Source organism: Thermobia domestica, chromosome 2 (genome assembly GCF_964235325.1).
Source record: "Thermobia domestica chromosome 2, izTheDome1.hap1.1, whole genome shotgun sequence".
Taxonomy (NCBI): domain Eukaryota; kingdom Metazoa; phylum Arthropoda; class Insecta; order Zygentoma; family Lepismatidae; genus Thermobia; species Thermobia domestica.
Window position 1 is genome coordinate 145463488 of NC_137455.1, and position 144179 is coordinate 145607666.

The 144179-nt window shown below is 35.9% G+C and overlaps 1 protein-coding gene across 1 annotated transcript; it reads left to right on the forward strand.

The window, feature by feature from the left end:
* Nucleotides 1-24881: 24881 nt before the first annotated feature.
* Nucleotides 24882-76020, forward strand: eEF2 (eukaryotic translation elongation factor 2). Its single transcript, XM_081746838.1, has 18 exons — nt 24882-25032; nt 35245-35459; nt 38244-38437; nt 38956-39164; nt 39459-39583; nt 42442-42550; nt 44458-44571; nt 44879-45025; nt 56107-56208; nt 58565-58703; nt 59918-60085; nt 60433-60542; nt 63861-64040; nt 66995-67204; nt 68398-68580; nt 69111-69243; nt 74590-74714; nt 75721-76020. The coding sequence occupies exons 1-18, from the start codon at nt 25030-25032 to the stop codon at nt 75787-75789; spliced, it is 2535 nt and encodes an 844-aa protein (XP_081602964.1). The 5' UTR covers nt 24882-25029; the 3' UTR covers nt 75790-76020.
* Nucleotides 76021-144179: the final 68159 nt, after the last annotated feature.

The window sequence follows — 144179 nt, forward strand, 5'->3', positions numbered from 1 at the left end:
CTTGACGCCAAGATAGCCCCCCGTATCACAGCACAAAAATTGGAATACACCATTCGAAAGCAAATCGTTTGTACCCTTTGTACCGAAAAAAGTTTAGCTTGTACCCTGATAGTTTTCGAGAAATAGGGGATGACATTTGGGGTTGCTATCTTGACGCCAAGATAGCCCCCCCCCCGTATCACAGCATAAAAATTGGAATACACCATTCGAAAGCAAATCGTTTGTACCGTTTGTACCGAAGAAAGTTTTGTTTGTACCCTGATAGTTTTCGAAAAACAGGGAATGATATTTTGGGCGGGGGGCTATCTTGGCGCCAAGATAGCCCCCCCGTATCACAGCACAAAAAATTGGAATACACCATTCGAAAGCAAATCGTTTGCACCGTTTGTACCGAAAAAAGTTTTGTTTGTACCCTGATAGTTTTCGAAAAACAGGGTATGACATTTGGGGTTGCTATCTTGACGCCAAGATAGCCCCCCGTATCACAGCACAAAAATTGGAATACACCATTCGAAAGCAAATCGTTTGTACCGTTTGTACCGAAAAAAGTTTTGTTTGTACCCTGATAGTTTTCGAGAAATAGGGGATGACATTTGGGGTTGCTATCTTGACGCCAAGATAGCCCCCCCCCCCGTATCACAGCATAAAAATTGGAATACACCATTCGAAAGCAAATCGTTTGTACCGTTTGTACCGAAGAAAGTTTTGTTTGTACCCTGATAGTTTTCGAAAAACAGGGAATGATATTTTGGGCGGGGGGCTATCTTGGCGCCAAGATAGCCCCCCCGTATCACAACACAAAAATTTGAAATACACCATTAGAAAGCAAATCGTTTGTACCGTTTGTACCGAAAAAAGTTTTGTTTGTACCCTGATTGTTTTCGAGAAACAGGGGATGAAATTTGGGAACTATCTTGTACGCAAGATAGGCCCCCTAATGTGTACTTTTTCCATGTCCATTAATAAGTATTATAAGTTTATAGTAGTGAAAAAATGATCGATCTGGCTCAGCGTTTAACAACTCACAAGCCCCTGGGAAAATGACCACCGTGCACCGTGAGCCCACGGTCTTTTACGACCTCCATTTAGGGGTGTATTCGTTCTCTTTTATGACCACTTTTTAGGGGTGAACTCGTTCTCTTTTACGACCTCCATTTTAAGGGGGTGTACTCGTTCCCTACGAACACAACAGATAACACATAAGAGTACGTAACATAACAAGGGTGTATTCATTCCCTTTTATGAACCCCTACGAACACATAACACTACGTAACACACAGCAGAACAGATAACACATAAGACTACGTAACATAACAAGGGTGTATTCATTCTCTTTTATGAACATATTTTTCAACCCCTATTTTAACATAGGAGATAACACATAACACTACGTAACACACAGCACAACAGATAATACATGGCGTATTTTCCAACCCCTATTTTAAGATAACACATAGAAGAGCAGATAACACATAACATAGCAAGGGTGTATTCGTTTTCCAACCCCTATTTTAACACATAACATAGCAGAGGTGAACTCGTTCCCTTTTCCAACCCCTATTTTAACATAGCAGAAATGACATAAACATGTCCTCAAACTACTGACCATCATGAACAAAGGTCAAACTAAGAAACGAAACAACATATCGAGGTGCTGTTTCCACATTTAGCAATAGGTCATCAGGTACTACATGTCCCAAAATTAGTGGTCATCGAGGTCAAAGACCAAAATACTTAAAACCTAATAACTCGAAAACGAAACCACATATTGAGGTGCTGTTTCCAAATCTATTAACTGGTCATCAACTACTACAAGTTCCAAAATAGTGGCCATCGAGGGCAAAGGTCACAATACTTAAAACCTAATAACACGAAAACTGAGCCATATATTGAGGTGCTGTTTCCAAATCTAGTAATAGGTCATTAACTAGTACATGTTAAAAAGTACTGATCATCGAGGTCAAAGGTTAACATACTTAAAACCTAATAACACGAAAACTGAGCCATATATTGAGGTGCTGTTTCCAAATCTAGTAATAGGTCATCAACTAGTACATGTTAAAAAGTACTGATCATCGAGGTCAAAGGTCAACATACTTAAAACCTAATAACACGAAAACTGAGCCACATACTCAGGTGCTGTTTCCACATTGAGTAATAGGTCATCAACTACTACTACAAGTTCCAAAATAATGATCATCGAGGTCAAAGGTCAAAGTACTTAAAACCTAATACCACGAAAACTGAGCCACATATTGAGGTGCTGTTTCCACATTTAGTAACAATATTGCTGAGATTCGGATATTATATTTTGCTGTTTATCTAACTTTTAGAATATTGCTGTCTTCCAACTATAGAACACCAATTAGTGTTTTTTCTAATAACCTATTATTCTTAACGATCAACAATGATTCACTGTAACGCTATATTGAAAGCAAAATTCTTCTCGAAAAAAATCAGGTGTTTGCAAGAAAAAGTAATTGGGGCTGTTCCAACTATAGAACACCAATTAGTGTTTTTTCTAATAACCTATTATTCTTAACGTTCAACAATTATTCACTGTAAAGCAATGCTTATAGAATTCTTTTCTCGGAAAAATCAGCTGTTTGCATGAAAAAGTAATTGGGACTGTTCCAACTATAGAACACCAATTAGTGTCTTTTCTAATAACCTATTATTCTTAACGATCAACAATTATTCACTGTAACGCTATATTGAAAGCAATGCTTATATAATTTTTTGCAAAATTCTTCTCGGAAAAAATCAGGTGTTTGCAAGAAAAAGTAATTGGGGCTGTTCCCACTATAGATCACCAAAAGTGTTTTTCCCAATAACGTATTCTTTCTAAAGCTGTAAATAGAAAAAAACGGAATTTTACTTTGCAAAATCCGCACCGAAAATTTTGAACCGAAAGATATGCCGTATTAACTAGCTATGTATTATTTAAGCAAAACGAAGGGCTAAATTTGAGAAAGCGAACATGGACCATTTTACTCAAATTTGGATGGAGTATTTATCTTTGTATGAACCAGAAAAAAAACAATGAAGAAGATCCGTTTTAACTAGTTCCATATTTCTGTACAATTTTGTACTACTCAAATAAACGAAATTTTATTTTTTGTACCAATCACAAGAAAATCAAAGAAGGATCATTTTATACCTTTATGTGCTATTTAAATAAACGAAGGAATAAATTTGAGTGATCTATTCAATTTTATACCAATCAGAAGAAAAGCAAAGATATACCATTTTAACTATTTAAACAAATGAAAAGATAAATTTGAATGACCTATTCAATTTTGTACCAACGAGAATTGCCATTTTGTACTACTTCAATAAACAAAAAAAACCGAAGAAGGTTCATTTTAACTAACTCAGACTTTTATACCATTTTGTACTACTCCAATAAACGAAGGAATGCCAACCAGAAAAAAAGTGAAGATTAGGTGGATTATTTTCTTTTGTATCAACTAGAAAAGAGAAGAAGAGCTACTTTAACTTGCTCATTATGTACTGTTTAAACAAACGAAAATTGACCATTATGTAACTTTTGAACTTACTGAAATGTTCTATTTTTGTATCAATCAGAAAAACCCGAAGAAGGATCATGTTAAGAAGTTCATAATTTCGATGTTCTACTTTTTATACCAACGAGAAAAAAATGAACTAGCTGAATATACGAAAGAATAAATTTAAGTGACCTATTCAATTTTGTACCAATCAGAAATGTCATTTTTAACTGGTTCAGAATTTTACTACTCAAATAAACAATGGAATATTGTACCATTTTGGAGTTTTATAATTTGTGTCAACTTCAACAAACAAAAGGAAAAAGCAAAAAAAAGGATCATTTTAACTAGTCTAATAAACGAAGGCATAAATATGAGTGAGCTATTTACTTTTGTAGTAACCAAAGGATTTTCACGAAAGAACAAAATTGTACTAATCAGAAAAAGCAAAGAAGACCCATTTTAACTAACTGAGAATTTCTGTACCTTTTTGTACTATTTAAACAAACGATGGGATAAATTTCAGTGAACTGTTTTTTGTACTAACCAGAAAAATCGAAGAAGGTATCTTTATAATAGCTCAATGAACGAAAGAAGAAATTTGGGTGTTCTACTTTTTTATACCAAACAAGGAAGAACCATTTTACTTGCTGAGTTTTTTATACCATTTTGTACTACTCAAATAAACGAAAGAAAAGCAAAAAAAGTCCTTTTTAACTAGCGCAGAATTTATGTAAGAATAATTTCGATGTTCTACTTTTTTATACCAAACAAAGAAGAACCATTTTAACTTGCTGAGTATTTTATACCATTTTGTACTACTCAAATAAACGAAAGAAAAGCAAAAAAAGACCTTTTTAACTAGCATAGAATTTCTGTAACGCAAAAATTAATTTGGATGGAGTAACAAGAAAGAAAGCAAAGATATGTCATATTAACTATTTAAATAAACGAAGGGATAAATTTAAGTGATCTATTCCATTTTGTATCAAGGAGAAATGCCATTTTTATCTAGCTTAGAATTTCTAGTGCATGTTGTATTATTTAAACAAAACGAAGGGCTAAATTTGAGAAAGCGAACATGAACCATTTTACTCAAAATTGACCATTATGTAACTTTTGAACTTACTGAAATGTTCTATTTTTGTATCAATCTGAAAAACCCGAAGAAGGATCATTTTAAGAAGTTCATAATTTCGATCTTCTACTTTTTATACCAACGAGAAAAAATGAAGTAGCTGAATATATGAAATAATAAATTTAAGTGACCTATTCAATTTTATACCAATGAGAAATGGCAAACGAAGTAATGCATTTGAGTAAGCTATTTAATTTGAAAAACCGAAGTTGAGTATTTTATAGCATTTTGTATTATTTCAACAAACAAAGGAATAAGCAAAAAAAAGGATCATTTTATATCATTTTAAACTAGTCTAATAAACGAAGGCATAAATATGAGTGAGCTATTTAATTTTGTAGCTGAGTATTTTAACGAAAGAACAAAATTGTACTAACCAGAAAAAACCGAAGAAGACCCATTTTAACTAACTGAGAATTTCTGTACCTTTTGTACTATTTAAACAAACGATGGGATAAATTTGAGTGACCTGTTTTTTGTACTAACCAGGAAAATCGAAGAAGGTACCTTTGTACTAGCCCAATGAACGAAAGAGCAAATTTGGGTGTTCTATTTCTTTTTTAACTGACTTAGAATTTTATACCTTTTTGAAAAAAGCAAGGAAATAGCTCAGCATGTTACAGCTTTTTGTGTTTTTGGTCTACCCAATTTAAACAAACAAAGGAATAAATTTGTGTGAGCTATTCACTTTTATAGCAAGCTAAAAAGGAAAGAATAAATTTGAGTGGCTTAAGCAAAGAAGGTCAATGGTAACTAATCTTTTTGTGCTATTAAATTTGAGTGATCTATTGAAGAATGAATAAATTTTGTTTGCAATTAAAAAAACGGAGGTCTATTTTATGTACATTTTGTACTATTCAAATAAACAAAGAAATACCATATTCTGCTACTCAAACAAACTACGGAATAAGCTCAGAATTTCTATACCTTTTTGTGTTATTCAAATAAACGAAGGAATAAATTTGTGTGACTTATACCAACCATGAAGGTTCATTATATCATTTTGTATTACTCTATTTCATTTTTGTAACAATCAGAAGAAGAAGACAGCTCAGAATTTTATACCTTTGTGGTGTTACATTTTGTATATTTTTGTGTCATCCAGAGAACAATTTAAATTGACTCTCCCTGACAATTCAGTTGCAAGAGTCCAATGTTAGTTATCTATTAAATTCTTAATATTACAGTACTACAAATTGATCCAGTTAACAGTTCAAGTTCTTCTATTCTTACACAATCAAATGCATATGCTACAGTGGGCTCAGTGTTCATTTACAGAATTAAATAATTGTTTATCTTTCTCTAAAAACATTTCTACTATTTTGTTGATATAATAATCACACTCTGTAATGTATTCATATACCAGATTAAATTTTTTCTCCAAAGTATGTGTTCTTAATATTACAACTTTTAAAATGCTTCTCTATATAAAGTTTATAGATTTTTTTCTCTCATTTCACGTTTAATTAAGATCGTCCACACCTTTTGCAATAATTCGTAATCATACTGCAGCAAACAGTTGTGATCTTTTTCATTCTCATTATGTTTAGAACATGCTTCACATAATAATACTGAATTTGGTGTATACTCATTAAATAATTGTATAACACATGTATCACTAATAGTTTCACTAGTACAGTCACACTCATTAGCTTCCAGTTCAAAACAGGTAATATTTGAAACACTGTCATCATCACTTTCAGGGAGTATTTCATCATTATATCTATTATAGCGTCTAAAATAATACACTTCTTCTATTTCTTGTGTTGGATATATGATTCTCACTTTATCACGTAATTCATCTGGCAAATCGGGGTCAGACGGCTGGATTAACAGTATAGGTTTCTCGTTTTCACGCTGCATTTCTTTTTCTCTAGGTGAAACATAAACAATCTCCATGCTAGTCATTTTTCTGATCTTCAGTAAAAACAAATCAAATAAATAGTTTTCTCAGGTGTTCTATGCATTCTCCGTGTTTAATAATATGTTTCAAGGCAATATAACATCATGATGTATGTTCTATTATTTTCCAAATATACTCCATAAACTTATATTCCATTATAATAAAATACATAAATGCAAAAATATATATTTGAAGTTTCATATACTTTACCTTAGACGAGGAAAAAAGTTTTAAAAAATAATTGAATCGTTGAGCAATACGCAGTACCTTAGGACCCTAACTATACTAGCAGTACAAATGTTAAAAATCTGCAGCAACATGGAACTTTGAAAACTTCTGCTGTGATCAAAAATGGCCATGCATGATGTTACGCAAATTACTATGGAGTCTGTTCTACACAATTATGACGCAATTCTGGTTTGTTAAATCTTACGTTGAAATATTTTATAAGCCTTTCTTAGTGACGGGAGAGTCAATTTAAATTGTTCTCTGGATGACACAAAAATATACAAAATGTAACACCACAAAGGTATAAAATTCTGAGCTGTCTTCTTCTTCTGATTGTTACAAAAATGAAATAGAGTAATACAAATTGATATAATGAACCTTCATGGTTGGTATAAGTCACACAAATTTATTCCTTCGTTTATTTGAATAACACAAAAAGGTATAGAAATTCTGAGCTTATTCCGTAGTTTGTTTGAGTAGAAGAATATGGTATTTCTTTGTTTATTTGAATAGTACAAAATGTACATAAAATAGACCTCCGTTTTTTTTAATTGCAAACAAAATTTATTCATTCTTCAATAGATCACTCAAATTTAATAGCACAAAAAGATTTGTTACCATTGACCTTCTTTGCTTAAGCCACTCAAATTTATTCTTTCCTTTTTAGCTTGCTATAAAAGTGAATAGCTCACACAAATTTATTCCTTTGTTTGTTTAAATTGGGTAGACCAAAAACACAAAAAGCTGTAACATGCTGAGCTATTTCCTTGCTTTTTTCAAAAAGGTATAAAATTCTAAGTCAGTTAAAAAAAGAAATAGAACACCCAAATTTGCTCTTTCGTTCATTGGGCTAGTACAAAGGTACCTTCTTCGATTTTCCTGGTTAGTACAAAAAACAGGTCACTCAAATTTATCCCATCGTTTGTTTAAATAGTACAAAAGGTACAGAAATTCTCAGTTAGTTAAAATGGGTCTTCTTCGGTTTTTTCTGGTTAGTACAATTTTGTTCTTTCGTTAAAATACTCAGCTACAAAATTAAATAGCTCACTCATATTTATGCCTTCGTTTATTAGACTAGTTTAAAATGATATAAAATGATCCTTTTTTTTGCTTATTCCTTTGTTTGTTGAAATAATACAAAATGCTATAAAATACTCAACTTCGGTTTTTCAAATTAAATAGCTTACTCAAATGCATTACTTCGTTTGAAATTTCTCATTGGTATAAAATTGAATAGGTCACATAATTTATTATTTCATATATTCAGCCACTTCATTTTTTCTCGTTGGTATAAAAAGTAGAAGATCGAAATTATGAACTTCTTAAAATGATCCTTCTTCGGGTTTTTCTGATTGATACAAAAATAGAACATTTCAGTAAGTTCAAAAGTTACATAATGGTCAATTTTGAGTAAAATGGTTCATGTTCGCTTTCTCAAATTTAGCCCTTCGTTTTGTTTAAATAATACAACATGCACTAGAAATTCTAAGCTAGATAAAAATGGCATTTCTCCTTGGTACAAAATGGAATAGATCACTTAAATTTATCCCTTCGTTTATTTAAGTAGTTAATATGACATATCTTTGCTTTCTTTCTTGTTACTCCATCCAAATTAATTTTTGCGTTACAGAAATTCTATGCTAGTTAAAAAGGTCTTTTTTTGCTTTTCTTTCGTTTATTTGAGTAGTACAAAATGGTATAAAATACTCAGCAAGTTAAAATGGTTCTTCTTTGTTTGGTATAAAAAAGTAGAACATCGAAATTATTCTTACATAAATTCTGCGCTAGTTAGAAAGGACTTTTTTGCTTTTCTTTCGTTTATTTGAGTAGTACAAAATGGTATAAAAAACTCAGCAAGTTAAAATGGTTCTTCCTTGTTTTGTATAAAAAAGTAGAACACCCAAATTTCTTCTTTCGTTCATTGAGCTATTATAAAGATACCTTCTTCGATTTTTCTGGTTAGTACAAAAAACAGTTCACTGAAATTTATCCCATCGTTTGTTTAAATAGTACAAAAAGGTACAGAAATTCTCAGTTAGTTAAAATGGGTCTTCTTTGCTTTTTCTGATTAGTACAATTTTGTTCTTTCGTGAAAATCCTTTGGTTACTACAAAATTAAATAGCTCACTCATATTTATGCCTTCGTTTATTAGACTAGTTAAAATGATCCTTTTTTTTTTGCTTTTTCCTTTTGTTTGTTGAAGTTGACACAAATTATAAAACTCCAAAATGGTACAATATTCCATTGTTTATTTGAGTAGTAAAATTCTGAACCAGTTAAATATGACATTTCTCATTGGTACAAAATTGAATAGGTCACTTAAATTTATTCTTTCGTATATTCAGCTAGTTCATTTTTTTTCTCGTCGGTATAAAAAGTAGAACATCGAAATTATGAACTTCTTAACATGATCCTTCTTCGGGTTTTTCTGATTGATACAAAAATAGAACATTTCAGTAAGTTCAGAAGTTACATAATGGTCAATTTTCGTTTGTTTAAACAGTACATAATGAGCAAGTTAAAGTAGCTCTTCTTCTCTTTTCTAGTTGATACAAAAGAAAATAATCCACCTAATCTTCACTTTTTTTTCTGGTTGGCATTCCTTCGTTTATTGGAGTAGTACAAAATGGTATAAAAGTCTGAGTTAGTTAAAATGAACCTTCTTCGGTTTTTTTTGTTTATTGAAGTAGTACAAAATGGCAATTCTCGTTGGTACAAAATTGAATAGGTCATTCAAATTTATCTTTTCATTTGTTTAAATAGTTAAAATGGTATATCTTTGCTTTTCTTCTGATTGGTATAAAATTGAATAGATCACTCAAATTTATTCCTTCGTTTATTTAAATAGCACATAAAGGTATAAAATGATCCTTCTTTGATTTTCTTGTGATTGGTACAAAAAATAAAATTTCGTTTATTTGAGTAGTACAAAATTGTACAGAAATATGGAACTAGTTAAAACGGATCTTCTTCATTGTTTTTTTCTGGTTCATACAAAGATAAATACTCCATCCAAATTTGAGTAAAATGGTCCATGTTCGCTTTCTCAAATTTAGCCCTTCGTTTTGCTTAAATAATACATAGCTAGTTAATACGGCATATCTTTCGGTTCAAAATTTTCGGTGCGGATTTTGCAAAGTAAAATTCCGTTTTTTTTTTTCTATTTACAGCTTTAGAAAGAATACGTTATTGGGAAAAACACTTTTGGTGATCTATAGTGGGAACAGCCCCAATTACTTTTTCTTGCAAACACCTGATTTTTTCCGAGAAGAATTTTGCAAAAAATTATATAAGCATTGCTTTCAATATAGCGTTACAGTGAATAATTGTTGATCGTTAAGAATAATAGGTTATTAGAAAAAACACTAATTGGTGTTCTTTAGTTGGAACAGTCCCAATTACTTTTTCATGCAAACACCTGATTTTTTCCGAGAAGAATTTTGCTTTCAATATACCGTTACAGTGAATAATTGTTGATCGTTAAGAATAATATGTTATTAGAAAAAACACTAATTGGTGTTCTATAGTTGGAAGACAGCAATATTCTAAAAGTTAGATGAACAGCAAAATATAATATCCGAATCTCAGCAATATTGTTACTAAATGTGGAAACAGCACCTCAATATGTGGCTCAGTTTTCGTGTTATTAGGTTTTAAGTACTTTGACCTTTGACCTCGATGATCATTATTTTGGAACTTGTAGTAGTAGTTGATGACCTATTACTCAATGTGGAAACAGCACCTGAGTATGTGGCTCAGTTTTCGTGTTATTAGGTTTTAAGTATGTTGACCTTTGACCTCGATGATCAGTATTTTAGAACTTGTAGTAGTTGATGACCAGTTACTAGATTTGGAAACAACATCTCAATATGTGGTTTCGTTTTCGAGTTATTGGGTTTTAAGTATGTTGACCTTTGACCTCGATGATCATTATTTTGGAATTTGTAGTAGTTGATGACCAGTTACTAGATTTGGAAACAGCACCTCAATATGTGGCTCAGTTTTCGTGTTATTAGGTTTTAAGTATGTTAACCTTTGACCTCGATGATCAGTACTTTTTAACATGTACTAGTTGATGACCTATTACTAGATTTGGAAACAGCACCTCAATATATGGCTCAGTTTTCGTGTTATTAGGTTTTAAGTATTGTGACCTTTGCCCTCGATGGCCACTATTTTGGAACTTGTAGTAGTTGATGACCAGTTACTAGATTTGGAAATAGCACCTCAATATGTGGTTTCGTTTTCGAGTTATTAGGTTTTAAGTATTTTGGTCTTTGACCTCGATGACCACTAATTTTGGGACATGTAGTACCTGATGACCTATTGCTAAATGTGGAAACAGCACCTCGATATGTTGTTTCGTTTCTTAGTTTGACCTTTGTTCATGATGGTCAGTAGTTTGAGGACATGTTTATGTCATTTCTGCTATGTTAAAATAGGGGTTGGAAAAGGGAACGAGTTCACCTCTGCTATGTTATGTGTTAAAATAGGGGTTGGAAAACGAATACACCCTTGTTATGTTATGTGTTATCTGCTCTTCTATGTGTTATCTTAAAATAGGGGTTGGAAAATACGCCATGTATTATCTGTTGTGCTGTGTGTTACGTAGTGTTATGTGTTATCTCCTATGTTAAAATAGGGGTTGAAAAATATGTTCATAAAAGAGAATGAATACACCCTTGTTATGTTACGTAGTCTTATGTGTTATCTGTTCTGCTGTGTGTTACGTAGTGTTATGTGTTCGTAGGGGTTCATAAAAGGGAATGAATACACCCTTGTTATGTTACGTACTCTTATGTGTTATCTGTTGTGTTCGTAGGGAACGAGTACACCCCCTTAAAATGGAGGTCGTAAAAGAGAACGAGTTCACCCCTAAAAAGTGGTCATAAAAGAGAACGAATACACCCCTAAATGGAGGTCGTAAAAGACCGTGGGCTCACGGTGCACGGTGGTCATTTTCCCAGGGGCTTGTGAGTTGTTAAACGCTGAGCCAGATCGATCATTTTTTCACTACTGTTTATCCATGTGAATTGATGTGTATTTAGAATTCTGGTTGTGCATATCAAAATAAAAAAAATGAATTTTTCAGTAATAACTCAACGTTAGAATTGAATCGGCGAGTGGGAAAACAGTGTGAGTCCAAAATAAACCATTTTGAAGTAAAGGCAAAAATAACACTAAAGATGTAGTACTACAAGTTGTACTGAAGAGCAGTGCAATTTGCAAGACCTTGCACGTTATAACAGAATGCTATAGTGTCGACTGTACATTTGTGGCATTAACAAAAGAAAGTTATTTTTTCAAATATCTCAAAATGCGTTTTGTGTACTAGTAGTGGTTTTCCACTCACCGATTCAATTAAATTTTCTTTATTTCTGCCCTTTTCCTTAAGTAAATACGTATTATTCAGCAATGGCCTATTTGCATTCGTCTATTGTCTATGAAAGCGGCAAACTTCTCGAGCCGTTAATGTGACAGATATAAACAACTAATTTTTTCAGTTGGTGTAAAGCTGAAACGTGGAAGGACGCAGTTTAGGTGAGCAAACATTTCATCTTTTAGTTTTCTTTGTTTAAGATTATTTCTGTAAATATAGTTTCTTTCTGAATTTGTACACAATTTGTTATTCTTTTTTCGGTATTTATTTACGGAAAAGGGCACAAATAGAGAAAATTTAATTGAATTGTTGAGCGGAAAAACACTACTAGTCCACAAAACGCATTTTGAGATATTTGAAGAAAGAACTTTCGTTTGTTAATGCCACAAATGTACAGTCGACATTATAGCAATCTGCTATAACGTGCGAGGTCTTCCAAATTGTACTGCCCTTCACTACAACTTGTAGTTCTACATCTTTAGTGTTATTTTCGCCTTTAACTCAAAATTACTTATTTTGAACTTACACTGTTTTGCCACTCGCCGATTCAATTTTAACGTTGCGTTATTAGCAACAAGGCCTTTTTGATTTGGATATGTATATCAAGAGTTCTAAATACACATAAATTCACATGAATAGACACATAATACTTATTAATAGGCATGGAAAAAGTACATATTAGGGGGCCTATCTTGCGTACAAGATAGCATCCCAAATGCCACCCACTCTTTCTTGAAAATTATCAGGGTACAAACAAAACTTTTTTCGGTACAAACGGTACAAACGATTTGCTTTCGAATGGTGTATTCCAATTTTTTGTGCTGTGATACGGGGGGGCTATCTTGGCGCCAAGATAGCCTCCCGCCCAAAATATCTTCCCCTGTTTCTCGAAAACTATCCGAGTACAAACAAAACTTTTTTTCGGTACAAACGGTACAAACGATTTGCTTTCGAATGGTGTATTTCAAATTTTTGTGCTGTGATACGGGGGGGGGCTATCTTGGCGCCAAGATAGCCCCCCCAAATGTCATCCCCTGTTTCTCGATAACTATCAGGGTACAAACAAAACTTTTTTCGGTACAAACGGTACAAACGATTTGCTTTCGAATGGTGTGTTCCAATTTTTTGTGCTGTGATACGGGGGGCTATCTTGGCGCCAAGATAGCTCCCCGCCCAAAATATCATCCCCTGTTTCTCGAAAACTATCAGGGTACAAACAAAACTTTTTTCGGTACAAACGGTACAAACGATTTGCTTTCGAATGGTGTATTCCAATTTTTTATGCTGTGATACGAGGGGGCTATCTTGGCGCCAAGACAGCCCCCCCCCCAAGTTGACCTATCAAGTAACCCTATAAGGAAAATGGTACAAACGAAAATATTTTCGGTACAAACGGTACAAACGTAGTACAAACGAATGACCTAGTCATTGTTTCAATTTTCTAAAGTGGGGGGCTATCTTGCCATACGTAGTAAGTGACCATGTTTCGCAACCATACAGAACAACAGGCATGATTATCGTTTTGTATATTTTAAGCTTCAGATTCCTCGACAGAATTCGCGACGACAAGAGATTTTGAACCGAATAGTAACACGAATTCCCTGCTTTTAGTCGACATTTAACCCTTTGGGGAACTTTTGGTACAATTTGTACCATATGCGTTTTTCATGGTACATTGCGTTATTTCTCTTCTATTTGAGCTTTTTCGTCCGGTTTTTTTTTCAAGTCCAGAGGCATTGTAGAAGACATTACGTATGGTTTCAGACCTTCCTGCGTCGAGACATAGGAGGTGATGACGTCATAAGTCTAAAATTTATATTTTCGTGCAATACTTTTTGGGGGGGGGTTATGTAAAGTATTTTTGGCGGGTTTATTTTTGCACGTAGAAGATTGAAATTTTGCACAAACATGCAGTCCACCGAGTAGTATTTACCAGATTTTCTTTTCAGATTTCTGCGTTAAAACAGGGGGGGACCCAGAGGGTCAAAAAGTTGAAAAAGGGATATTTTTACCCAAAAATCCCGTTTTTCCTCATTTTCCCACCTTATATACATGATGGAGACAAGTGAATGGTACTGCCTGAAAGGCAGTTCTATTCTGAAGAGAATGATGGACGAAACATGACTCTAGGGTGATTAGGGATGTATCAGGGAATGTTTAAAAATTTCCCTCTGTATACGGGAATATGGGACATTGTCGGTATATTTTTTTGGGCGGGCTTACTTTTGCACCTGGAAAATTGGAATTGTGCATAAACATTCAGCCCACCGAGTAGTATTTACCAGATTTTTTTCAGATCTCTGCGTTAAAACAGGGGGGTCCAGGGGGTTAAAAGTTGAAAAAAGGGATATTTAGACCAAAAAAATCCCGTTTTTCATCATTTTCCCGCCTTAGATACATGATGGAGACACGCGAGTCATACCGCCTGAAAGGCAGTTCTATTCTGAAGAGAATGATGGGCGAAACATGACCCTAGGGTAATTAGGGATGTCTCAGGAAATTTTTGACCTGAGATCATGGTGTTTTACGGTAATTTGGGGCATGGTGGGAATTCCTGATAAAATTTCTTCCGCCCTTAGTATTCAAGATAGAAACTTGAAATTTGGCACACACATTCAGTATACCATGTACTATTTATCAGATTTTTTTAGATGGCTACGTTCACACAGGGACGCTCCAGAGGGGCCCAAAGTGCGAGAAAAAAATCCCTCCGATATTTTCCCTTTGACATCATTTTCCCCCTCCTGGCATATGGTATGAGCATACAAGTGGTATCATTTGAAAGCCAGCTCCATTCTGAAGAGAATGAGGTATGAACCATGATCCTAGGATAAATAGTGATGATGCAGTAGCTGCTTGACTGAAAGTCTAAAAAATAGCCCCAAAACCCTGGATCCCTTAAGGGTTAATTTCTCCGTGAATATGATTTTCCTCTGTTAATATTGATCCTAGATATTTGAAAGTATCCATTATCAAAAGTATTATTTAATATTTTAACGCATCCATAATTTGCTGTATTACGGTCCCGACGCACTTCCATGTATTTAGTTTTCTCTGCATTTACTTCTAAACCCTGTCCATGCAAGCGTTTAATAAGATCTCTGCATTTCTTTCTATTGTTCTCCTATCATCCTCTATTAAATTTACATCATCAGCATATGCCATAACCTGGTGAATACCGTTCAACTCTAGGCCCTGGTTGCTATCTTTGATTTTCCTTATGGCGTATTCAAGAACAAAGTTAAATAATAATGGCGGCAACGCATCTCCTTGTTCCAGGCCATTTTCGACGTGAAAGCTCGTGGACAAAAATTTTCCTACCCGAACTTTACTTTGGGATTCATTTAAACATATCTTAATTAATCTAATTAAGATGCGGTATTCCAAGTTCTGTAAGAACGTTGTATAATGTTTCTCACCTAACCGAGTCGTACGCCTTTCTAAAATCAATAAATAGTTGATGTACCGGGGTATTGTATTCCCACATTTTTTCGAGTATTTGGCGAATGGTAAATATTTGGTCGATAGTTGATCGATTTCGTCTAAATCCGAACTGATAATCTCCAATAATTTCATCTGCGTATGGGGTCAATCTTGCTAATAGAATATTTGAAACGATTTTATAGGATGTTGACAGAAGAGAAATGCCTCGATAATTATTACAGTCATTTTGTCGCCTTTCTTGTGAATTGGAACAATAATCGATTCTTTCCACTCTTGTAACAATTCTTCCTTGTTCAAGATAAGGAGAATGAGTTTGTGTATCTTGTTCCACAATTTTTCGCCTCCAGCTAAAATTAACTCAGCCGGAACTTCATCTACATCAGGAGATTTGTGTTTCTTTAATTTCTTTATATGGGTTTCTACTTCTATTCGGTTGGGTTCCGGAGTATACGGTTCTGCGGTGTGTATTTCCTTTTCTCCATGCACACTAGTTTTTAGTTGCGTGTTAAGCAAATCGTCAAAGAAATCTTTCCATTTATTTAAGATGCTATCCGTATCAGTGAGAACTGTACCGTCAGATTTATTTAATATATAAGCATGAGGTTGATAGTCTTTCTTAAATTCACTGATCCCCTTATATATATCCCAGATGTTTTTATTTTTACTATTATCTTCAAGTTGCTTAATTTTAGCTTTCAAAAAATAGCGTTTCTTTGTTCTAAAAGTTTTGGAAGTTTCCCGCCTGATATCTGCGAAATTTTGTGTAGTTATTTAATTCTGATTTTGTAGCCAGCGTAATTTTGCCTGTTTTCTCTTCTCTGCTAGCTTAATGTATTCTTGGTCGAACCATGGTTTGTTCCTACGCATTTCCGCGTGTCCCAACTTTTCTTTTGCTGAAATTTTAATGTTATCTCTAATTTCAATCCAGGTCTCCCCAACACTAGAGCACTCCGAATCTTCTAAAGCCGAGAAACTATTCGAAACTTCAATCTAGTATTCCTCTCTTACCTGGTTCTCTTCTAGTTTCTTTAAATTGAATCTCTCCGTTTTCGGACATTGAATATTACCTTTATTCAACGATAATCTCTCTCGTATTATCGCTGCTACCAGGTAGTGATCAGTGTCACAATCAGCCCCTCTAAACGACCGGACATCAATTATGCTAGATTGCCTTCTTCTATCTACTAAAACGTGATCAATTTGATTGTGTTTTTCCGTCTGGTGATGTCCAAGTGTATTTATGAACGTCGCGATGTGGGAATTTTGTACTCATCACGATTGGGTTTTTGTATGTTGCAAAGTTCACGGGTCTAACACCGTTGTCATTACTCTCCATATGCAGACTTTCGTTCCCTATAATCGGTTTGAAAATATCCCCTCGTCCTACCTTCGCATTGAAATCCCCTAATAGTATTTTCATATGGTATCGCGGGAGTTGGTCAAATATTTGTTCCACTTCTTCGTAAAAAAAATGTCTTTTATATCATCATCCTTATCTTCACTTGGGGCATGTACATTTAAAACAATAATATCACACCACCGTCCCTTAAGAGTAATAAAAGAAAGTCTGTCAGTAACAAATTCAACCCGTTTAATTACTGGTAGTATTCGTTTATGAACGAAAAACCCTGTTCCTAACTGGTGACTTTTATTTCCTTCCCCGTAAAAGAACGTAAAATTTCTGGAATTCACAGATCCATTTTCTTCCCACCTAACTTCCTGAACTCCTACTGGGTCCATCCTGTATTTCTCCAACTAGCTCGTTACGGATTTTAATACGCCTGCCCTATAAAGACTTCTAATATTCCATATTCCAAATCTCATGTCCATTTTCTTTTGCTGAGGTCGTGCCAAGTTATCAGTCCTTGTCCGAGGCTTTTGTGAATATTTCTGAACAAGTGTTTTTTTTTTTTTTTTTCAGGATGAGGTTGTTAGCCTTACCCAAACCCCCAAGCTGGAGGGCCACTCCTAGTCGGCTATCTGCGACTGCTTATTCAGTATATTCGCAGCTAACCTCTATATCTAGAGGCCTTCTACTCGACCCGCAAGCTGAGGACGCGCCATGCCGTGGTGACAGGAACCCACGTTACACGGTCCACCAGACATCACTATACATAATATCCAAAATTGTCCGGATTATGAAAAGTTTTCTTTTTCATTTGTTTCTACATCGTGATGAAAATTTTCCGATTCATGAAAATTTCTTTCACTTGTTTCTACAGAACAATAAAACTTTCCGATTCACAAAAAGTTGTTTTACTTTTTGCTTCAAAATGATGAAAATTTTCCGTCTCATAAAAAGTTCTTCAATTTTTCCGTACAAGACAGAAAATATTTCGATTCAAGAAAAATTTTTTCATTTGTTCCTACATAGTACTGAAAATTGTCTGAGCCATGAAAATTTTCAGATTCTTTAAACGATCTTTCACTTTATAACATTTCTGTCCATGATTTCAATCAATTTTATGAATACTGAGGAACTGTTACTTGATCACTGATATTTGTTAAGAACGGAAAATATTCCGGAAAAATATAGAAGAAAATTTTCCACCTCACATTACGGCTAAACAACGATGTAGGAATAAGTGGAGTATGTTTTTATGAATCGGAAAATTTTCATCACTGCGTGGAATCCGAACCACATAAGCACTCGCCGGGAATCGAACCCGGGTCTCACGCCAAAGGCGGGTACGACTTGAGTTGAGTTTAACGTCCCGTTCAGCAACGAGGCTATATGAGACGTGGACCTACTGATTAACGTGGAATCCGAACCACATGAGCTCCCGCCGGGAATCGAACCCGGGTCTCCCACGCCAGCCAAAGGCGGGTACGCTAACCGCTTAGCCACGTAGCTCAGTATGAGAGAGGGTAGTGTATAAGGTTATCATATATGTGTCGCAAAGTTGTGCCACATGAAAAGCATGTTTTTATGCCATATGAAGTGTTTTTCTATTATTCTCGTTTATGTGTATTAGGGTGGTCCTTAATTTCTGATTTCCTAATTTCTTTGGACTCACCCCCTAAAATGGTTCCATATGGGACTAAATTAAGGAAGGAGAAAAATTAAGTTCATTGAATAATATTAAATGGTGCCCCAAGCGACCTAAAATTTTGAACCCGATTACAGTACATAATATATGGGAAAAATCTGGAATAAAATCTTGTAATTTAGAAACAACTTAAGGGAACGCAAAAATACCCTGGATAATGGAACTAGAGGAAGAAACACATCTAATGTTGTATAGTATTGTCACAGCGGTCATCTTGAAGTCCGCCATCTTGGATTCAGATCAAAATTTTCAAATAGGAAGAGGGTCATGTGACATATCTTTCTATGGTGGCGTTTCACCAGAAACACAAATCTGGCACTATTTTAAAGATAGCCTTAGTCGTCTAAGAATCATTACCTGTGAAAATATTTCTCTTTTACACAAGTAATAACTCTTACACAACTAAATGTAAAGATATGAGTTTGGCTCGAAAAGGACAAGAGGGATATGCGCGACTTCATTAGAAAGAAGAACGCAAAAGAAAAATGCACTTCTGGAAATGATTTGTGTGAATTTTACACCAAAATACACGGACGTAAGCATTTCAAGAAATGAATAGGAAAACCCAGTTGAATATATAAGATAAAATGTAAATATGTGCCTGTGTGCGCCCCCCGGATCCTGCAAGAGATGTAAAAGGAAAAGAACAAATTTTAAAACTCCAAGACAGGTTGCTGCTTTTGATCGATACAAGTCCACTGATAGAACGAGAATACATATTCTGACAGCGACGGCAGAAACATTAGGCCATAATGTAAAGGAACTAGTAATAAATATGCATCGATGCTGAGAGAAAATCCGTAGCGAAGTTGCATAAGACCACAAAAACAATTTCGGAGTGCATGAAGTGCGTTAGTTGTGCAATGAGAAGGAAAACTACTGCCGAATTTGACTGGTAGAGAGGCTATCGACGGGTTATCAATATTTATTACAGGAGATGCTCATGAGAGGCTAATTGGTGTTCTCAGTTTGTCATCATGAAGAGGAGAACGAACATATTATTTCTACTACAGTTCATTAGCTTGAAGAATGGAACTTGGTAAAGTTCGTGCAGGCAGTTTGTTGTCACACTATTCCCTGCAATATGTGTCATGTGAACGGTGCTTTCATTCTGCTAGAGCAGATGCTCCAAAATGATCTTCTATACCTTGCTCCAAAATGATCTTCTATACCTTCCTTGTAGACACTACATTTATGAATTGGTTTTAAAATGTGTATTTGACAAGTGTTGTGTTTCGTTTGCATCTGGACCGGACGTTCCCCTATTTAAGCATTTTCAGAACGATTGGTCTAAAATAGCTTGTACTAACTTTATTCCAGAATTGATGATGATAATGACGTAAGGAACAACATTTCAGATGTAAGAAATGAAATATTGAATTTTGCTATCAAACTTGTAGAAGCAGGACACCGCAGAGAAGATTACAGTAAATTTTTAGAACTGACATTCTTAAATGGCATACCTCCTCGAAGAGTTTTCTTTCGTTTGCCTGGAGCAATTCACCATGCAAGGTAGATGTGAAAAGCAATATACTGTTTAAAAATATTTCTCTTTCGCCAACATTTTCGTTTAACGAAGCAAATAGAAACGGGTCTTCGGAGAGCATGAATTTTTCTGATACGACTATAGGTCTAAGCTTGATTTAAATGTTATCAAGTATCCCATTCATCATTACAAGACCTGTAATTTTTGAAAGCTTTGTACAGTTATAGTCAAATAGATAATGAATTATATGAAGTGGCTCTTTCTAAATTTTCTCGGCATCTCTGGTACTTGAAGGAGGAATACGTAGCATTGGAGTTTTTTGATGATGAAGTTAACATAGTGGAAAAACAAAAATTGGTTGAAAGAATTAGAACTATAAGGAGAAACCGTGAAGCAGCAAAGAGGCTTGACGCAAGGATAATACCATAAAAATTCTTGTGAAAAGAGAAATCAGTGATTTTGATACAACAAACAATTTTTTCTCGTGAGATTTAAAATACCCAAAGGGTTTGTTGAGTGTGATCCGATTTCATGGTCAGATAACAATAACTATCTTCAAGGAAAGAAATAGTTAAATTCATCTCCGTAATAAACGATGCAGCAGAAAGGGGAGTGAAACTAACAGAAGATTACAACATCGTTTTTACGAAAAATGAGTATCAGAAACAGTTTCTTTTGCACATAGTGAGTTCTCATAGATAATCTTTTCCTAGATGTGACAAAAGTGAACTGTGTAGTATATAAGATTGAAAACTTACCCCAAAGCTACAGTACTACATAAATAAGGGATGTTTCTATTTCTTCCATATTATATTTTTTCTTTTTCCTCATAATGGTCTATGAATCATCTTGATGGAAAAACTTATTGGTAGTTCATGGGGAAACAAAGATTTAACTTTCTCTAGCAGTTTGTTTCCAGTTTATGTAAAACACTTCCAAAATTCTTACAAATCTGTGGTCCATAACTACAATAAAATAACATTACATCGAAGCATTTCGTTTTTCACACGTGATAACACTTACAAGATTATTGGTAGCTTGAAAATAATACGAGATTTGTGCTTCTGGGAAAACGCCACCTCAAAGTGATATATAACATGACCCTCTTCCTATTTGAAAATTTTGACCTGAATTCAAGATGGCGGACTTCGAGATAGTCGCCATAATAATGCTATACAAAATTAGGTTGTTCATTTCCTCTAGTTCCATTATCCAAGATATCTTTCCATTCCCTTAAGCCGTTTGTAAATTACAAGAGTTTATTCCAGCTTTTCCCCATATACTATGTACTGTAAACGCATTCAAAATTTTAGGTCGTTTGGGGCACCATTTAAAATTATTCAATTGACCTAATTTTTCTCCTGGCTTAATTTTGTCCCATATGGAACCATTTTAGGGGGTGAATCCAAGGAAATTCCTAAATTTATTTTTCCCCATATAAATAAGGACTACCCTAATGTGTATATCCTGGGTCGATGACGCTCCTGTTTCCTATGGATACACACCGCACTCGCCCGTAATTTCTCTTCGCTACCCTTCTGTCCTAACTTGGTTAGATAGTTTCCGTGCAGTTTAATAACCACCTAACAAAGATTAGTTTGTGTTTATGTTGATTCGTATTTTATGTACTGTAATTTTTATGCTCTAATGGGGCGTTTACACTTAGTCGATTTGCGTTCGATTCAGTTGAATTGACGTCACTTTCAACTTAATCGACCGTGTAAACTGAACTTCAACTTAATCGCTTGTTGATCGAAAGCGACTAATCGACTGGCACCTGAATTGAAAGACGTTCTATTTTCTGTGGTCGATTCGATCAGATTGCATATCAAATACGATTAGATTGCCGAGTGTCAACACCTGATTCCAAAACATTTTCAGGGGAAAGGAAAAGTGTCCGGCATGCGGTTATGCTTATTTTACATTAAATTACTTTTATAATTATATGAGAAAAATGAATGTTTATGGAATACAAAAAATACTCTTTACAGAAATATTGCTACTAGAGGAACAGCACTAGATTTATTCATCAAATGAATTTAAAAATCACAACTGCTGATCTACGTAATAAAATTAAAAATATTAAAATGCTTCGAAAAGGTCAGGTGCAGGTGTGGAAGATATGTCTTAACAAAAGATAGCTTGGTTCATGAAGCCGATCGCTTTTTACGCTAGATTATATAAGCTCCATTAGAACGTACAGGTCTACTTTTGCCACACCTTCTTGTTATAACCTAAAAAGTTTCCACTGGGGACCATGAAAATACCTCACTTGGCATAGATAAAGTCCAAAGGGGCCACAAGAAGTAATTGCTGAAAAATTACAATTCTTTTACGATTTGCGTATAAATACGACTTCCGGGTGCGTAGAATAAAACCTACAGTTAAAAAACGCAAACCAACATTTGCTAGGTGGCCACTGAAAGAAAAGCACTATTTAACGGAGTCAGACAGGACGAAGCTAGTGGGTCCGCGTAGTAGCGCTGGAGGGGGAAGTCCGAAGAGACCAGGAGCGCCAGCGATGGTAGGTGTGCGCGCAATCAAAGATAGTGGAAAAAAGTTGATTTTGGCAATGATACGAGTTTCAATAGCACTTGTTATGGTTTCATACTAGTAAGCCTGCACTTGTAAACATAAAATAAAGGTCCTGTACACTGTGCAGAAATATGCCACAGGTGGAAAATAACATCTAATAGAGCCATCTTTCATACGCACTCACTTATTTTATCCATCGTAAAGCACTTGTAATTATTTTACACTAGTAACCTTACACTTGTAATCCTAAAATATAGGTGTATTACTTTGTATTTAATTCTGATGACTGCAGAAATTTGCTCCTTATAAACATGTTTTTTTTTTCATGCAAAGTATTGAATTTTGTCTATAAATCTTCCAAAATAGAATACACCTAAACAAAATATGCACACGTTAGTAACGTAGTAAGTGTTATGATTTGACCTCTTAAAAATAATCTATTATTTTGTGCTAAGCAAAGGTTTTGCTGCTCCTAGTCTGTGCGCTTTATCTTCAGTGTGAGCGGTCCCAGGTTCGATTCCGGGTGGGGGCACTCGATCGAAAAACTATAAAAAGCTTTTTAATGCGAACCATCCTGAATGAGGTTTCCTTATTCACACTAGGCAAACGCCGGGGTGGTACCTAACATAGATCCTAGGCCTCTTCCTTCCTTCCTCAATTCTTTCTTTCTAGCCTTTCAGTGTTCTCGCCGAGGGACGTCATCACTCAAAAACGTGACGGCCAACATGCCCTTAGATGCCGAAAGCCCAGAAATCTAAATCCTAAATCTACATTCTCGCTTTTAGTATCTATCTAACATAATTGGTTAGTGCTATTTGTAGTTATTTACTGTTAGCTTTTATGGCACTTCTCTATACTTGTACCGATAACAGCTAAGCCTTTTTGAAGTAAATCTGCATCCAGTAATGCAAGTCCGCCTTTCTGCAAGGGTAAAACTGCCGTTGAAAGACATGCATACATTACTAATAAGACTCCAACTAACCAAAACAGTATATATATTTTAAAATTATATGTTTGTGTTATAGTTTCGGCTATGTAACATAACCTTCCTCATTATAATGGATACTTAGATAATATAGATAATGGTTGCATTATGATTCTAAGTATTGTACCTAAACTGGGACTGCACGTTTTCCAGTTACTAATGACTATCCTACTAAAGAACTTGTCAATTTTAGGAGATAATGTTAATTAAAAAATCATATCATTTTTTCATTATTTAATGATTTTTAATACATTGTATAGTGAAAGTTTATAATAGACCGTCATAAAAATGGCAATTTAATGGTAAACAAGAGTTGGCTATAGGTGAAAGTAGATTAATATGATATTATTTCCACTGATGGAACATTTTTGCAAAATGAAGGTAAGCAGTATTTTATGTTATCGAGTGGTATACTGCGGGTATGATGAGTGACTCCATATGAAAGACGACTGTGTAATATATTAATTTCACCAGCGGATTCTTTCTCTATAATATAGGAAAGTATATTTATGTTTACAAGTTTGGAGTTATTACTGTGGAACCATGACAAGTGCTTAAACCTACACAAAGATTTTCTACTGACAATTCTTTCATCAAAGTACACGTATACTATGCTTCTAAATACTGTTTTTTTTAAAAAAATATAAATTCCCTTATCCAATACCATTTTATTTTCTTTTTTCTTGTCACTGCTATTTAATTTCGTCCCTCAATTCTTCTGCTATAACCCGCAAGTTGTACCAATTTCTTTTTGCTTGGACATCTTTAAAATTGCCAGTCGATTTCGAATCGACCAGGGGAGAGCGAGTCGACAAGCAGCATTCAATTTCGGTTGAAACAATTGAACACATCCATCGATCTGATTCGGCCTAGTTGCTTCGATTTAGTCGCAAATGCAATGAGTCGATTTAGCCGTGCGACTAAATCGACCAAGTGTAAACGCCCCATAAGTCCACACGCTGTATTTACACTGACCCTCCTTAAAGTAAATCTGTACCTATTAAAACGACTCCTCCATTAAGGAACTTTTTGAGGTAATAAAAGTCCATTTCCTGCTAATAGAAGTCCGTATTTAAAACATAAGTGTGCTCCCATAAAATGGGATAACCTGATTTCTAGTTTTGAGTTCATACTTCAGTTGAAATCCCCATTGTCTTACATCGAAGTGCATATCATATTTAGGATTCAAAATGGCGTCAATTGTTAATAGGTTGTTCTGTAATTTAGTAATCTGTGCTGTTGACGCAATTCGATGCAAGCAACGAAGCATGCTTCGAACGCCATCTGCAACTTCTGTTCCTTTTTGAGTGGAGTCGGCCATTGTTCTTGACGTAGAGTAGAAGTGGAACGGAAATCGGAAAACATCCAGGATGGTGAGTATTCGTTTTTTACAATAAGGGTATATGATATTCCGCCAATACTTCTGCAACCTGGTTTCTTAAATTCGGTTCGATATTTTAGGAATAAATATCATTTAAACACTTGACAGATTGCATGCTGTGTCGGAATTGTGCATGACAACTTACCCGTAGTGCAACCACATTAATGCTGTTTAGTATATGTTACTTGTAAATAATGATTTAATCTGAGATTATTGGCTTGCTCTTGCGATGGTTTATAGGAAAATAAATCATCGCAATAAAAGAAAATGAAGTAGCTTCGTAGTGAACTTCTCGTGTATGACCTCAGCTTACGTGTACATGGCACTTGATGCTATTACGTAAAACAGTAATGAAATACAAGGCACTAGTTTAGGTAGTAAATATAGCACAATGTGTAAAAAATGAATTGAGTTTTGCACACCTAAATGTTTTGTTCTGCATGAGTTAATGTCATGACAGCTGTTTGAAAATAGTTCTAAATGCTTAATTATGTTGTCTAGTAAAGAACCGTAATTATTGATACATGGGAGGGTCAGAGAGCGGATTACCGTTACTTGCATGGAGTTGCCTGCCAACAAATATACATTAAACCGACAACGAATACATTTTAGTATATTTCGGGGTAAGTCTTTACTTTGACTCCAACTGTGACTTCAATCGGTTCTTATAGGTTCAGTTACTTCCTGGAACTGTTTGTGCGTGAGTCACTTGTTAGAACTGATCGTGTCTTTGGTGTGACGTCTTAGTTCATATTTTTCCCACCAGGTGTGTGTGTAGTCATATGGTAGTTGGTTAGTAGTCACATGTTCTGTGTGCATGTATGTGTGTGCTGCTGTTTGTGGAATGCGGGAGCGCGTAATTGAATTGGTTGAATTGAGTTAGAGAAAACCTATTATAGTTGTGGTCTAAACTGAAGATATTTTCGACGTATTCTAAAAGTGGACGTTTATTGGTTTCTTGTTTGTAATAATAGCAAGTGTGCTCGGTTTAATAAAACGACGTGTGTGCGGAAAGGAACATTTTTCAGTAATGTTGAGTATTGTGCATGTGTTCTTGGTATCTTATTCTTTCGTGTGTGGAATCAGCAGTTATGAGTTCATTATTCACGAGATTTCTCCTATGGCGAAATGGTGAGTGTTTTCTTTTTTTAATTCATATTATTTTTATTCTTGATTTGTTTTGCATTTGAGTATTAGGCAAAGTATTTGGTTTGCTGCTGCTTGTCCTATTGTCTTGTTGAGATGTAATTTTTTTTTCTTTGTCATGCACTGATTTATGATTAGAGACGAGTGTTTTTTTTTTTTAATTTTTCCCTTCTTATCTTAGCTTTCTAGTAGTGGTGTGATTATTTATTATTATTTTGGATGTTTTTATGGTACTTGAGCGAGAGGGTTGGGGGGCGGTGGCCCCCCATTTAGATCTCAAAATTCATAGTCACCGCTTCACCTGAATTGATGTTTAGTAACATTGTGGCCCTTGTACTTATAGTATAATTCTTAACATCGTATAGTAACATTGTGGCCCTTGTACTTATAGTATAATTCTTAACATCGTACATCACTTTCACTGTGTTAGTAATTGTAATCGATTCATGTGATCCGGTTCCGGGAGCAGTTTAGGAATGATTCCTAAACTGCTCCGGGAACCGGATCACATGAATCGGTTGAAGTCACAGTTGGAGTCAAAGTAAAAATTTGCCTATTTCGGATATACATAGAATGGTATTTTGCGTTTTAATTTGAAGTTAGTGAATTGGAAATCGGGTGCTGAACATAATTAGGAACAAATTTCGGTGACCGATTAATCCTGATGTATTTAATAAAAATTACATATATTAGGAGATTTTCTCGAGGAAAACCAAATTCGTCAATATGTTGTGAAGTGAAATGCAGTCTTCTGCAGAAATACGTGGTTTACCTGTAGACTAGCGATTTTTAAAGTATTACATGCAGTTCTTTTTTAGTTTGGTTTCCGTATGGTAGAGGAACACGGTGGCTCCGTGGACTAGCACTTCTTGTTTCTCAGGGTTTCGTGTGTTGGAGCTTTGTTTCCTCGCACATTTTCATTTCTTCAACTATCATTTACTGCGCGATATGTCTCCGTTAACCTAAGAGATATATAATCGTGAGACGTTAGTTCTTTTAAATGCATTCGGTCTTATGTTCAGCTAGTGGAGAGAGGGAGACCTGTGTTCTAGAACCTTGCCTAGGGGTTCGTGTTCCTGAAGGAAAATTACTTCAAAGTTTCCAGGTTGGAAGCTAATTGTAACATCAATAGATTATTTAAATGTAGCAAACGTTCCTTGTAACTGGGATGCATTTTAAGAACTAATAAATTTGTTCAGTTATTTGCGGTTGGCAAGTAAAGTCCTATGTTACGTAATACACTCTACTTCGAGGTGGATGTATTCCTCATATTTCTTAATTGGGAGGTTCCAGGTTGAAGCTTCGAAACAAGTCCCTTTGGTTTAGTTACAGAATCCGAATGTCATTTTGATATGTGTGGTAAATTTCGTTGACCATTTTTATGTGCTCACCTCGTAGGCTAGCTGTATCTGACAATTAGTTAAAATAATGGATAAAGTACTGATACTAATTTCCTGTTATACTTGTGAGGAAGAGAGAGTCATCTCCATCGGTTACCTACCGGTATTTTGATCGTTAGCAAAGTATCCCTCCATGAATTTATATTACATCACCACACGTTCCTTTGGGCTCATTTGAAATGAACCTTAAGTTCGCTGTATAGTGCATAATTTAAGTTCATGCAGGGACACTATGTTTGTTGATTACTATTGAATTGTGCCAACACAGTTAACATGAAATTTTCGGAATTTGTCACTTTTATCGGTTGGTAAGTATATCGAATTACACATCCATCATGTGAAGGCCCTTGTATTTCTCGTCCGAAATGGAGGGGGGGGAGGTCGGGAAACGGACTCTGATCTCTGTAGCAGTGCTTTAACCACTATTATAGTTCTCCCGCAAACCAAATACACACTGCAACCCCTGGGCAGGTTTTTACTCTGAAATTTAATGTAATTTTTACCTGCTGTATCTGCCTTTAGTACATGCACGAAGTTTACATTAAGATTCCCAGTGGCAGTGTTGAACACATTGGGGTTATTACTCGTCTGTACTAATTACAGGGATACAAAATTTGACGGTTATAGTTAAGGAGCCGTACTTCCCATTTAGGAAAGGACGAGAAACGCCATACTTTCAGGAATTATTCATTGACTATCTAGGATGTTAAATAGTAGGTAATAGACTGAGTTCTTGCCCTTGTACTTAGGGTGTTTAGGTAGTGCAACAGTAAGATGTATCCTCGTGCACGGGAGATGAGAAGTAGCTGTTCTTAACTATTACCATTAGAAAGTCAGTTGTAGTGTTAAATCACAGAAAACTGAGCACGAGAATTTTGTGATAACAGCACGCTTGTACTTGAGCCCATTGTGCTCAGTAGCTGAGATTACTTTTGACCTTGAGCAGTGCACGTGTCAACTGAATCGCAAATAGTGACGTGTCTGGCATTGTGATGGAGTCAATCTTAGCCTATGATATGCACACTATTAATGATAGAAACTGCTGATAACAATGAAAGATAATTCTGCACTTGAGCGTCATGAATTAAAATCTAGTAATTTCAGTGTTGAATCGTGCTGATAAAAATCGCAGACCCAGCCACAAAAAATGTTGCCAGTGCTCGAGGATAAATTTTCAATCTGAGGTTGCCGTGTTCGACGAGATGGCTACCCGTTAGTGGTTACCCACGATTAATCTCGAACATGGCCAGCTGCGACTTCTAAGCAGTGGTTATTTATGCGCCGAAGATCCTTCTGTTCTCAAACGGGAATTTCTTAAAAGCCACGAGAAACTGAAACCGTAGATTACAGTTCGCATCTGCACGATTAGGATTACCTTACCACTTTGATCGCGAAGCTATTTTAAGTGAATCGCACAGTCAGGCAATTTTTTTTTTTTTTTGTGTGTGTGTGTCAGAAAGGCAAAAGTACTTACATATTTTCGATTGTTTTGAAAGACTAGGCCATGGCTATATCTTACACCGGGAGATCTTTTCTTCCGGAATTTGCGTTCTACTTTGAATCAGTGTCGACTGGTGAAACACGGGGCTTCGGATAGTAGCTGCTCTGTGTACCGCGGGTGGTACACGGGGCGTTTTGTTAAATTCAAACATCAGTTAACGTCACACAAAAAGGTTCATTCAACGAACCTTCTGAGCGTGATGTAAACATTTCAAAACTATTACCCCGCCAGTCATCGGGTGATTGGCAATCGGTCAGCGCTTCTTTAGGGAAGCACATGCTTCTACCCTGTCAATCTTTTATATATTCCTCTCACACGGCCATATTGTAAACTGTGATTCGCGCGTAAGGTGGGTCAAAGCCACTTTCTACGCATACGTATTCTTTTATTGCATTAATTAAATTTAGTTCTTAGAAACAATGTTCTTTGTTATTGAATTATAAGGAAATTGAATTTCTGGTAATAGGTAACAAAAACATTGAAAAACACAAACTATTTGCTGAGCAAAACAATATATTCACATAATAAACTACATATGTGTTACAGTTTCGCCAACTGACACATGATAGTGTCTCATGAAGCCAAAGTGCTTGTTGGCGAAACTAACACGTATGTAGTTTGTGAATATATTGTTTGGCTCAGCAAATAGTTTGTGTTTAAGTATATACAAAGCAAAACTTCTACTTATGGAAAATATTACAATCGAAAAACAGCTTACTTAACAATGGACTAATTTTTTGTGCCGAATGAATGTTCCAAGGTTCTTTAACCAGTAAAATGAAAAAAAATCTTATGTACTTGAACGTTCCTTGAATAAAGTATAGTTGTATCACTCAACTTATAGTCTTTGAGATTAAGTATTATTTTTCTTATTTGGTAATATGGCTGTGCCGATTACCACCAACTAAGCTCAAACTTTGTGTTGCGTTGATGAGAACTGCTGCGGAATGTGGTCCAGAGTTTGCATTTGATGATATACGGACGTTTGATTACGGTTGAGTGTTTACACTTATGAATTTTGTTGCCCATAGAACGATAAAAGACGAGAAATAAAGGTATTCTTGACATTTTGAGAAAAATCCCAAGATATCGGGGGGGGGGGAGGGAAATCCGAATTTTGACTTGTTATTGACTTCTATCTTCGGCTTAACTTGCAAGGGTGTCATTTCAGCAGGGTTGGCAAAAACCATGGTTTTTATTGAAAAAACCAAAAAAACAGTTTTTTTTTTTGTTTAAATTATTTGCTCTATGTATTTATATCACATATGTACAGAAATAAACTTGTTTCGCCTTGGTGTTAGTATGCAACAACCGGGTTATACTGGAAGGGGTCACATAAGCGTAAAGCATCCAAGGGAAACTGTCCTCCCTTTGAACTAGGAACCGGGACTAATTGGCCACAAATGCGATACGTATGCCGACTCACTCACTAAGGACTCCTGATAAAAATACGTTGACTGATATTTACATATTTAATATAATCGTCAAGAGTCATTAGGATAGGACAAAAAGATAAACAATTGCACAAGTGGAGCCATTATACAGAATTACATATGGACAATTTTAAAGTACTACAGAGTACAGAAGAGCTAATTTAGTTCAAATCAGTTCACTACGACTTTTATTAGTCTCAGTTAGAGATGTAACGAATTACTTTTCATATCAGTAAGAAAAGTGAATAAAGATACGAATTATTTGAGTCCACTTTGGCTCTGGCCCATTTATACATAAATAGTTACCAAAGATTCTTATTATTTTCAATAATTGCCTCTCGTGGGGTTTGTATGACCCCCCTCCCCCAAAAAGTACGGCATTTCGATGTATTTTATCAATAGTAAATGTTTAATAAAACAAAACAATGTTTAGAATTTTCCTTTGGTTGCATAACAATAATAATAAACTATAAAAAAAACAACAAAAGAAACATCCATAAACTTACATAAAAAAAAAAGTTGCTTTTGTAATATAATCTCTTTGAGTAAAGAATGGGGAATTTAGGTCTGAATATAGTACGAATAGTATATGGGAGTGTAACGTGATAACCCACAAATGTGTGTTCATCAAGATTTTGCTAATAGTTACACTTGTAGAAACATTTTTCGTTTTTTTTTATTTAAACTTTTTTTTTTTTTTTTTTTTTTTTTAACAGCTGGTTTAAACCAGCCAACCCAGCATTTCACATTTTCATATTATCAGATGAATTAAATAAATTAGTAATTTTATGAAATGTAGGACGTAAGAATGTTCCTGGTATTGGCCACTGAAAACTTTCAGTTCGTCTTATTTTGTTTGTTTGGAACTTCTACCTTTGAATGGCAACAATTCTGCTTACAACTGCGGAGCGTATCAATTAAGATCATGTCATGAGCATTATGTGAAAGTATTTACTGGAATCGAAAAGGGTGTGAGAATGCCCTTGGGGGTCGGGAAATATTTTCTATTTTTATTTTAAATATTCCAAATTTTGACCTGCTAACACTAGTGATAGTGTTACGTTAATGATATAAAATAATGTATACACAAGGTTTTTTTGAGGTCTCGAAGAGTACGATTACCAATATATGTTTTTCTAGATACAATATATATATTTTTCCAAAACTTGTGAACCGAAAATAAACTATTATATTTCTTTAGTTAGAAATTTAACTATCTGTTTGCGGGGGAGTTCGTACATACGTTGTTTGCAAATCGCGATGCAGCGAAATCAAATTGTTAGTTTAACTCCCTGTGATTAGGCCATGTAGGCTAAAGACTAATGGTGGTTAATTGTGTAGGTCCTAGATTCGATATTCGGAAGGAGAGCTCTTTCGCAGCTATAGGTTAGCATACGCGTCTTGAACGCAGGAGACTCGGGTTAGATTCCCTGGTGGAGCTCATGGTTGAGATTCGACGTGAAGCTGTAGGTCCACGTCTCATAGCCTCGCTCCTAGAAGGGATGCTAGACTTCAATCTAAGTTAATATTCGGAACAAGCGGAACGTGCTGTGGTTGGCTTGTACGTACCAGATTCTACTTTCGTCGGGTTGTTAATCATGCTAAATGAATCAAAGGGATGCTAATGAAACGAAAGCAATATGTCGCATCAATTACCCGCTGAAGGACATAGGGCGTCGCACTTCCTTCAGTCATCCCGATACCTCTTCGGCTTCCGTGTAGTTCCATCCCTGATTCTATTCCAGCTTCTCACTTTCGTAATTTCACCATTTATCCACCTTATAATCTGTCTCCCTTAACCGCAGTGCATAATCGTGGGACGTTACACCACAAATTTTAAAATTAATCCTAGTATAAATTAAGATAACACTAACGAGAATTAGACAGAAGTGATAAGACTTTCGAAGAGGAGAAATGACTTCTTTAGTATTCAGAAGTGTATACCATGCGTTTTATAACTTTACACTCTACTTGGTTGTTAATTCAGCGTCAATATGTAATTTAACATATGCTTAAAATCGGGAAGAATAAATACATGGGAGGTCTATAGCACGCATGCAGAACTTCATTGTCCTGTTAGTGTCATCACCGGGATAAATTTGAGTTAGTTCTTCTCTCACATACGATGATGATTAATTTGCATGAACATATGGTACACTGTTATAGTGTAAACCATATTCCATGAGTGTATAGTCATAGTTACACTGAGTATGTGAGAGAAGTATACCTACTGTCCTATTTGCGTCCGTCATCACTATATGCGGTAATGTTACAACTGTGCTCTGTGAAACTAGTTGTCTCAGCTCCTGGAGACAAACTTGATAAACTGTGTTGTAAATGGGATGTTAGTCCGTATAGTCGTAGTAATTCGTGAGCTTATGTTTCTGCTGGGGTCTTAATTCTAGTTCGCAGATTTTCAGAACGACTACTGTTTAAGAATTTATAATCTAGTATCAAGCGTTCGACCAAACTTTATGTACTTAACAAATATGCATGGTGCTAATTAATACCGTGAGAGATGAGTATTAAAAAAAGGCCTATAGCGTAAACTGTCCAAGCGGGAGGCTGACGAGAACGGGAGAAAGACACTTTTGTTCGACATGCAATCAACGAACGCCCGGCTGTTAAGGATATCGTCAGAGAAAGTAATCCTGTTCCATCCAAAACCATTAGATGGTAAACATGCGCAATGACTGCTCAAGGAATTACCCGAAGAATGTGCGGAATCCCCAGACGTCTAAAGTAAAGGTAGGTTGAAATTATGGGAGGGACACATCGCTAGGAAATAGCAATTTGTTGTCGGCAAGTTGATATTGCAATCGAGACTTGGTAGAAGTTTTAAGTGTTAGGACTGGTTCCATAACTACGGAGAAGTGACAAACTATGTATACAACGAATCTCACATTTTATGATGGGTTATGTTCACAGTCCAATTGCATGGGTTGTTAAGTATTTGTGGAGTATGGTTATTATGAAACGTTAGTATGACATCTTTAGGTAAAGAATTTGATGGGAAAGTGGAATGAATATCAGGATCTTACATACTAAGCAACTATGCGACTGAAGGGACTTTTTAGAGAATCCCTTGCGCAATCATTATATCTACCATCTGTGATTTTGGGTAGAACAGGGTTGCCAGGCGTACGTTATTCGCTTGTTGCAAGTACCATTCTAAAAAAAATTTCCTTAAGATTCAGGCAGCGTCTTGCTCAGAAACAGAAGTTTACGACAACGTTTGTGTGCAAAATCACGTAAGTTTGTCGCGGTATTAGCAGTGGAATTGTATGCAGATGTAAGTTCCGATTTTTGTACTTAAAAAATTTTGAATTAACCTTAAACAAATCCTGAAAAAGAAAAATAATTCTTAAGACCTGTTATATGAACAAATATAAATACGAAATTACATAGTTCATGAAGTCTTATTATACTACTGCAATTCACTCTCTAAATAGTTTAATGAGCGTCTTCTAATTAGACAGGGCAATGTATAGCATAATTTAGACATTGCAACAGTCGAAGTTAACAGAATATAGATCCATGTGTAAAAATATGAGGAGCATTTACTCCACGCTTAACATCGTATATTATGTACTACTAGATGTACTGAACTAGTTTCCCTGAGTATTTCCAAGTAACATGCTTCTCAAGGTGTAATATTGCATGTATGTTTAGTTGAAGGCTATTAGGACAATGCTGGACTGTAAAACCCTTGCAGTGGAACGACTCAGATGTTCAGCTTGAGCTTACACAACTGCAAAGTGACATTTTGAGAAACAAATTGTTGGAACAGTTTACTGGAACTAATAGTGCATAACTCCGAACGCAGTTCAGCATAAGGTAAATTCATCCTTCTGTTTCCATATACATTACAAACGTGCAGTGAATTGTATGCATTAAGATACATATAGATTAGTTGACGAAAATAGGTGAGGTCTGTTTATATGGGAACAAGGAAGCAATTCATTTAGTACCTAATTTGCCGAAGATAGTGTGCGCGAAACCGTTCAAGAACTGTTTTCATACTGATATTTCGAATTTGATGCTGCAACTAATTTTCGGGGTATTTTTAAAGTAGTGTTGTAAAACTCTATGTAATATTACATTTTCAAATAAACTTGTTCTTTGAAATTAAACAAATGAATTTAGAGAACTTAATTGAACGTAAAAAGTACACACACAGTTTTTATAGTCCTGCCAGAGTGGAAAACTGTTGGAATTATTTGTAAACATACCACAATTTTAAATATTGTCACTGACTTTATAGAAAGACATCCTTAATTATGGAACGTGTGGCATTTTCTTCATTCCTGTATTCAGTTAAAAAGTTCTCAGTTATGTAAAGCACTGTCCAACCATTGTTGGATTCTTCAATATTATAATTTAAGAATCCAACCGCATGTTTGGATAGTGCTTGCTCATTTATATACTTCCTAAGAAAACAAAGCTTACTGTTTTGAGAATCTAGTATCAGAAATTATTTTAGGACACGTTCACAAGTAACCTAAATGCGTTGCAGCTCCTGACGCACAATGCTACTATGAAAATTAATACATTTGCTGAACGCTTTTGACGTGAATTTTTACTGGTCATCGCGTACAATTTGTTTACAGGTAGTGAAATTACATTTTGTACGCAATTTCTAGTTTAAGTACATTAACATAGTTCTTTTTTAAATTTCATGTTTTGTTCTGACGGTATCGATGAAATTGTGTTTACTTTTTCAGGTGAATTTTACCGTAGATGAAATTAGAGTAATGATGGACAAAAAGCGGAATATCCGCAACATGTCCGTCATTGCTCATGTTGACCATGGAAAATCAACATTGACAGACTCCCTAGTATCTAAAGCTGGTATTATTGCCAGTGCTAAGGCAGGAGAAACAAGATTTACTGATACAAGGAAGGATGAACAGGAAAGATGCATTACAATCAAATCCACGTAAGTATACTTGTCACGATATGTTGGCATGATATAGCGTCCCAAAATTTTGTAAACCATGACATACTGTGTAAATTGTTGGACTTTGTATTTACTGAAATATATTCCATTTGTTCAACATTTTATTTTTAGTTTTTGGACATATCATTAGTAATGTAGTCTGAGATGATAGAAAAGAAATGCAAAATTCCAGCATTATTCAGATTATGGACGATGGGAAAGTGATTTTCATGAAGAAGTTTCTCTTTCTGAATAATTTAATAGTTAAATAGTTGAACCGAACTCTAGCAGAAATATGAAACTATAATTTGAACATTATCTTATGATTTGTACCTATATTACAGTTCTATAAACATTTTTTTTTACTCCAAAAAAAAAAAAAAAAAGTAAATGAAAATTAACAATATTATGTGCAAAGTTAAGTATGATGGGAACAAATATTCCTGATTTTTCATTTTGTCATAACTCAAAATATCCAGGTTATTTATTTTTTTTTTTTTTAATGAGAGAGGAATTTAACGTCCGTTTTCAGAATGTTTGAGAACTGATATAAAGCAATGAATAAAATGTTCTTACTTCAGTAAATGTTTAAAATTGAAAAGGTTTCATATCGTTTCGACATTGTATGTTGTCCTTAACTGTAACATGTTGCCTAGTTGAATCAGACTGCTTGAAGATTATTCTTGGTGTTAGAATAGCTTTGGAATTGCAAGAACGTAAATCATGGTAAAATAATTAAGGTTGAGATATACTCAAAATTCCAGAAGATTATGCCTTTTCACACTTATTTTCTTGATTTGCCCGCTCATCAATATCACTAAATTCGAAGATTGTGTTATCAGTGGATCATTCGTAATAGGATTTTTTCTGCAAAAATGTTATGGGCTCTTCACAAGCATGTTGGACTGTTTCAGACAAAGTTCAGTAATCCCATTTCTTTCTTGAATGGACAGGAATTAATCGTGAATCTAGAGCAGTGGCAATAGAAAAGGTCAAGTCTTCCCCTTTGGCGTGGGAGTCCCGGGTTAAATTCCCGGCCGGAGCTCATGTGGTTCGGATTCTATGTTAATCAGTAGGTCTACGTCTCATAACCTTGCTGCTGAAAAGGACGCTAAACTCAAATCCAATCCAAGTCAGGGGCGCGGTGGCTCAGTGGTAGAGCGTTCACCTCCGGTGCTTGGGTTCCTTGGTTCGATCCCAGCTCGCACCGTGTGGACTTTGTGGTGGACAGACACCGTGTTCGTGGTTTTTCTTGGGGTTCTCCCGTTTTCCTCCCACTTTCTTCATTCCATTTCACTCATCTCTCATCGTCTGCTTTAGCCTAACCGGCATAACCGTTGGATGTAAAACTTAATTTCATTTCATTTTTTCCAATCAAAGTCAGTTTTGCCGTGGTGGAGGTTGCCTGGGCGGATGGCGTCTTCCTGTTACTCTTCTCTTGGAGCAGAGATAATGTAAAGAGGGACGTGCATGATGGACTGTGAATCCGTCATTTGTACCTTATTCAAGCTTCGATCGGGGTTGGTACTGGGTTTCGTCTTTGATACGTGTTCCATGAGAATGCAGAACTCACGAAAAAGCAAATTATTCTTGAACAATATTACATCTTGCAGACTGTATTCGCCAAGAAGCATCCTAATGAATTGAAACTTACACAGTAAATTTACATGCTCATGTTGCAGGTTTTTTGCTGCGGACTGTACAAAGATATTGAGATATTATTTTATACACTAACCTTTACTCTTTCTCGAAAACTGTGGGTGATAGAGCAAAACTAAGAACAGATCCTGAATCAGGAGGTCAAAATTTATAAAGATCACCTTTCATCGAGGAAGCAAAGAAAACTTTGAAATTTGTAACAGTGTTATCTGTGTAATGGTGTGTATTTTATAAATAATATATGGTAAAATTTATTTGCAATATAGAAGTATGCTATACGTATCCTGCATACATATACAGATGGGTGTAAAGTGAATGGAAAACTTGATTGGGAAAAGTAGGCGTGCCCTTTCATCTTGTCTGTATGTGTTATTCTTGGATTGATATTTCATAACGTGTGTGAAGGCGATGTTGTAATGTCGAAATTGTTACACAAGTGTTATTGATGTATATTTAGTACTTTGGTCAGCTTTGTCCTATTAATACTGTCAGATGTTTCCAAAGCTGTAACGGACAATATATAAAAAGCATCCTATGAAATCTCATTCGTCATTCGTACACTGTTTTATATGTAAGTTTAACATTCAAATTTGCAGGGCTTGAAAAATCCATCATCGATCAGTAAGCAAAGACACACTTCTTTCAAACACTTCGCAACATGTATCTGATCATTTGCTCTAAATTTCTTGCAACCACCAAAGGGAAAAATAATTCGAAGACGTGACGAAAACAAATATCTTGATACGTCCGAACTGAACCACAAAGTAGTCTTGCGGTGAACATGAATGAGAAGCCTTAACGGCATCAACCATTTGATACTCTTGCCTATAATAGTCGTAAAAGCAATGAAAACTACCACCACTATGTTTGGAGAAGTTATTTTCAATGTATAAGTTTAGCTCTTTCTATCTTCGGCTTACTGAGATCAATTTAGTATGAACAGCATAGGAACAACGTTGTTTCAGTGCGGCCAATTTGCTGAGTATAATAAGTAATTTAGTTTTATGGAAAATTGCAGGCTCCATAGGAGAAGCCAACGTAGGCAGGTGGCAAGTTAACTGATTTTGCTGTAATTGCAATATGAAGTCTCAAACTTCTATTTGTAAATAAATGTTTTCATTTCAGAGCTATTTCTATGTTCTTTGAGTTAGAAGACAAAGATATGGCTTTCATCACCAACCCCGATCAACGAGAGAAGGGAGAAAAAGGTTTCTTAATTAACCTCATCGATTCCCCAGGACACGTTGATTTTTCCAGCGAAGTCACAGCTGCCTTGCGAGTAACTGATGGAGCTCTCGTAGTAGTGGATTGTGTTTCTGGTGAGTTTAAATATTTTAGTTTTGTAAAAGTTTTCAAACACTAGTTTTCAGATAAAAAGTATCTTCGTAAAGGTGGTACCTATTAGCAATTTTTTTTTTTCCTCCTCCCTGACAACGCACTGACGGTTGGAAGGACTTAATGCTACAATGTCTTAGTATACTACACAAAGCAAGTATAAAGCGGATGATTAAAGTAGCAATTCTTTCAATAGACAGGGTGGCGGAAATACGGATTCTATTAATGATGGTCAGTTACCTCAAGACTGGAACGCGGATGTGACAGAAGCAATGGGAATTGATACATTCGGCTGAAAGTTGCAAAGTAATATCGTGTGGTCCTGCGCAGGACATAATGTTCCGAAGTCACTTATCTCCCATTCGGGAGCGGAGAGTTCAGAAATAGAGACATGAATATTCAAATGTTACAGGGAAGTATAAAATAGTATGAGATGCATAGGTGTTAAGTACTATATGGAAATATTGAAGCCTGGAATTCTGATGTCATCTTAATTTTGTAGGTGTATGTGTGCAAACTGAAACCGTGCTTCGACAGGCCATAGCAGAACGAATCAAACCAGTACTTTTTATGAATAAGATGGACCGTGCCTTGTTGGAGTTGCAGCTTGATCAAGAGGAGTTATATCAGACTTTCCAGAGAATCGTAGAGAACGTAAACGTTATAATTGCGACGTACAGTGATGATAGTGGACCTATGGGTGAAGTGCGGGTAAGTTCATCTAAGAGTTAATATAGGTGTTCAAAGGTTTTCTGCCTGCTAAGATTAATAAAAGCACAAATTTAGCAAGTTACCAAAAGTAATGAACAAGTCACGTAGGCTTTCTTGTTATTTCCATTGCATGTAATTTTTTGTGTATCTTCATTTCAATTTTGCTCTCCCCATTTAATTTCGAACGCTTTGCGTCCGTAACTAAAAGTTGGTGCGAACGTGCAAATTATTGTAGCAGTTCCTTAGTATTCGGGATGATTTGAGGATTTAGTTAAGAAAGGAATTTAATTTCAGGTTGATCCCAGTAAAGGAAGCGTTGGTTTTGGATCAGGTTTGCATGGATGGGCCTTTACTCTAAAGCAGTTCGCCGAAATGTATGCTGAAAAGTTTAAGATCGATGTAGTGAAACTCATGAACAGGTGAGTAACAAAGGGAGAAAATGCAACTGGACATGGGAATGCATTAAGTGGTGTTCTCAGTTCAGATAGTATATTGGTTAGCGGTGTCTGAGACTTTTTGATTCGAGCCTCGATAATTCTCTTGTTCGAATTTCAGAAAATGCACCTATGAATTACCTAACTTTCAAGTTCTCTTTGCATAGACTTGATCAGTACAAAAGACGGTGTTATATATAGTGGTAGTAAATAAAGCTAAGACGAACACATTTATTAGCTTTTATGGCATTTCTAGACATTTTCTACGTTCTATCTTCGAACTTTTGTCCCTCCCCCCCCAATTATCTCCCACCCTGTATACAGTCTCACTAAACAGTCTTTTTTTTTTTTTTTTTTCGTTTCTTTTGGTGTTGAATCCAGTGCTAGCAATAATTTTCAGCAATAGAATTCACAAAATTGGAATAGCCCCTAATTAGGAAACATGTCCTAAAATCGGAAAAAACGTAACAAAATAAGTAGAATATGCACTTAACATTTTTTGTTTCAAAATGAAGTGTAATGTATATTTGAAGGACATTGTGTCCGCGATAACAGATATGATATTAACTTCCTTCCCCTAGGAATGAGCAAGAGGAATATATCCACCAGTTTAAATTTATATATATATATATATATATATATATATATATATATATATATATATATATATATATATATATATATATATATATATATATATATATATATATATATGTTGCACCCCGTCCTCATTTTCTGACCTAAGCACCTGCAAATAGCTGAACATAGAATAGATCAGGGTTGGCAAAACCATGGTTTTTATTGAAAAAAACAAAAAAAAAATTTTTTTAATAATTTGCACTATGTATTTATATCACATATGGACAGAAATAAGTTTGCTTCGCCTTGGTGTTATACAACAATCGGGTTACGCTGGATGGGATTACATAAGCTTAAAGCGAAATCCAAACCGCTTCTCGGCTTACATCCGAGAGAAATTGTCCTCTATTTGAACTCGAAACCAGGATTAACTGACGATACGTCTGCCGACTCACTCAGGAAGGAGTCCTGATAAAAATACATCATACTGATCTTTACATACTTGTTAATATAATTGTCAAGAGCCATTTCAGAAGAACAAAAAAATAGTTGCACAAGTGAAACCATTATACAGAATTACATATGGACAATTTCAAAATACTGCAGAGTGCAGAAGAACTAATTTAGTCCAAATTAGTTTATTACGACTTTTATTAGTCCAAGTTAAAGAAATAAGACTTAATTTGCGTATCAATAAGGAAAGTGAGTAAAGAAAATTATTTGAATTCACTCTGGTTCTGACCCATTTATACATAGATACCAAAGATACTTCTGATTTCAATAAATGCCTCTGGTGGGATTTTGTATGACCCCCCCCCCCCTAAAAAGTACGGTACTTCGATGTATTTTACCAACAGTAAACATTATTAAAACGAAACAATATTTAGAATTTTTGATTGTAATTGCATAACAATAAACTATTAAAAAAATCACAAAAGAAACTCATAAAGTTATAAAAAGAACAAAAGTTGCTTTTGTAGCATAATCTCTTTGAGTGTTGAATGGAGAATTTAGGTCTGAATATAATACGAATAATATACGGGAGTGAAACGTGATAACCCACAAATGAGTGTTCATCAATATTTTACAGAAACTTACACTTTTACGAACATTTTTCGTTTTTTGGTTTAAACCAATTTTTTTTTTTTTTTAAAAAACAGCTGGTTTAAACCAGCCAACCCTGGAATAGATTACGTTAAAGTGCTTCATTCTCTCTCCCCCTAGCACGAATAGAAATGTATCCCCAGCCCTTTATCGTAAGGACTAAAGATAATTTGGTTCATAGATAAGATTACGTTGTAGCTAACTTTAGAACAAGAAGATTAATGTACATTTCACGTAGAATGTGCAATTGAATGTAGAAAAAAATCAAATATTTTTAAACCTACGACATGGTTTTTTGATCTTAAATCAGATTTTATATGGCATAGTATAGTTCAGGTCAGTGGAACGAAAGGAATAGAAGTTAATAAATTTAACACCTTTCAATATCAACATCTAACATGTGCACTAGCAGATTATTTAATATCTACAAAAAATATTTGCAATGTAAATAAATTATTTTCAAGTGTTACAAGAGTTTCTAAGTATGTGTGTGTGTGTGGGGGGGGGGGGGGGGTTCAAGACGGGGAGAGATTCTCAGGAATCCTGTGAAAAGGTTAACCAAACTTCTTCCCCATTCATACATAGAGGTACGGAAACTAACGACAAATTCTTAGTGGAGAAATGAAAGTTTTATACAAACTTATACACAAATTGTAGTTTTCAGATGGCTCTGTTTTTCAAAACTATAGGGTAACAACCTCAACAATTTGGTTCACAACTGTAGGTGTTGAAAGGACCGAGCGTAGCCGGAACTATAAACATAGACTAACAATATCACAGTATTGCGAGCGGTGATATTTAATGAGAAAAGCAAAAAGGCTAATACTCACCGCAAAAGATGTATAGTAGAGTTTGCTTCTACATATAACAAGTAGCGCTTTCGGAAGTAACCTTTTCCTTCATCGGCTTGCTTAAATTTCAAAAAGGATTTAAACTATGAAGGAGAGTTGGAAGTGAACAATATAATAATAATAATAATCTCAAAAAATTAGACATTGGAGTGGCACTCACTGTCATTACACTTTTGCGGTGAGTATTAGCCTTTTTGCTTTTCTCATAGATTAACAAGTTGTAGATACACAGGTAGATCATTCACTCATTTGAAATGTGTTGTCATCCATCTGTTAATATCTTTCATAGTAATTTTGTTTTTATTACAGGTTGTGGGGAGAAAACTTCTTCAATCCTAAAACAAAGAAGTGGCATAAGCAAAAGGAAGATGACAACAAACGATCTTTCTGCATGTATGTCCTGGACCCAATTTACAAGGTACTGTCTGTTTTCTGAATACTGTTTAATTTGGATCTAACAATTTAGTTCAGTTCGTAACGAAAGACATTCCCATATAGAACATTAGAATGCTTAGCATTCTTAAAATTTCGATCCTATTTTCGCATAATTGACTGGGTGTAGAAATGCAAGGTTATAAAATATTTATTATAGGATGGACCCATTATCTTGATACGTCCTTGTAACTTCTAAACTAATGGACAAAAATGTTGAAATTTTGTACCATGCGAATATCGGCAGGTGAACATTGTTTGGCAAACACTGTCACATAGTTAAGTATTACCAATCCAATATTACTTTTTTTTTTAATGACTGATGTCAGAATATTACACATTCCAAATCTGATGGTTTTCATAGATGCCATTTACAGCAATTCGATACCTCAAACGATTCGGGAGATACGAAATAGCAAAATGGCATATTTGTAGGAACTTTTTAAAACAATTTATTTACTTTGCTTCCATAGCCATAGCATTACAATACTTTCGGTAGGTGCAATCACAAGTTCCTTGGAATTACGTAATTTTAGCAATGTAACAAACTAAACTAGTATTTACTATATCAGAATGGTTCGAGATACCAGATCGCTGTAAATGGTACAATCTTCACTTATATTGAAAGCCTCTATGCAATTGGATGAAGTACTTTCTGAATAGCCTTTCGCAATAATAATCCAATTTTCAATCCCTTGTATCTTCGTTCCTATTCGTTCGAAATAGTCCTATCATTATCATAGTATTAAACATAAATATTAATGCTCTTTTGATGTGCATTGCTCCGTCCGTCTCATTTCCGTTGTTATGGCTGTAGAGGTCAACAAAATTTGGATGTTGATGATGCTGTAGCTCCCAGTGTGCAACGCTCAATAACAAATTTCTACGAATTTTCGTTTAACATGTAGATTTGAAATATACAATAACCTAACGTAGTGCCAATTGAAAAAAATAACATAGCAACACTGTTAACCTGGTGTTATAAGTCAGTCCCCTTTGCCAATATTTGCATGGTGCAAAATGTCAGTGTTCGATGTCTATTTGTTTAAAAGAATGACATCGACGTTTTTAGAATTCTTATCTTGAAGTCAAGTATTAAGACGTCGCTAAATGATCCTGTAATACTGAGAGTTAATTACTTTGTATGGAGTATTTAAGGCTATGATTGAGGTAACAAATTGGAGAATTCGTTGATATTCTAAAGATTCGGTATAACTTAAGGATGTTCCTAGCATTCCTTAACGAGAACAATGTTATAGAGGCTCAAAATGTTTCATTGAAGTTCTGTGTTGGCGGTGATGAAGCACTACTATTATCAAGCCATGTCCTACCTTGATTGTAATTGTCTTAGCGTTTATACTTAAACTTATTTCTCGCTTCCTTCTGTGTTTCTCCTGTCTATTGTTACTCAACGCATTTTAAGTTTCCAGTTGAATTGACAATTTCGACAAGTATTTGACTTATCTTTAACTTCGCGTTTTATACCCTTGTCACGTAACCCCGGCAAGGGATGATCAATATCTCACTATTAGTGATAAAAGCATTAGGGAAAAAATCCTGTTTCTGTCACTTTCTTTCATTGCAGACTTACTACTGGATTCTATACATTGACAGGTGCAAAATTACGTTTGCAGTAAAATGCACCCATTCCAATCACTCCTGTTCATCGTGTTAAATTTTTTCTTTCGTTCTTGAGAACAGCTTGATTGGCAGGGCTGAAATTTCGCGGAGTTAAAACAGGCAAAATTATTACATTCCGGTGATGATTTAATACACAGACCTGTTCTGTAATTCATACTTGATGAAAACAGAACGGCCATCTGAGATTTTTCCTTTTCCTTTTTGTCATTTTCTTTAGTTCGAATGTTTTTAAATAAAACTTTCTTTTCACAGGTATTTGATGCAATCATGAACTTCAAAAAGGAAGAAACTGCAAGTTTGTTGAAGAAACTCAACATTGAATTGAAAGGAGATGATAAAGATAAGGATGGCAAAGCTCTCTTAAAGGTAATTGTAGATATTAAGACCTCAAACCTATAACTTACGTACGTGAAGGAAATAAGGGCATTTGATATCTAGAAATGCATTGTTTTATTTAGTTTCCTTGTGATGATTCTATACACAGACCTGTTCTGCAATACACGTTGCTGAAAATTGAACGGCCATCTGAGGGAATGTAGAATTAGGACTTTATTAATCAGTAGTTTTATTTTATAGTTGAATTTCGTTCTGATATTTAGTCCGTTGGTTACCAGCTGTTTGTAATGCATTATTTATTGATTTTTTTTTTTTTTTTTTTTTTTTTAAATTCAAGGTTGTTATGCGAACGTGGCTTCCAGCAGGTGAAGCACTTCTTCAGATGATAGCTATTCATTTACCATCCCCAGTGGTAGCTCAAAAGTACCGTATGGAAATGTTGTATGAAGGTCCACATGATGATGAGGCTGCCATAGGTGTGAAGGTGAGTTCGTATAATAATTTCAATATTACATACAAATTTTCCTCACCACTGTAAAACTATTTTGGGCAAATTATTCGTAAGTTTTTCAGTGTTTCTTTAAAAACAAGGAAAAGAAAATAAGCAATGAGTAGACATGGACACGCGAAATGCATCAGTTTTGTATGAAAATGTGTACTTAATATATATTTTTCACTATATGTTAGGCCATTTAACGCTCGTTATTAAACATGAAATTCTATCGAATTAGCGAAATTCGACAAGTCCCGATATTCCACGAAATTTACGCAAGTGATAATTTTTCGACGCTTTTACGATCTATTCATTACCATTCTCTCCCTTCTGCATACTTGACCGTGAGTAAATGCTACTAGTTCATTTGTCTACCACATTGAAATATGGGACTGCCGGATGTCTGGCGCCAGCCCTCCCTCAGTTTGACTGTTTTCTTGGTTGTAACGACTGTGGCTCCAGATTTGCCTTTTGAGAAAATGGACCACCATGAATTTTTGAAATTTTACATGGTTACAATAGGAGCTCCAAACGATATTTACTGGTGAAGTGGATAGTGTGGAAGGAGTGTCATGGGGTATGTTAGATGAGCATTCAGAAATCGCTGAAAAGTGTTTCCAACTAATGTACACTTCTCCAAAATATAATTGCATGTCCGAATTTTTCTAAGTCCCTTAAAATTCTAAGTTTGGCAACAACGCATTCTGATTGAGATGAGGGGAAGGAATGAAAAAAGAAACATAGCTTAGAACACAGCTCACAGTTTACTGTTTGAAACTCTCAATTATTCTTTTGTTATTTCTAATAACGATATTTCTAATACAAAACAGTACCTTAGCATTAATGCAGCAAACTTTGTTTTAAGAAAGAAAACACACACTTCTCAACGAAAAACAAAGATCGTCATAAAAACAAGGGTAGTTAAGGAGTTCGTTATCTATCAATGCAACTGAAGGAGCGTTCTCTAGTTGTTCCGATAGCCATGCGTGTTAAGTAGTCTATTTTTGAGTTAAGGCAATACTTTTTAACCTGGTTCGAATCCCACTCGATGCATTTATTTTGTAATTTTTAATTCATTCTTGCCGTACATTTTTATAGTATATGTATTACACGGCGGTGATAAACAACTTTCTTAATTTATCCAAAAATAAGTGTAGCGGCGTAGAACCTTTCCTATATATCCCAATGTGAGTCCCACTTAGTGCAAATAACTTCTTGCATCGATCCATAAAATTTTAGAAAATTTGTAAATAAATCAGGAGATCTAGTGTTCAGGAAATCAGATCTAATACCTCCTTTATCACTACCAGAACACAATTCTTATTACTATTATACATGTCTTTTTGGCGTGGGAGACCCGGGTTCGATTCCCGGCGGGAGTTCATGTGGTTCGGGGCCCGGCGCAACTAGCTAATATATACTTTAAAAAGAGCAGACAAAATGCATACTTTATTGTAAAATGCAAATTGACAAAGCTTTTATCTAATATTTTAACCAAACAAGTTCAGTTATGCATATAGATGCCATGACATACATTATAATGCATGATGCCAAGTTAACTGTATTTGTGACAAGAGCGAATACGTTTCTGGAAAATTAGCTAATAGTTGTAGCGAGTTACAATATTTATCGTGTAGCTATAGAGCAGCTACTTTTGAAAAGTAACTTTCCGATCACTACTCATACTAAAATAATGTTGGCCTATGGTGAATATACTGTATACTTGCCTTCTACGTGTGCCTCTCGGGTCTACTCTAAGCGATCTTGCTTTCCTCGATTTCAGCAAGCGATAGAAAGAAAATTATCACCTTTCTCAGTTGGTTTTTCTGTATGCTCAGAAAACTTATGATTTAGAGTACTCGGGTCACAACCAAAGAAGGGGCATGAAAACCATGACCCTACTCACCTGAACCGATGAAAACTACTAAACACTGCTTAAATCGATTAATTCTTTATGATAGCTACGCAAAAACTTTCTTTAGTTGGAAATAGTTGTCAACCGGCTCGGCTCGAGCCCTGAGCCACCGGCGCAGCGTGAACTCCGGCTCGGTTCAACTGAGCCAACAGTTTGAGTCGGGATGATTGGAATGAGCCATTGGCTCGGTTCGGCTCGGCTCAGGTGAGCCATCGGTTCGAGGCTGTTCGGTTGGGGTGAGCCATCAGCTCGGTTCGGCTCAGCTCAAGTAAGCCATTGACTCGAGCCGGCATAGTTGAATGAACTGTTGGCTCGGCTCACTTCTCAGTTCGGCTCGGTGGTGACTGAGCCGGGAGCAGAGCTGCTCTAGCTGTTGACAACACTACTACTTGGAACCTAAAAAATACCAATTTGAAAGCAGTAAAGAAAACATCTCATATCCACTAGCAAAATACTCATGAGAGATTGTTTGGGGTAAGATGACGACCAATGTTTCATGAAACTGAGGGCATTCTTGTGAGATAGACTCTAGCAAATGGTGATGCAATTGAGAGCTAACCTATCTAAAATGGTTCTGACACACCAAGATAACATACTTATGCGGGAGTTCATAAGTGTAACCAGCGCCGTAATTTAATTTTTTCTGGGGGAGAGGGACAAACGTCAAGGCGCGTATTAGGGTCCCATAGAAAAGTTTTCCTAATTCTTGGGCCCCCACTTTCCATCTTTCTCTTACTCTTTATGGACAGCCGAAGCCTGTGTGCCCTCCCGCACGGCAAGGTCTGCGGTTCCATTAGTTGCACCCCTTCATACATGACAAATTAAGGAGACATAATTGAGAAATCTCAAAGCCATACTAATACATATTATTTCTAGGCACCTAATAGTAGACATTTTTTACTGAAATGGTGCCCAGACTCATTGTTGTTTTAATTACCTTTTGTGTGCTGTTTTCTTTATATAATGTAGTGAATCTGTTTGATGTTTCATTTATAGTTTCATCTTCGTATTGTATGTGGAGTAAAATATTTTGTCTTAACATGGGCCCACATCAAACGGCGGGGAGCTTCTCTGGAAGGGGCAGTTGCCCGGTGCCCCCCACAAGTTACGACCCTGGATGTAACAACAAACTGGGAGGAAATAAAATGTCTTACCAAATTTAGTACCCTAAAACCTTTTTTTCTATTTCCTACTTACAATGATAATAGGCCTAATAATAATAATAATAATAATAATAATAATAATAATAATAATAATTGATTTTGAGTTTAGGGTCCCTTTCAGCAACAAGACTACCTACAGTTTAACGTAGGCCCCGAATCAGATGAACTCTCGCAGGGAATCGAACCCGGGTGTCCCACACCAAAGATGCGTATAATAAATAATTTGATTTTGAGTTTAGCGCCCCTTTCAGCAGCGAGGCTATATGAGAGGTGAACCTACAGCTTAACGTAAGCCCTGAACCACATGAGCTCCTGCCGGGAATCGATCCGGGTCTCCCACGCTAAAGATGCGTATAATAGTAATATGAACTGCGTTCTGGTAGTGAAGGAGGTATTAGGGCTGATAGTGATCTTCTGGACACCAGAACTAGATTTATTTTCAGGTTTACAAAAATCTTACGGATCGATGCAAGAAGTAATTTGCACTAAGAAGGAATCACAGTGGGATATATAGAAAAGGTTTTACATCGGTACACCTTATTTTTGGATAAATTAGAAAGTTGTCCATCACCTCCGTGTAATAGATATACTATAAAAGTGTACGGCAAAAATAAATGAAAAATTACAAAATGAAAAAAGAGCATCGAGTAGGACTCGAACCAGGTTCAAAAGTACTAAATCCGCACAGAAAGCAAGAACTTAGCTCGCATGGCTATCGAAACAACTATGAAGTTCCATTCCTATTTCATGAATAGAGAACGTATTTCTTAACCCTTTGGAGACCTTGGCTTTTTGGGCTATTTTTGAGACTTTCAGTCAAGCAGCTACTGCATCGTCACTATTTATCCTAGGATCATGGTTCATACCTCATTCTCTTCAGAATAGAGCTGGCTTTCAAATGGTACCACTTGCATGCTGATACCATATACCAGAAGCGGGGAAAAAATGTCAAAGTGAAAATTTCGGAGGGAAAAATTTTTTTTTCTCGAACTTTGGCCCCCCTGGACCCCCCCTGTGTCAACGTAGCCATCTAAAAAAATCTGATAAATAGTACTTGGTATACTGAATGAGTGTGCCAAATTTCAAGTTTCTATCTTGAATAGTAAGGGCGGGGGAATGTTTATCAAAAATTCCCACAATGCCCCAAATCACCATAAAACACTATGATCTCAGGGGGAAAAATCCTGAGACATCCCTAATTACCCTAAGGTCATGTGTCGCCCATATTATCTTCTGAATAGAACTGCCTTTCAGGCTGTACCATTCACATGTCTCCATCATGTATCTAAGGCGGGAAATTCCTGAAAAAAAAAAGTAGTTTTGGGGGCAAAATTTCCCTTTTTTCAACTTTTGCCCCTCTGGACAACCCCTGTTTATAGGCAGAAATCGAAAAAAAAACTTCTGGTAAATACTACTCGGTGGACTGAATGTTTGTGCAAAATTTCAATCTTCTACGTGAAAAAATAGGCCCGCCAGAAAATATTTCCCTACCATGCCCCACTTTTACCCTATACAGAAGTATATTTGAATAAAAATTCACTGAGACGGCCCTAATTACCCTAGAATAATAATTCGACCGTCGTTCTCTTCAGTATGGAACGGCCTTTCAGACGGTATGACTCACGTGGTCCTATCATGTTTTTTGGCGGGAAAATGACGAAATACGGGATTTTTGGGGTAAAAAATCCCTATATTTACCCCTTTGCCCCTCTGGTTCCCCCCCTGTTTTAGCACTGACATCGGAACAAAAAATCTGGTAAATAGTACTCGGTAGACTGAATGTTTGTGCAAAATTTCAATCTTCTACGTTCAAAAATAAGCCCGCCAAAAAATATATATACCGACAATGCCCCATATTTCCCTATATAGAAGTATATTTTTCAAAAAATCTGAGTCGTCCCTAATTACCCTAGAATAATAATTCGACCGTCATTCTCTTCAGAATGGAACGGCCTTTCAGACGGTATGACTCACGTGGTCCTATCATGTATGTGAGGCGGGAAAATGACGAAATACGTGATTTTGGGGGTTTAAAAATCCCTGTTTTTACCCCTTTTCCCCTCTGGTTCCCCCCTGTTTTAGCACTGACATCGGAACAAAAAATCTGGTAAATACTACTCGGTGGGCTGAATGTTTGTGCAAAATTTCAATCTTCTACGTAGAAAAATAAGCCCGCCAAAAAATATTGAACATAGGCTTAGAAAATGAGAAAATACATTTTTGACTTTTTACGTCATCACCTCCCATGTCTGGACGCAGGACGGTCTGAAACTATACGTTGTGTCTTCTACAATGTCTCTGGACTTGAAAAACAAACAAAAAAAAAAAAAAAAAAAAAAAACCGGACGAGAAAGCTCAAATAGAAGAGAAATAACGCAATGTACCATGAAAAATGCGTATGGTACAAAATGTACCATAAGATCCCCAAAGGGTTAACTCCCCCTCCCCTTTTCTAACGAATATTGTGGTCGAAAAGAGTGTGCGCTTTATTTACAACCAAGTTTTCTGCGTTTATCAAGTACTATGATGTTCTAAATGTATCATTATATTGTTATGAAAAGACAAATGTGTATTTCAAACAGCGAACTGTGAGCTGTGTTGGAAAGTCTCGTTATTTTTTTTCTTTTCACTTCCCCTACCATTACGTCGACTGCGATGTTGCCAAACCTACAATTTTAAGGGACTTAGAAAAAATCGGGTGTGCAGATATATTTTGGAGAAGTGTATATATCAGTTTCGAATGTTGTGGAGAGGGCTCTCTTATGACATGCAGACAAAAACAAATTTAACACCGGAAAACATTGACAGAATGCTTATGTTATTTGTATAAGTAAACTGTAAACACTATAAAATTATTTTTCTATTAATGTTCTGTTTTTTCTTCTTTAAATGATACGTTTATTCAATGAGGATGTTTAGTGTTATTTTTTAAAAAACTTTAAATATTGTTTAATATAGTCATAAGCTCATGTCATTATGATAAATGGAAATTAAGGTGAAATAAAAGTTAACTAATTAATAATTGCGAAGGAAAATAGTGTTCTTACATTACCGATTCACCGATTTTATCCCACTTTACACGTATTTTAATAACTAAATTACGAATTCTTACTTACCACAAAATCGTGTCTCTAGCAAAGAGGTGCTAGTGAACTGAGGTACTAGTTCAATATTTTAACTGAAAATCTGTAACTGATCACAAGAAGAGCTCTATGAAATGGAAAGATATCCAGCATCAGCTGTTGTTCTTGTTTTCGTGTAACTCTTATGCAGCACGTATTGTATAGTGGATACCTATATTTTATCTTAGTTTTGAATTTATTTGCTTTAATGAAAATTAGAAAACTTCCTTTTTTATGCATTCATTTTAAGAATGTATAATCCTAACATGTGCAAGACCTGTTTGTTAGTCAGATGTATATTTTATTTGTCCGTGTTTCAGTGTTAAGATGCATAGGTCTTTAATATAAAAGAAATACAGGTTTTACCGGAGAATTCCAGAAGTATTACATGAAACTAGTCTTCACCCTAAATGCAGGAAAGTTAACATGCTGCAGAAATTGCTTGACATGAAAGATAGCGCTGTCTGGTATGAATGTGATAATAGTTGGCACCTCTAAAAGAATAATAGATTTCTCTTAATACTGATTCTTATACTTACGAAATTACGAATGTGACAAGGACTTAGAGAATGACGTTTGAATCACTTGACAATATGCGAATGAGCATAAGTGAAAGATAAACACGCATGATCGTGTTAACGTCACAAGCGATGCCATGCACATAGGCTTCAGTGGGTTCTGTTGAAACCGTTAAATTGAAAACATGTAATTAATATACTTAACCTTATCGCTGTCAGAGGGGAAAAAGTTTTTTTTTTTTTAAGTAAAGGAAAGTGACGTTTTTCAGAAAATGTGTGCAATTGTTATCTTTGTCGCTCGTAAAGGTTGCGACGATTGCAGGCGGTTGGTGCTATCTAATAAGCACAGACTAAATGAAAGTAAGATTCACTTTGAAGGTAGTGTCATTTTTCATTTAAAGAAGAAAAATAACCTACAGTTTTTTGCTTCGAGATTTTATTCCCATCTATTCCAATTGCATGTGCTACCGATTTCTTGGTTTCGATCAGTTTTCCGATTCCGCCATATCCAGAAGTATTTGTGTAAAACTAAAGCAGCTGCTCTGGTTGAGTGTATGGCGGATTCTGAGAGAGTGGAAATTGTGCGAGTGTTACAAAATGCGCCGTTCGCTTTAGCTACTGTTGGTAGTTAAGATTACAATGTGAATCATGTAAAATTGTGCCCTATTCTTAGTTACACTAAAGATACTAAGTTTTGGTCTAAAGACCACTTCCATAGTCTCGCTGCTAGTAAAGTGCGACTTTACAAGAGAAGGTAGATGAATTAGTTACTACCTAAATTTTGGCATGAGTACCTATAGTTTATCGACAGTTTTCTAGTGTTTGATAATTCTAGTAGTACACGGAAATTGGATTAAAACAGATTGGAGATCCTTTTGAGTGTAGATGAAAGGCATTTATATAGAAGCGAGTTTCGTTTCACAGTATGAAACTATTCTAGACTTTCAAACTATAGGAATTGAATATTCAGGCTTGTAGTACATCTATAGCTACTGGTTGCGATAGATTGAGATCAAAGGTAGAACCCATTTCTCGGACGCTGAATCCATACTAAAAAAACACTATTCGCTATGCCTTACTGTTTTTCTTCTATCCTCTAAGACGCTGAATCAGTTGCAAAAACTGTATCTCGAAGTTTTGCTCTATGAAAATCAGTGTTGAAACCGGAAGTAATTAAATATTACCACTTAGTTTGAATGGTGTTAATGAAGATGGAACCTATTCTTTGGACGCTGAATCTATTGCAAAAAGCCACATCTCGAAATCTATTACGGTTTTTGCTCTGGTAACCTGTAGACACATGGACGGACGAACAAAGCCATTCTGTAAGACATCTGACACATGCATAGCATACTTTGGAAAACTAATCGTATTAGTAGATACTGTTTGTTAGTAACAGCCACGTATGTTCACCAGTGTTTTCTACAAGACCTTTCTGACCCAGGTGGCCAAAGTGTCACTTCTTCAATCTGCTCCTGTGTAAACATTGTTAATTTTTTCTTTTCTTCTAATTATGGTTGGACCATAGTTTATTATACTATTTTTTTTTTCTGGGTGTCGAATTCCCTTCTCAAATTTCAGCCCGAAGTCAAAAATTCTATAATTTTGGATTTTTCCCCCCTGTAGCTTCCTTCGTTGTAGACACATCTCCTTAAGACTTGTCAGGTAGATACCATGGATGGATACCTAATTGTTGACATCAATTGGAGCGGCCCGTGCGCAGTGTTGCCAACTAGGGAAATTAAAATTTCCCTAAATTTGGGCAAAAAATTGGAAATTTTGTTTATAAATCCGTACCTATACGTCTGAGCGCAGGTGAACTTACGCCAGTCAAACATGAATCCTTGCTAAACAAAGCGGGCACAGATTGTTACAATGAGGTAATTAGGGTGCGTACGAAAAATTCGTATTTAGGTCCTAACCCGTGATTTTTCTAATTTTCCCAACTTTTGTTTACCGTAATCTATTTTTTGTAATTAGAAGATTTGTTTCTTAAATATCGCTATGATACTTGTAGTATATATTAGTGGAGTACCAAGGTTTTTCAGATAGTTTGCGTCTGTCTGGTAGCATTGTTGCCAGTCCAAAAAATTAATTCCCGATTTTAGGGGGAGATTTTTGGAGAAGTTCCCTTTTTGTCTCTTATTTCCCTCTTGTTGGCTACATTGGAACAAACGTACCACTGTCTGAAAGCCTCCTCTTTGGCATACAGAACGCACCATAAAAGGTTTCAATAGGATAATTAGGGAAGCTGTAGCCTCGGCATATTTTGATTTTCGCTTCTGAGGCGTAAAAAGTGTCAATTTCATGTGTGTGAGGGAGGATTTTTGTCCTCTTCCTTTGTATGGCAGCCAGCAATTTCATTTTTTCACTGTACCTTGTCAACACACCAAAGAATTTTTTAGGTGACTTGGACCCATGTGGCAACAGTGGTGGCAGCTACACACCGGTTTGAAATTCGGTTAGGGTTTTGTAAACTTTCACCCTTAAATGTTCAATTTCTCTCTCATTGGGAACACTGCAATGTAACTTACACCAAGAAATTCCTCTTCCAAAAAACAATGCCTTAACCATATTAATCGGGTAAATAGTTTTTGAGCAATAAGTCACTAATTGAAAATGCAGGAAAACGCCGAAAATGACCTGGGTCCGAAAGGGTTAAGACGCATCTACTTACCGAAGTTATAGGTTACATTTTATATATATATATATATATATATATATATATATATATATATATATATATATATATATATATATATATATATATAATATAAAAGTGGCTTCTTACCTTGCATCTCTTTCCTTCCATTAAATTGGATATTTCGACCTACGTTGTGATCTTCGGCAACTTTGGCCTGAAAAGAATTTTTGTTAAGTGATAGCTGGAAAGAAAAAAAAAAATGTAATTTCGTCAGTCTTCCTCAATTCAAGAAACGCGAGTCCACATTAATGAGTTTTGGAAAATCAGCAAAAGGTTGGATTTAGCGACAAGAACTTCTAATTTCAAAAGAAAAATTCAACATTTAACCTGCACATGCAGCAATGATAGTAGTTTAATCTTGTATAACAAAAGTGTATATATTCATATGAGTTGAACACATGTCACAAAAAGTGAATTTAAGTGAAAATAATTTCATCAGTGACAAACGTAAGACAGTCTTTTTCCATAATGTTGTAGTCTGATCTGCCAGCTTGTACAGCGGGGAACACTTCTAAATGGTACAGCCATATGGAGATTTACGGCTAAGGTGTACCATTTAGAAGTGGCCCCCGCTGTACATGATGAGTGGTCAGGGAAAATTAATGTATGAATAGGTGATAAGCATAAATCAGAGTTTACAGAAAACCGTAAAATGAAGCTCGAAAACACATAAGATGTGCAACAAAGGGTCCTGGACACAGCATAAACCGATGCTGATCTTCGCGTAGGTCAAATATTCAATTAATGGAAGAAAACAGCTACAAGGTAAGCCACATTTCTTACCCCGAAACAGGCATGCGCAATTTGAGAAAAGCAAATATAGTTTTGCCATTTAATGTGAAACTTGATCTGAACAAGTTTGTGTTTGGTGGTACACTGAATGTTCTAACGCGGAGACTTTTCAAGGTAGACATCTGTTATCCTTACCCACTTTCAATTTAATCCACGAGAACAGTTAACATAGATACAATGCCATCCTCATGTTGAAAGTTCTAAGTTTGGGTACTACTTGCATGGATTAAAAAAAAAAAAAATCTTTAAATACTCCTTTCAAAGTTGTTCTTCTATTGCAAATTATCAGGAGTACTGTTCACAATAGCCAAGTTCGCTTTCTACACAGAATCACTGCATTCAGGAGAAGGACCCGGGGCTGACTCTTGCATATGGCTGCCCTTCAAGATACTTTACGAGTCGAACTGTGAAGCTATAAGCAATTAAAAACAGTATTTATGTAATTTTAAGATAAAATTTCTTAGTATAAATAATGTGATTAGGATATGCATACTTTTATTATAAAACATTTATAATTACTGTCACGATAAAACAAGTTCTCTGAATGCATGTTTGTTACTACTGCATAAAGTTTAACCTGTTCGGGGGTCAATAATTCCTGCACTTGTTATACTTGCATTTTTTTATTTTATTTATTTATTGGATTTTAAATATTTAAGTTTGTAATTTGAAAGCACGGTCAGCTTCCACAATGATGATTTTATTACTTGGGCATTCGCGGTTTCTACCAGATACATAATGATGGTCCAATACAACTGAGTGGAAGCGAAGTTTAGTTAAGTCTTTTTGTGACTGCTTATAATTCATACTATGCTTTTAAAGATTTATTTGGAAAAGTAATGAAACTTTTATTTTTAGAACTGTGATCCAAATGCTCCACTAATGATGTATGTATCCAAAATGGTACCGACATCTGACAAGGGAAGATTTTACGCATTCGGTCGAGTGTTTTCCGGAAAGGTGAGTAGTTTCCAGTTTTTCTTAAATTCTTGATTTTCGTTGTACTATAATAGTAAACGTATACATGAAGTGTACTTAGCTCTTACTGTGACTGCAGCAAAATATAGTTTCTTACCAATTGAGGGTAATTGATTGTCCAGGAGTTATCAACGTTATCTCGTCGCGTCGTCAAAGCAAAGGTAATGCAGGTACTGTTTTCGCGATAGGATGTTAAAAGTGGAGGTGATTCGCATGGAGATGTTGAACTTCGCGGAGTAGTCTACAGTGCGTGAAAAAGTTTGCTGTTAACCTTATCCACTGCATCAGTCGAAAATTGCAGAAACCGAACTATCCACATAAATTGCAGCTGACACAAATTCCAGTCTCGTCTAAGTTGAAGTTGCAAGACGAAGCAGAAGGATGATAGTATGTTCCTGATCATTCGACCAAAAATCAGATATGGAGATCGCGGAATTTTATGCTATGGTGAACCTAACAGTTCTCAATTGATGTTGTTTCCAGAACACACTTTCTTCGAGTAATGTTACGGGCTTGTTTACCTCGTAGATGCTAAGGGAAAAGATTTGATTTACCAAGAAAACCCAAGTTCTACTACAGGAGGTGGACCAAAATATGGAAACATCCCGTGTAATGCATACCTTATACTGTTTTCTCAGTGCAGTGTGTAAGTGACGATGCGGTGTTTGCCTATCGGTGTATGGTCTCCTTAACACGTGAATGAGTTTATTTGTAGACGAGACAATGTTCTGTGCGTTTGCCAGGGAATCACGTGAGAGTTCCGACGCCAAATAGTTGAAGCTCGAATGGTGGGTGCCTCGGTAAACAAGGTAGTGGTTGTTTTGTGTATCATGAGGCACAGTATCCAAGACTACATGGCGATGGAAGCGAGATGGAAGAAAACAGCATCGGAAAAGTACAAGCGTGTACGAGTTTCTTCTTTTTTTTATGTAACTAGTTTTTTTTGATAAGTGACGAACATTGCGCAAGATTAAAAAAAAAAAAAAAATAGCAGAAATGGCAGATGAAGTGAATATGGTGCTTTAAAATCCTGTCAGCACCAAAACTGCGAAGGAATCTTCACAAGCAAAATATTTATGGAGAAGGCGTTATCTCCAAATCTCTCATTACGGAGAGGATCAGTTGATGCCAGTTATAAAACCTGGATGCTGTAGCACTGGCAGAAGGTCCTTAGGTCAGATGAGTCGACATTTACATTATTTTCGACGTCTGATCGAACACAGTCTCGAACTTACAATCCAGATTGTTTCCTACCACGCATGAAACAGCGCGATTTCCGTCAGATGAGCAGCCGTATTGTATTTTGCTGTATCCATTGTTACTGTGCAAGGTCCGGCACTGCCAACCACTAATGTTCATTTTGAGGAACCAGGTTCACGTGGTATTTCGAGAACAGTTATAATTTTCCATTTTCGAATGCCGCCATTAGAAACGTCACACGAAATATGCCTGAATTTAACTGGAATGCGAATCCCCTAGACTGTATTGTTACACGTGGGGTGATGCTGTAATTCATTTTCGAGTATGAAACTATAAGTATTCCTTTTCGAATAGTAGTGTTTCTTTTCAGTATAGGTAAAAATATGGTTCAACAAAATCAGCCAATAATTGAAGACTCGCTATAGAAAACAACGTAAGTGCCAAAACCAAGTTATTCGAATAGTAGACAAGATAGTAAATTGTGCGCAAATGTCACAAAGTAGAAAATACTGTACAATCTAGCATATAACGAAGTATGAACATTTAAGGCATGAACATATTGAAAAAATAGGTGAAGCAATTTCAAGGTGGCATTTACATTGTTTTCTATAACGAGACTACAATTCTTGCATGTGATACTGTTCAGAATTTTTGATTGAATTTTAAATGTTTGTAGACGAACATTTGAATTTTTTATATTTGAGGTCATGTAAGATACTTCCACAATGATTTTGTTTGTTTGATATTCTCATTTTCTGCCAGATTTTTAATGATGGTGCAGTATAACTGACTGAAAGCAAACCTGAGCTTCAGGTTTATTTCAGTCAGTCGTGTGATGAATTAAAGAAGAAGAAAGCAAAACTGTCTGAAAGTCCCAGTCAGCTTTGTGTATACTACCACAACTGTACTTTTGTATGCGTCCTAATAGTTTATTTATTCTGTTCTATTTTTTAAACTGCCTTTCCCGCATACTATAATTAAAGAATAAATGTCCAGTCAGAATCTGGTTTTGTAAAATATTCTTCATACACATCTTTGACTAAATAAAAGGAGCATTCTTCTGAATCCTGTTCAGTTTTTTGAGGTAAGAAATACCTTCATTTCATGTACAAATGTTAATTTGTCGCTTCGTTTACAGGTTGCAACAGGTCAAAAGGCACGTATTATGGGTCCCAACTATGTACCAGGAAAGAAGGAAGATTTGTATGAAAAGGCTATTCAGAGAACTATTTTAATGATGGGCCGTTACGTTGAAGCTATTGAAGACGTTCCATGTGGTAAGTGTATGGATGTTATCCTTCAAAAACGATGTAGAGATTAATGAGTTATGGAAAGTCTTTAATTTTTCGCAGTATTGACAAATAAGTCGACTGGGACATTTTCTTTTGATAGTTTTTTTTTTTTTCTTTTTTCTCCAACGATGGTCAAGTGCCCTCCTACCTATTTATATGTTCTAATTCTCAGTTCATCTACTAATACATTCCGATTTCAACCAGATATGTTTGTAACTATAGTCATAGAATTTTCTGAGTTGAAGTTTAAAAGAAAAAATCAAATATGTTTCCCTCAAGTTGTATGATTTAATACAAGTGTAAGGTTTTATAATAGAAATCGTATAAGCATAAAAATAGGATATGAAGTAATTGACTGTTTACAGAAAGCTTAAGATACTATTTGATGTGCAGTAAACTGGAAAGAAAAGTCATCTATTTCAATCACTTTGTGTTGGATAAGTTAATTTTTAGTGGCAGTTAGTTTTAAAATAACAGGTAGTGGGAGCTATATAATGTTTTGCAGTAACTAGTGAATCGAATTAAAATCAACTACATTTTTAATTATGGCAAGTCATGTAAAAGTAATAGTTGCTGTATAAACCTTTTGACAAGTAATCTTATTCATAAAGCCACCTTGCTATCCTGGAGTCTATTATAGTTGAAAAAACTTGTTAAATTTCGGATTTTTGCTGATAGTTGTCAGCATTGTCAAGACAGGAAAGAAAGGATTTTGAATTCCCATAAATCCTATCTCCTCTAATTTTTTCTTGCCTTACAATGCTGGTAACTCTCAGCGAAAATTCGACTTCATGTTTTATTTGAACTTAACTAAGATACAAAAGAGCAAATTGGTCACTTTTTTTTCTATACTAGTTTTAAAATATATTTATATAGGAATGAGATGTGAAACAGCATTCAAAATTAGGATTTTTAATAGTCTCACGCACTTAATGAGTATTAGTGAATAACCAATTTCCAATACTTGAAGTATTGAGGTTTAGATTTTGATTGCATCGTGTCGCATGTAGTTAGGAGCAAACGTAATTGCAGGAATGCTGTTTGCTACTTACAACATTAGTGTAGAAGAGAAAGGCCGGATGAGAAGTATTATTTCAAATCAGTTTTGTGAATCAAAAAATTCAATTGTCAAAGCTGTATACTATTAAAATGGTTTTATGACAGCAGGTTCTTAAGTTATGTACTTTCTATTTATGTAGGAAATATCTGCGGACTTGTTGGCGTTGATCAATTCTTAGTAAAGACAGGAACAATTACAACATTTAAGGATGCCCACAACATGCGTGTAATGAAGTTCAGTGTGTCACCTGTAGTACGAGTTGCTGTAGAACCAAAGAATCCTGCAGATTTACCAAAGTTAGTGGAAGGTAAGAATTTTCCGTGTTAGAATACTAATTATACAAAATGTCATGTAACTAAGTTCGTCATTCAATCCCGTCTTCTGTGTAGGCAACACAATCATGTTTACTTTTATTGCTATGTTGAGTATATTTTAGCAGAAGATGGCGCAAGAATAGATAGGAATTTCAGTATTCGTACAATGAAAAAGATTTTGTTAATGAGTTTCAAAAAGAGAATGATAAAAGAAAAATCCTCATGAGAAGGAATGACTTTCCACTTTAGTTTTGTAGTATTAACAGGAATGTATGTAAGGAAAATTTTGTAATACTTTAAATGATGTAGTAACATAATCAGAAATTTCATTGCGTTTCAGGATTGAAGCGATTGGCCAAATCTGATCCTATGGTACAGTGTATCATAGAAGAGTCTGGGGAACACATCATTGCTGGTGCTGGTGAATTGCATCTGGAAATCTGTCTCAAGGTTAGTCTCAAAATATGTATCGCTTTAATAAGGACTTAAGCTCCTCAGTTGATGGATTATTTTGTACGTTGTTTTTTTACGAGGGCTATCCAGAAAGTAGATTACGTTTTGGAATAAAAAATCAACAAAGTATAGGAAACAAATTTTATTATATACAGATGAAAGCCACACACAAATACTACTTTTCGACATAGTCACCATTCAAATTAAGGCATTTATCGTAGCGATGTACGAGCTTGGAAATTCCTTCGTCGAAAAATTCGGCCGCCTGCGACTTCAACCACTTCGTTACCTCTTCTTGCAGCTGTTCGTCGTCATCAAAACGCTGCATAGCCAGCCACTTCTTCATTGCTGGGAATAGGTGGAAGTCGCTCGGTGCCAGGTCGGGACTGTACGGCGGATGAGGAAACAACTCCCACTGAAAAGATTCAAGAACTTCACGCGTGACATTTGCCGTGTGGGGCCGGGCGTTGTCGTGAATCAACAAGATCTTAGAGCTCAACATTCCTCTGCGCTTGTTTTGAATTGCTCTTCTGAGGTTTTGCAGAGTTTGGCAATACCTTTGAGCGTTTATTGTAGTGCCTCTTTCCAGGAAGTCCATCAAAATCACACCTTTTCTGTCCCAAAAAACAGTCGCCATCATCTTCCTTGCCGACATTGTTTGCATGCATTTCTTGGGTTTTTGGGGAGAACCTGTGTGCCCCCACTGCATTGATTGCAATTTCGTTTCACAGTTCACGTGTTTCACCCATGTTTCGTCACCAGTAAAGTTCCGTTATTGTGAACTTTCGATTTTCACGGACTTTAACATCGACTTTTTCGACAAGTTCGGCAGTCACTTTGCTGGGTCTTCCACTTCGATCTTCGTCGTGAACATTGGTTCGGCCATTTTTAAATCTTATGACCCACTGTCGCACTCCACCTTCAGTGATAATGTTTTCCCCATACACTTCACACAGCTGCCGATAGATTTCTATCGGTTTACAGTTTTTTGCTGTCAGAAACCTTATTACTGCACGCACCTCGCAGCTCGCAGGGTTTTCAATTAACGCAGACATTTCAAACCGTCACAGTATCTTAACGGAGCACAGCACGAACCTCTCACTAGCACGGCTAGATGCCGACTGAGCTGCGCAACGCTCTGACCCCAAGATGGCCGCGCTAGCCCCGCCCCTAGCGGACACAGACGAAAACGTAATCTACTTTCTGGATAGCCCTCGTAATTTCCAGTTCCTTTCATTTGAGTTGAGATTAGTTGGAAGTAAGTGCATATCTGCTCACTATGTAGAATACCAGTAATTTCGAAACGAAGCAGTATTTTCAATGATAAAAGCAATGAATATGTATTTTAGCTACTGTACATTTTGATATTCAATAAACTAGAAATTGTGCGATAAGGATGATCCACAGTGGCATGAAACTGGTGAACGTTACAGTCGGTGGTTTTTGCCTGTGGAAGACGAGAGCAGATCTTTAGTTTTGGTGCTACTAAGTTGTAGTAGTTCGCCGGAATAGGGGATCTGACAGATACCAGATTAGTGAACTAAAATATCTCACATGAATTATGTAATTCACTACATACATTGTATGTCCTAATGTAACTGAGTACTTAGTAATGTTTCTTCAATTTTTCTCCCAATATTTTGAAGCCACATTCACATTTTATTAACGACACAATGGCTTAAGTGCTTTCTCATATGATCTCCACGTAATTTTTACACCCACAATGTTATTTAAAGACTATAGTGAAAGAGACTTAAGCCGTTCCGTCTCTGAGAGTCTCGAATGTGACGCTGAAAATACTGAGAAATTACAGGAATGTTAGTAGGCGAGTAATCCTTCGTTCTTGTATGCTCCATAAGTATGCAGTATCACTTGCTCAAGGCAGTAAAAGAAATTGAATACCGGTAGTTACATTTCGTTCCTCACGTTGATTCTCTCATATTTATTTATCTATCTATCCATTTATTTATATATATATATATATATAATATGCACACATACAGTGAATTAATGTAGTGTTCGATATTGACGTATTGTGAAAAATTTCTCCAATTTTTCACAAGGTTTTGAGCCTCCAACTGAAGAATTAAACAAAAGATCATATGCACTGGAAATAAATCTTACCCATTTTACTGCTGAACACTAGTTATAAATGTTTTTAAATATAACATAACACATCTTGTGTACAAGAATTGAAACTGCGGAGTAGTAAAGTATTGTTGGTGTAAAAGAACTGACATGTCTCGGAAAGTTAATACTTCCTCGTAACTCATTTTCACCACATATTGTATGCAGTCGGGTATCTTATCCTTAAAGGAAGTGTATCTTAGCTACACAAAATTCAGTTGTTTATTTGCTGTGCTGCCAAACTTAATTTCGAAGTTTCCGCTTCAAATTCTTGAATATATGGGGCGATATGCATAAAACTGACTCTTTGCTCAAGTTTGTATGCATAAAATTCAAGACAACGTGGCGTCATTTGAGTTTACTCAGTCACCTGAGTAAATACTTGAGAACTTACGAGTCACACTGATTTCCCACTTTCCGTATGCGTAAAGTTGAGTATAATCTCAACTAGTTGAGATTAATCTACAAATTTCGTGAACTACCTCAGGACCTGTCTGGGTGTGAGTGGATCGAAATGGCTGAATTTATAGGTGCGGAATTGAGACAAAGTTCGGAAAGACACGTGCATGACTAAAGGTCTATATAGATTTTGAAAAACAAAATGCATAGTCAGCAACAAAAGTTCTTTCAGTTTGGCGGGTTTTTTTTATTTTATTTATTTATTTATTTATTTTAAATAAAGGTGTTAACGCTTGAACTTAAAAAATTATTCTGTTTAATTTAGTGAAAACTACTAAAATTGTCCTTGCATTCTGAAGTTATTTACGAAATTAATTTCATCAAATGGAAAGAAATTTCGTCGCTGACTGTACAATGAGTGGCACAGCATTTGTCGATTTACTGGGAAAGAGGCTCTGAATAATGAGATGAAGTTTTCTTGTGTTATATTGAGGACTTTGGCTTTCAAACTAGCGTTGCAGACGATGACATTAATCAGTCCACAGCTTAAAGAAGTATATGGGAAGTTCTGGCAAAAATTAAACGAAAAGCTGAACACACTTGTAGTTCTGTTATGTTCCACACACCACTTTCACTCTTTATTTTAACTAGTAAGAAATTAAATTTTATTGAAACCTGTAGCAACTGAGGATGGTTATAGATTTTCTTATAGTAACGTTTATTATAGTAGTTTATTTACAATTGTTCATTGTAGCTGTATTATCCCTAACTTATGCTGTTTGCTTCAAGGACTTGGAGGAGGATCATGCGTGCATTCCAATCAAGAAGTCAGACCCAGTGGTTTCATACAGAGAGACAGTATCAGAAGAATCTGATCAAATGTGCCTGTCGAAATCACCAAACAAACACAACCGTCTTTTCATGAAGGCTGTACCAATGCCTGATGGTCTGCCAGAAGATATAGATAAGGTTAGTTAAAGGAAGGAAAACTTTTGATTTAAAAATATTGTTTATTTTAAATATGGCTTATTATTTCTGTATGAATCTCAGGGGTATTCATTTTATTGTGCTACGTGGGGAAGGAAGATACGATGTAGAGATTGTAGTATATTTTATCAATAATAATAATTCTTCCACCCTACCCCGTTAAACTTTTAACTCTAGTGAGACTGAGTCAGTAATTCCAAGGGGTATATTGTGTTAAATAATCTCTCAGGGGGATGTTTCATGTTATGAATTATGGTATTTGATGTATATTTTGTCGTAGTTAGTACCTTATACATTCCATAATAAAAATTGTTTTAAATAAGGTCGTAAAATTAAAAGGTAACTCATCAGATCTTAGGGTCAATTTGACTCAATAAAAATATTTTTATCAAACTAGGCTATTTTTGTATTGAATTTCTTACCAATAGATGGTTACTGCCACCACGATTGTTAGCTAATTGACATCTGCATTTACAATACATAAATTTTCTTTTATCTTGCCTCTCGAGTTTGCAAATTTACGGTATTTTGTTTTTCAAGGAATAGTAATTGTAAGTTCAGGTTTGACAGAGAGAAAATGAGTTCCGTTCGCGGAAACTAATAGTTTGAACATAATAAACACTGTTAATTAGCAAGAAATGAGTTCTCAATACCGTCCTCCAATATGATGAAATGAAACAAGTGTTACTCGTCGAGGAAAGTAAGAGCAGTGTGTCTTAGAATTCACAAATCAGAAGACAACCATCTGTCCGAATCCGACGTTAGATTTTGATGGGTGTAATCCCATCAGAAATATCCCAGTGGAATTTTGAACCGCCGTCTCAAGCAAAGAAAACATGTGACGATTTTTGAACCGACTCGTTATGCTATCCAGCGAGTTGAAGATACTGAGTTGTCTAGTTTTCAATTGTTCTTGACAAACTAGCTTGAGCTGCTTGCCCAAACAAAGAAGGCTAAAGAGTCTAACAAAAAAAAATGAATGGATGGTTATTACACGTGAGGGAATGGAAGCATGTATTGGACTGCCATCTCTTGCAGGTGTTTCACTAATGGTGAGACGTTAAAAGAACTATGAAGTGAAGATAGATCTTCCGATCTGTGTAACAATACCCCTCAAGAAATTCAAACGAGGGGGAAAGACTCTTTGTAATGTCTAAGAAATGTTAATTGATGAAGCAGGAAAATATCTCGTTCCATACAGTGATGTTACGGTAGATAACGAATTTGTTCCATTTACAGGGCGATTCCCATTTCTGCAATTTATGAAGACTGATCTCAAGAAAAAACACGAAATCATGGTGTGGTTTTCCTGTAACTGATGGACTGTACTGTACATTTTGAATGGCGAAATGTATACAGAAAGACAACTGGTGGTCAGACGTAAATCAGAGTTGCAGTGTTTTGAGATTGAACAAGCTTCTAAAGGCTGAACTAGCCGAAGCGTTACCTCGGACGAATTTCTTATTGATCGCAATCGCATTTTGGCAGAGTTGCTAAAAATGAAGCTGACGACTGTTGGAACAATCCGCAAAAGTACGCGAGGAGTCTTAGCTGTCAGGACACCAATTAGTTTTCAGTTGAAAAGTTGTTTGTGATGGGTTAAATTGGTGTCATACATTTCTAAAGTAAACAAGGCTGTCAGCAATGCGCTATGATTGTTCTATATCCTCAGTAAAGCATAAGAAACCAGAGATAATTTTGCACTACAACGCACTGACAAACTTACGGCAACATTTGTTCCATAACACTTGGCCTCACTGCCATTATTTTTCATGTGAATCCTGACAAGTAGAGCAACTGACTAAACATCAAATCTTCATTAAAGAAAGCTGACCACCTTTCTGAAGGGGGGGGGGGGGAAGCGTGCAGATCAGCCAGATCTAAAGAAAGTAATTCTCTTGGCAAGTGGTACTCCGCCATCACAGCAAGTTCCCATGCGTGCAGGATGTAAGTTCTATCCAAGGGAGAAAGATAGGAAACACCAGCACAGATACTTTTTTTTTTTTTTTTTTTTTTATCTGCGTGGAAGAATGAAGAAGTATAGTATACTGAGTTGTTTTAGCTTGCGAGATACTAGATACGTTGAAAAAGAAAAATTATCATTACTATTAAAACGTTGAATGAAAACAAATTTTAAATGCAGTTTTCGATAAATTTGAATTTATACTCATTTGTCAAATCAATCTCACCCTGATCCTCAGATGTTAGAAAGCCTACAAATAGAATTCAGCTGAAATATGTTTACAAGTAATACAAGCATTTATCTAATGTAGTAACATTCGATTATGGTTACAGGATAATAGATAAAATCTATCCTTTGCATACTGTTTTTAGAGGTTGAATAATTAAGATTAAATAGTCTGTGTGCTGACCTGGGGGCCATAGGAAGGTTAAAATGTCCCGCGTTAAAATTCGAAGTTTTCATAAAATTTTTGTCCTTCAGTCTTTTATTATTAGGAGTGACCTGCTAAGGACAAGGTTTGAACTATCTTATACCCAGTTTAAGAACTATTATTCTTGCTGCTTCAGTGCACATCACCATCGCATACAGAATTAGTTCCAAGTCGACGAATGGAAGTTGACACTCGAACTTCATGCAGCCATATGTGGATCAGGAATCTTTCTCATCGTAAATGAATTTTTGTGCATAAATGTTTTGTGCCCCAATGTACATTGCGTAATAGAAGTAATTTGCAAGCAAGGAGCATTTAAATACAATTTAGAAATCAGGTACTTTAGAATTTTGATTATTTTCTAATACGTCAGTAGATTGAACCTTCAAGAACTGGGAGACTACGATCTGGGATTTTCATGTAGTTAATAAAGTTATACAGTAACAGTAAAAATAATTATTCTTGCTATATTATGAGTCAGTTCTCATTCGAAACTGGAGGACTTTCCTTGCGCAGGTTTAATAAAGTGTTTCCATATTTCAGGGAGATGTTAATCCACGAGACGATTTCAAAGTGCGAGCACGTTATCTAGGTGAGAAATACGAATACGATGTAACAGAAGCACGTAAGATCTGGGCCTTTGGTCCTGATGGTACAGGACCTAACATCCTAATCGATTGTACTAAAGGTGTACAATATCTCAATGAAATCAAGGATTCGGTTGTTGCTGGATTCCAGTGGGCTACAAAAGAGGTAAGCATTTTCATATATACCTCCTCATCATCCAACAATTTTTATAATTTGATTTTTTTTAAAGTTGATCATGATCACTAAAATCGTTCTAGTTGATCGTATTGATAGATGAGTTGATTCTAAATTGGCACTTTCTTCTTGGAATGTAAAATTTCTGTTAAAATTTAATTTTTAAAAAAAAAAAAAAAAAAAAAATGGTAGTACAGGAGTACCTTGCATAACATAGGCGTGTTAACATGAGATTTCGGATCTATCATCAACTGAGATAGTTGGATTAGGACGTAAATCGATTCAGGGAAATTTTCCGCACCTGGAACCCGAGAATTAAATTTTTGCAAGGCAAATTAAAATTGCGGGAATTTGGAGATTACCATTCGTACTTACGTGAAAAGGCATTCCATTTGCATATTAACGAATAACGACCACCGTACGACGTATGGAGACCAAATTTTAAACTTCAGATTTTTCGATAAAGCAGTTACAAATAATGTTTTCCTTTTCAAAATTCCATATCCCAAATTTGATAGTTTTTGAATCTATGAATTAGCATCTCTTTCGACAGCTGAAAACACGCCAACTCGAAAGTAGTATTTAGCAAAAGGTCTGTCATGCCAAGTTTCACCGACATCGGAGGGGAGCTTTTGATTTTCAGAAATAGTTGCAAACTTTCTTGAAATAGAACTAAAGAACACAAAACTATAGCGAGAAGAGTTTCCTTGGGATCTATTTAGTGTTCTAAAAAATAGGTACCATGATAATCTTTGTTTTCTAAGTACGTATTCAAGGTGAAAGGTATTACACATTGTTAAAAAGTGCTTGAAATTGAAAAGTTTTCCATAGAAACAAAATTAAGAATTGTATTGATTTATACTGGAATTATAATGTTCAGTGTTCTCATTCGTAAATTTGAAACACATTTATAAAGAAATCCATGAAAAGTAGAAATACAAAGTAGTTCTTTAAAAGAAAAACTTGAAATATTTCCAGAAGTGAAGAAAGGAAAAAGAATACACACCGTAAAATTTTGCTGTAACAAATTGTGGGTTTTAAGTGATCAAATGTTTGTTACACTTTGTAAAGTGTATTTCACCATGAATTCAAAATGCATTTAGTTTCTAGATCCATTTTTAATAGCGATCAGATGTTTTATACTTCATAAAGTAGATTTTACAATGACTTCAAAATGCTTCCAGGGTGTTCTATGTGAAGAAAACATGCGAGGTGTGCGGTTTAACATCTATGATGTAACACTTCATGCTGATGCAATTCATAGAGGTGGTGGCCAGATCATTCCAACTACTAGGCGTTGTTTGTATGCTTGTGCCCTTACAGCGCAACCACGACTTATGGAACCAGTGTATCTTTGTGAAATCCAGGTACTTTATTTATTTATTTTTGCTTTTCATTTGCTAATAAAATATTCAGTGCTATCCGTAGACTTTGTTGAAAAGCATGAATTTGGAATAAGCTGTTTTCATTTCACATATTGTGAAATTATGGTAGATTTGTGAACTAATGCTATCTAAGATTGAAATTTTAGTGAATGTACAGTCTTGTTCAAAAAATCCTGGCTGAAATATCTGCACTCTCGCGTACAGTGGGAACTCAAGAAATAAAATTTCTTTCGTCAATTGTGATCATTAATTAGAACCGAAGTAATGGGATATCCGGTGTACCATTGTCAAAGCATGACTTCAAAGTAAGTGGCAAAGACTTTCTTGAACAAGACTACATGCTGTGTACGAGAGTGATATGTTGTTCAGTAGTTGAAATTTAAGGATGTACGTCAAATATCCTGAAAACGATCTCTAATGTAGAAAATCACTAGCATTGTGAATTTTGGTCTGTAGTATTAATATTTATTTAGATATTCAATATTTACAAAAGGCTAATTTCATATTTTTAGTGCCCAGAAATAGCTGTCGGAGGTATTTATGGTGTATTGAATCGTCGTAGAGGTCACGTTTTTGAAGAAATGCAAGTGGCAGGCACTCCTATGTTCGTTGTAAAAGCTTATCTTCCAGTAAACGAATCCTTTGGTAAGTAAAGATATTGATACAGTTCGTTCATATTAAATATTCACGTCAGCTGCTGGTAGTATTTCTGGAAGGTAGAACTCACGTATTGTCGGCTACATGATGATAAAAAGAAATAACTAAAATAAAATCTACACTCTAGCTTATTAGGAAATATTCGTGGCGTAGGTAGGCTGTTTTTTCCTGTTATACTGTAATTTAAGCTGTGCTTGTATGCATTTATAAATAGGTATAGGAAACAATATTTAGCAGTTTTCAGCGTTGATTAACAAGTTTTCGCGATTTCAGGATCTTTTTCCATTCTCATTTATTGCATTCACGAAAAATTTAATGCATTATATGAAATTTTAATTGTAATGATCTTTACAGTTAAAATAAAACTAAAAAGCCTTATTACCGGTATTTTAACGGTACGAGTAACTAAATATCGTATTTTATGTGCTGAAACCTTGAAGCTATAAGCTGTTGAGTATCAAACTAGAAAGGTACGAAAAACTTCCGTAAAAGAAACTGTCAGTTTATTTGCTATCACAGTGAGGACTAAACAGGTGATAATTTGAAAATGATTGGGACAATATGCTAACACGCATAGGAATTTTAGGAATTCATCTCAATCCAAATTTCAGTTCCTAAAAGTTCCTTCCACTTCTTGCACTTTCAAGTTTTCGGTTCTTCCCTGGAGTCGTCTTCACAGAAGTATGAGTTACATAGAAAATGGAAATGCAACTACAAAATGAAGAAATGGACTCACTGGGTAAGACAAACGAAGATCAAGAAGAAGTTATACTTCGCTAACATTTTAAATATGTTATTGCATTAAATTATTACTCATTTATCCCAGTAAACAAGACCAGGGAGAGCCGAAAGCTTGAAAGTGCAAGGAATTCTCAAGAATCTAGAGTGCTCAAACACTTAAGGATTAGGTTTAAATCTAGTAAATTTTTGTAATTTGTGTTCCTATGGATACAGTACCGGAAAAAAAAAAAAAATTCGAACATAAGGGTTTTCAAGTAAGAATATGGCAATGCAATACATCAGTGATTCGACATTGCAATAAAATGCAGATAACAAGCACACTTACGTTAAAGCGTAGTTAGTTGCATTGTTACTTTGGTGACATTGTTTGAATAACATAATTTAAGTGTCAATTTCGACTCCGTGCACACGAATGAATTCGGTGAAGTCAAAATTTAGATGATTGTGCAATAATTCTGGCCTAATGTTACGAATGCAGCGTTAACTCGAAACGTTCTTGGTTATTTCCCATAGATCATAATTTCAAATGACTGCATAAAAGTAATTTAAAGAAGTTACATCGCAACTTGTAGTAGGTCAAATAACTGTTGCATTTCTTGAAATTGTCCTTGCTACAAATTTCTAGCAATATGTCAATAGTGGGATGGGCAGTGCGACGTACTGTGAAGTTTTAAGGATGCAAGAACTTGGATTGCATTCTTCTGGATTGCATTCTTCACCAATAACAATAATTAACATTACGCATCATGTGTACATACTTTATCCACACTTAGCCTGTACTGGGGGCTATGTGGATATAATACGCACACTGCACGTTATTCAATATGCCAATGAAGGCTGCTGGCCACGGGGTGAAATATCTCATTTGTCGGGCTTGGCGCTTGGTGTTAATTTGTCCAGTTACTGCCCAATGTTGTGATCAATTTCAAGTAGCAAGGTGCTTACGGTGGTGATCCAGGGGTTTCAGTTCTTTATCGTTCTGGTAAACCCTAATTCTTGAGCACAACGCCGAATTCATAAATTTGGCACCCCTGCATCTCTTACGCATAGCGGTGATGCTCTTTGCACTTCCTTCATTTCGATGTGTTCATTCTCTTGTCGCATCTGAAACCCACGGTTCGACGAATAGCGAGCTCACAAGGGCGATTATGAACTCCGTAGTTTTCACGAAGTGCAAGTTGTTGTACTCCTTCTAAGTTACAGGTTCGGAAACAAGACGGTGTGCCCTCATAAGAAGTGTCTGATTGGATGTAGATAACGAATTTGATAGATATCGTAGACATTTACGCTAATCTAAATACCAATAAAAAAAAAAAAACTTGGATATTCATAAGTGAATGAATCTTACATCCAATGTATTTTCGTACAGCTAATGTTACCTGTAGATTCCGGAGAATATTGATTTACAGATCCATCATTTTTTTTTTTTTTTTAATAGTCTTGTTTTACGACAATACACTATATATTACACACATTTTTTTTCTTCTTTAAACTTAATTACAAAATTTTCAAAGATTATTTATGTCAGAGACAATTTTATAACATTAACACGTAGTAAACTTAAATCCAACAGCGAAGATATACATAACGTCTGCATATTGACATTAACATTGAAATAAAATGAACAAAGCAGTAGAAAACCTAAACCAACAGCGCAGATAGACATAACGTCAGCATTTTGAATAAACATAAACCAAACATTCAACCGTCAACATTGAAATAAAATGAACAACGCTGAAACGGTCCGTTACAGAGTATTCATAAACTTCTTTTTTCATGCATCATTTGGATACTAAATGAAACCTACTTGAAGCGTGTATTTAACCATGGTGACTTGTCACAGTATACTCACAACTGCCACGTAGCATCAAATTTTTAATGACCATTTCATTTCAAAATTATAATCGTATTGGAAACCTTTTATAATGTGCATTACAAATAGGATGTTGTTCCTAGTTTTTGTTCGTATCGCATACATGCTTTTGCAGTTCACACCTTTCCAAATTCATGTTATTTCATGAGTTGTACATACCTTGGTAATGTAAACATTGAGCGAAAGAATTGGTGCGTGGATTCTTTAAAAGTTTTACTCCCATGCCATCGTAAGGAAGGTGTTCATTTTTTTTCTGTATTTGTTGATATGTTTACGGTTCACGACATACTGCTTTATATATACGCAAAATGTTAAAATCTCAAAATTTCAACTTGACTATTGGTCACAATGAGTATTTGTGAATAACCATTCGCTAACTTCTAAGCACTAAAAGTCAATTTTTAGATTGGATTGTGCGGAATGTAGGTAGGTGCAGTTGTAATTGTGGATGCTGTTTAGAATAAGGAAAAGTATTCTTAGCAGTTGAAACTATTTGCGCCGTCGATTTCTCGTAAAAATTGTATAATGAATGCTTGATCAAATTTCGTATTGCCGCATTAAATTTTTCCATTACAGGTGTAGTATGGTAATAGTGGCTACAGATGATATTCAAATTGGCAGCTATATCTTTGAACAACATTCAGTGTAAAGGAACTTAAATATTTAACAGCTAAATATTTATTACTTACCGACTTACCTTAAGTGAACATTTATTTCATTATCAATATTAGCATTCTACTCCGTTCTTCCACAATGATGAATTCTTCTAATACGTTCGCGGTTTTCACCAGATTTGTAATGATGGCCATAGAATTTTCTGAGTGGAAGCTGGAGTAGGAAAAGATTAATATTATTGAATACTTTTCTCCCAGATTTGAGGGATTAACACAACTTTTTGTAATGTAAATCGCATGAAATATAAGAAATACTAAAAATGGAAGCATGAGATGGTATTGATTGATTGATTGCTTGCAATAATGTGCTCCCTCGTAGATACCGAAGGTGCCTTTGACATGGGAGTCCCGGGTTAATTTCCGGCGGGAGATCGTGTCGTTTGGATTCCATATTAAGATGCAGGTCCACGTCTCACATAGTCTCGCTGCTCAAGGGAATGTTAAGTTAAATGTGCATGCGATAGTAGCTAGAAAATCACCAGTGTATGTTTCATTGCGTAGTGGATAAACTTATTGATCAAAGGTTTTAAATGGAGGTAGTGGCTACTGAAGAAAGAAAGAAAAAAAAATATTTTCATCCTTCAGTGATATTTTCCTAAAAAATGTACATGGTACGAGTTCACAACCAAACTTACACGATCTGGATCAGCGTGGTGGTAAACTTAAATCTGGTTAGTTATGGTTAATTTTTTCACTAAACAGTTTTAATTAAAATTTACTTAGTGGCGATTTTTTTCCGCAATAGAAAAATTTACACTTGTAAAATTAAGAAGTATGCAGTGAATCAGAACAAAATAATCTTTTTTAACGTCTGCGATTATGCATCTCGGCTGAGGGAGACCAGTGAGTGAATGGTAGAATAACGAAAGTGGGAGAAAACTGGAGACTCCGACAAAACCCAGTCACACGCTGTTTATCCACCACAAAGCCCACTAGGAGTGGGATCGAACCAGGGACCATAATGCCAGATCTGAGCACTCACTTAGCCGCCGCGGCATCTTCATCCAGTTTTATTTGTTCATAAAGAAAAATATGGAGTGATTTGTAATAGTTTATAGCTAGTTGTATAAACTGATTGAAGAGCATTCTTAGTACTTACTCTGTCGTATCTTTTACGTGAAACAAAATGTTTAAATTTTGAAATTTGCCTGCATCTGTCACCATTGTCAAGACATAAGAAAAGGTTTAAGATTAGCAAATTAGAGAAATTAGAGAACACAACTGTTGTCGCCAGACATTGTAGAAATCTTCAGTCGTTGAACTGTGTATTGTGTAACTACAAGCTTTTGTGCACTAGAGTAATTATTTGTTTTTACTACTTGTTTTAACCATACCAACGTGAGTTCTTACCTGTCTTCAGATGTTTGGTTAGGAAGAATGTAATGAAGCGCAACAAAATCAGAATTTGTTCGAAATTTGTATTTTTGATGTTGGTCGCATATTTCATGAATAATAGTGAATAACTATGCCAGCTTTTAAGCTTTGATGTTCAGTTTTAGATTGCATATTGTGTCGAATGCATTTAGGAACCGTTATAATTGTGTGGATCTTTTTACCGCAGTTTCCATCAGATATGTAATGATGGCCATAGAATTTCCTTAGTGGAAGTTGGAGTAGAAAAAATTCAGAATTTTTGAATATTTTTTGGAATTGATGCAAAATAAACGTATTTGAGAATAAAATGTTAAGGCGAATCGGAAACTTCATAACGAGAAACTTGCATAATTTATACGGTTTACCAAATCTTTCTTGCTTCAATTAAATCTTGAGAGCCTCGGGTGTTAAAATCATATAGCCAGAACGGACAAAAGTAGGAACACTTTCAAAATTTCAGGTGGAAATCCAATCGGGAAAAGACCATTAGGAAGTAGGCTCAGATAGGACAAAATTAAGATATTGCAGAATGAGGAATACAAAGAGGAAACAGGAAAGAAGTCAGTGGAGAGCTTTTTTAACTGCAGAATTGATTCTCTAGATTCCATAGACCTAATTTCTTTTGTTACCTATAAAGTAGAGTTCATTGTTATTTTTATATCTTAATTTCAGGATTCACAGCAGATTTGAGAAGTAATACTGGTGGCCAAGCATTCCCACAGTGCGTATTCGATCACTGGCAAATTCTTCCTGGTGACCCTATGGAACTTAACAGCAGACCATACAATATTGTACAGGTAAGTGTGTACTTGTAGTTTGACCGAGGAACGTAATTGGCTTTCTGACTAATCTTGACGGAACTCAGGTTCAGCTTTTGGTAACTACTAATTCATATCAGGATTACATAATTTTTCCCGGGGTGCGTTTGTTATAGTCATGTACTTCGTCTAGCTCAGCAACTGTTAGTTATTTAGGGTTTAACGTATTGCCTGAACACTAATGGATATCCCGCACTAAAAGCTATATTATTGGTGATATAGTCAGTAGGAAAGCTGGCGTTAACGAATGTCAAGTGAATACCTTTATTAGTAAGTTACGCCTAGGTGTTTCAGATCAGTATTAGTCACTCTTTTCTTCCACAGTGATGATTTTTATTCTAAATGCATTCGCGGTTTCTACCAGATGTGTATAATGATGGTCATAGAATTATCTGAGTGGAAGTTGAAGAGTTAGTGGAAACTTAAGACGTGAGGAGGAACTTACAGCGAAGAAACTTGGAGCAGATAGTTTCTCTCACTCCATTCTGAATTTAGTAACCAAAGAAAGTTTACTTGAAGAAACAAAAACTTGAAAAAATTAAATTACTCGTACTCCAAACTGTAGATTGCACATGTGAAAGTGATGAAGTACTGCATTAATATATTCAGAATTAAAATTCTTGCTAGAAATTCCATGTTTAATGTCTTTACTAGAGAAAGTTTGTTTAAACATTTAAATTTGTAAATCGAGTTTCTTATATAAATTTCTTTATTCTGTCGCAATTCGCTGGTATTCGATTCTAGATTCAATTTTTTTAATACTTCTAATGCTATGTCAAACTGATATTTTCTCTTCATTGTAAAAGATTTTATGAGTGAATGGGTTTGATCACATGAATACCAGTGCTTTTAAAACTAAGTTTTTTCTTAGGCTGAGTACCTGACAGTAGGACCTGACTTTGTTCTTCTAGGAATACTTAGCATTATTTGTATATTTTAAGATACATTAAGTACCATACTGTATTGAAATGCCTTTATTTTTCAGGAAACTAGAAAACGTAAGGGTTTGAAAGAAGGCCTACCTGATCTGACTCAATATCTGGATAAGTTGTAAGAAAAGCCAGAACCTAGGAATATTATTTAAGTTTTGTGAAGGAAGACTGTTATTGAGAAGATCGTAAAAAAAAGTTTATTGAAGACATCTTTAAACTCAAATGAATACCATGGCATACTAGAAATTTATTTGGGTGATAAACGGAAATAGAGAAATGTCTCTAAGAGTAACATCAAAATGGATATGCGAAATTAAGATAAATAAAGAATATATATAAATAATATATGAAAACTGGTTTTTCAATTCTTTGTTGTTTGTTATACCTGTCCTTTTAGAGCATTCGTGATACAGAAACATGTATATTAATTATTGAATTTAATAAAGTTTTATTAAATGATTGTATATTTTAAGACGGGGATTTTTCTTTTGTTTCAACTTGCTTGTTCGGGAAAGCATTACTGGGGGGACAACAAAGAGCGGTATTTTTTTAATGAAATAATTACATGCTTTTGAACGCCTAAAATCTCTCCGTTTTAGTACCTCGAGCAACTATAGAAGTGTATGGTGATAGGGGGGAATTACGGACTGCAGATTTCAATACTACACCAAACATTTTCAAGACTTAACGTCGCACAACATTGTATGAACACCTCCCGAGGTATTATTGGCCTGGCCAAAGTCTTCAGGTGGCTTCAAGGAAACGGAACACTGTTGAAAACATGTTTCTTTTTTACATCAGAGGGATATTTTAACCAATCTTCCAGTTGACCTGAAAAAAAAAAAAAAAAAAAATCACCCTCTTGCTTACTGATTCTTCAGTGTAGACTAAGCAGAAAGACAGTACGCGTTTGCTTTGATTTTCTATTTTTCCTTATTTTGTTGATAGTTGATTGTTACTTTAGAAAACGTAGACCTGGGATATACATGAAATAATTCCTCCCGCAAATTTTCCTGTGCATGATCATTCAGATCCTGAACGGCCCAGCACCAGGACTTCGGAGAGTCGAACAAAAGAATAACACAAACTTGAAATAAACAGTCAAGTATTTGTGTGCATTATACATATTGTCATAGAATATAATTTGGGAGAAGGACCAGTTTCAGAAAGCTAGTTTCGGAATTAGGAACAGTGCAAAAAATTAATTTCAGTCAGGCCAAAAAAGAAATGGAACAAAAGTTGGAATTTTTCGTGTGGTTTAATTAACATATATAGATTTTATAGCAAGGGACAATCGCTAATTGTGGGTGAAACATCTGAAAGCAGTATCTAGATTTCCTTACGAGGGAATCTCGCTCGAGAGCTTCTCAAGAAACTGATTTTTCTTTCGCAGTCTTAGAAAGGAATCTGGTGATGGAATTGGCTAGGATTGTTGCTTGACGATACCGGTACCTGCACAGACTACATGAACTTAAGAGGTTATGGTATTGTTTTCCTGGATGAGACCTGGTATTACACCTATGACGTACAGAAGGACTGGGATCACTGCACCTATAGTTGTATTTTAAAATGTCCGTCAGCGTGAGGGAAACGCATCGTGGTGCTCCATGCAGGAACTAAGGAGAGAGAAGTCCGAAAATGGTCACTCTTCAGTTGCTAATTAAGGTGTTAGAGCGTCCTCCATAGTCCTGATCTCGCTTCGTCGGATTACTATGTTTGGTCCACTTAAACATGGTGTCCACATTCTGGAAAATCAGGGATAGTCAGGGAAATGGATTTTAGTCAGGGAAATCACAAGAAAAGCTTGCCAAGTCAGGGAAAATGCACAAGAAATTGTACGATCAATTACAAACATTACAATTAGAAAGATTTCTTGTATGTTTTGCAGTTGATTCCTGGAGGGACAAACACCATATGTTGATGGAAATGTACAAGTATTTTTGTATTCACCTTCTGATGCTTATCAGAAGGTACTTTCCCACCTTCCTAGCGGCTCATTTTTTTCTTCCGTTTTTTTTTTTTTTTTTTTGTTTGTTTGTTTTGTTTTGTTTGTTTGCTTTTTACTTGACAGTAGAGTATTTTGAATCTCTTCTTGGTTTCATACATACTTTATTTTCATCTTTTTCTAACACCTGTACTATAGGAATACCAAGTCAATATTTCAGGCTCTTTGCTTTGGTAGGTTAAGCGAAAAAAAATTCAGTTGTTAGTATCAGTTGAAATGTTTCGCACGACCTGAGCCCAATAATGAAACATACCAAAACTGAGGGCTTGTCTAGATACTTAATAGATTGTTTCGCATGGCCTGTACCCAATGATGAAAAGCAACAGGATGATTCAAAAGACTTGCACCATAAACTACATCCGTGAACATGTGATTGTGAGTCAATAATGCAGGCATAATGGGCTTGCTTATTCCGTGAGCGCTTGCTTCCCGTAAACAAACTTGGCCTAGCTGTCAGTCCAAAGTCCTTATCAGTTAACTATTCCTTTGAACACAATGTTTTTTTTATATAAACAGGGCTCCCACTTGTCCTGTTTTCCTATATTTTGGAATCAGAAGAAAGTGCTCTTCAAGCAAGAATCGATGAGCTGGAAAAGAAGAAAGGCAGTTTGTAATATGGAACACTTATTAAAAATATAAACTCTTTTATTCCCCACTTTTATGGATAGTTGTGCAATCATAAGTGAGAAATTTTCATGTGAACACATTCTCCATATTGTACAGAAGACGCTTTATTATTATTATTATCATTATTATTTTTTATTTTAAACCATGATATTTTTCAGTTTTATGTCAACATGTGCTAATATAATACATTTTGTAAACTTGTAAATGTACGTTAAAAAATCTTTCTGTATCTTTGTAATCTTGTGTGCATAATGTGTAATAAAATGTAATAATACGACAGTAAATAAGGTGAGAGTTGGCTGGCTATGGGGATGGTGGAAGCCAGAAAAAGTCAGGGAAAAATTGGAAATGCAGTCAGGGAAAGTCAGGGAAATTGAGATGGAATTTTCTGTGGACACCATGTTAAAACTATATTGCATTAATACAATCTATTTTTCTGTATGAAATTTAATTTCCAACCCTGTGGGTCATAGATCGTCGGAAAAACATTTTAACATTCATGACTTCTTACATTTATTCTTTCTCAAATAATATACGAGGGTAAGTCAAGAAGTATCTGAAATCGATTACCACAAGAGTACGATGTTTTTATTCATGTCACCCTGTTTTTCAGTGCACCTGCTTCAGTTTCCGGTACCCTCTACAGAAAAGGTTTCTGGTTGCGCCGCAAGCCACGAATATAATGCTTCCTTCACCTACTGATCGGAGCTGAATCGACGGCCTCGGAGAGAATCGTTTAAACCAGTTAAGTGCCCGTAAATCCCATGGGACCTCTAAAAACCCCGAAACTCCTTTTTCTGGAAAATTTTGCCTACTCGTAAGATATTTTACAAAGTTTAATACAGTTTCTCATTGAATTTGGTCCTACTGGAGCTTACGATCCCCATGAAAGTCTAGGTACGTCCCTGCATAGAGTGAATCACGTGTTACAAGCAAAATGCAGAATTTTTCCAAATATTCTTTTATCCTATTGATTTCGACAGGTTTTTCATAAATTGCTCCTTTGGATTCAATGAAGTTAAAGGGGGGCGCGGTGGCTCAGTGGTAGAGCGTTCACCTCCGGTGCTTGAGGTCCCTGGTTCGATTCCAGCTCGCGCCGTGTGGACTTTGTGGTGGACAAACCGTGCTCGTGGGTTTTCTCGGGGTTCTCCCGTTTCCTCCTACTTTCTTCATTTCACTCATTTCTCATTATCACAGTCTCCTTTAGCCTAACCGGCATAACCGTGGGACGTTGAACTTAGATTTCATTTTCAGTGAAGTTAAGTGAACAAGATGTTTTCGGGGTGTATTGGGAGTGAGGTGTTTCTTTATTTTTTCTTTTTTTTTAAAAAAAGTCGAGTGAAATAGATCAATAATTGTAGTCTATTTATAGTTATATTGCCTCTACATCTACTATATGTCGTCTTTTGAATTACGAATATAGATCATTAAATTTGCGACTTAACCTTACCATATTTCCCTGTATGGAATTCGTAACGATCTAGGTTTATCTTCTGGACTTAGTCTCGATATTACTACTATGAAAACTGACTTCCATACTAGTTAAACCATTAATTTTTGACTTATTTAGCTTCACTATAATATATAATTTGAAAACTCAAAGCCTAATTTATCTTTTTCCCGTTTCTTGTAGACTTCGGTTGCACCTTGCCTACATTATAAAAATAGAACATAATTTATTCTAAAATATCAGGGACAAGAAAGAAATCCAAGGCAGACTGAGACGAATATGTATTAGTCTCACAATTATGCCTGTAAGGCTAAGGAAGACGGATAAGGAAGTGAATGATGGAAGAATTGGTGGAATGAAAATGGGGTACCCCGAAAAAAAAATGTTGCAAGCTTACGTTGCCGATTTCGAACTAGACCCCTTGCACCAGAGGTAAGCGCTCTACACTGAGCCAGCATGCCCCCATGGCAATGGAAGATTTTTCTTTTCCGGACTTTTGCAGCTCTGATACATGTTTCGTTGTGGAGGGAGGGAGCTCACATGATTGGTTGGTTTTTCTTTCTTCATGACTTCATATGCAAGTTGAAACGTAGGGACAATAACTGTCAAAGGCACTGACACTGAACTTCTAACATGCATATATAACGATATTGTGTATTCTTAATATCTTTACTTGTATTTACGGGCAATATGTGCTATTAAAATATGCACAAGCTAGCTAAAAGAAGAAAATTAGAAAATTAGGTTTTGACCCGAAATTTTATAAGCTGAAAATCGGTCGAGATGTTCGCATTGAGAGAAAATGTGGGTGGATAGTCATAGGTGCGGTGTCCAATCTGTTGGACTGGTTGAATTCTCTTACTGGTTAAGATTGTGTTTTTGGGACGTTTTATAAACAAGGAAGAGAGAAGCGGAGTTTAACAAGTAAACATAAGTGTGGTGTAAAGTTAAAGAAAAAACGAGAGAGAAAATTGAGAACAATTGATCACAAACTGATACGCTACAGTGTGTGGTGTGTCGTGATCTTTGTGCATCTGGAACATTCGTAATTCATCGTTATCGGGACTCAATATTCTAGGTGAGATCAACTTTAATTATTTGCTTCGTCTATCAAACTAAGTCAACTCTATTACTGTTATTTGTATATAATTATTATTGTAAATATTTATTTTTTTCTCTGTGTTATACTCGTTCTTGTGGTGTGAAATTAAGACTAACTACATATTCGTTATGGTATACCATGTCCACAAGGGATAAAATGGATACCTCAGTCAACAATTCATTAGGAATTGTTAATTCTACTGAAAATTCAAATATGGACATTGAAACACCAAATAAAAGTACAACCCCTACTACTACTACTGCAAATCTTAATGTAAATACGAGTACTAAGAATGACAATCACTCATCTGTCAAAGTTGATAATACTGTTCAAAATCCTCAAACGCGTGCCACTCATTTTGGGAAAAATAAATACCAATCTCATCACCTTGCACCATATTTTGTATTTTTACGATCCGATTCAGAAGACTTGGGAAAAAAAAAAAATCATGGCGATTAGCAGGAAGATTTTTTACGCGGATATTCCTGGTGTGGAGCTCATAGATAAGATAGGGCGTAACCTTATCAAAGTAAAATTTCGCTCAGGAACCGAAGCTAATAGTTTTTTTGAATCATCCCATTCTGGCAGAAAATAAATGGGAGCTTTCGTTCCCAACCATTTACTATATTCAACGGGAGTTATGTATGGAGTGGACACAGACATTCCAATGAATGACCTATTGTCAGATATCCAAAGCGACATACAAATAACATCAGCTCGTAGAATTTATAGAAGACAATAATAATGTTCAACCAAATTCCACAATTATCCTTACCTTTGATTCCCAGAACTTACCAACTGATGTAAAGTTATATTACATGAAACGGGATGTACATCTGTACATACCAACAACAAAGCAGTGCATTATGGGTTGTTACAAATACGAACACAGGAAAAATAACTGTAATTCGAAGAAGTCAGCTTGTGTTAATTGTGGTCAGTCCCATGCAGTTGACTCTTGCAATAACCCAACCAAATGCCTCAACTGTGGAGGAGATCACAGGGCGGACTTCAAAAAATGCCCAGAACGAATAAGACAAGATCAAATCATGATTCTTATGGCCAAAGAAAGAATTTCATTCAATGAAGCCAATTCAGTAATTAAAAGGCCGCCAGCTTTGGAACAAATCAAAATCAGTACTGGAACGTTTCAGACTCCCAATGATCATCCATCATCCAAGCCTTCCACATCCCCAAATTCTGGAGGCAAAGTATATACACCCTCCATTCCAAAAGAAACCGAACTTTTGAAAAAAAAAATAGTACCACTAGTGCCATCTGTTGTAATATTTTACCGGTAGATGGCGTAGTCCCTCATTGACAACTGGTATAAATGTCATGACATTTGGATGCACGGTAACAAAGTTATTGCGTTTCAACTGTCAGTGTGTTGTGTACATCGGTCGGAAAATGAGTTTCAAACAACGAGCTGCAATTGAGTTTTGTGTTAAACTGGGTAAAACTTTTAGTGAAACGCACCAAATGCTACAAAATGCATATGGTGATGAGTGTCTATCCCGTACACAAGTTTACGAGTGGTTCAGGCGATTCAAATCGGGTAGAGAGACGCTGGATGATGACGAAAGATCAGGCCGTCCCAGAACCGGATTATCGGAAGAAAACATCGAAAAAGTGCGTGAATTCATCAAACATAACAAAAAATCGTCGGTGAAAGTTATTGAAATGGAATTAGGCATTCCTCAAACAACCGCATACCGCATTTTGACCGAAGTTTTGGGCCTTAAGAAGGTTAATTCGCGGTTTGTACAATCCGCGGCAAAAAACCTGCAACATGAGAAGGTAAGTTTATTGTGATACTACGCCTAACAGCACAAGGAATCAACATAACGTCTAAGTGGCACGAATCACGCCAGGATAAACCTGGGCGTTCTCCCGTAAACACTTATTTTGGAGCAAAAGACTTCGTCATTTCACAATAAACTTACATGATTATGTTGCAGTTTTTTTGCCGCTGATTGTACCACACAAACTCACCGAAGACCAAAAAGTTGATCGAATTGCGCATTGCAAAGACATTGTTAAAAGTGCTCGGCAGGATCGAAACTTCTTGAAATCGATTGTAACTGGTGACGAGACGTGGTGTTTTGAATATGAGCCCGCGGCAAAGTGCTGAATGGAGAGCGCCGGATGAAGGAACACCCAAAAAAGTCGCTTGGTGAAGTCAAAAGTTAAGGTGATGCTGATTTGTTTTTACGATTCAAAAGGAATTATCCACAAAGAATTTGTTCAGCCCGGCCAGACAGTCACTGGAGAGTTTTACTTGGGCGTCATGAAGCGTTTGCTGGCAAGAATTCGTCGTATTCGACCCGAATATCGCGAAATCGGCAGTTGGACTCTTTTGGACGATAATGCACCATCACATCGTTCGCGACTTGTAACTGAATTTTTGGTCAAAAATCACATTATTCGGTTGCATCATCCGCCCTATTCACCAGACCTCGCTCCGTGCGATTTCTATCTGTTCCCGAAACTGCATTTGGCGATGAAAGGAAAGTGGCACGCATCGATTGATGCCATTGAGAAGGCGACGACCGCCGTCCTAAAGACCATTCCAATAAAGGACATGGATAAGTCGTTTGACAACTTGTTGGAGCGTGCAAATATGTGTATCGATGCAGAAGGGGAATACATTGATTAATAAAAATGATTTGTTCCAAAATGTACATTGCTTTTTTGTTTTTTTAAAACGTTCTGTTTCTTTTGGAATGGAGGGTGTACGTACTCTGGTATCATTTCCAATAAACCAGCAGACCATTTTGCAAATCCGCGAGAAGATCTCCTACGAAGTCCACCTGGGAAAAAGCGGAAAAACATTAACGAAAACCGAACTACAAATAAAATTAACTCTCCACTGTTTAAGAAGACCTTGGACTTTAATTTGCAATTCAGAACGAACCCTAGCATCCAATTAGATCAAGCATCGTCATCCACAAATTGGATGAAAAAAAAAACTCTCCCTATATCTAATGATAGTTCAATTCCTTCTCTCCATAAAGAGGAAGCCTACACAGTACCACGAAGATCCTCTCCGAGATTCAAACAACAACATAGGGAAACAATTAACAAGACTCAAGACTATAAAGCCCTAACTCAGTCGTCAATGGAAAACAAAAATTTACCTCTTAAGCCAAAACTCATAGACTTAAAAAGACTTACTTCAGATTCAGAGCACGGAAGTAATCTTCAGGAATTAAATAACTATAATTCTGACAAACTAAATCAACTAATACAACAATGCACGTTGTTGGTTCAAACCAATACTGGTCAAAAGACAGAGAAAGAAACGCTACTATTTTTATTACATGATATGCAATCAATCCATAATAATAATAATAATAATATCTGATATCTCTACTTTTAAGTCACGATTTTTCCACAAAAAATCTAATTTTCTTCTCTTTCTGTGTTATTTTTCAAATCAATCTGATAGAACATATTATAAATAGGAAGTTAACCATATTACAATGGAATGCTCAGAGCATTTATGGGAAAATCTATTATTTAAAACTCTTAATAAATATATTTTCTCCAGATCTGTTACTCCTTCAAGAAACGTGGTGTACACCAAAAATACCTCTAAAACTCAAAGGCTACAATTGTTTAAACCAAATTAGATATGATTCACATGGAGGGATCGCTATTTGCATAAAAAATAATATAAAATTTCAAACTTTTAATCTACAATTGCCACATCATCGTAACTCTATTCAATATATGGGTATTCAAATTCAAGATACACGTATAGTAAATATATATATTCCACCCAAAATTAAGGTTGATATCGATTTTTGGAAAGCTTTACTAATCAATAATTTAAAAATTGATTATATATGTGGTGATCTCAATGTCTCTCATAAGATCTGGGGAGCGAACAGAACGGACACTGCTGGTCGGAAATTTCTCAACATCCTCAATGACTCTCCTTTTCTTTTTCTAAACAATGGTGCTCCTACTAGAGCTCAGAAAAATTCTCTCAAGATCAAGACAATCTTCATAATCTCAGGAACGATTCGGACATCTTTACAATCATCAAACGGTCAGCATCTCAGTCAACACCAAAAAATCACCTTCGCAGAAGAACTACGTCAAGTAAGAATACCAATATACAGCAATACTCTCCTAAACCTATATGGTGGAATACAGAATGCCAGCGAAATATTAATAAATGTATTTTACTCTTCAAAAATTTTATTACTACAAAATCTCCAAACAACTTCAGACTATTCCAGGAACAGAAAGCTATCTCAAAACTTGTAATTAACAATGTGAAACGTCAACATTGGCAGAATTTTTGCAACTCCTTGTCTGAAAGAACTTCATCGTTTAAAATATGGAATTTTTGGAAGAAATTTAAAAATAATCAATCCAATGACACAAATAATATATCAATGTTTGATACATTATGGTATGACCAGTTTCATAATAAATTAACTCCATGTACAGTAAATAATGATAGATTATTATTAACAAAATACTTATTTGGTAACACAAATACTTTACTGGACAAAAACTTCACTTTGACTGAATTAGAAATAGTAATTAATAACCTAAGGAAAAATACAACACCTGGGATTGATGGGATATGCTTTAATCATTATAAAAACTTACCTCCCTCCGGACTCACTATATTGCTCAACTACTTTAACAATATATGGAATTCAGGCAAGATACCAGCACAGTGGAAAAAAATTTTGATAATTCCCATTCCGAAAGTAAAAGCATCTCAAAACTCCAATAATTTTCGGCCAATAGCACTACTGACATGTTCATTAAAAATCTTCGAAAATTTATTATTGAATCGTCTAGTTTGGTTCCTAGAACACAATCAAATTTTTCCATCAAATATTACTGGATTCAGGAAAAAAACCTCAACATATGATGCCTTATCTCTCCTTACGGCAGACATTTACAAATCCTTTTACTTAAGACAAAATATTTTAGTTGTCACTGGATATTCAAGGAGCTTACGACAATGTGAACTTAGACTTACTACTGCAAAAGTTACATCAAATACAAATCCCTGGGAAGATGATCCGAATAATCCATAATTCACTAATTAACAGAAAAGTTTATATCAAGCTGAATAATTCTTATTCATCGCCAAGACAAACTTCTCTTGGGCTCCTTCAAGGAAGCAAACTCAGTCCAATTTTATTTAATATTTACATATTGGACTTAATGGGAAAAAAATGGTCTCCATGTAAATTAATAAGCTTTGCGGATGATATACTAGTAACGTTACCATCTATTAACATCAAACCAAGTATCCCAAAGTTAGAACAAAATCTAAAACAAATTAATTCTTGGATGTTTCATAACGGTTTGGATTTTAACTGGAATAAAACAAAGTTCGTAATTTTCACAAGGAAGAAGTCTTCAAACCATTTTAATTTAAACATAGATAATGTAACAATTACTTCGGAAAACTCACTTAAATATCTTGGAATAATTTTAGACAAGAAATTAACCTGGGACCATCATGTACAATACTTACTGGCTGAAGCAGTGAAATACCAAAAATTATTAAGATGCTTATCATCAAAAAAATGGGGTATCAATCCAATCTCCTTAAATACCATTTTAAAACAAGGATATATAGCAAAAATCTCTTACGGTAGCATCTTTATGACGCATAATCAAACACAACTCAACAAACTGGAACAAGTTATTTACTCGCTGGCGAAACTAATATTCTCACAGCCTTCTTTTTGCCCCAAAAAAGCCTTACTAACAGAACTTGGATGTAACCCAATCCACTCCATCATCATGAAGCAAGCCTACAGTTTCATCTTAAATATAATGGGAAAATCTTCTTCTCAAATAATTAAAAATCTAGATTATATCAATGACATATTGGGAAAAACTCCATATAAAAAGAGTTGAGTTGATTTTAGTTTAGCGTCCCTTTCAGCAGCGAGGCTATATGAGACGTGGACCTACTGATTAACGTGGAATCCGAACTACATGAGCTCCCGCCGGGAATCGAACCCGGGTTCCATATAAAAAGAAACAACCCTGGTTCTTTCAGGCTTTCAAGAGGTTGAGACACATCAACGCTCACATACAAAAGGTTAAGTCCATCAACTGTTTTGTCTGGAACTATCAAGTCAATTTAACACAGATTACGCCCAACCTTCCAAATTTCTTGAAGATATATCACCCAGAACTAAGAAAAGGAATCTATAAAAATATTTGGCAAACGACACTTCAATCATTGGAAGAAGGCACAACTTTAGTTTACACGGATGCTTCGAAATTCCCTAATTCTCATGTTGGAGCCGCAATATACATACCTGACAAATCAAAAATCATAAAATATAAATTACCGAAATTTACCTCAATTTATGAAGGAGAAGCATTTGCAATTCGTCAAGCTTTTCTCTATATTCAAAGACATAATCTACCTAAAACAGCAATATGTACGGATTCATTAAGTGTGCTATTAGCATTGAACTCAACTCATTGGACGAAACATACCTCTTGGACCATACTAAATATTAAATATTTATATACAAAAATGAAGAACAATAATTTTAATATAACTTTAATATTTGGAAAAGCTCATGTTGACCTGGATCCGAATATGGCCATTATTGACTTAGTTGCTAAACATGCATGTAAGGAAGGTCTTGCTTCTTATATTAAATTGGCACCACGCAACTTTAAAAATGTAATTAACCACCTCATTAATTCTGATTTCACACAATGGAGAATTAATAACAATGATCTTCCTGGTAAATCATATTGGGAAATCAAGGATCATAACAACTCAAGTCGAGTACAGCAATTATCTACATGGTCGAGACGTGAAGTCATAATATATTATCGCATATTATTCAACACGGCCTTAATACCAACAAAATTATACCAAATCAAGAAAAAGAACACATACCATTGTTGGTGTGACAAGGGCATTGGAACATTGAATCATATATTATTTGAGTGCGATCTATATAGAGACATCAGATCAACATTACTTCATCAACTGATTTCGACTTTGGGACATTCCCCATTTTCCTATAAATTTATTCTTGGTACTAACAACTGGAAAGCAATAAAAGCAATGGTTCAATACTTAATAAAATCTGGCATTAACATATTAAAAAAATCAACATAATTACATGTTAATTTAATAAAAAAATGTTTTTCCCTTATTTTCACAGGTGTAATCAACTAAACATCATGCCTTATCATACATTTGTTGCACAAAACTTGGTGGGTGCAAAGTGATCGTTCATAAAACACCAATAAGGGTGTAGAAGACAAGATGTTCGCATTATTGTTATGAACAACACTCAGTCCCAAAAAATCCCACTTGGGGAAACCAAGATATGACGTCATCAAGATGGCCGACGGCAGAATATATTCCTTAAATTTTAAAACGTCGTATCTTGACATTTCAAGGTAGAAACTCCGTTCTTGCTTCATTTCACTCAGATTCAAAATTACTATTTATAACGCCTTCTTGTCATACACTATTGTTGTCTTTAAATATTGGCGCCTTAAAGTGAAAAGGATGTGTATTTTCAATTAGTATTTAAGTCTTTAACTGTAAGTAACTTTGAATTATATACGGGAAAATGTTCTGAAGTAATCGTTATTCGCTGTTTTAAGATCTTTCCAACGAGCCCAAAACCATTGTTCTATCTCTAAAATTAACGCAACTAATCAGTTTTATGTTGAGCTAGCAGTGATCGCATACCACAATTTACTATTACGCTATATTAGTTGATCAGTAGATGGCGCTACAGTTCAAATTATTATTAACATTTGGTGACATAAAATCTATTTAATAGAGGTTCTATTACGAATAGAAAAAGAAAAGAGGAGATTCTAAAGACTTACCATCGACCTTTGAAGGCAGGAACGTACCTTCTTCAGGTGAAAGATACCAGCGCAGCTTTCCCAGAATCAGAATATATCAAAAATGCTCCACTAGTTGATTTATGCTGGATGTTTGGGTACATGATGAAAGAAACGTCAAGCTCTAGTTGTAGTTCGAGGTACATTGTCACAGGAAAATGTAAGCACGTCTCAATGTCTACTGGACATTCAAAGTATGTTACACGAAACATTACACAATGTATCTGTCCCAAATCGAACCGGAATACTATGGACGCAATATTTCGAAACGATTAACATTATGCGTCTCTTCATTAGAGCACAACATTCAGGTGATTGGAACCTTCAACTTTATAGCGTCCAATGTATAATCCCTTTCTTGCATGCTGCAGGCCACTCCAATTATGCAGTCTGCCCACATTTACTTGCAACAAATGCTGAAACTAGAAACAATCCTGAAGAATTTGACAAATTCGTGAAGCATAGTTATTTCTCAGTTAGAACAACTGGAAAATTTTGGTAAGGAATATGGACAGATATGACAATCGAACCAATGTTAATGCGTACGATGAAGACCGCAGGCGGATTAACACATGGTCGAGGAAAATGTTGCGCGCTGGGTCTGTGCAATGCCTGCATCAGCAATTTTATAGACGCCGTCGAAATCTTCACCGATGTTTTCATCACAATGTCCGAACAACACGTGGAACTGAGAGAATCTCGGAAAGCCAGAGACAATAAGGATCTTCAGGAAATGATGACCTGGCTGCACTCGCACAATCCTTTTAAAATCCCGTCAAATCTTTTGGTTTCCTATCTAATGGCTTGGTGGGCGATGAAAGTGTGAATTATGATGGAGCCAAGATCGAGGTGTAGCTGCGATTAAATCAATTGGGGTAGACCTGGGTTCGATTCCCGGCGGGGGCTCATGTGGTTCGGATTCCACGTTAATCAGTAGGTCCATGTCGCATATAGCCTTGCTGCTGAAAGGGACGCTAAACCTCATCGTATTCTATGTGTCGTGCGAAGCATGAGGAGTTAGCCTAATACTTGAGGTACAAGTTGGCCGCAAGACCATCTGCTCTTTTGATGGTGTTCCAATACGAAAAGGCAAGAAATCAGCATTGATCACTGTTTTGAACGAACCTGCTCCTTCCGAGAACATATTACCATCAGATCCCGTATATACAATTGACGGAGGTTTTCTATTGCACTGTGTAACGTGGATGCGCGCTACCAATTTCCGTCAGATATGTCTCCAGTATGTTAAATATATTAAGCAACACTACGGACACAGAGTTAATGTCGTTTTTGATGGCTACTCAGGTCCAAGCACGAAAGATGAAGAGCACTAGAGACGAAGGTGTAAAGAATCAGCAACAGAGACAATAATTAACGATTTCAAACCATCGATTGCATCCCAAAAACTGTTGTTGGCAAACGTCTCCAACAAAAGAAGATTTACAGAACTTTTAACAGAGCATCTTTAATCAGCGGGTATTAAGGTACTTCAAGCTTCCGCCGACGCAGACTTCTTGACGGTTTCAACATCAGTCACCCTAGCAAGAACAGGAGTATCTTCAGTTCTTGTAGGAGAAGATACTGATTTGTTAGTTCTTTTGGCTGCACATGCTGATGTAGATTTCGAAGTTTGGATGCTAATACCAGGAAAAAGAGAATTCTCACAAAGTTTACAGTAGTAGGAAACTTGAAGCTGACCTCGGAAAACTTCTTTCTAATATTCTTTTTCTCCATGCCACAACTGGGTATGATAAAACTTCTACGCCGTATAGGAGAGGAAAAATATAGCTTTTAGGAATTTTCGAGAGAACTCTCTCTTAAGAAACCGTGTAAGCGTATTTAACAGATCAGATGCAACTCACGAAGAAATTGCCAATGCTGGGGAATGCTTTCTAGATTTATGTGGCTTCGATATAAATGGTAACCTGGATAAAGCAAGGTACCGTCAATACATGTGAACTGTGGCAATAGTCTGTTAAGTCAGCATTTGACTTATCTTCACTAAAAGAAACATGCCTATCTAGTTTATCACCAGGTTCAGCAGTGGAACGGGGTGAATTTATCACCAACGGATTGGGGATGGATGTTAATAGATGGTAATTACAAACCTATTCCAAGTGAAAATGCCCCTGCATCTGAAAATATCTTGTAATTGTAAGTCTGGTTGCGAACGAAATTGCGAATGCCGAATAAGTGGCTTAAATTGTTCGACAACGTGTGGTTATTGTGCTGGTCTTGGCTGTGAAAACCATTCACACATTTTAGATGAGGTTGATGACACGGAAGAGCTTGAACTATAAGCAGTGACATGGACAGTTCCATATTCCATTGACATGAGCAGTTCCACGCTTATTATTTTTCTGTCTAACAATTATTGTTTGTTATGTGATAATTTTCATGGCTGAAGGTTAACTTGTTTCACTTTATAATCATAAACATCTTGTTTCACAAGGCAATCATACATATATCTTGTTTTTATAAGATATAACCTATACATCAGAAGATATCATAGCAGTTCTGCTAGTATTTTGCATAAAACACATCCAGAAAGAATTGAACCGAAAATATAATTTATGCTTTGAATATTTATTTTAAAAAGGAATTGTTTCAAAAGAAAACACTATGGATCAGTTGAATCATTAAATAGAGGAATATTTCAGTATTGAAAAATTAAGTTTTAGAAAAGTTATAACGTACATCTGCCTCTTAAGAACATTCCGTAAGCTGTATGTTTCACACTTATTTATGGTAGAAATACAACAGAAGTCATCCAGAATATTGCAACTATTATTTGCAATTCAAATTTCGTTTACTTCTGTTTACAACGTCATAAGTGATTTTGATGCGCTTATTTTTAAAGATACCGGTAGTCGGTTACTATCTTTATTGCGAGTTCTACATTAAATTGGCTAGCTCTGTTATTTTTAGAGGCAAAACAATGGTTTTGGGCTCGTTGGAAAGATCTTAAAACAGCGAATAACGATTACTTTAGAAGATTTTCCCGTATATAATTCCATTTCAAAGTTATTCACAGTTAAAAATTGAAATACTAATTGAAAATACATTCCTTTCACTTTAAGGTGCCATATTTAAAGACAACAATTGTTTATGACAAGAAGTCGTTATAAATAATAATGTTGAATCTCTTCTGAGTGAAATGAAGCAAGAACGAAGTTTCTACCTTGAAATGTCGAGAAGATACGACGTTTTAAAATTTAAGGGATAAATTCTGTCGTCGGCCATCTTGATGACGTCATATCTTGGTTTCCCCAAGTGGGATTTTTTGGGATGTGTTCTTCAGAACAACAATGTGAACATCTCCACCAATTTTCAGCTTGTTATTATAAAATTCCGGGTTTGGGCCATTTTTTTGTCTACACTGGACTAAATATAAAAAGAAATAGAATTATTTTTTTCTGATATTATAATTGATGTTCTGTTAATATAGCAATCAGACGATATGTTATTGGTCGTCATAGAAATGAAAAATATAACAAGGATCCATTTTGTATAATCTACATGTATGTTATTTAAAGGGTGTAAATTTTTCCTTCATTACGTATTATAATAAAAGGTAAATCAAGATGGTGTGTTTAAGAGGATTTTGGTAAAAATATTAGACTAGATGTTAGATATATTCGAGCTGTGGGCTATAGTGTAACGCTAAAAGTCATGTTATAAATTGGTGTTTTTCGCCACGAATTGCGTTACACATAGAAATAAACACGTGCCTTTAATTATCCACTGTCCATTACTTGGATTACGAGCCTCTCCTGAGTACTGTATTGTGGTTCATGCGTTTTCCTTCGATATTCATCGTATGGGTAACGCACGAAGACCAAAGCTGTTCCGTCCTGCAATAAGTTGATACATTGACACTCATCGTAGGGAACATATTCTATTTCATCGAGCCCATACGAGTTCAATGCATAGTGTGGGAAGGAGGAGTAACACTCCATATGAGGCTGCAAGTTCATCCACTACGTATATATAAATTTTTCGATTTTGTTTCTAACAGTACAGCTTTTATGGGTCAGTTTTCGGTACCGGCGTTTTGTTTCATGAAGGAAACAATATCCTGGAATTTGCTCTTCATTGATGGGAGTTTTCACAAGAATGATAGTTGGCATTGTCCATGATAATGGCGGACTTCTTATTTAGATCTTTAATAAAATTTTCGAAGATCTGTGCTGTCATTTCCTCATGGCTATTTGCTTTGCAGTCACCAATGTTTTTAGCCGATAACACTGGTAAACACTTCGCTGTGGCAACATTGTCCCCGTATTGTGCTAAAAGTCTTCCATGAATTTCGCTCTGGGTACATCTTCAGTCCACACACACACACACACACAAAAAAGTATGACAACGCTGTTTGGTGTATACACAGTGGCGCTTCATCTTTACTTCGCAACAGCGTAAAGTAGATTGATGTGATAACGCTGCAACATACCACAGGCGAAGCGAACGGAGACACCTAGCGTCTGGTAAGCACATACTGTGGAGCCAACCTGAAGAGAAATAGAAAATATTGCATTTACTTATTGATTTATCCTCGTACATTGCAGAATCAGTAGTTCCATTAAAGCATGTATTTAGAAATAAATCAAGTAAGTAAAAATGGAACTAGATTTAGACGAACTGCAAGCTTTATTCGTGGGCCTTATGTCCTTTTGACATAATTAATGTCATTCTAAAGGCCTGACTACTGCAGGAAACGTTAGTCGAACTCTTTAGTATGGCACTAGTCACGCGTCAGAACAACTCTGCACGAGACCGTACGAGTCTCTGCATAAAGCGAATTATACATTGTCATACTTTTCCATCAAATATTGTATCAAACTTTTCTTTGAAGGTAATTTGGTCAAATAAATTGGCTAAAACTTTCGCACCCATTATAAATGATCAAATATAAAGGTGAATATCATTGCTCTATAGTTTATATTTTTTTGATTTAGTTGTCAGGTTCTTAAACCTTATATGAGTTTTATGGTGGCACCTGTTGGTGTAACTATAATCAATAAGGTTGTAGAAATGAATGGAATGACTATTCACAATTAGGGGAGAGGGGGGTACATTTGAACAGGGGGTACCTTTGAACATTTAAGATAACAGGCTAGAAATAATAGCATATCTGGTGGTTTCAAAATTTTTAGTTTGGCAAAACTGCGTTGCGTGACGGTCAACTGTTATCTGCCATTTTAGTGTAACTGTTGATGAACAGCAGTATTTTGTTACATTTGTGGAGTGGAAAGTTGGAATTTTTGTGAAGTTTTGTAAGATTTTTGACAGAAGCCTGTGTTTTGATATTATCTGTCATTCATTGCAGAAGCAAGTACATTAATTTACTTATCTAATGTTGCCCTTTGTATTTCACAATAGTTTGTACTATCTGGGTATTACCAAATTCCGCTTGGTCATGCCGGTTGGGGCAGTTTTGAACAAAAATTAGGGGGCACATTTGAACATTGTTCTACCTCTACTTTTCTGAAACTAATAAGTACCACCAACATGTTTGTGTTCTCAGACAAGGAAGACAAATGTTCAGTGCCAACTGCTGATATTGTGTGTAGACTTTCTAATCCCACAACTTCTGGATAGACAAAGCGTACTGCAAAAATTCTGACATTTCATGTTGATTTGCAGAATTTTAGGGTAGGATAAATTTTGTGTCCAGTACCCGGTTAGTGGTGAAAAAATGTAATTTCTTAGATCTCTTAGATTGCTAGTAGTAAGAGGTTTTCCATTAAGCCTATCAGGTATGACGAGCTAAATTAAAAAGTGAATCATAATCATATTTTCACAGATATGCTACGATGATCGTATTCTTTTAAATTTTTCTTCAGATCACACCTACGCCTATAGATATGTTGTCCACATATCCTTTTGTGTGTGTGTGTGTAACGTACAGTATATATGCAGGCCCGTATTTAGGTAACTACTATTCTGTGCTCGAACACAGGACGTCACAATTTAGGGGGGGGGGCAAAATTTTGGATTTAAAAAAAAAGATTCACAATAAAATTATATTTAATACTATCACACTCAGAGTCCCGCGCAAGAGCGAGAAAATGTTTAATTCGTTCTAATTACAGTAGTTATTAATTAGCTAGCTTATCTGATTATTTTTTAAAAAGTCATTCTCTCCTACTCCCACCCCAAGGGGTGAGGATGAACTTGAACGTCATGAAAACTGATACCCTTAAACTCAGCGACCTCGAAAACAATGAATTCAACACTAATATCTGTCGTTTTCGATTACTTTTAAACTTTCGCCCGCCTCACTCGGGAGTTGAGTATGACCTTGAAGTTGAATTGGATTAAAACTGTCACTATTCATCTCAGTGACCCCAAAAACTATGAATTCAACTCAATTCAGATGTGTTTCCGAAGGGGAGGCAAATTATTTAGAGCACAGAGGCGCACAATATACAAATATGGGCCTGCATATATGTTTGAGCAATTATTACTATTATTATTATTTCCTTGCCATACGCGATTGGTTAATTGTTGTGCCTTAAACCGTTAATGGTGCTTTGTTACATTAGCCTTGTTGTTCGTAAACGAATTCATCCTGAAAATAACGATTATTCTAGTAAAATAATGGTTTGTTCAAAACTGCCCCACGTATGTTCAAATCTACCCCATGCTTGTTTAAATCTACCCCCCAAGGGGGTACATTTGAACGACACCCCCTGCGCCCTTGCACAGAATGAGAAGATCAAACAAAGTACTTTATTTTATGGCAAATATAATGTATATAATATTTAGTTTTTGCTACAGTTCTAGGAGGAAATTTACTGAGTGTTTGGAAGCAAAAACGAATATTCGAAAACAGATGTTCAAATGTACCCCTCTCTCCCCTACTTGTCTCATTTCCCTCCTTTATTTCTATTCCCAAATATATCTTACCTTCATGCTTTCGTACTTGTTCACTAAATACGTATGAATTTATATTGTATTTGCTAGTCTGATGCTTAAATTTCATCTCAGTTAATTTCCGAGTAACTTTTGTAGCTTTGGGATACTGATTAAGAATAAATAGTCAGTCATAAAAATATTAGATTTTACAGTTAAAATGAGAGAGTACATATTAAAGAGGATTCTGCATGACATTAAATTCCGGAGGATTTTTTCACAGTGTAGGAAACTATTAATTTATATTTAGAAATGCGAAGATATTAATGCTCTGACCTATATGATTTTATGCATCATCAAGTGTTTCTCACACTATCCTCATTTACGCGCCCACTTTGTCCCTCATGCTCCTGCCTCTTGGGAACACAACTCTGTGCCAAGTCGTGGGTCTCCTGCTTTGAACCGGTTAAATTAGGGTGACCAAATTGTCAACTAGAAAAAACGGGACAACTTTTTACTTTTGGATAGGTTGCTCCCCTAAATATATATTTTTGTCTCTTCGTTCTCTCTCTCTCTCTCTCTCTCTAACACACACACACACACACACACACAAACAAACAAACAAAGGGCGGCAAATTTACACTTTTTCGTTTTAAAACTTATTGAAAAGGTTGTGGAATTAATTAAATAACAAGTAACTACCAGCAACTAACGAAAAATGAAATTTTGAAAACATTACTATATTTGAGAAATTAATCAATATCTGTCAATCAATAAAATCGATCATCGGCAGAATTTATAACAAACTACTCTCAGCATCGGATTCCAACTCACTTTATTTGCTTTTTCTTACTTTCAAATATTATTTCACTTACAGCTAGTTTTCTTTTTGCTTTCACTTTTATATTTCTATACTTTTGTTCCCCTTTCGTAAATGACAGTATGTTACATCTAAGTCAAATCACGGAAACACTGTACTCTACTGTAGCGCCTGTCTTCCACCGCCCGAAACAATTTGTTTTTCATAAGACTTTGAGCCCCTTGTACTGTCGTCTGCGGAGCGGGAGTCTTGGATGGGGAGGCCTAGGAGGGAAAACAGTGCAACCAACACATCCAATATCGCAAACGTTGTAATGACGTTGCTCAGTAATTAGACACATTCCAATGTAATCACATAGCTTAGAAAATAATAATATAAATTAGGAAATTTTAGATTAGAAAGTATTTTGTGAATAATGAACGTAAATACGGGACATTTTAGCGTCCCGGGAAAATTTTTCGGGACACCGGGAATGGTAGTGAAAAACGGGACAATCCCGTTTTTACGGGACGGTTGGTCACCCTAGGTTAAATATCATTCCCCCTTTTAATGGCCACCTAACGTAAGTTGCTTTTCTTGCAGTTTTTTTTAAAATGGTATTTGTCCGACGCATATTTATAACTTAAAGAAAGTCCTCCTAAAGTGAATCTGCACTCATGAATGCAATTAATACCCTAAGAAATAATTTTTAAGACATTACGAATGAATTTCTTGAAGAAATAATTAGGCCTACATGTACATAGTAAGATATCACATAATCATTCCAGACATCATATGCATGGATATTGTCATTCTGTACGCAATAATCTGAGCATACGATAAACTAATAACATACCAGAACGTCTTAAGAAATCATTTAAATGAAGAAAAGTGAAAGAAAATGTTTTTTTTTTTTTTAATTTCACGGAATATTCTCAATCTACACCAATTTTGGGAAGTCACCTGCGGTACTTAGTCCTAATATTCTTTAATTTTATAGTTATACAAAAGAGATTACTGCTAGTATGCATCGAAAGAATGTCAACTGCTTTCCGTGTCCACATCATACTCGATTTTAGTGCAACCGCATAGCGATTTTCGTCTGTTTCCTTTGATACAATGTTGGATAGAAATAGAACAAGTTCTAATTTAGAACAGTTGTATCAAATGTTGTAACCAACCCAAAATTTGCATACAACTTGGTATCGTACACGTTCAAATTCCACTTTGATGAAATATTTGATACAATATATGACGGAATATTTGTTTGTCTATAACGGGCTTAATGGGGCGTTTACACTTAGTCGATTTGCGTTCGATTCAGTTGAATTGACGTCACTTTCAACTTAATCGACCGTGTAAACGGGACTTCAACTTAATCGCTTGTTGATCGAAGGCGACTAATCGACTGGCAACTGAATTAAAAGACGTTCTATTTTCTGTGGTTGAAATAATTGAACATCCATCAATCTGATTCGGCCTAGTTGCTTCGATTTAGTGGCAAATGCAGCGAGTCGATTTAGTCGTGCGACTAAATCGACTAAGTGTAAACACCCCATAAGACAGCCCTGCCATACTAAAGAGTTCGACTAACATGTTTCCTGCAGCAGTCAGGCCTTTAGTATGACGCTAATCATACTTCAAGACGACTGTGCATAAGGCGGTACATTTCTATTGTCATAATGAAGTTACTTTTGATTTAACATTGTTCAGTCTGAAAATGTACTAACTTATGAGTAGAACTGTAATCAAGTAACATCAGGTTATTCTAGAATCAATAATGAAAACTAATAAACTTTTAAAGAATAAGGTATACTACAGTTTAACATTTTAATTTATTAGTTTCGGATTTTGTCGCATACACGAAGCGATACATAACACGTCGAAATATGTAGATGGCTCACTCGTTCTCAGAATATAACCGGAAGACGTCATTAAATACAATTTCAGTCATGCCTTCCCACTATTATATTAGCTTGGACGCGCGTCTTTGTTGCACAAGGTTCTGGGTTTACTTTCTGGCATGAGAGTTTTGAAATTTGGATCCATTACGGTGGTTCTGGTTCTGTTTCTACCTAAAACTGTAGGTTTTCATCTCGTATAACCTCGGTGCTGAAAAGGCATACTAAATTCCCACCATCCAAAAAAAAAAAAAAAAAATCGAAGTCGAATACACACATTGAGTTACAACAGTAGACAAGTCATTATTTTCAACACGTTGGAGAATTTGATTGAAGTTAACTGTTACACCTCCCCTCAATAACGAAAGGTGTTATATTTGCGCGAAGCCAGCCACTCCAATTTCTATTTTCTTCTTTTGCTTCTGTTTCACATACCTGTAATGTTTAGAGCTTGATCGTATTTCTGACCAATAAGTATGATTTTCATTTTACGTTAATAAAGCTTCTGGATGTTCATAATGTTACTTATAAATCATCACTGAAACTATATCAAACGTGAACATGCTGATCGATTGTGTTGGAGTTTAACGTCCCCTTGAAGAGCAGACGGGACTTACTGAGAAGGTGCCAATCAAAATATATAACCTATAAATAATTATGATTTCAGAAAATAATTTGTAACATAATTGTAAATATCTGCATTGTAGTTTCTTGAAATGAAGAGGCGGCTCAAGGATATTTTACATCCTAGGCGAAAAACATGTCTGCGCCCTCATAATCTCCTTTTTCCCCAAACCAAAACCAAAGAGAAACCCTGTCACCAGAGGCGGCGTTAGGTTTCGCGTAGGGATGCATTCGAGTCGAGTCGAGACAGAATATTCCTGACAAAATTCGAGTCGAGACACAGCTCTTCCAATAGAAAAGTATATATTTTTCGAGTCGAGACATCACTTTTACAGCACATTTTCGAGACGAGACAGTCTCAAATTTTGTCTCGTGCGCATCCCTAGTTTCGCGAGGCCTAGGCGAGACCCTAAAGCGAGGCCCCCTAAAACCGGCCCTGGTTGCATAAGTTCCAGGCGAAAACGGTACTGGTTAAATAAGTTCCAGGCGATGGAGAACATGGGCCTTATGCAAAGTCGTTCTGACGCATGATTGGTGCCATACTAAAGGGATCGACTAACATATGTTTTCTGCAGTAGTCAGGCCTTTACTATGATGCTAATGGTACGTCAAAACGACTCTGCATAAGACGGCATGTGTTTAACAACAGTTGCGTACCCACAAGTTTTGATTTCGGAAGGATCTGTTCGGGTTGTATAAGTTCTAGGCGAAACCCAACATGTTCTTAATAATAACACGCAATATTTAAATAAAGCCACTAACATGTGTTTATACATACAAATACACTTAAGTAAAAACTTACCTTTATTCTATTTAATCATTCATCTTGTTGTCTCTCTTCCTACTGTCCTAGAGAAACGTTGTCAGCCAAGATCTTCCTAGTCCTTTTTTACGAATAATATATATAGAAAGCAGTTTTTTTCTTAAAAGTCTTTCATTTCTTGTTGTTTTCCAAAATATTCCATTCACTTGTATATCATAACTTTATTTTAAAAAGGAAGACTTTTTAAATATTATTTTAATAAGATGGCAAAATTACTTTCGAATATGTACTTTAGGGTTAAGGTGTACGGAGTTGTGTTTTTCCACTTATATATTCAAAAATAAATATAATATTGCAGACACTAATCCAGAATATATATATATATATATATATATATATATATATTAGGGTGGGCCGAAAAATTTTTTTTCAGATATTCAGGATTGAGTAGTTATCAAAAGTTGTGCATTGGTACGAAATGAAGCCATGTCAAATATGTTTATTTTGAAAACAATATTTAACCGGGCCCCCGTGGCCCTAAAGTTCCTAATTTTTTGTTCAAATAAAATGGTTTTAGGTAACAATAACATTTTACTAGACAATACTATTAATACATAAAACATGAAATACATGGTTTCAATATACGCAAATAACTATTAAGAGCTTAACTAACTTTCATAATTACCATATTAACACACGAAAAACCTTTGTGTTGATCCCAGCTCAGAACTCTCAAACTTTAAGAGAATATCACTTTTTCGCATCTGGATGCAAAATACATAACGCTGGCTTTCCGAAGGCGGCGCTTACATTGCTAAATTCAAATAAACTAGAAACAATATGGCTGCGAGCCTCCCTTCCTGTATTGTCTTGACTTCGAATTAAGCATATGATTTTGAATTACAACTCAAAATGCAAAACGATCATTAACCCCATTAAGAAATGAGGTATACCCCATTAAGAGCCAAATTAAAGAAATGTAAGAACGGTGCTCAGAAGTTATGTGATATTTTCTCTTGCAAATGCTGTGATAGATTAACCTGTAAGTGTGGTAAATCAAATTATATACCGCTTTTGGACTGGGAGCTCATATTAGATCAGAGAAATCAAAGACAAATGACGAGTCGCAATGTAGATGAAGCAGAAACCCATAGGCTCAAAAGAAAGCATGACACACAGATCGATTATGATGCTGCGGTACCAATTACAAGAGGGTTACAATCGTTAGCCTCAATCCCGTACTTGGAACATACATTAAGCGCTTCCACCCCGAATTCAGACGATGAAGAGTTCGCATGGAGCAATCGTTTAGAGAATAAAATCTAAAGTAAACGTAAATAAACAATAGTGAGCCCTAAACAAATGAGTACCGCCAAAGATTTAACAGGTATATCGAATAGGTCAGCTACTAAAATTGTATCCGCTGTTTTAAAAGATATGAATTTACTGAACAAAACTAACTAAGACAAGGTAGTAGATAAAAACAAAATCCGTACGAAACTAGCAAAAAAGAAAAAGAAAATGAAAAAAGAAACCGTCTACAGTGTAAAGCTACTAATTTTAAGGGTCTCTATTTTGATGGCCGATAATACCAAACTATAGTTCTAATTGACAATTGCAATAGGCAAAGCACTGAAGAATATGCGGATTATATCGATTTGACCGATTGGTCAGAAGTAACAGTAACGAAACCTCCAATTTCGGCTAAAGTATCAACAGAAGAACTAACCGAAATGATTGTGGAAAAGAGGTTTCACAGTTTGTCACGTTCCCTTTCCACACACAGGATTTGGAGAAGTGTCTAAGAGTAGTAACAGAAACTTCTTCAGAAGTATGCGGTAGTGTTGCACGAGACGGTTATATTCGCGCAAAACTGGAAGCACGAAAGTATCTACCAAGCTTCGGACATAAATCTCAATATTTTGTTAAAGATTCCGCTAAGGAGCGTGGGTGGGAGGAACTCGCTGTGTAGCCATCTCCACGTGGTGAGTTCTGCGCTGGTTTGGTGTTTGTTGGTTAATTTTTCAACCTTACCTTATGTATTTGTGTCCGTACTATTATATCTACTAAACACCAATCAGGCGAAGAGCTGCACATCAGATCAGAACATTTAAAATCCTGGGGTCAAGTTAAAGTATTAGAAATCTTAATCAATTTTCTATACATACTTAAAATAATGGTATATATATTTAAAAAAAATAATAACACTTTTCGGACCCGCAGGGCCTGGTTAAATATTTTTATCTGCTTCTGTTTTGGGGAAGAAACATAACATTATACAACTTTTGCACGATACTCAAACTTAATTTTCTGAAAACAAATATTTCAATAATATTTTCACTACTCACAATCATATTTTTTCAGCATTAACGTTCTTTTGGGCTCCCGGGGCCCGGTTAAATATCTTTTTATCCGGCTCTGTTTTGGTGAGGAAACATGACATTATAAATTTTGCACGGTACTCAAACTTAACTTTCTAAAAAAAAATATATTTCAATGATATTTTCACTATTCACAACTACTTTTTTTTTTCAAAATTAACGTTCTTTGGGGCCCCGGGGGCCCGGTTAAATATCTTTTAATAAGGCTGTTTTGGTGAGGAAACATAATATAACATTATACAACTTTTGCACGGTACTGAAACTTAACTTTCTAAAAATATATTTTATTAATATTTTCATTGCTGGCTACTTTTTTTTTTTCAAAATTACCGTTCATTCGGGCCCCCAGGGCCCGGTTAAATATCTTTTTAATCGGCTATATTTTAGTGAAGAAACATAATATTATACAACTTTTGCATGGTACTCAAACTTAACTTTCTAAAAACATATTTCAATATTTTCACTACTCGCAACTATTTTTTTAAAAAAATTAACGTTTTTTGGGGCCCCTGGGGCCCGGTTAAATATCTTTTAATCCGGCTCTGTTTTGGTTAGGAAACATAATATAACATTATACAACTTTTGCACGGTACTGAAACCTAACTTTCTAAAAATATATTTTAATAATATTTTCATTGCTGGCTACTTTTTTTTTTTTTTTTTTGAAAATTAGCGTTCTTTCGGGCCCCCGGGGCCCGGTTAAATATCTTTTTATCCGGCTCTATTTTGGTGAAGAAACATAACGTAATATTATACACTTTTGCATGGTACTCAAACTTAACTTTCTAAGAAATATATTTTAATAATGTTTTCATTGCTGGCTACTTTTTTTTTTCAAAATTAACGTTCTTTGGGGCCCCCGGGGCCCGGTTAAATATCTTTTAATCCGGCTCTGTTTTGGTGAGGAAACATAATATAACATTATACAACTTTTGCACGGTACTCAATCTTAAATTTCTAAAAAAAAAATTTTCGGCCGTTTTCGGCCCACCCTAATATATATATACAGTAATCACGAAGAAATATTTACATCGTAATTTCAACAAAACTAGATCATTTTCCATTCATGCAAGCATCATCATTTGGTTGTTAGCTTCACCTCATAGAGCTGGTTATAATCGTTCGATTTTTCTTTTTTGACTTTTCTATTGTGGAGAATTTCTTCGGCAGTTTTTGAGCATACTTTGAATTATAACGACAATATGTTAAAAAAAAAAAAAAAAAGTTGGGAGAACACCTTTGATTCTGTCTACAGAGAGATTCTTCAAATTAGATTCATAAAGGATATTTAAAAATTGCTAAACTTATCTAAATGGGAACTTTACGAAATTTTCTGCTGCTGAACACCTGGATCGCTTATGTCATATCAATACTGCTAGATACACGTGTATATCGTTTTTGATAGATAATATAGCTGTATGAATGAAGAAAGTCTGTCCTGACTCATTGTCGACCGCAAGTATGTTTTAATCAGTTTCAAACGCAAAAATCTTCTTTCTGCTGATGCTACCGACACAGGCATAGTCAGAGTAACCCGCAAAGCCACCTTTAAATTAGGATACACTTTTCCTAACTTATTTTTCGCTGTAAAGAGAGCGAAATCTTAAAGAGAGCTTTAACACATCTTCCTTTAAAATTAAGAATAAGGGTATTTTTTTTCTTACAAGTGTTGATGCGGGGCCCTAGGCGGTTGTCTACTTCACCTATGCCTAACGCCACTTCTGCTTGTCACTCCTGACATTTCCTCCACATCATCACACTGTTACCATTTGTCTAAGCATTAAATAAAATAAAACACTCCCAATGCCTTTCTCTCTGTTATCAATAAATAATCTATAAGCCAATTATTTTAAAAAAAAATATTGTAGCATTTGGAATGAAATTTTACTAATATAACCACAGGGTAACAGGAAATAAAAGTTTTATTGTAATGTAAACCATGTCGATGTCCATTACAAATATAATACAAAAGATGGTTGTAATTCTTTCTAAAAAGGTTCCATAGAGAACGTGATTTGTGATAGCAATGTTTCCAAAACTTATTTTTATGCCTGTTTAAGGAAATTAAAAGTTCAGAGGTATACTATAAACAGTTTGGTGTTTTGAACAATTTATACGTTAATAGTTAGTCGAAAGTAACTGAAAGTTCATATTTATCTAGTTATATCATAAATACTGTCACAAGTTTGAATGCGAATAACAAAGAGAGTATTAACACCAAGGCAATTTATTTTGGTCATGTTTTACATTAATATTTGTACACCTGACGCACAAATCATTTTTCGAAATGTCCCCCCTTGATCTTGATGCAGGCACGAAGTCTGTCCGGACACTGGTCAATGGCATTACGCACCACGTCCATGGGAAAATTGTTCACTGTTCGGGTGAAGGATTGTTTCAAACTGTCGACAGATGGATACCGTTTATGGTAGACCTTTGCCTGAAGGACTGCCCAAAGGTTGTAGTCCAACGGGTTAAGGTCCGGGCTGCTAGAAGGCCAATCAGCGGTAGAAATGAAGTCGGGGACGTTCCGTGCCAGCCAGTCCTGGGTTGTTTTCGCTTTGTGGCCTGGAGCGGAATCCTGCTGGAAGGTCCACCTTTCTCCAGGGAACATGGTAGCAGGCAGTGGTTTCACTATAGGTGTTAGCACTGTGTCCTGGTACACCTTGGTAGATGTTTTAACACCTTGTTTGCAAAAATGCAGCTGAGTTGTGCCTGAGTAGCTCACTTCCCACCAAACCATCACTGAGGCAGGATGATGTGCCCTCTGAACACTTGGAGCTGCCTCAGCAGCTGCAGTAGATGACGTGGCATACACACGGTCATTTTGGTCGTGGTAGGCCTGCCCAATTGTGAACACCTTTTCGTCAGTGAACAGAATCTTTCTGTGCAGATTGTTGGCGCAACGCCGCAACAGTCTCTTTGATTTAAGGACCCTCTGCGACATTAATGTTTGGGTCAGAAAGTGACCAGTCCGCCTCTTATACGCCCGTAGATGTAAGTCACTCCTGAGCACACGACATATGGAATTTCTGCTGATGTTCATCTCAGCAGCCATTAAACTTTGTGTTCGAACAGGATTATTCGAATTCTTGCTGTGACTGCTTTCTGGACCTGCGGGCTTCGAACAGTTCATGGTCTGCCACTCCTTGCGCGCTCAGCTGCCGTTCCAGTCTCGGTGTATCGCTGTGTGGTGCGATACACGAATCTCTTGCTGATTTGTAGGAGTTTCAGGAGATTGAAAATCTCACCTGCTGTCTTCCCGACCTTGTGTAGTGCAATTACTGCTACACTATTTTCGTAATCGCCCCACTCCATCAGAACTCAGTACAATATCAACGTATGTCATGAACAGTCTAACACACTACATGCATATTCAGCTTTATACACAGATGGCAGCACTGTGCCACTTCGGATGCCTACAGCGCCACTCCAAACTTTGTAACAGTATTTATGATATAACTAGGTAAATATATTTTTTTTATTGGAGTAGCTTTATCTACATTCAACAAGTATTACAGAAAAATTAGTCCTGTTTGCACCAGTGTAAAAAAATCGTGATGTTGGGATAGTACATTTTTTTAAATATTTCCATAAGTCTCTCACTCACTGTTTGAGATAAATTGAGCAACAGCGTTCATAACCTTAACGGTACTTTCCTTGCTTTCATGCTTGCAAACTTTTTCATTAGGACTGTCGAGTCTGTTTGTATTACTGACTCACTTCAACATTAATAAATTTTAATTTGGAAAAAGTTTGTTCTGCTCTAGAAACGGACGCTGGCAATGTGAGTAAAATACGAAGAGCTACACATACGTTAGGAAATCCATTTTCAAGATCATGGTGGTAAATGTAGCTTAGGGCTTCTTCAGGGGTTGATACTGAGTCATTAAGATGATGACAAATTCCCCTGAACTCAGAACACAGTCCTAAAGAGCCAATATCCCATTCCTCCACAACCTTCTTTATTTTCAACTGTTAAGGTCTTTCCCAAGTTTTCACACACCAGTTTGATCTCTGCTGCGTTTTTGTTTTTGAGATCATGAATGTTGTACAAAAATCCGAAGATAACACATACATCATTTAACTGGGAAAATCTTTCTTTGTGTTTATAGCCGTGTCTAAAAGAGCAAAATTAAAATGGATCTTGAAATTTTCCGCGGGGTCAGCTCAGGGGCTGATCCAGAACGGACTTCTAGGGAGGGCGGGGGTTGTAATACTGCTACTTAGAGCTACTTTTAAGAGCTCCAAACTCTGAGATGGGTTTTATATATATATATATAAAATAAGAAAGTTTCCTTCTGGAGGGAGGCGATCGCCCCCCTGGGTCAGCTACATTTGCAAATTCATCTATTGATTCATGGTCAAACATTGTCTTCTTATTTCGAATGTGGACCTTCTCTTTCTTAAAAAAAAAAATGGTTGTATTCGAACTTCTGCTACTTCACAAGCATCAATTAGAGTTCTCTAGAATTCCAAATCACTTCTAACACTGATTAAATACTGTTCTGTTTTTTTTCAAGTGACTAACTGCTCTTTGGAGCGAAAATCATTCTCTTGCTAAATTGATATGAAACAAAATATTGGACCATGTGACAAGAGCAACTACAAACATGAAGTTTGAGAGGTTTTTAAGTAATCCAAATGCTTCTGTCGTTGCTCTAGTGACCCTGGAGCCTGTAAGAGAGGTATCTTCAGATATTTCTTCCAAAGCATCACATATACTTGACAACTGATAACGCAGAGGCATCAGTGCATCAACTCGACTGAACATCGTGTATCACTCATGAGTTTTACAGTCAAAGATGGTACGTGTCGGTGTAAAATCTCCCATCGATGTGTCAATGCTGAAAAGAACACATAAATTAGTTGGACCACATCAAAAAGTATGGTTGCTTCCAAGCAGCATGAAGCTGCGTCATTGACCACGAGATTTAGAGTATTCGAGCAACATGGAACATAGAGTGCACGTAGATTAATATCCCAAATCCTTTTCTGAACACCACTTTCCTTTCCTTTCATATTACTTCCATTGTCGTAACCTTGTCCTCAAATATTCGTAAGAGGTAATGAGATACCTTTTAACTTTTCCAGAATTTCCTCAGTCATAGACGCTTCAGTACTTTCTTGCAGGGGCGTAAATCCCAAAAAGTCCTCTTTCTCCAGAACTTGATTAAATTCAGATCGATACTCAGAGTGATTTTTTTATTTATACAATGAATCATAACAAACGTGTATTAGTGATAAAAAAGGACATTAAAGCAATAAAAACGACAAAGCAAAGATGAAGTTTCTTATTCATTTTTAGTTATTTTGAATTTGTGTAATTATTCCGTCAAAAGCTAAGTAGCTTTTAAAAATGTCCACGTCAGTTGTTATCTGATTATATAAATTTGGTGCCCTGCGAATGAAATAACTGTGGATAATCGACAGTCTAGGGCGAGAAAGGTGGGTATTTGGTGCTACACGGGTAGGAATGTGGAGGGATAATCTTAAAGTAGGGTTTCACACCTTAAGTTTCCTTTGACTATATTATGTAGAAACTTTAGGTTAGTGACATTTCTGGAAGCATCCGGTGTCTGGATATTCAGTTAATGCAGATCTTCTTTAGTCATAGAATGAACAGCGGTAACACGGAAACGTATTATGGCCAGATAGATGTTCCCCTGCTACATATAGGTGAACAGTAATCAATCTTGGGTGATCCAACTTTTCAGTAACTTCCTCGTTATAAATGTATATTGCGCTAGCGCACGTACGTTTTGGCTAATGTTGCTAAACCGCACGTAAAAATAAATGCCTGTTATTCCGCCCTAGGCAGCCGTCTAAGTTGTCTATATGGACGAACTGGCCCTGAATAAATGCTTTTAACAAAAGCCTTTAGGCATTCCGTCCCAATCATCTCCAAAATCGATAGCCATGTTTTCTGCCCTGAGGAAAAGCTGCTAGCAGACGATTCATCACAAATATCTAGTTGCTAAGAAAAGAACCTCTTTGCAGTTTACTAGTCAGACCCCCATAAGCCATGGAACATCATTGTCAAACGATTCGCGACAATTCATTGCTCTGATTGAATACGCTGATATGAGTATAACTGGAGGTTGTAAACAACTTTGTGTTCCCCGTGCTACTACATACACGTGGTGGAGGAAGTATAGAGAAACAGGTAACGTGGCTCTAAAGGACGGCACGGACCTCAAAGGGCCTCAACTCAGGACCAAGAACAGGCCTTGATTAATGTCAGCCGTCAAAACCCTTTCATTACTTCCCGACAGTTAGAGTTGGTATCTCGTTTCCTTGATTTCTTTCATACTGCTCGACGACGCCTTAAGAATGCCGGTCACCAGGCCTATCGAGCTGTATGTACGGAGCAGTTGACAGACATCCAAAATCGGCCGACTAGCATTTGCTGAGCCAAACCAATCGTGACTGGAATAGAGTCATATTTACAGACGAGAAGATATTTGCTTAATCGAATGATAGACTCAAGATCGAATAATCGCTTATAGACCTGTAGGGAAAAGATATGATCTGCAGTACATGCTTGGCATATATCGAATGGGGTATATCATTGTTCACTGCTGGGAATGGTTAATGTAATGTTGCAGTAGGTGAGTTATACTAGTTTTAGACGGAAGCATTTATCGCAGCCTTTCTCGTATCAGATGTACTGCCAAAAATCTCGTATAATATTCTATGGCATCAAAAGTATATGTTGCTTTTACACGGTAGCATTTTGATAAGCATCTTGTCGTGACGTATCAAACAAATCACTGGAGATGAGCGCAATTATGGCTCCGAAACTAAAGCGTGAGGTAGCTAAAACTATAGTGGTTGTAAGGCTAGTTATAGACGGAAGCATTTATCGTACCAAAAATCGTATCATCGATATCCTACTGTGTAAAGCAACAAATGCTATAGCATTTCACATGCCATGGCATATCCTATGGCATTTCTTGTCGATAAAACCTGCTCTTTCTAGTAGCATTTTCCCAAGCATTTCTGGTCCGATTGCAGCGCCGTGGTGTGTTAAAAGGAAGCGAAAGATTGTGTGCCAAATATGCATGCTCTTGTTTTCTGTGGGAAATTGAATTGTATTAATGAAAAATGAGTTGCAGTATCCTTGTTTGCACAAAGAACTTTTCGAAGGCTTCATTATCCATACGCAGAAAGTTCTTGAATGGAATAGGATTTTCAGGCTTCAGTTCTTTCTCTACCATAGAAAGAACTGAAATATCATCATCCCTCCGCAAAACCAATTTTTTGCCCATATACTTCTTTGTGGTTTTCGTTTTTTTAAAATATAACCGGCGAGAACTATTGTTACAACCACTATAGCTTTAGCTACTTGACGCTCTAGTTTCGGAGCGATAATTGCGCTCTTCTCCAGTGATTTGTTTGCTACGTCACGACAAAATGCTTATCAAAATGCTACCGTGTAAAAACACCATATTCTTTTGATGCCGTAGAATATTATACAAGATTTTTGGCAGCACATATGTTACGAGAAATGCTTCCGTTTAAACTAGCCTAACAACAGTTTCCCCCGGTTATATTAAAAAACGAAAACCACAAAGAAGTATGTGGGCAAAGAGCATTCCTACTCCAACTCATTTTTCTTTACTACAATTCAAAATCCCACAGATAACAAAGAGCAGGATATTTGGCAGAAAAGCTTTCGCTTCCTTTTAACACACCACGGCGCTACAATCGGACCAAAAATGTTATGAAATAGAGCAGGTTCTATAGACGAGAAACGCCATAGGATATGTCATGGCATGTGAAATGCTATAGCATTGGCCACTTTACACGGTAGGATATCGATGATACGATTTTTGGTACGAGAAATGCTACGATAAATGCTTCTGTCTGAAACTAGCCTTACACCGTATAGGGGGTTGATTAAATAGCCAGAAGTATCTGGATACTTTGGAAATGGATTGCTCCCAGTTGTAAGAAATGCATTTCAAGATTGCATTGTAGAAGTTCAAAGAGATCATACTTCAGTTCACGATTTCCATTTGGTTCAAGCCTAGATTCAACAGGAAAGTGTCATAGTGATAGATAGAACCAAGGAATGAGCAAGGTGGCGGAAACAACATTGGTCCAAGTCATTTTTATCTTCTTATAGTTATCAGTTATACAAGTACAACCACTTCTACATCCTGATCTACTTAACGCAGAGAGCTAATTAAGGTCTTAATTAATCTATAACATTATAGGTAATGCTTTTCTTAGTCTTTGGTTGATAGGTTAAGTGGTTCGGTAACTGTTCTCCAAAACAGCTCTCCATTCAGACTTCTCTTGTTACTTCATATACATATCTTGCTTGTTATGCAACCGTTACGCGCAGAGCCAGTGTGAGTTTCCTATAAGCAAGGATATTTCATAACTTTCTTATGAACTTTGAACTTTAAATCATAATAGTGCAAATACTAACAGTATTGAAACACCCGATATATATATATATATATATATATATATATATATATATATATATATATGTGTGTGTGTGTGTGTGTGTGTGTGTGTGTGTGTGTGCTTGTGTGTGAGTGTGTGACAAGGGATGGAGCGTATACCCACCTAAAAAATTAGCATTACATCACTGATATTAGTCGATTGTGTGCCTAGAGCATCTGGCCTGAATCCGATGGAAAATCTATGGGCAGAAGTTATGAGAACAGTGTAAGACATTTGACCTGGTAATCTACCAAGGAGGGACCGCGGTAGAGCATTTACCTCTGGTGTATGAGGTTCTTCGTTCGATCCCAGCTCGTGTCAAGTGAGCTTTGTGGTGGACAAACACTGTGTGCGTGGGTTTCTCGGAGTTCTTCCGTTTCTTCCCACTTTCTTCATTCCACCATTCCATTCATTTCTCGTCACCGTTTCCTTTAGCCTAACCAGCATAACCATGGAACGTAAAACTTAAAGATTTCATTTCAATTCACCAAGGAGAACTGACGATTTATGGGAGCTAGTTCTTGATGCGTAAGAAGAAGTTTCAGAGAAACATCGATATATCACCAGCTTAGTTAACTCTTAACATATAGCAGAAATCAAATGTTTGCTGCTGTCGATCCTGGTGGCCGATCGTGCTACTGCAACGGACCAGTAATGTAAATATCTTTTGGTGTGGGTTCAAACCCTGCCCAAGGAAAGTTTTTAAAATTTTATAACGCTTTTTCCATTAAAATAAGATGAAAATAATACTCAAAAAAGAGATTTACTTGCGTTACGCGTGCAGTTTTACTATATAGATCTATAGTAAAGTAATAGTAGTAGGTGTAGGAGTAGTAATAGTAGGAGGAGGAGGAGGAAAAAGAGGAGGAGAAGGTACAGGTTAGAAGCCCCGCAGGGCTCGTTTTGTTCCCCATGATATAAATTTAACCTCAGCTGCTTTCTTGTGACCAACTTAAAACAGCTAGCTAGGGTAGGGCGCGAAAAACAATACTTCCGGGTGTGTTAGTCTCCAGAAAGGGAAGACTCCTTCAGAGAAGTAATGCTCTCGAAAGTAGGAAATAAATACCTGTATCTGATGAGTTGGCGTTATCCGTTTCTCGCCGTGTAGTGTGCATATAGCAGAAATCAAACGCTTGCTGCTGTTGGTTCTCTTGGCCGAGCGTGTAATGACAATCTTTTTAGCTTGAGTTCATACCTGACCAAAGGAAAGTTTTTTTTTTTTTAATTTTCAAATAATACTCAAAAAGCGATTTACTTACGTTACTCGTGCAGTTTTGGTATACAGATCTATAGTATAAGTAGTAGTAGTAGGAGGAACAGTTTTGAGCCCCGCAGGACTCGTTTTGTTCCACCTTGACCCACATTATATAAATTTAACATCAGCTGCTTCCTTGGGACCAATTGAAAACAGCTGGATAGGGTAGCGCAAGAAAAAAATACATCCGAGAGTATTACTCTCCTGAAAGGGCTGTCGAAAGGGTCGTATTCCTTTTCATTTTCTATAGCACCTTCATACACATCTATAAACCTCCTGGAGCAATAACATTTTGTTCTTTTGGGCTCAATTGGAAATTGGTTTCATCACCATTATAAATTCAAGATGGATCATCCAAAATGTGAAAAAAGATTTTCTTCTTTTAAGTACTATTCGTCAGAGGTATATCTACACCCCCTAACACCCTCCCAGAACCCCACTAAAATTTTCGGACACCCCCGGAAATAAACTCCTTACACCCCTGCAACTAGGGGATGCAATATTAAAAAGATTCATTCTAGTTCCGCATAAAGTCCTCCAGGACTTTGTAGAAAGTATTTTAATCGATTTTATTTTTAAGCAGAACGGGAATTTCCGTTCTGCCTAATGTTTGGAGACAGGAAATTCTATGCGAGGAGAAATTGTTTAGGGAAATGCAGCAACGAAAAGCTTGACTCCTAGCGTGTTTGTATGCAGATTGGAACTCATGTATAAAATGGCTGTAATAACGAGGGCGGGAACTAAATCCAAGCGGTCAAAATGCAAGGAAAATTCTGACGAGGACAAAATCACAGGATTATTTATTGGATGTACCAGTGCACATCCAATATGATTCTTTTTTCCTTTCAATCCTCATATATTCTAAAATGTTATCTATATTTTTTAACTGAAATAACTTTTCTTTCTTTTAAAATGCTGAAAACTCAATAAAACCTAAAAATGTTATAATAAAAGAGCAGATTAGCTTTAATTATTTTCACACACATTCATATGAAAAGTTCTGGGTATTCCTATTTATTATATCTTTATTACATTTGAAACACGTTTAGTATATTACAGTAAGACCATTCATTTTACTTACGAAAAGTAACTGTGATGCTATTTGATTTTAAAAAAGTTGTTCTTGTGGGTAGCATATAGCAGTCTTTTATATTGGGTAATGTATAAACATTTATTTTAATTCTGAAATACCGATCAAGATTTTTTTTAGCAAAGATCAAAATGTGAAATATATATACTTACTATAACAGTTTTAGATCTTTGATTGGGTTTTCAGCATTTTTTAAATGTTATTTCCGTAAAGTGAAGAATTTCAGATAACATTTTAGATGCATAACAGTTGAAGAAAAATAATCATTCCTTTATTAATCTGTGCCTATGATTCTATAAGCTTGAATTTAGTCCGTTTTATCTGAATTTTCCTTGGGGTTTGACCTCTTGAATTTTGTCCTGCATTCGTAATAATCTGTTTGGTAATTATAACAGAGGCTGTAAAAAATAACTATTTCTTCAAGTTTCATCATAAATTTTAGACGTTATTCTCGTAGTTCTTCTCGGAAAAATGACGAGGATACAGTTCTTTATTAGCAGTGTTATTCCCATCTACTTTGGTAAAGATGAATGTCATTTTTTAAAAATTCCTGCGGGCAAATGGAAAATTGATTGACTCAGTTGCAAGAAAGCCGTTTGACATTGTAACTGAAACGAACATAAAATAAACTTAATTCGGTATAATATCAAATTATTTAATATCAAGATTTTATTCACTTTTCAATAGTTCATCTCTAACATGCCAAGAGTCGCAGTACATAAAATTTGCCACAGTTCACATCCTCAAGGCATGTTTGGCCTTATATTAAGTAAACAATGCAAGAGAGTGCATAAGGCGACTATTAAGAAAGATGTTAATGTTCTACATCACAACTCCTTTTTCGGCATTACCTTATCAGCTGACTTGTCTTATATACATATTCTATACTATATGCAGTAGTATCATATGTATTGTCTGTCAAATAAATAAATGCATGTTTTCTGCAGGATATTATCTTGCCCCTTGCTGCTATGAAAATCAAATAATTACTACACATTACCCCATATCATTTCACCACTAGCATTCTATTTAACATTTAAAATGACAGCGGGTCAAAATGTATTCAAAAACTTAATTGAAAAGTCCATGGGCACGCCTATAAATCGAAAACGATTAGACAAATGTCAAAACAGGAAAGGAAGTGTGGTATTATTTTCAAAGTACAACGATTTAAGTTAAAGCGTCTTGTCCCAGTTCCCTCACAGGGTCCCAGGTGCGGTCCAACAAAAAAGTTTCAAATGTCAAGAGGAGTTAAGTAGCACATCGTTTGAAAGCTGTTGTTAAATGAAAGATGGAGCAAGTCTCAACTTTCTACGACAACCCTGTCAAAATGGCGGCGGGTCAAAATATAAACAGAAGGTTAATTGAAAATCTATGGCCACCTAGAATCCAAGATGGCCGTTTAAAACCTATATCAAACGGATAGGCATACCAAACTGCTGAAGCTAGGAAAACCAAATTTGGCACGAATGTTGTTCAGTAGCTAACGAAAAGATGTGAAATGCTCAAAAACGAGACATCTTGAGTTCAAAATGCCGCACTATGTATCGAACGCATGTCCAGCTTAAACCACTGGTGTTGCAGAAGCGAAATGTGGTATTTACGGTTACGGTTTATAGCAGATATCCATAAAATATCAAAGAGTATCATGTGTAATTCAATAAAGCTGCCAGCGTAAAAAATAAGTTTTGTATATACATATGCTATTTCTTTAAATATTGTGAGAAACCAACAAAGTTTGCACAGCTCGATGCACTGAAATGACTTGCACGTGGTTTGGTACTGCTGGCCAGTCTCGTAAAAGAATATTTTGTATATATTTGATACCCTGAGGAAAATATTTTATCCTAAAAAGTTTGTCCTTGATAATGATGTAATATCTGTTGACCGAGCTTTCCATTTACCCAACCGTTTCCGAACAAATGACCCAGTTCAAACTATTCTGCCAGTTTTTTTTTTTTTTTTTTTTTTTTTTTTTTTTTTTTTTTTTTTTTAGCTTTTACATTACAAAATATGCTGTAACTCACGACATTCCGCCCGGTGGCACGTACTACTTTGGGATTCGTTTAGTTATAACATATCAAATGCAAACACAATTGTCTCCTTGGGATCTCAGCTGAGCCACTTCGTGACCCTCCCTTGTGAATGCAGCAGTCTGTTGCGTCAGCTGTGATAGAGGAGTAAGTTTACGTTCGACTTAGTGCTCTATTACTGACCATAGATACTTAATAGAGTTTAAATTAAGGGTTTGATCAAGCTCAGAAAGGCTTCAGAATTCAATTTAACTTCGACAGTCTAGGAGCCCTGAAATGATGTTCGCGATTGCTATTGAAAGAGATTTATCCCACAAAGGGAGTAAAACACAAAGACCATGAGGACAGGAAGAAAAGATGCAGACTGTGTTAAAATTTCATTTCCCATGTCTTCCACTATTTTCTTTCCTTCTTTTCTCCTCTTTTTTCATTTTTTCCTCGTCTTCTTCCATGCTTTCAGTGTGTGTGTTTGTGTTTGAAAAAGTCAAGTTTGTTGCATTGCATAAAGACGATTCTTTCATGATGTCCACATTATTCAGAGGCGTACGCAGGGGGTGGGTTCTGGGAGTCCGGACGCCCCCCCCGAAATCCTGACTTTTTTGTATATGTAGTCTACTTTCAGGGGCAACTTTAGAAACTTTCATATAATTTAGCCTCAAATTGTATTTGGACCCCCCCCCCCCCGAAAAAAAGCTTTAGGTCTCTCCCGAAATAAACTCCTGCGTACGTCCCTGATATTATTACTTTTTTTTCCTTTGCCTTAATTTCTATCTTCAAGAACTTAACGTGAATGGACTTTCTGCCTATCTATCTCGCAGTTCTGTAAGTGATGAGCAGCTCAACTATTCATTCTTTTTTGCTCCAAATGGAAAAGTATCCCGACATGTCATGCAAGGATAAGTTCAGGGGGTAGCCCGGGGGAATCTTCCCCCGAAGAAAATTCATTCCCCTCGGAGAAACTCCCAAAATTTCAGTCACAAAATGTAGAAATTACTTCACTCAATTGTTTGCTTTTCTTTCCGTGCACATGCAGACGAAATCCGATCTCTCAATATATATATAAATGACGCAGACCCATTCTATATAAATATTAAACATGTAACATCTAACTTGTAAGATAGAATATCAAATAGTCAATAAAACCTGTATTTCTTAACGCTATGACCGAGTTTGGCAGAATATGAAATTGTCAACTGTTGAAGAAAGGTTTGTATTTTAGTAGGTACTATACTCTCGCCCTATATTATATATTAGTAGGTAGCACTAGCACAGATTGAGATAGAAAAGGAAAGATAGGGAAGACCGATCATTCCATATTATCTCTGATGTCAGCAGACTTCAGTTCTTGGAAATGTATAGTTCTTGCATTATTTGAAATTGAGCTCCTAAATTCCATTTCTCGCATCGGAAGTAACAGACGTAAATGTGTTTTACGATTGTTAAACACACCTTTCTTTAACTAAAAATAAGTCAGTTAAAGAGTGAGATTCAGAGGGCGTCATTTAGAGAGATCAGGGAGGAACAGTTATCACTCCTGGGTTAGAGATTTTTATAGAATTTATCAATATAATAGTAATATATAAGTGAAAGATTGCTATTGAAGTGACGAAGATCCTGCTCAGTGCCGTGCCATGGGGGAGGGGCAAGCGGGGCGACGGTCCAGGCGCCGAAATAAGGGGCGCAAAATTCGGGAGGGAAAAGAAAAGAAAAGAAGGAAAGAAAAAAGAAATAAATGAAACACATGTGGGCATGTGCACATATATAAAATGAAAGGAAAAAGTAATAAAAGTGCTCAAAATCAAGGAAAAGGAGGGTTTACTTTTTAAAATTTTCTCACCTTTCGCGGCTGGTCTGTCGACCTCATTCATATGTACGGGGGTGCCATCGTATACTCTCGCCTCAAGCGCTGATTTTCCACGGCACGGCACTAATCCTACTGAGGATTTTGTAAACTAAACTATTGATGTGCATGCAGTGAAGAAACCAAGGCTAATATGCTTGATTTAGAATCAGAAGTGTGAGAAAGAATGATAACATTTTGTTAAGATATTCCTATGTATGTTTGTTTTAGAACAAAAAATATTTGAGTTAATTTAAATCTTTTAAAAAAAACTTCTACAGTAGTAACAAACAGTAACTATTGAATATAGGAAATAATAACAAAAATAGCTACTGTAAATAGCAGTTAAAATTTAGTGTTAACTATTTTTGCCAGTCTTGATTTAATGTTTTAGATAAAATTAGATTTTTTTTATTTTAAATTATAATCTCACATTGACTATTTATCAGCAATTAGTCTTAATATTAGGTAAGATGTGCATGTGAATGGAATTGTTAAATATGCTACTTTCTTGCAAAATGACAGAAAAACAACCCTCTCCCCGAGGAGTTCACATTCTCCCCTGGGTGAAAATGTCTGAATTCAACACTGATGTCATGTTTTGGCGCTTGTATTTACTGTCAGGTTGGTTGTCTAACTATTAGGGTATAAGGAAAGAATTCTCATAGAGGAAAGAACTATTATTTCTTATAACTCCAACCTCCACTTACTTTTGTCGTTCAATGCACAAGTGATATTGTTCTTGCCGCAGAAATGAGCCATTGGTTTCTACATTGTTGCAACATGCCGAATCACGTAAGACAGCGAGACGAATCGAATTCAAGCTGATAAGGTTTGTGTCTTAGTACATACTCACGTTTGTGAGAAATTTAGAATAAGTTGTATTATTAAAAGAAGTTAACTTACTAATGTATATGTGTTATATTAATATTCTTTTTTCTATGTTTGCAGTGCTACAGCCGGTATCTTCGTTTGCCTATAATATACGTCACTTGATATTAATGCTCATATCTAAATATGATGACGGCCTGTTAATGATAGTATACTTCATGCGGATTAACGATAAAGGTTGTTAAATACTGCACTGTAAACTCTAACAAATATCTGAAGTTCGTAGTTTATATACTACACTAATGTTGCTTGGTTACTAAATTATACTGTGCTTGACATGGAATAAATACTTGTGGATTTAACACTTGTGGAATAAATACTTGTGGACCTTATTTGCATTGAATACGGCTTTTGAGTTAATCATAAACAGCAAAGCACATTCATGTTCAGCGTCATCAGCTAGCACGCCATTTCAGATTTTGTTGGGGAAAAATAAACGATGTAATTAGATGTTCAAGTTTTTCATTTATATTTTATTATTCTTTTTCAATTAATTGTACTCATATATAAATTTCAAATACCTTGGGGTGGCAATTGCCTCCCCTCCCTGAAATCCCAAATTGTACCCCTCATTACTATTGACTTTCAAATAAAGGGAGGGATGCAGTGAACGTAGCAGAGAGCTGACTGTTAACTATGAGGAATTCGCGTTACTAACAGACTGAGACTTTTCCCTTAGGACTAGATATAACATTATGAACTGCAAATTTCTTGTATGTCATTTAATCTTAAAGCACAATAAATTTTGCTTATTTATATCAAAGTTTTGTTGCATTTATTTTCACTTTATAACAGTAATGCAGTCAGAAAAGCACCAGGAGGAGGTTAATAATAATTGCAAAGTCGAAGAAGCGCACACACGTATACATAGTATGTGGCATAACTATTATGAATGACACTTAATTATTTTAATGATTTTTCACTGAATTAAATGTTTAACTTAATAAAACTAGTTTAATTACTTAATAACTTAATTAAGTTAGTATTAAGTTTAATTGGTTGATAATAAAAACGATAAAAATATAATTACTAATATGTTGTTGAGTTGATTTTGAGTTTAACGTCTGTTTCAGCAGCGAGGCTATATGAGACGGGACCTATTGATTAACGTGGGATCCGAACCAGGCCGCTAGCCAGCCCAAAAATGTAGGGGGTCCCGATCCAACCATATTATAGTTCATCAGCATATTATAGTTCGTTTGCAACCCTATCGTGAAAATTTTACGGGGTCAAATAAAAATTTCGGGGGTGCCATCCCCCTAAAATACACGTGGATACGGGCCCGCCGGGAGTCGAACCCGGGTCTCCCACGCCAAAGGTGAGTACGCTAACCGCTTAGCCACGAAGGAGCTCTGTTGAATAATATGTAATAAAGTTAAAAGTAAGACAAAACACGAACACAACAACCAATTTAACGACCCACAACTATGCTCTGTTGAATTCTAAAGAAGATGACTATGAATAAAAGAAAGCTAACGATAATAAGAGAAATGATGAAATGAAAAAAAATGGGAAGAAACGATTAATAGGGACTCAGCCAGATAAGTTTCTGGTGGACAACATCGTATTTATGAGGTTTTCTCGGGATAATAATGTTTCCTTCCAGATTCTCATTCCAGAGATTCTTCCATCACCATTCACTTCTCTTAATCATCCGTCTCCCTTAGCCTAAAGAGCATAATGGTAAAACTTAATTCTGAAAAATTTCAATTCATTTTTATTTACAAAAATATTTCGATATATCAGTTAATAAACGGGATTTTCTTTAAATATCGAGTGCTCAGTGACCTATTATTTCCAGAACTGTAGGATTAACCAATTTCTGATTTCTCTTCATTTCTTGCAGAAAATCCATCGTTTCTTGTTCTTCCCCATCCAATGCATATACCTATGAATGGCTGTTGGTCCCTCTTCCGATCAATGAATCTAGTACCACGCCCACGTGGATAGCGTAAGTGACGTCACTACTCATGGTTTGCAATTCAGTGGAAGATCAATTCGTGTCTTGTACTAAGACTAAAAAGCCGTTTCTTTTCTTTTTTTTTTTTTAAAAAAATATTATCTGTTTCATATTGTGAACGTTAAAAATGTTATAGATATTCAAGCTTACGAAGAAAAATCATGGATGCGTTCGTTGCTGAAACAACTAGGTCGTGAATGGAGCAAGCTACGAAATGCGGGAATGCACAGAATGCATTCCCTACCAAATGTTGTACGAATAATCACTTTGAGATATATTATGGTGATCGTGATATCCGTAGAACGAGAAATACTTGTAGAATGCATTATTATTAGCTGAAAGACTCTCAATGCTTTTTACGTAGTCCGGAAACAAATGGATTACGATCTTAGACAGAGGTAATTAATAATAATCCCGATTAGATTGATCTCGCAGAGGGTAGGATTCTATGGAGAAGTTTTGTCTTCGAGCTTCTTACGCCACAGAGTACGTATTAATAAATTATCCCCCCCTATGTACAGGGTGTAATGAACTATACCGAAAAACTGAAAGAAGTGATTCTTCACATCAAAATAAGGCAAAAACTTTATATGAACCTGTGCGGAAAGTCTATAGTGTCAGGTCTATGGGTATCCAAAATCGTAAAAAAACTCAATTTTAACACGCGCTATTTGAGTTCTTTAAACTGTGAAGTCGCTGTCAATGTCAGCATAAAAGAAATCATGTACAGGCAAACCAAAAATGCTTATTTTATCAATGTGCAAATAATGTACAAGGTATTCCCTACACGTCTCAAACATGCTCTCAACAGAATTCTCAGATATAATCCGATTTCAAAGTGGGTCCAAAATACGCAACATGTAATATATCTTTACAGCACTGAACACGGAATGTATTCAGCAGGAAGTCGAAGTTTAGTGGTCACCATCACCGTGATCCCTCGTGTTCAGAATATCGCGTGCTCCAATATTTTGTTTGACACTTATACATGAAAATAATGTGGAATATACCATGCCAAAATACATCACAGCACGCGTTATTTGCTTTCAGTTGAGTTTTGTGTGGTCACCACATTGACTTAAATACGATTGTTACTGAATTTCTAGTTGAGTGAGGTATGATCAGCAAAGTCGCAATACTGAAATCATCACTGGATTTCTAAGCCTACCAGACGGTTTTCAGTTGAATAATGTGCGGTCATCACATCGACCTCAGCGCAATTGTTACTGAGGTTTCTAGGCCTTCCTGACAGCTCCTTTTTTTTTTTTTTTTTTAAGTTCAGTGATGTGTTTCTGATCCCGCCAGACGCTTATAGTTAAGTGATGTATGGTGTTACCACATCAAACCCCAACACGATTGTCACTGGATTTCTAGGCCTCCTACTAGATTGCCTTTAGTTGAGTGATGTGTGGTCAGCGCACCAACCCCAACACAAATGTAAATGGGTTTCTAGGTCTGCCAGACGGCCTTGGAAATTTGAGAGGTCGTCCATTTTACAGTACAACCCCTCAAATCCGAACTAATTGGGGCTGAAGCCTGTTCGTATTTCGGGGGGGGGGGTTCCGGATTACCCGGGAAATAATATTACGTACTTATTTCGTCACTGAATTGGCGGTAAAACAACGACTGAGGTTAGACAGGGTGACCCAGTGGTCGAAAGGGCAGTGACCTTAACTGGCGAGTGTACACTCATATCCAAAATGATTGTCGCATACCTATAACTGTCTTCTTGTAAGAATATAATTAGATAATGATTTTGAATAAGCATTAACTTAAGTCTAAAAATGTTAAAACCTTAAAAAGAACTAAATTTGTGTGATTAAATCTATTTTTTTTTCATTTTCCAGCTGTAATTATTTTTTCTCCTGAGAACGTGTTCGGATATGCCAGGTTTTCGGATTTCCGGGGTTCGGATTTGAGGGGTTGTACTGTATCACCTTCTGCACGCTCAATACACACTGACGTGCTACTCCTCCTTAGGTAGTACGGACTTTGCCCTGACATACTACCATCAACAGCCCTGACCATTGCATGTTTGTGTGTGGCACTAAGAGAAAGAAAGAAAGATTGATAATATAACACCAATGTTCTAAAATTTCGAATTATGTTCTTATTGAATAATAACTTTATTACATTCAACTCTAGCGAGAGCACATGAACGATTGTCTACACATGAGATCGTAGCTTAGCTTTACTGTTGTGAAAAGATTTCTCTACATTGTAGATGTTGCGTTTGTGTTTTATAGTTTGTAATGAGATCCGAACATAACCTGTCTCATTGAGTCTAACAAGTAAAGGTCACGAGTTGAGTGAATCGAGTTGCTGCCCGAGACACTAGCGGATCCAGAAGGATCGTTTGGGGGGGGCGGTTTGCTCCCTGGAAGATGAGCGTAGCCTCAAGGTAACCAGAATTTTACTTTGAAAAAATCGGACGCATATGAATGCGGGACTTGAAGGGGGGGTATCTAAACCTGATTCAGTTAAATCTGATTCTCTGATTCCATTTTGAGACCCGAATTTGTAAGTTTTTTTTTTTTTTTTTTTAATGAAAGTATTCAGAAGATTTAAATTAAATACGCACTTTCATTTCGGAGACATGGCGGCGTCATGATTTACTAGTCAACGCAATATATCAGATGCGCTGTCTTGCACAATACTTGTACAAAAGAAAATACTGTATTGACTATGGCATTCATTTTAGCGGAAAAATGTACAATTTGCTCTAATTGTTTATATTTTGAATAACAATTGCGGAACAGCAGTTGAAAAAAAAAAACGACAGATTCGGTGTACGCAAAAATCAATATCAAATGTATACATGCATAAAGAATAATACAAAATGTCAACAAATAACAAAATACATTATGATATTTCTGTATACGTTTCTTGGTAGCTTAAAAAATACATTAAAGTTTATAATTAATAATTAATGTTTAATAGTATATGGTACACAGTGTTCAAATGGGCCAAAATATAGGGGAGCAATCTTTACATATTGCTTTCATTTCTGTTTATATCAGATATAATTCAGCAAATCGAAAATTGAAAAAGAAGAAATATAATATTCAAACTGAACTCCAAGGATGTTTAGTGGCTCCGTGATTATTCCTCGTAGTATCTAGTGATTGTCCGAACTTGAATTTCGTGGCTTTCCCCTGAAATAAGGATGTTATGGTTTCTGCCTTAAAAGAACTATGGCTTGCGCTTTCAAGGGCACAGATCAAGTACAGGAGAATGAAATGGATACACTTTCTAATACATAATAGTAATCATAGCTGCATTTAAGCATTGTACTGTACTACTAACAGGAATCCAGAGCGACGATTTGAAGTTAACCTACAGCATTAACATACAAAGAAATGAATTGTGAAGATAAATCCTATATAAATATAATATATTGCAGTACTCCTTAACAATATAAATCACTACGAAGGTAAATGCACAATTATTCAATAAAATACTGCAAATAATGTAACAACAAAATATCAATACTAAACTTTCTCTTACACGAACTCAACAGAAATTTTGTCGTATCTAGCACGAAATGTGTATAAATTTTACACGAATTAAAATTATATAGAATTACAATATAAGCTATTATAATGTATAACTAGTAAAAAAATACTCTGAAAGATTAGCAAAGTCTACAACAAAATGAACGAAAGAAGATCAGAAATGTAAAACCAAAGTGATGTTTCCGTTCATTACAGCACACACTATATTTCCTAAAACATACCGACTGGCGATATTATTTGACAATATCACATATTTTTTAAAAATGCAAATTAAAATTTAATTTTGAAAAAAAAATATCACCTTTAAACGAAATTACCAATAGAGAATAATGTACGTATAACTTGTTTTTCTTTCATCTCAGATATAATATGGACCCCGTTTGGTCTAAAGGCTAACACGCTTGCCTTTTGTGCGCGTGATCCCGGATTCGATTCCCGGTGGGGATACAGTTGAACGAAAAAGTGGTTCGGATTCCACTATAATCAGTAGGTCCACGTTTTTTTAGCCGTTCTGGCACACACGTGGGATGTTACACAAACAAATATCATATGTATAATATATAACTGTTTATTAAAAATATAATATAGCCTATATACCGGTACACATCTTTTGCGATTGTGGTTGTGCCCTTTTGTTTCAGTTAAAGATTTTAGCAAAGCAATTTCAGAAAATTTTTCGAGTTCGTTTGCGATTCAGATACATCCAAGGAGTTCAACTTATACTCAGGCTCATGATTTTTGTGGAGTACCCACGAGTTGAAAATAATTACGACCAAACACCACGACGGGCGAAAACCAAACAACAGCCTTAGTCACCTTGCAGTTCACCTCTGGGAAAGTTACAGCACAAACTCAAATCTACGCCCTATCTTGTTCCTGGCAAATCTGCCGATGACACGAGCGTAATCTACGTTTGTCTTGGTGCGTATATAGTATTGCCAGGTCGCTAAGTCGATCTGCACCCATCCAGAACCGTAGCCATGTCTTCAATCTCTTTAGTGTTGAAATGTCCTTTCGGTTGATGTTTTGTATAGGGTATTTTGTACGAATACACCCCCTCTTTTGCAGCGATATAATTAAATATGTAAAGAAAGAAAAGCATTATACCAGATTAGGAATACGGGGTTGGAAATTGGCTCTATTAGGTAATTTCTTAAATGCAGTTATTAGAAACATAATATAATTATAGCTATGCTTACAACAATAAAATTATATTATACTAGCCTTCACCTAGGTAGGGCTTCGCCCCCAGACTCCCAATTTGCTCTGCATACGGCCTCACACAGTATAGTAAATGCTCCTACGTTTTACCGTGGCACAATTTTCGCGTTCTTCCTTCTACGTATCTCTTTCATATAGCATTGCATTAAGCTAAATCTCTGTCTCGAAATCCAAACACCTCGTAAGGCATTTTAGTGAACCAAACCCACCTCTTTTCCTTCTCTTCTACGTTAAGTGGCAAAAAACGCTCAAATATGTTTAATTATTTTAAATGAAAAATTAAACTACCAACTTTCATGCCTCTAACAGTAAAGGATCCCGAGATATGAGCATCTTATAATAATAATAATAATAATAATAATAATAATAATAATAATAATAATAATATCAAGTATAATAATATTATTAATAATAATAATAACCGTCCCTTTTCTTTCCTTCTAGGTATAATATCAAAAACGCTGAAATACATATTGTATTATTTTGAATGAGAAGTCCATACACCAAATTTCATGTTTCTAACCTTCGAAGATTCTTAGATATTGATATCTAATTTTTATAATTGCAAACCACGCCCCCTTTTCTTCCCCTCCCTTTTTTCCACATTTTACTAAAGTATCAAAAAACGTTGAAACGCGTGTCAAATTATTTAAAATGTGAAATCCATGGCCACCCCTTCCCTTCGAATTTCCAAGAAATCCTTCCTTAGTGATACCCTACGCCAGAAATCTTATCTACAGTCCGAATTCCAAGTTCTAGCTTGAGCGGTTTGGCCTGTGCGATCAGTTACTCACACAGGACTTCTTTTATATAACAGCTTGTGTTTTTTTCCCAAGAAGAGATGAAATGCCATTAAAAGTCACAATAAATCCCTGGTCCCTTCCTAATGTTTCCGTGTTTGAACACCAAAAGTCACGGCTCTCTTCGTTGATCTAGTAGCTAGCGAACGTATCTTTGATGCATGAGGTTCTATGATTTGATTCTCGGTGAATGAGCATAGAACGCACTATGGTGGTTCAGATCCAACTTTAAACTCTAGTTCTCGTTCTGTAAAGCATCGCTTTTAACAAACGAAGTAAATACATATCAACCAATCAACCAACCGAAAAGTCTCAGATTCAGAGTGCTTTTAGGTAAGATTCTACATTTCTCTTTATTCAAGGTAGAGGTACTTGAAGTTTCGGGATACGAATTCCATTTCCATATCCTTTTTGTAGGACACAATTTTAAAATATATCTTTTTAGTTCAAAGAGTGAGGCGTCTTACCCTCCTTCCTACAGCTGCAGGTCCAACGAATGAATCATATTCTCACTCCTTTGGGGCTTATAGTGACCGCCTCAAGGAACTAGGGACATAAGTATTCACACTTCAAATTTGTCTGTATTAAGTACTACTAAGTACCACACATTTTGATTACTTTGCTAGGCTTGTCACACAGATTGAATCGGTCGGGAAAAGACCATATTTGTATTTTTCAACGATAAATGCTGGAAGTAAAATCCAGACCTTTGGGGGGGGCGGTCGCCCCCTCCGCCCCCCCCTTGGATCCGCCAGTGGCCCGAGACATATGTAATAGAGTAGTACTAAGTGTGTTCAATATGTCAGGTAAGTTTTAGGTGCAGAGCTCAAAGGGTTTAGAAGATAGAGCCACTAGAACAGGGAGCAAAATTTCAGTCAGACACAGTCCCCAACCCAAAAAAGATGGTCGCCAGCACCTCTCACGTACAAATTATGAGAGGTTCGCCCCCGGCCTTTGGTTTGGCAAAGAAATAGATTACATCAGGGTATAAAATTTGAAAACCGGATAATAGATTCAGGATAATCAATTTTGAATTGGACAATTCATACACATGTTAAAAAAAATACTTTACGATAAGAATTACAATGTTGTGAAGACTTCACATTCAGTGTTTTATCTCACTCAGTTACAAGTATTTTCGTGCAAAACAGAAACTGCGCAGCCCTGTGAGTTTAGGCAGAAACCATTCCTACTGAACACTGGTCACCAGGTCTGAATTTCTAGTCGCCAATGGCGACCGGAAAGTTTGCGCCCTGCACTAGAACGTCACATGGAAGTGCATGTTATATTCTATTTCTGTACGATCTTATGATCACTGATAACATTCCAGCTGCTAATATCTTCAATGCGGATCAAAGTCGCTTCGAGGGGGAATCGCATTCGTACCGGACGTTGAGGGAGAAAGGATTAGTAAAGATCAGAACAACAATAATATATGTGAGTGCAATATCTCATTCCTATATGATAATACCGATTTAATCTATGGACGGAGAAATTCTGCGTCCCATGTATGTCCTGGTGGTTGAACCTAACAATAGATTCTCTGCAGTAAAACCAGCTGATCCGGCTAATATAATCTTAATCTCATTTGCAGGTAAAACAGCGAACATGAACAAGCAGGATCTTAGGACTTTCTATTCGGACGTCATGTGGAAAAACATTCCAGGTGATAGGAAGAAAGTCTTCCTGTTACTTGTTTCATAGTCTGCAAAGACGACTGTCTTTCGTCACAGTGTGTGCCAGAAGGCTTTCCAACTGATCAAACGGCTGATACCTGGTGGATGTAGTGGCATGATCCAGCCTCCGGATGTTCACTTCTTTCGTACATACAAAGCTTTTGTTCGATTCATCACTGATACAGTAATAACAGAAGGTGACGTGAATATTTAGCATCGTGACAGGTTCGTACAACTTGAGTCGTTCACAATTTTAGTGCTCTCGTTTTCGCAACGTAGTTCGATTCGCTTTCTATAAGACTGGATACTTGAATGAGGAGCCTGAAAGTTGGGTCGTTCCTTACTGTTACTACTTTGACGTAATCGTGAACGACAAATGTTTCAAGTGCGACTTGATTGCGTTTCTCAAATGTGCTCACTGTAAGCAAAGTATTTGTGCGAGGCATACACTCCTTTCTGAACTGCATATTTATTGTAGTAATTGGTAACTTTTCTATGCAATAACAAAACCACTTCAGATTTGCAAAACAAACAACGTTCTCTTGTATTTCATCACTGAACTATGTTGGAAACACGAACATAATCTAGTTTAGAGAAAATAATATTTTTAAGACTTCTCTTTTATGTTTTGAACTATGTTTTACGTTTATAGCATGTTATGAACTATGCTTTACGTCTATAACTTCGTGTGACTTTACTGTGGCTGTATCTACTAAACCCTTAGAGCTTCGCACCTAAAACTTTCCTGACATATTGAGCACACTTAGTACTATGCTATCACCTGTGTCTCGGGCAGCAACTCGATTCACCCAAACGTGATCTTTACATGTAAGATGAGTCTCCCACTTGAAAAGCGAGAGCTATAGCCATTTATTTACGACTGACTAATATGATCTTCCTGACAAATGCAGTAGAAGCTGCTAAGTATCGATTTTCTCTGTGTGTGTTTGTTTCCTGGACAGTGAAAAGGAAACAACATACATTCCGATTGATTAACTAATGGTCAACTACGTAGGTAGTCCAAGAAGTACCCGACCTGACGTATATGTGGCGGTTGTTGTTTGGTCAAAAGTATCAATCTTATAAAGCTTAAGTTTGAATTTTGAAGACGCTACGTTGTTTAGTATTTGTTTGGCAGCCATCAATAGTGAACGCTCACAATGAATTTGTCAACATAAAAAAAAAAAAAAAAAGAGTCATCGCTATGTGATTCAATACTTTCATTTGCAAGGTCTCAGTCGAACTAATATAAAAATGGAGCTACACTGGGAGAGTTTGCTCTTTCGTTTACAACAGTAAAATATTGGATGGATGAATTTAAACGAGGCTGTACTAGCTGCAAAGACGAACATCGCAGTGGTCGACCAAATGAACTGACCACGCTAGATATTGTGTAAAAAAAATCCACCAAATGGTGTTGGATGACCATCGACTGAAAGTGTGTGAGCTAGCAGATATAGTAGACATTTCAAAAAGTGTTGTACATCGCATATTTACCGAAGATTTGTGTATGAGAAAGCTGTGCACGAGATGGTTACCGCGTTTGGTCACAATGAAATAATAACAACGTCGTGTGGATGTGTCAATCGGGTGTTTGGCAATGTTTCAGCAATAAACCCAAGTTTTTGCATCGATTAATAACCATGAATCGTGTCACACCTGAGAAGAAGGAACAGTCAAAACAATGACTGAAAGGAGAGAATCGGCTCCAAAACAGGCAAAAACAGCTCCGTCTACTGGCAAGGTCATGGTGTCAGTTTTTTGGGATGCGCGTGGTATAATTTTAATTGATTATCTTCACAAAGGATAAAAATCAACGGCAGGATTATGCAAACTTATTGCAGTGTTTGAATGATGAAATCAAGAAAAATGGCGGCATTTGGAGAGTAAGAGTTTCATAAAGGCAATGCACCAGTTCACACCTCCGTTACTGCGATGGCCAGAATCGATTAGTTAAAGTTCGAATTGCATTCTCACACCCTATTTGCCAGATTTTGCTCCCTCGGATTATTTACTCTTTCTAAACTTCAAATAATGGCTTGGTGGTAAAATATTTGCCGACAATGAAGATGTGGATTATGTGGTTAATGGGTATTTTGAGGAGCTTGGCAGTTCACACTATAAACATGATATTGAAGCAAATGAACATCGCTGGAAAAGTGTATCTAGCTAAAAAGAGACTATGTTGAGAAATGTAGTTTTTTAGCAAATTTTGTATGTTTTCTTTGTTAAGTTGTGTACGGTACTTTTGAAACTACCCTGGTGACTACTTTGGTTAATATCATTATTTGCCTTATATGAATGAGAAAGAGAGAAAATTTAGAGGAAAGCAAATCAACGTTTTCAACGAGGATTGCATCCAGAATTATCAAAGTACGAAACTCGAAAGCATCCACCTCTTCAATCATAAGAAAACAGTAGATTTATTACTTCTTATCTTTCGTTAATAAATTATAGTTTCTTGTGATAACAAACCGGTTTCTAGTATTTATTAACAAAACGGTTTTGCCCATCCTTAATATCTAGATCTGTTCTGTTTAGCTCCTTACCTTACCGCTGGGAAGACTCCGAAGTGATTGTCACCAATTTCTTATGATTTCACTGGTCCCAGCGAGGGGTCCCCTGATTGCAATCTTATGGATTATTATGTGTGGGGCGTGGTTGAGCAAGTAACTAATCTCAATGCAAGACCAGATAATCGACAGGATTTGGTCGATCTTTGAGGCTATCCCTTGGGAGATCATGCGAGCTGCATATGCGAGATTCCAGAGCCGTCTCGAGGTAGTTGTAGATGCTGTGTGTGTGTTTTTTTCATCGTTATCTTAGTCACTTTTCCATGTTTGCAATATACATTAGAACATTACAGTCTCATTTAACCAAATCCCGATTAACCGAATTTTCAGGTTAACCGAATCGCTAAAAAATTATTTTACTCGTGCGCAATTTTATTTACAGGTACTAACAATGAGTATCTGTTTTGATCTGACAGTTATATATCAAAGAGTAAGTTCATTGTTATGATGCGTTGGTTAAACTGCCCCGCTTTCCCATCCCCTCTATTTTTAGCACACATACTGTATCGTACTGTAATGGCGAAGATACTGTTGTCAATTGAGATTTGTGTACAAATATAGTTATATACCAGAAAACCTTTATTGCGGTTTAACCGAATTTTCGTTCAACTGGGGCACTATTGGTCCCATCAAATTTGGTTACACCGGACTCTAGTGCATTTTACTTTGACCCATATATTCCTTGTTCTCACCTTTCTCCAGCAACTGTCAAATTTAGTCCAACACCCTGTAAGTTGCAGTAGTTTTAGCAAAGTACAAAACAAAGCATTTTGTAAGTATTTTCTCAGAACTGTGAAAGTTTTCTCCGTCCCTCATTTTTAAAAATTCAGTAACCGTTTAATAATAATAATAATAATAATAATAATAATAATAATAATAATAATAATAATAATAATAATAATAATAATAATAATAATAATAATAATAATAATAATAATAGTATAGGAGGAGGGAGAGAAGACGTAGATTGATCGATTAAGATCGTTCTTTATTCAGATTTTGCGTCACCAGCAAACAATAAAAATACTTGCATCTTTCTTTCTGAGTTTCGTATCTAACGTGTTCTTGGCTTTTATAGTTAATTGCATTAGGAAGAATCTATTGTGCTGTACGACTTGAACATATGACATATTGCGTCACTTACCTATAGCGATCATGTATAATTGATATTACTATGACGCTTTTGGCAAAACGCCATATCTCACAGAACAATGCTTGTAATACTGCTGTGGATAAGTGCACTTGATCGGTTCTACTTTTCTTAAGACAATTTTACAATTCAGGTTATTTCTTCGAGTTCTTTAATGTGAAATTAATAAAGACATTACGTAAGACTATAATAGTAGTTAAGTTTAAAGAGGTAAAATTATGTTTCTGAGTTTATCAATCTGTAAGTTAATAGGTGATAAATAGGAGTATGGTTTTATCTTATTTTCCGCCTCTTTGTATGTGCAAGTGGACACAAGAATCCAGACTTAATAAAAGGTACAGGATACTCCATAACCCCTCCTTCAATCCGATTTATTAAATCAAATTGTTTTGCTACGATTGTTATTGAAATAATCGTCTGTGAAATATGAATAAAATTATAATAAGCGTTTTTGATTTGTTCCAAGGAAACCCATACTATGAGTAAAACATCATTTCTGGCTTCTTCAGAAAGAAATTATTAGTGTCAAATCGTACGGATAATAATGAAAGATGTATTCGCAAAATAGCAAGAAAACTCTTAGAACAACCTTCGATATGATTCTAGGAACAATACAAAACAACTCTAGAATATCATCCTTTCTAAATTCAATAGAGAAAAGTAAATTTGAATATTACAGTGTTGTTAATGATATACTTACTAAATAGAGACATAATAGTTATTCGTTTTTTTTTTTTTTTTCAAAAAATCAAGGTTTTTAGTTTTCATTCCCCAGTAAACTACCCTTACACAGTAAAAAATGTGTTAATTGAACTCAATATTAACACAGGGCAGTGGTTCCAGCGTGACTAGCACTATGCGGTGTTAATTCAACACAAACCCCACGATGTACGTTTAGGTGTGTGTTACGTTTTTAACACACAATCGGTGTTGAGCGGTGTTAAATTCGGATCTGTGTTAGTATTTTCGGTGTTGATTCGACAGCATGTCAGGGTCGGTGAAAAGTGTTGAGTGTTATCTTGTGGCGGTGTTGCACCAACACGAAGAAAATAACACAGTGTGTAGTGTGTTAATTATTTTGTGTTAATATTACACCATGTCAAGTACCAATATAACACAGTCCCTGTGTTATTTCAACCTCATTTTCTTATTATTTCAACATATTATCTGTGTCATAATTCAAGATCAAAGCCATATAAGTAACACCGTTTTGGTGTTAATTAAACATCCCCTGTGTTAAAATTCAAAGTCAAACCACCAGATTAACACCGTTTTTGGCGTTAGTTCGACTCCACTTCTGTGTTACTATGACACCTATTTCGGTGTTGAAATAACTCCGTGTGTGGTGTTGATATAACCTTTTTTTCTGTGTTGGAAACGCTTGTGGTGTGCATATGCTTATGCTTACGGTGGTTCGTCATGTTTGAATACTAGCTAGTTAACATGACAACCAATTCATCGCGTTCGGAAATAAGGAAACGAGCGAACTTAACGAAAAGAACTCCAGTTGGCCGATTAATTCGTGAACATCGTCAATTTCGTCAAGTATTTCCGAAAACGCCCTTTCTTGAAATGGTCTGTTAAAATGTTAACAGAGCCAGAAGGAAACAAATTCTAATTTTAAAGTAAGAATAGTAAACTACAAAATATTTCGTTTAGAAAATCTTCATATTTTTTTGTCGTCCTCCCCATAATTGTGATGTATTTTTTGATCGTGCGAAACACAACCTTCACCAACATCTTGTTCAAGAATGATAGGAAACTCTTACCTATATCCTTATAATATGATTGCTTCTTATTCGTGTTTCTACTTGTTTTCCGCCATTTCTGAAACATAGTCCCCGTGTTGACTGGTGAGCTGTAGTGTAGTGTAGAAGTGCCACAGTAATACGGTGTTGTTTCTCGCTGTTGACATATTATTTCTTCAGAAACATTATGTAAAACAATTGAGAACACTTCGCGAGGTTTGCATGTCTAAATTTTGTGAATAAGTGGATTTGCTTAAGTATTTATTTCTACTGTGTTTGTTTGTAGCTTCAGTACATAAACCTTTATAATTAGATGCCCAACATATTTGGCAATCACACAGAAAACAACATCGAAGATTCGACACTTATGTTAATTCAACACACAGGCTGTGTGTCATTTCAACTACCGGCATTTGACACACAACTCCAAATGGAGAGTGAGTTCTTCTATACCCAACTGTTTGTGTTATATTTTAACACAATCGTGTTAACACATAGGCGTGTCGTTGAAATAACACAACGATTTTTTACAGTGTACAATTTAGTGTTGAAGGAAATATTGAAACATTTCTTTGAAGAACCTTATGAAAAGAAGCCGAAGTATACAGAGGCTTCGTCACATTGAGAAGAACTTAGGCACAAGTGTCGACATGGGAAGGAAGGCAAGAAGCAAAAGCTACTTTATCAGAAGAAGAAATACCCGTTTCATCTTCCCTAGTCACCCAGACTCAAGCTAAGAAGAAAATTTTTTACATACTCTTTTAAGTATATAATCCTGTACAAATAAATAAACCAGATGTCCTGTTATACAGAATTATCCTCTAATTTGCACACTATTTTCCTGTCATGTATGAAGGTTGTGCAGTACACATATTTATTCTTTATTGGCTTACTAGAACAGTTGTAACCAGCAAGAAATTCCTTTTGAAAGAATGACTCCACGGTATAAATGCCTAGACAAGAAATATCTTCCAAGAAAACTCGATTTCTTTGAGAACGAGGAATACTCCCTGACTAGACAAGCCCCTTTATTATTCGAGCAAATACAAATTGATGGTATATCAAAAGTGTCTTAATGTTATCACAGTACAAAGAGGTCAGACAAGGGGTACATCCTGCATAAGCAATTTATATTCCTTTTCATATTTCAGAAAATACATATTGGCGGTAAATCAAAGATGGATCATTCGTATAATTTAACCTTTATGGCAAAGTGATCTGATAATACTTCGTGAAGTGTATGAGTTGTTGGTTTGAATTTAAGTTTTCGAAGTGAATAAATCTTTTCTGGTTTAGTATTTGATTCTAAATACTTCTGATTAAGTCTAGTATGTCCTTTTCTTTTTATTTGCACTGTAAAAAAAATTCATAAGTAAATTTACAAAAAACGGTGGCAATCTGTTTGCCAAACCTCTATGCAAATCCTCTTTACACCTATGAAGTAAAATTACTAATATAAAATCGTGTGAAATTACATTTTTATCAATAAGAAATCATATTTGCATATAAATTTACTGTAAATTTGTAAAAAAAAAATTTGTAATTTAATCTAAGGAAATGCATATCAACTTACAAAATGAGAGGTAAATGATTGGTAATAACTACAGAATTTTTTTTCCAGTGTGTACTAATGGACTCATAGGCAATAATTTTTCGCATTTAACATTTAATATGCTAATTTAACATTTAACATTTAAATTGTAATCAATCAACTCTAATACTCTAGTTTATTTCCTTTCTGTTGAATGAATGTTATTCAATCTCGCATAACAGAAAACGCAAAAGATAGCAGCTAGAGTGTACTGAATTGAACTGAAATTCAAATTTACGATTTCTCAATTACGAGTATTATTAATTAAAGTATATTACTCATTGTCTGCTGCGTTCTCCATTATCTTAGAAAATTACGCTCATTATCTTAACAAATATCGATAGATTACTGCACTATTGTAGTGTGCTTTGTTTCCAATGGAAGAAATGTTTTACTGCAGTACACACTTCCGAGTTTAGTTGACACTTTATAACCCAGACTTCCTGCAAAATTATGGTTTAATAGCTACATAATTCATCTTAGCTATGCACACCCTCTGTTTAGATACTAAACAAGTTAGATTCAAACATCGACACATCATCATATAAGTTCGGATCCTACATTAAGTACATTCTCTTTCTTATACTAATTTATAAGGTTGTAATGCATTATGTAGGTGTAGGAATAAGTTATATCCTGACTTTCTTCTTTGACCATTTTTTTTTCAGTGGAGTAAAATGAAACTGCTATAACTTTAGATATAATCACGTAAAACTTAGATTATACAAAATAGAGAATTAATTCTACTATGATTGAATCAAGCATTTACAACTTATTTAGGCCTTCGTTAAACTCACATTGATTCGTTTTGAGTTATCTACGTAAAGCACAAATTTCTGTTTCTTTAAACTGTGAAACATTTCTATCAAAACTTGTGCTGCATTTCAATTCACTTTAAAATGTGTGGGGCCGCAGTGACTCAGTGGTAGAGCGTTCATCTCTTGTGCATGCGGTGCTTGGTTCGATCCCAGCTCGCGCCAAGTGAGATTTGTGGTGGACAAACACCGTGTGCGTAGGTTTTCTCTGGGTTCTCCCGTTTCCTCCCACTTTTTTCATTCCACCACTTCATTTTATTTCTCATGATCACCGTCTCCTTTAGCCTATCCGGCATACATGTGAGACGTAAAACTTGAAGATTTCATTTTCTTTAAAATGTGTGGCAAGAAAAATCTCAATAATAAATAGAGAAAACTTCAGATTTTTATTTTTGTTCTACGATTACCACCATTAAAATTAAGTAGACGTTCAAATATTCTGCTTAGTTGACTTGAATTTTAACGTTCTTTCTGAGCACTAAAGCTATGTGAAACGTGGACTCAACAGTGGATCGGGGGAGAAGGGATTCTTTCATAATGAACTGTTACTTGAAATGGGAGCTGGGTCGCCGTAAACGCTTACACCAACTTCACTCCTACTGGGAAGAGCCGACTGGACTAACGCGCACGCATATTTTCGAAATACACTCAGCCCTAGCCAAAAGGCATTACGTTTGGCAACATTGCACAGAAACAAATGAATGCTGAATTTCATTTTAACCCGTTCCTTCTTCTTCTTCTTCTTTTACTACTACTACTACTACTACTACTACTACTACTACTACTACTACTACTACTACTACTTTTGCTATGGATCTGTATACTTCTGTATTTTAATGAAAGAAGTTTAATGAAAATTTTAAAAAATAATCGTTAAATCACTTTTTGAATATTATTTTAAATCTTATTTTAACGAAAGAAGTTTAATGAAGATTTTAAAAAACTTTTCTTAGGCAGGGTTTGAACCCACGCCAAAAACGATTTTCCTTACTACCATATTGCGCTAGCTCACTTTTTTTATTGCAACTTAATGCCAGTACAAATCAATAAACAACATAAGGAAGGCGATACAAATTGGCAGATGCATGAAAAGGTACATTATGCAGATAGAACTCAAAAAAAAATAAAATAAAATAAAATAAATAAATAAATAAATAAATGCAAATAACCTATTGAGCATGGCAAAAGGAATTTGGTTTAGCTGGGCATATAAAAACATAATTTAGGAAGTATGAACAAGTTTCTGAGTTTCTGCTAACAAATATAAAACAGTGTTGCCAATCAACCAATTAACAGCTTAATATTTAGTTCTCGGAAATAAAGTATACTAGTCCGATAAAATTATTAAATCTATTGAAATAGCCGTGGGAATAGTGCGGCACATGTGGGCCATATAGCGACAGAACTGGGGCCACACCACTGTTGCTTCACCACATTATGTAAGACGATGTTGAAGAGTGTCCTTTACATTGCAAGAAGCACAAAGATCAGAGTCACTAAAACCAAGTGAATGTTGTCGAGCTACAATACAGTGAAACCTCTCTAAAGCGGACAGCCGTGGGGAAGCAAAAATTGTCCGCTATAGGTAGATGTCTGCCTTACAGAGGCTTCAATATTTTCTTACGTAAATTAGTAATCAAGGTGATATGTAATCAGAAAAAAAAATATTTTTGCATGAATTGTGTATTTACGTATATTACCAAATATTACGGTACCTGCATTATCCTCCGCCATCCAATACTCTATGTTCAAGGCACAACATTAAAATAAGATGCTATAGTTTACACTTATCAGTACTTACTATGTTTTCAGTGTGGCGCTTTAATTTGTGGATTAATTGCAATCCAGAAGTGTCTTTTTTGAGACTATGCGTACCCGCGGGCAAAAAAAAAAAAAAAAAACTTGTCTTCTACTTGGTTAAAGATTCCAGAGGGACAGTAGCATAACATGCCATCCCAAACGGTGGGCAACTGTCAATCATTTTTGTGTCTAAAACAGCTTGGGTGGGAGTAGGATGCAAGCAAAGGACATGAGAGTGTTGATAAACAGAGACGCATCATCTGGGTTGCTGAGTAGACAATTGAGGAAGCTAAATGTCACATTGCTTGCTTGGTGACACATATATGAATTATTAAAAATGAATTTTTACTATATTTTTAAACTTGTTTCTAGAGAAAGTGTCCGTAATACGGAGGTAAATAATACCTATAAAAGACAGAAAAGACTGTCCGTGTCCGTACTAGAGAGTGTCCGCTTTAAAGAGGTTTGCCAATATGTTTTTTTTTTCCTATTGCAGTGTTTGGGGATTACAAAATATGTCCGTTACGGGAGGTGTCCGCTTTATAGAGGTGTCCGCTAGTAGAGGTTTCACTGTATTAACAATTTGATGCACCACAATAAACCATACGGATCTTGCACGGTAAGTTAAATAAGGAGCATGTAAAACACGCCAGATACGTTGCCAATTAAGATGGGGATGCTTAGTAACAATAGTAGGAGCAAGAGTACAAGGTTGGTGAAGTGCCGAACACAGTTTTTTGAAGAGGGCACTTTTTCTAAATCATGATTTAACAGTCGATAACAATCTCATACAAAACCGGTTTCAGATAAGTATATTGAGGTGGGAGATGTCCAAGATAGAAGGGGGCTTCTAATAGAACACGGTGTAATAACTTCATGAGTAGCTGAGTGATAGGATGATCAGGATGCTCATGGAGTGAACGTAAACATCGTTGGAGCAATAGGACTTTAGTCTGCAATTCGACATACCGTATTTCAAATTTAATCCACCGTTTTGGAAATCGTTGCACAAGATTTGGTAGGAAACACGAAAAATCATAGGTTTCCACAGAAAATTACTCACAATTGTTTTAACTTTTGCAAGATGACAGGTAGAAAAAGGCAGGACTTGGGCAATGTAATATAATTGAGATAACCCATACAAACGCACAAATTCTAAGGTCAAGATCAGGATGACCCTCTCAACCGATTGACTGTAAGGCCAACATTATAAGTAACGAGACAACTCGTAGTTTAGAAAACTGGTTTGCCCAAAACAAACTAAAATTAAACACAGACAAATCTACAGCTCTAAATTTCCATCACATTCAAAATAAGCAGTGCGTAGAAATTGATGTAATGCTGAATAATCATAAAATCATGTACTCAAAGTCAACCAAATTTTTGGGACTCTGGCTAAATCACAACCTCTCCTGGGAAACTCACATATTTTCACTGGCCCAAAAACTCAATAAAATGCTCTATGCATTAAAATCAATTAAACATGTTTTACAATTTGACACGATTCGTAACTTAGATTTCGGGCTCTTTCAGTCTTTACTTACATGGCATAATCTTCTGGGGAAATTCTCGAAAAAGTAATATGTTGTTTGTAATACAAAAAAGGCTTTTAAGAACTATAGCAGGGGCCAAAATAAACGACCCATGTAGGCCAATATTTAAGGAATTTAAAATTTTGCCGTTACCCTCTCTTTACATGTTTCGACTGCTGCTCTTCGTCAAAAACAACATTGACTTATTTAACACACCATCAACACATAAATATGATACCAGGCGCAAGGATAAAATCCCCAGCAAACAGCACTTCACTAAGTTATATGAAAGAAATCCAATGTTTATGGGTTCTATATTGTACAATAAACTACCTCAGAATATTCGAAGGACAGAACAAAAAGGAGAGTTCAAGAGGTTAATGAAAACTTATCTGTTGCAGCACTGTTTTTATTCTGTAAACGAATTTTTAGATATGTAAGTGAATTTGTCTATTGATAGTTTTGGGTAGCATAGTAGTTTAATTCAATTGTCTATTGATAGTTTTGGAAATATATTGTTATGTAATGCTTTTATGTCGTAGATGTAGCATAGTAGTTTATTTCAATAGGTATGTATTTGTCATTACTACGTGTTTTATATACTTGTACCCTTGACGAGTCTTATTCATACGCACGTAATCGTGCAATATGTATGACTAAAAAGACGAAATAAATGAATGAATGAATGAATGAATAATGTCCACCCTACCAGAACTGAAAGTCACTCCCAAGATTTTAACTGACTGTTGGAGCCGACCACTGGAAGTAGTAGTAATATTGGTTGACTTCCCCAGAGGCATTACTTACGTTTTATTAGGGTTAAGCTTGGCGCCGGATACTGATTCGTAGAGCCGTACTTGCTGTAGTAAAACGTAGAAGTCGGTGTGACCAGTCGTAAAACAGGTAACATCGTCCATGAATGAGTAAACTCGAACAGAAGTATTACATATAGTGACACCATGAAGGGCATGTCGGACATTATATAGAAATGGCCCTAAACTTAGGATAAAAAGCTGACTGTTCAAGGGACTTCCCTGTTGGATGCCATTACTAATGCGAAAGGCAGAACTGACGTATCCATTAATTTTGAGTTTAATTGTCCAAGTACAATATAACAGCTTAATCCAATGACAGAAGGCATCGCCAAATCCATAAGCTTGAAGACAAGAAAATAAATATGTATGGTTCACTCTGTCAAAAGCATTAGAATAGTCCAAGGGAACTAAGGCCGTATCACATTGGTCAATATCTTGATGGTAGGTGATGACATCGCGTATAGCAGCAAGAATATCTTGAGCACGTTTATGTGGTAGGCTACCATGTTGGATAGGCCCAACAAGGTGGGCAATAACAGTTTGTAATCGGGCACTAATACATTGACTAATAATTTTATAATCGCAGGTAAGTAAAAATATAGGTCTATAGTCCGCCACTGTACGAGGATGGGTCTTCTTCGGAATTAACACAATGACAGCAATCCGAGAGGATTCTCTCAAAATACCTACTTGCTGTCAGGGGCGGATCCAGGGGGAGGGGCGAACGGGGCGATCGCCCCTCCCAGAAAAGGAAACTTTCTTATTATATATATATAAATAAAACCCATCCCAAAGTTTGGAGCCCTTAAAAGTAGCAGTATGACAAAACACCGCCCCCCCAGAAGTCGGTCCTGGATCCGCCCCTGCTTGCTGTACATAATTCACCCATTCAGTAAGCATGGGCCCCATTAAATGAAAAAAAGTCATATAACTCAACACCTAGTACATCTATGCCAGGCGTTTTAGAATTCTGAGCTGTGAGGACGGCTTGCTTCACTTCCTCCTGAGAAAATGGTTGAGTGAGCGCTTGTCATTGTTCCGCTGTTAATCTATGCGGCAGATGGGCGAAGTAGTCAATGGGGATGCTGTAACAACATCCTGCAAATTTAATAATTGTTGGTAGTGACGAAGGATAATGGCTTGTATATCAGAAAACTTAGTGACGGATTCCCCATGTTCATCAGTGATACTTTCTATCAGTGTGCGAATTGAAAAATTTTCCCAGGGGGGGATGAATTTCACCCATATAAGCACCCAGTCCTCACACAACGTACACAAACACACACACACACACACACACACACATATATATATATATATATATATATATATAGATAGATAGATAGATAGATAGACTAGCAGCGTTCACCCCGCTTCGCTGCGGTCACCCCGGAACGCAATAAACTTTGTTACTTAGATAATTTTTACTTTTTCGCTTTCAAGTGATATGATAAAAACCATAGAAGATTGCAGTAAATCTTAACATTATATCGCCTGTCATTTATGTTAACCCGCCCCGCTTCGCTGCGGTCATCCCGGTGCTGGCATATTGTAAAAGTGTCTGTAAAAATAAGCAAATCAATTAAAAAATTTTAAACAGAAGATTCAAGCTATTTTCCGCTGTATATCGCCTGTCATTTATGTTAACCCGCCGAGTGACACGGTCATGCGGGTTGCATATAAATACGTTTATTTTTACCTATGATGAACTAACAAAGGATTTGTGGACACCTGAATGGTCAATTATCTCAAGACACTGGTAATTAAAAATTAAAGTGATATGATAAAAACCATCTAGGGTCCAAATCCTAATAACCCCCCAAAAATGAAAGAAATTGGTTCAGCCGTATTAGCGTGATGAGCGGACAAAGGATTTTGTACGTTCTCTTTTATATAGATAGATAGATAGATAGATAGATAGATAGATAGATAGATAGATAGATAGATAGATATCTTGAACAGGTTTCTTGGTCCCCATTTTGGGACGTATCGACCTCTTGCAATTTTCTCCAGAAAGCACAAGCGGTCACTTTGTCCCCGTAAGGTCTCTTCGTCCCCAAAAAAAGGTCTCTTCCTCCCCAAATGGATATCCAAACAGGTCGTTTTGAAGCTTCGAGGTCTCTTCATCCCAATCAGGCTTACCAACTAACTTTTGTATGGAAATTGTTGACTTAAGATTTTTAAGCACAGAATTCACTGTTCAATACTTTATAGATGTGTATACTGTTTTACACATCAGCAATAACATATTGATTAAAATTTTCAAATTATATCCTATTTTCGAGATCAGGATTTTATTTTGGGTATATCAATAACAAAGAAAGGAGAGAGAGAAAAGAAAATATATGAGAATATTCATTTCAACAGTTAATATTTCAAATTTGAAACATGTGCAATGATCTCGTACTATTAAGGCAGTTATTTAAACTAATTCTATCTTTAAAGTAAAAATTAAAAAATAAAATCTTTCAGTTTAACGTCCCACGATTATGACCGTAGACTAAGGCAGTCGATGATTTAGACAAGTTAATGATAATGGAGGAATTAATTGAATGAGAATGTTAGATGAAAAGAGAGTACCCCGAGAAAATCCATGAAAATATTGTCCACCACAAACTTACGTGGCCGGGGATCGTATCAGGGACTAGATGCTTCAGAGATAAGCACCTTACTACTGAGACACCGTGTCCCCTTTCTTTAAAATTTTCGTTGCACGAGTTTTACATGAACAATATTCTAATGGTTTTCAATAATATGCTAGTAACTCAAGTAATTGAGTGACTGACATGGTAACAAAAATGTTTACGTACATATCGTTTAAATATAAAATTCGACTATACGTAGGAGTTCTAATACCTCTATCTCTGGTGTAGTCGGAAATATTATACGAGGGATATGCAATAAATCTAATAACACCAATAATCTATTTTATAAGATATAGTTAAATTCTTTTTGACACATTATCCCTCTCCTCATTCATGTTTAGACTCCAAGTACGATATCATGGTATTCCGAATTCCTATCATTCGTTTATTTATGGCTCATTCGATTCTAGTTTATATTCTTTGTGTAACAACAATAACATATCTTCCCGAGCTCCTCCGTGGCTAAGCGATTAGCGTACGCGCCTTTGGCGTGGGAGGCCCGGGTTCGATTCCCGACGGGAGCTCATGTGTTTTGAATTCCACGTTAATTAGTAGGTCCACGTATCACATAGCCTCGCTGCTGAACGGGACGTTAAACTCAAAATCAAGTCATCTCAAAATATTTTCCCCGCCACCACACACACACTAAACAGGTCTTTAAAGGAGTTTGAGACAAAAGAACCCCAATCCGCGAAATGTATGTATTAAATCCAAGATCTCACCCGTGTCTTCCGAATATGTAAATCAATTATAGTGCAGTACATCAAGAATCATTTATATATTTTTTCAAGCTGAACATGGAAACGACATATGACATACAAAGGACATACGACTATCTTCAATATTAAGTACCAAATCTTTTAGTCCCCTTGCCTTCCGTAAATAGGCATATACTCAAGCCCAGTGTGTTGCAAACTGTAGTCCGCGAATCAAAAGTGATACTCGAGATCTACCCTTCTGGTGCTCTTAGAAATGAACATTGGTCCAAAAACGAGAGAGAAGATAAAATTGAAACAAATCAGATATGAAAATTAGACACTACAGCTAAGAATCTCAAACATAATTTGAAAATTACATACGCAACCATAATTTACTTTCTCCTTCAGGACTGACATTTTATAAACTTTGTGACTCTAGTGTATAAGATATTCTTCTTCGTTTTCAATTACAAAACTGACAAACCCGCACGCAGGACACCATTGTTGTCTGAATAATTGAATATAATAGAAAATTTAAAATATTTATGGCTAGCAAAGTAGCTTTAATAACACGTTAATAACATCTTTAATTAAGAATTTCTCGATAATTACTCGAATTTAAGACGTCCTCGAATCCAAGACGCAACCCAATTTCGCTGGGTAAAATTAAGAAAATAGTATTATGTTCCATTTTTACTATTAATAAAGAGTTCTTTGATATTGGTCATTTTCGGTGATTTTTATATAACCCTCTCCCCTTCTCATGTTGGGGGGAATGGCATGATAAAAATTATCCCAATCCCGAATGTCATGTATGTTGAAAATTTGACCGAGATCGGTCGGGTGGTCGGTTCAAGGGTTACTAAGTCTTATTTATTTTTCTATATCTCTCCCCTCCTCTCCTCCTATCCTAAGTTCTATCGTCAAAGGGATATGATGAAAACCACCTCAGGTCCGAACCTCATCTATGTTGATAATTTGATTAAGATCGGTTCGGTGGTTTAAGCGTGATGAAGTCACAAAAACACTTACTTTATATTTCTTCTATTCTATTTTATTTTTTTTCTTACGTATATGTCCCCCTTAACCTCCTCTACATTGTGCCGTCAAAGTAAAATGATGAAAACATTCCAGGTACGGACTTTATCTATGTTAAAAGTTTGATCGAGATCGGCCGGGTGATTCAAGAGTTATTAAGTTTTATTCATTTTCATATATTTGCCCTCCTAATTCGTAAGTATATTTGTCAAGTTTTGTACAAATTCCAATTCCAAGCAGGGCCGATCCAGGATTTTCTGATGGGGGTGCATTAATAACTACCAGTACATTTGAATTAAATTTGATTTTTTAAAATGTCTTTAGGCACCTGTGGTGTGAATTAAGAATTGCCCTGGAAGTGCTAAGTGTCTGCTCTCGGTGAATCCTTTTCATTCAACCTTCAAAAAATTGACTTAAACTATTGATTTTTGAAAACTTCACTTTCTTTTAAACCCAAATGGAAACATGACAGCAGAAGTTTTCAGAAAGTGTTGCTGCTTTCACTGCTACACTGTAAAAAATTGTTGTGTTATTTCAACAGCATGCCTATGTGTTAACACGGTTGTGTTAAAATATAACACAAACAAGTGGTTAGAACAACTCCCTATCCATTTGGAGTTGTGTGTCAAATGCCGGTAGTTGAAATGACACACAGCCTGTGTGTTAAATCAGCACAAGTGTAGAATCTTCGGTGTTGTTTTTTGCGTGATTGTCAAATATGTTAGGCATCTAATTATAAAGGCTTATGAATTGAAGCTACAGACAAACACAGTAGAAAGAAATACTTAAACAAATCCAGGTATACGCAAAATTTCATCTCCCATATTTGATACATTTATTGCTTCTTTTTCTAAGCGATTGCATATTAGAAGCAACAAACGCATCAACTTTATTAGATGGAACTGGCGCCGATTATTTGAAAGTGTATATGAAAGAAGTATAAAATAAAGTAAATAGACAGTCGTCATTTGTTAT

Coding starts and splice junctions, on each gene's coding strand:
- eEF2 (XM_081746838.1), top strand. Junction 39,165..39,458: donor GACCTATGGGTGAAGTGCGG/GTAAGTTCATCT, acceptor ATTTAATTTCAG/GTTGATCCCAGTAAAGGAAG. Junction 39,584..42,441: donor GTAGTGAAACTCATGAACAG/GTGAGTAACAAA, acceptor TTTTTATTACAG/GTTGTGGGGAGAAAACTTCT.